Below are 131,236 nucleotides of genomic sequence, written 5' to 3' on the forward strand. Positions count from 1 at the left end.
TTGATATACACTCTTATGAAGGTTTCACATGAAAAAACAATGTGGTTACTACAGTTACCCATATTATCAAGTCCCCACCCATACCCCAATGCAGTCACTCTCCATCAGTGCAGCAAGTTGCTAGAGATCCACTATGTCCCTTCTCTGTGATACACTGTTCTCCCCGTGATCCCCCACACCATGTGTACTAAACATAATACCCCTCCATCCTCTTCTCCCTCCCTCCCCACCCCTCCCCTTTGGTAACCACTAGTTCATTCTTGGAGTCTCTGAGACTGCTGCCATTTTGTTCCTTCAGTTTTGCTTCATTGTTATACTCCACAAATGAGGGAAATCATTTGGCATTTGTCTTTCTCCACCTGGCTTATTTCACTGAGCATAATGTCCTCCAGCTCCTTCCATGTTGTTGCAAATGGTAGGATTTGTTTCTTTCTTATGGCCGAATAGCATTCCATTCTGTATATGTACCACCTCTTCTTTATCCATTCATCTACTGATGGATGCTTAGGTTGCTTCCATATCTTGGCTATTGTAAAAAGTGCTGCGATAAACATAGGGATGCATATGTCTTTTTGAATCTGAGAAGTTGTATTCTTTGGGTAAATTCCAAGGAGTGGGACTCCTGGGTCAAGTGGTATTTCTATTTTGAGTATTTTGAGGAACCTCCATATTGCTTTCCACAATGGCTGAACTAGCTTACATTCCCACCAGCAGTGTAGGAGGGTTCCCCTTTCTCCGCATCCTCACCAACATTTGTTGTTCTTAGTCTTTTCAGTGCTGGCCATCTTTACTGGTGTGAGGTGTTATCTCACTGTGGTTTTAATTTGCATTTCCCTGATGATTAGTGATGTGGAGCATCTTTTCATGTGTCTGTTGGCCATCTGAATTTCTTTGGAGAACTCTCTTCATATCCTCTGCCATTTTTTAATTGGATTATTTGCTTTTTGGGTGTTGAGGCATGTAAGTTCTTTATATATTTTGGATGTTCACCCCTGGTCAGATATGTCACTTACAAATATATTCTCCCATACCGTAGGATGCATTTTTGTTCTGTTGATGGTGTCCTTTGCCGTACAGAAACTTTCTAGTTTGATGTAGTCCCATGAGTTCATTTTTGCTTTTGTTTCCCTTGCTTGAAGAGATGCTTTCAGGAAGAACTTGCTCATGCTTATATTCAGGAGATGTTTGCCTATGTTGTTTTCTAAGAGTTTTATGGTTTCATGACTTACATTCAAGTTTTTAATCCATTTCAAGTTTACTTTTGTTTACGTGGATAAACAATAATCCAGGTTCATTCTCTTACATGTAGATATCCAGTTTTGCCGACACCAGTTGTTGAAGAGGCTGTCATTTCCCCATCGTATATCCATGGCTCCTTTATCGTATATTAATTAACCATATATGGTTGTGTCTATATCAGGGCTCTCTAGTCTGTTCCATTGGTCTATGGGTTTGTTCTTGTGCCAGTACCCAATTGTTTCGATTACTGTGGCTTTGTAGTAGAGCTTGAAGTTGGGGAGCGTAATGCTCCCAGCTTTATTCATCCTTCTGAGAATTGCTTTGGCTATTCAAGGTCTTTTGTGGTTCCATATGAATTTTAGAATGATTTGTTCTAGTTTGTTGAAGAATGTTGTTGGTATTTTGATAGGAATTGCATTGAATCTACAGATTGCTTTAGGCAGGATGGTCATTTTGACAGTATTATTTCTTCCTATCCATGAGCATGGGATGTGTTTCCATTTATTGGTATCTTCTTTAATTTCTCTTAAGAGTGTCTTGTAGTTTTCAGGGTATAGGTCTTTCACCTCCTTGGTTAGGTTTATTCCTAGGTATTTTATTCTTTCTGATGCAACTGTGAATGGAATTGTTTTCCTGATTTCTCTCTCTGCTAATTCATTGTTAGTGTATAGGAATGCCACAGATTTCTGTGTGTTAATTTTGTATCCTGCAACTTTGCTGAATTCAGATATTAGGTCTAGTAGTTTTGGAGGGGATTCTTTAGGGCTTTTTACATACAATATCATGTCATCTGCAAGCAGGGACAGTTTAACTTCTTCCTTGCCAATCTGGATGCCTTTTATTTCTTTGTGTTGTCTGATTGCCATGGCTAGGACCTCCAGTACTATGTTGAAAAAAAGTGGGGAAAGTGGGCATCCTTGTCTTGTTCCCGATCTTAAAGGAAAAGCTTTCAGCTTCTCACTGTTAAGTATAATGTTGGCTGTGGGTTTGTCATATATGGCCTTTATTATGCTGAGGTACTTGCCCTCTATACCCATTTTGTTGAGAGTTTTTATCATGAATGGGTGTTGAATTTTGTCAAATGCTTTTTCAGCATCTATGGAGATGATCATGTAGTTTTTGTCCTTCTTTTTGTTGATGTGGTAGATGATGTTGATGGATTTTCAAATGTTGTACCATCCTTGCATCCCTGGAATAAATCCTACCTGATCTTGATGGATGATCTTTTTGATGTATTTTTGAATTCAGTTTGCTAATATTTTGTTGAGTATTTTTGCATCTATGTTCATCAGGGATATTGGTCTGTAATTTTCTTTTTTTGTGGTGTCTTTGCCTGGTTTTGGTATTAGAGTGATGCTGGTCTCATAGAATGAGTGTAGAAGTACTTCCTCTTCTTCTACTCTTTGGAAAACTTTAAGGATGATGGGTATTAGGTCTTCACTGAATGTTTGATAAAATTCAGTGGTGAAGCCAACTGGTACAGGCGTTTTGCTCTTAGGTAGTTTTTTGATTACCAGTTCAATTTCATTGCTGGTAATTGGTCTGTTCAGATTTTCTGTTTCTTCCTTGGTCAGCCTTGGAAGGTTGTTTTTTCTGGAAAGTTGTCCATTTCTTCTAGGTTATCCAGTTTGTTACCATATAATTTTTCATAGTATTCTCTAATAATTCTTTGTATTTATGTGCTGTCTGTAGTGATTTTTCCTTTCTCATTTCTGATTCTGTTTATGTGTGTAGACTCTCTTTTTTCCTGATAAATCTGGCTAGGGGTTTATCTATTTTGTTTATTTTCTTGAAGAACCAGCTCTTGCTTTCATTGATTCTTTCCATTGTTTTATTCTTCTCCATTTTATTTATTTCTGCTCTAATCTTTATTATGTCCCTCCATCTACTGACTTTGGGCCTCATTTGTTCTTCTTTTTCTAGTTTCATTAATTGTGAGTTTAGACTGCTTATATGGGATTGTTCTTCTTTCCTAAGGTAGGCCTGTATTGCAATACATTTTCCTCTTAGCATGGCCTTGGCTGCATCCCACAGATTTTGCAGTGTTGAATTATTGTTGTCATTTGTCTCCATATATTGCTCGATCTCTGTTTTTATTTGGTCATTGATCTGTTGGTTATTTAAGAGCATGTTGTGAAGCCTCCATGTGTTTGTGGAATTTTTCATTTCCTTTGCATAATTGAATTCTAGTTTCATACCTTTGTGGTCTGAGAAACTGGTTGGTACAATTTCAAGCTTTCTGAATTTACTGAGGCTCTTTTTGTGGCCTAGTATGTGATCTATTCTTGAAAATGTTCCATGTGCACTTGAGAAGAATGTGTATTCTGCTGCTTTTGGGTGTAGAGTTCTGTAGATGTCTGTTAGGTCCATCTGTTCTAATGTATCGTTCAGTGCCTCTGCGTCCTTACTTATTTTCTGTCTGGTTGATCTGTCCTTTGGAGTGAGTGGAGTGCTGAAGTCTCCTAGAATGAATGCATTGTATTCTATTTCCCCTTTAAATTCAGTTAGTATTTGTTTCACATATGTAGGTGCTCCTGTTTGGGAGCATAGATATTTATAATGGTTATATCTTCTTGTTGGATTGATCTCCCTTTATCATATATAATGTCCTTCTTTGTCTCTTGTGACTTTCTTTGTTTTGAAGTCTGTTTTGTCTGATACAAATACTGCAACTCCTGATTTTTTCTATTAGTTGCATGAAATATCTTTTTCCATCCCTTCACTTTTTATCTGTGTATGTCTTTGGGTTTAAAGTGAGTCTCTTTTAGGCAGCATATAGACGGGTTTTGTTTTTTTATCCATTCAGTGACCCTATGTCTTTTCATTTGTGCTTTCAGTCCATTTACATTTAGGGTGATTATCAATAGGTATGTACTTATTGCCATTGCAGACTTTAGATTGTGGTTACCAAAGGTTCAAGGTTAGCTTCCTTACTATCTAAGAGTCTAACTTAACTCACTTAGTATGCTATTACAAACACAATCTAAAGGTTCTTTTTTTTCTCTTCCTTTTTCTTCCTCCTCCAAACTTTATATATTAGGTATCATATTCTGTACTCTTTGTCTATCCCTTGACTGACTTTGGGGGTAGTTGATTTAATTTTGCATTTGCTTAGTAACTAACTGTTTTACTTTCTTTACTGTGATTTTATTACCTCTGGTGACAACTATTAAACCTTAGTGACCCTTCCATCTATAGCAGCCCCTCCAATACACTGTAGAGACTGTGGGAAGTAAATTCTCTCAGCTTTTGCTCATCTGGAAATTGTTTAATCCCTCCTTCAAGTTTAAATGATCATCTTGCTGGATAAAGTATTCTTGATTCAAGGCCCTTCTGCTTCATTGCATTAAATATATCATGCCCCTCCCTTCTGGCCTGTAAGGTTTCTGCTGAGAAGTCTGATGATAGCCTGATGGGCTTTCCTTTGTGTGTGATCTTATTTCTCTCTCTGGTTGCTTTTAACAGTGTGTCCTTACCTTTGATCTTTGCCATTTGAATTACTGTATGTCTTGGTGTTGTCTTCCTTGGGTCCCTTGTGTTGTGAGATCTGTGGATCTCCATGGCCTGAGAGACTATCTCCTTCCCCACACTGGGGAAGTTTTCAGCAATTACCTTCTCAAAGACACTTTCTATCCCTTTCTCTTTTCTTCTTCTGGTACCCCTATAATGTGAATATTGCTTGGTTTGGATTGGTCACACAGTTCTCTCTATATTCTTTCATCCTTAGAGATCCTTTTTCCTCTCTGTACCTCTGCTCCTTTATATTCCTCTTCTCTGGTTTCTATTTCATTTATCATCTCCTCCTCCATATCCAATCTGCTTTTAATACCCTCCATTGTGGTCTTCAATGATTGGATCTCCAATTGGAATTCATTCCTGAGTTCTTGAATATCTTTCCGTATCTCCATTAGCATGTTAATGATTTTTATTTTGAACTCACTCTCAGGGAGAGTCATGAGGTCCATGTCATCTTTCTCAGGGGTTATATTAATTTTAGTCTGGACCAGGTTCCTTTGGCGTTTCATATTTGTGTATGGTGCCCTCTAGTGTCCAGAAGCTCTACACTGGAGCTACTTAGCTGCTGAAGCAATGTTGGGGGTCGCAGGGGAGCGGGATTGGTGCCTGGGGGGAGGAAGGAGCTGTTTCCTGCTTCCCAGCTGCTACGCCTGTCTCCACTGCCTGAACCAGTGGGCCGAGCACACAGGTGTTAAGCTTTTGTTCCAGAGCAGCCGGATATGGATCCCTGCTTTCCACAAGTGACTGGAATCTCAGTCTCTCCAGGAATTCTGCCTGTATTAGCTTTCCAACCCCGTAATCACGAGAGTATCACGAAAGCACCATGAAATGTAGGTTTGAGCTCCCAGAGCAGATCTCCGGAGCTCGGTATTCAGCAGTTCCAAGCCTTCCACTCCTTCCCTGCTCCGTTTCTCTTCCTCCTGCAGGTTAGCTGGGCTGGGGGAAGGGCTTGGGTCCTGCTGGGCCACAGCTTTGGTACGTTACCCTGTTCTGTGAGGTGTGCTCTTTTCTTCAGGTGTATGCAGTCTGGCACAGTCCTCTTTCCTATTGCTCTCTCAGGATTATTTATATTAATTATACTTTTGTATTATAGGAGGTTTTAGGAGGAAGCCTCTGTCCCACCTCTCATGCCGCCATCTTTAATCTGGTCATGATCACCTTTTTAAAACCTGTGATCTCTGCTCCCAATCAAAAGTGCTTCTCTGTATATTCCTGTCATGTCTTTATTCTCTTTAAATGACATTTGAAAACTACCTGCAATGCTCTGTGTGTTTTCTGTGGGTTTTACTTACTTGTTTTTTGCCTGTCTCCCCATTCCCCCTCCACTCTACTCCTCTCCCTCTGAAAGGGCACTTACCTTGCAGTACTAATCCCCAGTGTCAGTTGGATGGTACACCAAGCACATGGTGAGGGCTCAGTAAATATGTATCAATGAATAACAATGAACGAACAAATGAATTTTTACTCTTTGCCCTCACTTCTCCCTGATCTGCCTCCAGGAGGGGAATCTCTTTTTCCTCTGACTTCCTACATAAGACCTGTGATACACAGACTCTTACCTGGACACAAATCTGTCTTGTGTTCTTATTTTACATCTGTCAGTATGTCTTCATAGATGGCACATGAGTTTCCCTGGACAGAGAGTCTGTGGTTGCCTGTGGCCCGTCCTTCCCACTCTACACTCATGGACTGTCATACAGCACCAAACACCCTAAAAGGCCTCTCATGGAACCACCGCACACTAGAGTGGAAAATGCCTAGAGATCATAACTCCATCTGCCGTGTTATAACAGTTTCCTAGGGAGCCTGAGTAGTGCAGTCTGATTGCTTCCCAAGTGTGATTGCAACATGATTTTAGAGGAATGCATAACCTTCTGGTTATATATTTATTTAATGTGTGTTAGAGATTCCACAAGCACATCCAATCCCTGATTTTGTGGACATTGCTACTTGGAAACACTTTCAACATAAATTAAAAAATATAAATGTTGGTTTAAACAAAGTCATGCAAAAACCTAAGAAACAGTATAGGTGTTCTGTGCTGGATTGTGCCCCACCCCCAAATCCAAATGTTGAGGTCCTAACTCCCAGTACCTCAGAAGGTAACTGTATTTGGTAATGGGCCATTGAAGAGGTAATTAAGTTCAAATGAGGTCATTAGTGTGAGTCCTAATCCATTACAACTGGTGTCCTTTCAAGAAATTAGGACTCAGACGTGCAAAGAGGGAAGAGCACATGAACACTCAGGGAGGAGACAGCCGGCAGTCTGCAAGCCAAGGGGAGAGACGTCAGAAGATACTAACCCAGCTGATGCCTTGAACTTGGATCTCTAACGTACAGAACTGTGAGAAAATACATTTCTGTCATTTAAGCCACCACTCTGTGGTACTTTGTACGGCAGCCTTAGCAAATGGATACACTAGGTGGTGTGCAGATGGCGCCAAGGCTGTGAAGGAGATACCCAAATCACAGAATTTGGGGGAGCTGATTTGGGCAAAGGCGTGGGTTTGGCTGGAATCCAGGGTTTGCCAGTTCCTAGCTGTGTGGCCTTCAGCACAGTCTTAACCTTTGCCAATCTCGGTGTCTTGTTTTAAAGAGTGGGCCAATAGTAGCCATCTTGCCTGGAAGTTGGAGGATTAAAGATGTGACCATGTGCATAAAATACTTGGTACTCAATTACTGGCAGTCTCATTATGGAAAAGCCGGCACCAAGGGGACGAGGGGCTTTAATTTCAGCACTGAATAAGTAGTGTCTCGGACCTCCTCGTCCCACACAGTCCAGGCTAGCCCAGGTCCGCTGTCTCCGTGAGCCCAGGAACCCGCTGTGGTGCTGTCAGTGGCCCTCTAGGGGATCCGCCATTGTGGGTATATTCCTCCAGGAACAAGGAGGCAGGCATTCTCCCATTTCACATCTTGGAAAATGTAAATCAGACGGAGCAGTGACTTGTTCTAGACCGCCCCGACGGATAGGGGACAGAGCCGAGACCCAGGCGGGGAGTCTGTGGCCTGGCACACCCCTGCGAGGCGCCGCGCTTATGCCTTAGGGGTGTTCCTCCCGCCCTCAGAAGGGAGTGTAAAGGACGCTCCTCCCCTTCCCTCCAGCCTCCCCAGCGCGGGCTCCCAGAGAAGGGGAGGAGTTCCCCGGCGCCGATGACACCGTCGCCAGGGCAACGCCGCCATACTGGCCCCAGCGGAGCCAGGGGCCGGGGCCGAGGTGGGCCGCAACCTCGGGGGCAGAGCGGGCAGCATGGACAGCCTCTTCGTGGAGGAGGTGGCCGCCTCTCTGGTCAGGGAGTTCCTCAGCAGAAAGGTACGTGGCGCCGCCCTGCACAGCTTTGGGCGGTTGCTCCAGTTTGGGGTGGGGGCAGCCGGGGCTCCTCGGCAACCCCTGCATCTTGGCGGACTTCGCGGAGGGAAGCCTTCCCCTGCCGGGCCTGCCCCAGAGCTGCTCCCCTAGAGCGCCAAGTTCCAGGGCGTGGGGAAACTACATCTCCCAGGAACCGTTTCGCCACCCCACCCTTCTCGCGAAGCCGGAGGACCGCCCGCCGTCCCCAGGCGTCTCCCTGCTCGGCGGCTGCGGCCCAGCCCGCCAGACCTCCGCCCGGCTTCGCAAAGCGCCCCGGTGCTGTCGCGGCGGCGGGAGTGCAGCCTGCCCGAATCCACAGCCATCCCAAGACTGCTGCCCCATTAGGGAAGAACTTATCCCCAAAGGGAACCCAAAGGCTAAAAAAGGTTAAACTCTTCAGTCCTGTCCTTAGTAGCGGGAAGTTCGGGGTGAGTTCAGTGGTTGCAGTCGTTTTTAAAATTTCTCCTATTGTCTTGTCCCAGGAGAGTTTTTGGAGTACTCAAAAGCTGGGCAAGCCCTTGACTCTCATCTGCCCTTCAGTGGAGATGAGGACACCCTGCGGGAGAGGCCGAGGGGGTTCACGGAGAGTGCCAGTGTAGGGAGAGCGCCCATAACTCGTTCTACACAGTGACCGAGGGCTTGCCACTCACGGTGTCTGGTTGGGCAGAGACGACAGGCACTAGTCTCGGATTAAACATCCACACAAACAAGATAATTTTTTGAGTGGAATTAAGAGGAAAGGCTTTGAAATCAGATGGAGCAGTACCATATCCGCTATTAATAGTGTGAGCTTGGGTAGTTGCTCATGGCCTCAATTTGCTTATCTGTAAAAACGAATAAAAAGACCTACCCTTGGCAGGTCTTAAGTGAAATCCTATTTTTAAAATTAAATCCTATTATTAATGAGAATTAATAATAATATATGGGCAGTTCCCAAGCATTGTGTATGGCACCTTCTCTTCACTGCACCCCCTTCTGAAGTGCACCTGTTCTGAAAGTGTCTTTGGGTGCCTGTTTGTTTTCTCAAATCTCACAACAGTCCTGAGAGACAGATGTAATTATTTCCTTTCATGTTAGACTATAATGAGACTAGGAGGCAAAGAAACCTGCCCTTGGGTGCCTGTTTGTTTTCTCAAATCTCACAACAGTCCTGAGAGACAGATGTAATTATTTCCTTTCATGTTAGACTATAATGAGACTAGGAGGCAAAGAAACCTGCCCAGGGTAAGCAAGTTAGATCATGTCACTCCTGCTCAAAATCCAACCTGGGCTTCTTATTACAGTTAGAATAAAATCCAAGGGAAGGTCTCAGCAGGGCCTACAAGGCTCTCTGTGACCCTGCTCCAGGCTATGCCTTGGACCTCCTCTACCTGCATAGTACCAAGCGACATTGGCCTCCTCCAACCATGGTCTGTCAGTCTATGCACCTCTTTTCAAATTCTCTAGTAGGCCCCATTAAGGCCTTTCCTTACCAGGCTGTGGGTGACTTCCCTGACCTAATTTCCTGCTGCTTTTCCCTGATCATGCGGCTTTGGCTGCACTGGCCTGTTGTTGTCACGGAGCCTTTGCGATTGCTGTTCCTTGCCTAGGCCACGCTTCCCCCAAGTGTCTGTGTGGCCCGCTCCCTGAGCTCCTTTACATCTCTGCTCTAATGTCACCTAACCATGAAACCTTTATGACTGACTTTTATAAAGTAGCACACCTTTCCCACACCCTTTCCTGACCTTCTCTGACTCCTACTCTGTTGTATTTTTTTCCTTTAGCATATTATACTTGTTGGCTTTTTCCCATAGAATGTAAGCTCCATGAAGGTCATGACTTTGATGTGTTTACCCCACTACCTCCAGCCACTGAACCAGTGGGCTAGTGGTTCATTTCATTCATTTTGCAGATGGGGAAACTGTACGTTTATCCCTTTGTTTATGGTTTGCTTCCCTAATAATGTCTGCTCTGTGAGAGGTTTTTATTTCTTCTGTATTTCCTTCATCTAGAAGAGTCTGGCACATAGTAGGTGCATGGGAAATGTTTGTTGAGTAAATGAAGATTAAGTGGTCTGGATGGGACTGGCAACTGGTGGATTTCTGAGGGTACCCTCAGCCACTGCCCCAGGAGTTTCCAAATACCAGTGTGTACTACAATCCCATAGAGTTTGTTAAATGTGCCAAGATGTGCTGATCTGTTAACTATCAGAAGAAGTTATCCAGCAAAGAAAGCCCTCATTACAGAGGTTTCTATCTTACCTCGACTGGGGAGAAGCCATCATGAAGTTTCCCCAAAGCACCTGGTATGCCCCTGTCTTTCCCCCAACATACACACCCATTTCTTTCTGTTACCCCATTCCTATGACTTTTTTAAAATTTTCTTTGGGTCAAGGTTGTGTTCATACCTCTTGTTTCACAAATTCTTGTCTCAGTTCATGGTGGGCAGCAGGTTTTGTCTTGTTTTCCCAGCTGCCAGAGCCTCTGTAAAATTCTGAACATGAAGGCTAGGGGACAAGTTGGGGCCTGGCTGGCGCTGGGGTCTGTGTCAATCAAGAGCAAAGGGCTCTCGGGGCACCAGGCTGAGCTGTTCGTGAGCTCCTTATCCTGCCCCATTTGGTGATCACCATGGCCTGGTGAGGTGTGCAGGCAGCAGCTGCTGTGGTTATTTTCAAATGAAGAAGCAAGGCTTGTGGGGGAAACAGCACTTGCCATCACCAGAGCCTGTCTTAGCTGAGTCTTCTGGGAGATCGTGGCTGGGCAATGCTAAGTGGCTTCAATGGGGGTCTCAGCAAATGTTTACCACATCCTTCTGGTGGGCCTGAGTCCTGGCATCACTGATGCACAGGCTGGGATGATCAGAAGCCCCCACTATGTGAGACCACTTGGTCACCTTGGGTGAATCAACTCTGGCTCCCCACCTAAGAAAAGAAGAGAATGAATGTTGGCTTTCTGTTAATGTTTCTCCATTTAAAAAAAATTTAAGCTTCATATTCTGTGCCCCAAATCTAGGGCCAAACCCAGGGCCAGCGTTGGATGAGCCAGTTACCTAAATTTACTTCTTTTTTCTATAAAATGAGCTGACAACTCCAGCCTTAGTTCAGCCCACTGGGTCCTTGTAAGATTCAGAAAAGTAATTGTGAAGGTACTGTCAAGTGTAAAGGTTATATAAAAATAAATTCTCAAGTCAGTTTTTGTTCCTTGCAATATCCTTGTGAGGAAGGCAGGATAAGAATGATCATAATGAACATCAACAGTCTTGTTTATATGCTAAGTCAAAGAACGAAGGTTGTGATTCAAAATGATAAATAATGATTCAGATTTCTTCCCTTAGGGCTTAAAGAAGACGTGTGTGATCATGGACCAGGAGCGCCCACGCTCTGACCTCAGCATAAACAGCAGAAATGATCTCCGCAAGGTTTTGCATCTTGAATTTCTCTACAAAGAGAACAAGGCACGTTCTTTTAAAGTGTGATGTGATGTTCTGGAACAGAGTTTGGTGACATAAGAGTGCTTGTGGGCCCTGCCAGGCCTTCAGAGATGGGCGGCAGGAAGCCTGCCATACCTGCCGTCAGGGAGAAACAGATCCTGTCAAGTTCTGACAAATCCCAAGTGTGAGCTGCGTTTCCAGTCAGGCCTTGGGCTGCCCCTGCCAGCATATTGTGCATACGTGGCTGCGTGGCTCATTTTGAACCCAAGCCTAGAACAGTTATGTCCTATGCTCCTTCTTCTCCCATGAGGCTAGTTTCAGTCAGACTCTACTTAAGGATATAGTATTCAGTTATACTTAAATTTTCCATTTCCTGCCCGCAAAAGATTTTCCTTTTCCAGTTCTGAGTAATACCTTATTCTTAAGTCTGTGATTTGTAATTCAGGCAGAAGCGAGGCTTGGGTTCAGCTAACCCAGGCACATTGGAGATGAGATAGAAACATCCTTGATTGGGGTTATGTGTATGGGGGGCTTCTCTGATTCTCCTGCCCACTGTTACAAGCTTTCATGGCACCCTGTGTTTTTCCTTTGTTGTGCTTGTAATGCTTATAATAGAGTGTTTGTGTGGTTGTTTAGTTAGCCTTCCCCCTGACTTTGGATGCAGTAGGAGGCCAAAGATGGCTTCTGTTCTTCACTATTTTATCCCCATACTTAGCGTGTTGCCTGATGACATAGTAAGTAGTCAGTATGCCTTTGTGGATGATATGACTGACTGGTTGACTGAATGAATCAATGTATGGATGAATGAAGCTACTATTCTGACGTAATTGCTCTTTCTGCTATGAAGACAGAAACTTCTAATTTAAGAATAGGCTCTCCAGCAGATACTGCCTTGGGGTAGGGCATAGTGTCAAAGTTGGAAAGAACCTAATCAGTAGTTTAGTATTTATCACACTTAAAAAAATGGCAATAAATTGATATCTCCTGTGGAACCCCAGATGCAAAACAAAGATGAGATGCCACCCTGTTTGAAGGGCGTTGAAGAGGTCCTTCCTGTCTTCTTGGCTCTCTGGGGGTAGCCCCTCAGGGCTGAGCTAAGCAGCTTTTAAAACACTAATAAACCACAGCTCTCCATCTGGGGAAGCTGTGAGCCAAAGCAAAGTGGCTTATCAAGATCTCACAGTGACAAGGTAGGAGGAGGCTAAAACCAGATCTTTTGATTCCCAATCCTGTTGTAGTAATGTCAAGGTCCTCTTGTAACCCTTTTCTCAAATGAAGTCTGAGCAGATTGGGTTGGTGTGGGGCTAGGACACCCCCTAGCTCTCCAAGGCTGTTTCTGAGACACCTGGAAGAACCTCAGAACAGCTTGAAAGCCATCTTCATGCACATCATAGCCCAGGGAGAAACTTAGGCCAGGTTTTCTATCAATAAAATGAAGAGTGGGATTTCAGGCTAACCTCTAAACCTCAACTAACTGGTGTCAGCCTACAGGAGCATACAGGTTGCCAGAAGTTCTTGTGTTCCACTTTGAGGAGAAAAGGGCAAAGCAGCTGGGTGAAGTCGCTTCAGAGGCTCAGTAAAGACATCCAATAGATGCCCTTTGTCCCCTGGGGCCTGGGCTGACACTCAGCCCTCTCTGTCTACTGTCTGCTGACGTCCTGTCCAAGCAAGACTGTTGCCCGGCAGCAGATATCCAGCAATCTTTCATTTGCTGCATTTTAAGGCAGGAGAGCAGGCTTTACATTTTAGAAAGATTTTTCCACAGAGACTGAGACAGTTAACCAGAAAATTCAGTCAACTATTCTGGTACAGTGGAATTTTTATGTAATGCACTTTTACCCAATTTTTTGGAAGTATCTTTGCCATTTAAGTTATTTTTATACCTTCATGATAATACAGTCTCCCTAAGGTAACTGTTATGATACTTAAGATATTTTTATTAGATGTTGATAAGTACCCTGATTATTTGATTTATGCAATAGTTATTAGCTGTTATACAATGAATTGGAGCTTATATTTTACAGAAAATTATACTTATTAATCTACCTATGTGGAATGATTTTGATATTCTTAAAAAGCTAGCATGATTCTAGGGAAGCCTTCAATTTAATGTTAATTCGAGTAACTTGTTTTTCCCTATTAAGCATAGATAAAAATGCCTATGTAAAATTGAGATTTTGAAAAATGGTGTCTAGATAAAGGCTTTGTCTATCATGAGCAAGGTGATATGAGAAACCATAAAGTATAATTCAGGTAATCCAGGGCTCTAAATCTCTTGCATTAAAGGAAACAGCCAGAAGGCTGAAATAAATTATGTAACATCTTTACTTTTCATTTCCTGAAATGTAAGTTTCATTTAGGCTTAGACAAAATAGTTTTTTTGGGTCCCATACCCATAAATAAATAAATAAATGAATAAAACCACCCCCTGATTTTGACTGCCTGATAAATGTGTTGAATTTTGCCATAACTCATTGGCTATGATCTTGTCCCAGAGTTCTGCTGCATATATCAGGGGAACAGAAGTGCGGAGAGACTGGATGAGCCTGAGGGTCCCCTCTAGGCCAGGCCCTTGGTCAAGCTTTATTGTTCTCCTTACAGGTTGAGTTTGTTTTCTTAAATCCTTGTCCCTGCTTCAACAAAGAATTGAAAGACAGAGACACAGTAGCAAAGCAGGATGAAAGTTTTATTTGAATGCACTCTAGGGGTCAGAGTCAAGGTAGACAAAGGCAGGCTGCTTACTGTGAGGCTTCTTTTATGGGATTTTTGGCAGGACAGAGTTCTTGATTGACAATCTTTGACCTTGGGGGCCTGGTCTCATTGGTAAAAAGAAGAAGTGGGCTGCGCTCTGATGTGTGCTATGCCTGTCCTCTGGTATTTTATTTATCTGGGGAGTGTCTGTGCTTGGAAGCTTCTCATCTGGGAAGTTGTTTTTTGTCTGGTAAGTGTCTGGACATTCCAAGTCACTCCTGGTCCTTGAAATGTCAACTAATTAACTGTGAGTCTTTTCTAGCTCTCTGGTTTATCTGGTTGACTCTTTGAGTCCCTTTTAATGGGTTCCACTGGCCTTAATCTCTCTCCAGCTGCTTATGTCTGTCTTCGGATTGCAAACTCACTGAATGCTCCATGGCTGGTCACTTCCCAAGGGCTGTACTTCCTGGGAAATGGTGTGGGAACTGTCACAGTTACATGGACTGGTCTCCGAGGCCAGCCTGTGAATCACTGCTTGGATAACTCTGGCTGTCCAAATTACTTAGGTGAATTCTAAAAGAAACCAGGGCTCCTTTGCAATTCTGGCTTAGAAAGATTCATTGGGCCCTGAGAATATGTATTTTAAAAATCTGCAAAGGTAATATTTGGTACAGTCAGGGTTGGGAAATACTGATACCATTTATTTCTGAAACCAACTACTGAAGAGTTTCATTTCATTTCTTTTTTAAAAGTAAGATTGGGTGTAAACTGAGTCAGTCCTGATGGCTTCTCTGTGCTCTTTGCAAACAGCTTCTGCTGTTTGTTGTCCTTGTGATCTCTGGCATTTGATGTCAAATGCAGAATACACAACCTAAGAGAATATTCAGGCCTCAAATGTTTATAAACTTGTAAGGTTAGTGATCACTAAAGGCTTAATTTTTTTTAAATGGAGGAATATATATTTTATAAAGTTATTCCTAGGAGAAAAAAACCAAGAGGAAGTTTGCTTGGGTATTTTCTCCATTCGTATCATGTTTTATTACAGTTCATTGAATTGGTTGCCTGACTCATGCATTGAATGCTAGTTCTTTTAGGGTAGAGATTTTTTTTTAATTATTATTTTAATTCATTTTGTTATCATTAATCTACAATTACATGAAGAACATTATGTTTACTAGACTCTCCTCTTCACCAAGTCCCCCCCACAAACCCCATTATAATCACTGTCCATCAGCATAGTAAGATGCTGTAGAAATCACTACTTGTCTTCTCTGTGTTGCACATCCCTCCCTATGCCCCCACCACATTATACATGCTAATTGTAAGGCCCCCTTTCTTTTTCCCTGCCCTTATCCCTCCCTTCCCACCCATCCTCCCCAGTCCCTTTCCCTTTGGTAACTGTTAGTCCATTCTTGGGTTCTGCGATTCTGCTGCTGTTTTGTTCCTTCAGTTTTTCTTTGTTCTTGTACTCCACATATGAGTGAAATCATTTGGTACTTGTCTTTCTCTGCCTGGCTTATTTCACTGAGCATAATACAGGGTAGAGATTTTTGTCTTTATTTCTGTGTTGTAACTCAGTATCTTATATATAATAGGCAGTCAGTGAATGTTTGCTGAAAGAATGTATGAATGAATGAAAAGTTGATAAACTTATGTCAAAGAATTGGAATAGCTATCTTTGCCACCCTTCCCTGAAGCTATATATACAATTAATGATTTTTTTTTCTCCCAATGATAGGCAAAGGAAAACCCTCTAAAAACAAATCTTGAACTCATTACGAGATACTTTCTGGATCACTTTGGAAATACTAACAATTTCACTCAAGATACTCCAATCCCTGCACTCTCAATTCCAAAGAAAAATAACAAATTGCCATCAACATGCTCAGACACCACGCTGGTAAATATATATGACCTTGCAGATGAAGATGCAGGATGGAGAGCATCATTATCAGAAACAAGCAAAGCCAGGTATCTCTTCTTATTTACATTGTGGATTAGTTTTTTACTGCTTTTGTAACAAACTACTGTAAACAGTGGTGTAAAAATGAGGGTTCTCTAGAGAAACAGAACTAATGGGAACATGTGTGTGTGTGTGTGTGTGTGTGTGTCTATACACACTGGCTGGCAGGTTTGAAATCTGTCAGGCAGACTGGTATTCTGGAGTTCTGTGTTACAGTCTTGAGGCAGAATTAATTCTTCTCTGGGGAAGCAGAATTAATTCTTCTCTGGGGAACCTGTTTTTACTCTTAAGGTCTTAAACTGGTTGAATGAGACCCACCCATATTATCTAGCATAATCTACTTTAAAGTCAGCTGATTGTAGATGTTAATCACATCTAAAAAATATCTTCATGGCAACATGTAGGTTAACACTTGACCAAACAACTGGGCACCATAGCTCAGCCAAGTTGACATATAACATTTAACCATCATGGTGTCTTAGAGCAAAACAAATTTGTTATCTTATAGTTCTGGAGATCAGAAGTCCAAAATTGGTCTCACTGGATTAAGGGCAAGGTGTCAGTAGGGCTTGTTCATTCTAGAGGCTTTGAGGGAAGAATCTATTTCCTTTTTCAATTTCTAGTAGCGTCCTACATGCCTTGGCTTATGGTCACTTCCTCCAACTTCAGAGCTTATCACTCCAACCTCTGCTTCTGTCATCACTTCTACTACTGACTCTGATCCTCCATTCTCCCTCTAATAAGGAGACCTGTGGCTCTGTTAGGTCCATCCAGACAACCTAGGATAATCTTCTCATCTTAAGGTCTTTAACACACTTGTAAAGTCCCTTTTCCATATAAGGCAATGTACTCACAGGTTCTGAAGATCAAGACATGGACATTTAAAGGGGTGTGCTATTCAGCCCCCACACTCTGTGCTTTCAAAATCCCTGTCATGGAGCACTGTTGTTTTTCTCTGGACATCATGGGAATGGACCAGTTTGTGCTGGAGGATGCTCATGATTCAAAATGTTTAATTTAAATTCCATGATTTGTAAGGGTTCAGGGGCTTGCTTTGTTTTCATTTTCTTAAAAAACGAGTATAGAATTCTAAAAGGTAAAAGAACACTGTAGAGGTGGAAAGCTCTGAAAAATAAAGATGTTTGGAACTCTTAGAAAGAAAATGAATTGCATTCTTGATTGAACCTCTAGTATTTGGAAAACAGTTATGTTAAATTACAACCTTCACATGTAGCCACCAATAGTGAGTCTAACTTCCTGGGAGTGGGTATTTTCTTCCACTCTATTGAAAAGCATTTCCTTTCCTGGAGGCAGCCAAAGTTTAGGGTCTGCATGTAATGCTGCCAAAAGATGGGGACCACTAAAAACAATGAATTTAAGGCTATGATAAGAAAGTCAATGAGGGTGATATGAAGCTCCTTCAGAGGCACTTACTTACTGGCTGGCTTGGATATTAAAAATTTCTGAAATGATAAAAAGCCAGAAAGGCAGTAGAAGAAGCTCCAGAGTTCCATCCTGTTGCCCAAGCTTTGCTACAAACTTGTAGCTGTTATCCTTGACTCTTCCTTGTGTTGTTTTTGAATCTTTGAGTCTTTAATGACTCTACACTCTTTCCAGTTTTCTCTGCCCTGATGGCAGTGATCTCAGTGTACCTGCTCACCTCTTTCCCTTGCTAACTCCCACAGGCTCTTCCCTGGTCTCCAGGCCTCTGTTGATCTTTTCCTCAAATCCACACTTGATGTACGACAGTGTGAGCTTTCTGCAAAACAAGTCTGGCCATGCTGCTCCCTGCTGAAAGGCCTTCAGACACTCCTGTAGCTTTCAGGATAAAATCCATACTCCTTAGGATAACCTGCAAAAACCCTTTCCACCTGGGCAAGCCTGGCTTTTACAAGCCCCTGTGCTAGTGCCCAGAGGTCTTCTCCTGGTTGTCTCCTGCCTACTTGTTGTTTCATAGCCCAGCTCTGGAAGTTCTAGGCTTCCCCAGGTTGGTTCCATTCCTTTCCTGTGCTTGACATGCCCCAGTCATAGGACACATGACTGCTTCTATCATATGTGACCCAGTGCTTGGTAAGCAGCTGGGCACAGAGCAGGTGTGAATGCCCCTTTGTGCTAGAGTCCGATGGTAGAAAATATCCCAGGTGAGTCAGAGGAATGCTGGGCTCTGAGTGATTCCAGGTAAGGTTGCTCTTTACCTGGGGCCCTTGTTCTGTCTCTTTCTCATTCTTGTTCTTTCTCACTCCTTGCTGGCTCTCGGTGTCTCTCACCCTCTTTTGTCCTCTCTTGCTCTTTCTCTTACATACACACACACACCCTGCATTTCTCTCTTTCTTGCTCTTTCTCTCTTTCAGTGCCAAGCAACCCAAGAAAAGCTGTTGGCATGCCTAACTTACCTAACCCTAACTGAATGGTTGTGGAATGCCAAGTTTGCTGCATGTCTCTACCTCTGTTCTCAAAGGTGCTCAGAAAGGCAGGGCACTGAATAGCTCAGGACTGTGGAAGGCAACGATTTTTTAAATCATTGGGGTCTGGAACCAGGATGCTCTCTGTTTGAGGATATTTGAGGAATCTTATCATGGATCATCAATTCTGATTTTGTTTCCTGTTTCCTGGTTTTATTTTTGCAGGCCAGACTTGCCCTGATACAGAAGTATTTTCTATTCTTACTTTTAATGATAAAGCACTGCCTGGTTAGAAATAACAGATTTGTGGGTGGGCTCTTTATGAGTGCCTGTTGAATGTGGAATTTATTATCATTGTTAGTGATTGTTTTTGGGGGATCTGTTTTAATGGAAGTATTTATTTTTTGCAGACATGACAATCTTGATGGAGATGTACTTGGTAATTTTGTATCATGTAAAAGGCCCTTACAGAAAAGTAAGCCAATGCAGACTATCCCAGGGGAAAGCCCCCCAGTGGCCCCTGTGTGGGAGAAGATGGACAAACTTCAGTTGTCAGAGCCTTCCTTGGACACGAAGAGGATGGGAGAGAAGACCAGGCCAAAGTCTGGCTTGGTCGTCCGAGGCATGATGACTGGGCCCGTCGCCAGTTCCCTGCAGGTGGGGTTGTTGCTTTGATTGTTCTTACAAGAGTTGAAAGTGAGAACCAGGCGAGGCTGAACAGGCTGCCTGAATTTACTTGGGGAACCCCACAAGACAACCCAAGAAGGGAGGATTTGTGTGGGGTGGGACAGGTAGAACACCTGCCTCTGTTTTCTCCCTGGCTCTGCTGTCAGCTTCCTGGGGGACCAATCAGCAGGCCTCCCTTCCTTCCCTGCTCTCAGTTTCTCCCTCGTGTCAATGAGGTGGATGCCGTGGTTTTATATTTCTTTGCTAAGTGGGAACACATCTACCCAGTTTTATCTTTGCAATTCAGGAGTAGGGGATCCATCCAAGTCTAGAGAACATCTTTTTTATTTTTTAAAACATAATAGTTAAAAGGGAAAAACAAATTGTAATCCTTATAGTTCATTTGTTCTGCTCTCAAAAAAAGCGTTCTAAAAATTTAACATCATTGTTTTGAAAAATCTGCTTAAGGAGGAGGAGCTGTGGAAGGTCCCATTACTTACTGGCTGGCTTGGATATTAAAAATTTGCTACTTTTGGTAGGGAATTTAAACTAAACCAAATGAGAGGATGGGGAAACTAAACCAAATGAGAGGATGAATGTAAAAGGAGTTTGTAAAATAACTAGGAGACGAAAAAACAAAGGAAAGTCAAACACTAAACTTAAGTGCCATATCAGGTAAATGAGTGAGCTTGAGCAGCCCGAAAGCAGGTTGTCTGTGTGCATTGCTGATCCCCTCCACTCTCGGGTGCTGCACGTTTGGATGGGTGCTACAGCTGTAGATGCCAGCACTGTTCTCCCAGCTCATTTGGGATTAGGATAGAAAGGAGCAGACTCTCCCCCTGCCTCTGCCTACATCTTGTGAGATTTTTCAGACAAGGTCTTTATTCCTCGTGGCCATGGTATTATTGATTACCAGGTGTCTGAGGCCCCTTTGAGCTCTGGGATTTCATGGCTCTGAGATGATCATTCAGCCTTGGTGTCCAGATCAAAGGTGGCGAGAGTCTGGTCTCTTCTGTGTGTGGTTCAGACCGCATGTTGACATCATGTACCATCCCAGGTATCTTGTACTTGAAGAAGGACATTTATAAACTGGCACATGACTAAAGGAAAGGAACTAGAGAGGTAGAGTTTGGAGGAAATGGAAAGATTTGGGAATATTTAATCTTGGGAAGAGAAGGACTGGGAAGATGTGGAGGTAGGAAGAGCCAGTCCCAGGATGGCAAATATGTGGCTGCTGTTCCCTGCCTGTGGCAGACATTATTAGTTCATCTCAGTGCTCTTTTTCCTATCAAGCATGGGTGTGACTTCAGAGCCTCCTGGGCAAATTGGGCAGTCATTACCAGTGCATGGGTTGGAGTGGTGAGTGAGATGAACCCTATTAGCCATCTTGAGTTTATGCTGTAAGCCTCCCAGGAGCAGGGACCCTGCCATGTAAGTACATAGAGCATGGTGTGTGGATTAAGTGGTATAGACTTGCCTGGTGGCTCCAGAGAGCACAGCTGGAATCGGTGGGTGAAGGCTGGTATGAGACACTCCCAGTCAGAGCCACCTCAGCAGTGGAACAAGCCATTTTGGAAGGGATCAGACTAGTTTTGTTAGGGGGCCAGGTACCCCATCTGCTGTAGAAGGGGTTCCTGTCTAGTTGAGAGTTCAGATCACAGCAGCAGTTCTCAAACTTTGTAGTCTTAGGATCTCTTTATATTCTTAAAATTATTGAGGCACGGAAAGAGCTTTTGTTTATGTAAGTTTTATCTACTGACACTTAACCATATTAGAAATTAAAACTGAGAAATTAAAAAAATACTAAATCATTAACAGTAGTAAACCCATTGCATTCAACATAAATCACATGTTTCTAAAGAAAATGACTATATTTTCTTTAAATGACTATATTTACATAAGTAGCATTGTTTTATATTTTTGCAAATCTCTTTAGTGTCTGGTTTAGAATATAATTTAAGTCTCATATTTGCTTCTACATTCAGTCTGTTGTGTTACGTTAGTTTGCTTAAAGTGGATAAAGAAAATCTGACCTCACACAGATACATAGTTGGGAAAGAGATAAGTATTTTAATGGTCTTTTCAGAAAACTAAGAGTATTCTTTAATACCATAGCAAAATAGTTTCTTTTTTTTTTTTTTTTTTTTTTTAGCTTCAAGTTTTCTTTTCTTTTTTTTTTTTAAAATAATTATTTTTTATTGAAGGGTAGTTGATGCACAGTATTACATTACATTAGTTTCAAGTGTACAACACAGTGATAAAACATTTATATACATAATTCTAGGTTCCAGCTATCACCCTACCAAGCTGTTACAATATCTTGACTATATTCCTTATGCTATACATTACATCCCGGTTACTTATTTATTTTACCATTGGAAGTCTGTCCCGTTTTTTTTTGTTTTTTTTTTTTGTGAGGGCATCTCTCATATTTATTGATCAAATGGTTGTTAACGACAATAAAATTCTGTATAGGGGAGTCAATGCTCAATGCACAATCATTAATCCACCCCAAGCCTAATTTTCATCAGTCTCCAATCTTCTGAAGCATAACAAACAAGTTCTTACATGGAGAACAAATTCTTACACAATGAATAAGTTACATAGTGAACAGTACAAGGGCAGTCATCACAGAAACTTTCGGTTTTGCTCATGCATTATGAACTATAAACAGTCAGTTCAAATATGAATACTCACTTGGTTTTTATACTTGATTTATATGTGGACATCACATTTCTCTCTTTATTATTATTATTTTTAATAAAATGCTGAAGTGGTAGGTAGATACAAGATAAAGGTAGAAAACATAGTTTAGTGTTGTAAGAGAGCAAATGTAGATGATCAGGTGTGTGCCTGTAGACTATGTGTTAATCCAAGCTAGACAAGGGCAATAAAACATCCACGTATGCAGAAGATTTCTCTCAGAACAGGGGGGATGAGGTTCTAAGCCTCACCTCTGTTGATCCCCAATTTCTCACCTGATGGCCCCCCTGCGACTGTGCCTGTCTTAGGTTGTTCCTCCCTTGAGGAATCTTACCCGTCTCTGGCTAACCAGTCATCTTCCAGGGCCATACAGGGAAATGTGAAGTTGGTAAGTGAGAGGGAAGTCTTATTGTTTGAAAAGGTTAGCTTTTTACTTCTTTGCGTATTTATGCCCTGTAGCTTCTATGCCCAGCATTTGTCTTGAGGTATCTTTACCACTTGGAAGAATTATGATACTCGGTAAATTTGATATGAGGCACGAATTCTATTTAAGGGTTGTAATTAGGAAGGAAGAAGAAAAGCTATAGAAGTAGCAGGCGGAAGAAAACATGGGAAGATTGATTATTTCTTTGACATATCTTCTTGTAGAGTAACTTCAGCATGTATAGGTTTTAAGCTACTACTTAAATTGCGCACACACATTAACATAATAGGAGTATAGTTACATAACCAAAGCATACCTGTAATTACCAGCCATCTCCAGTGAAACCAAGTAAACCAGTTGGGCACGTTAGGCATTTGTGAAAACTTATCTATGATATGGTGGATATTGTCCAACTGAACTTGAACAGTCTGAGAGAAATCAGACAAATTAAAACAACCCATTCCTGGGGAATGTTCACATCCCTTATGTTCTTTTAACAGTAAATAGTCTGTAGTTGTAAGATTTTGGAGCACTACAATTTGCACTTTTCCTAATTCTTGGTTGAGTTCCAACAGTATAGATCCAGTCAAATTTGTTGTTTTACTGTATGCACAGGCCAGCTTAGATATCTCCTTCCTCATTCCCATGGCAAGTCCAGGAACTGGTGGGATGAGTGCATCTACAGCTGTAGCAGTGCGTGGATCTTTGTTGGGGTTTTTTGATGATCATCTTCTGGCATGAGTCTTCCAGAGAATGCTGATGTTGGAAGTTCTCTTTCATATCGTATCTTAGTTCATTTTCAGGGTAGCCCAATTAGGCTTTGATCCTCTGTGTAAACACAAACAGACCCTTTGCCTACACTTTTATATGCCCTTTATACCCTTGTGTAGACCTCATTGGAGGTTACCACACAGGAACTGCCCTTTTTTTTTTGTTTGGTTTTGTTTTGCTTTGTTTTTGGTATCACTAATCTACACTTACATGACGAATATTATGTTTACTAGGCTCTCCCCTATACCATGTCTCCCCTATAAACCTCTTTACAGTCACTGTCCTTCAGCATAGCAAAATGTTGTAGAATCACTACTTGCCTTCTCTGTGTTGTACAGCCCTCCCTTTTCTCCTACCCCCCCATGCATGTTAATCTTTTTTTTTTTTTTATTTTTTATTGAAGGGTAGTTGACAACAGCATTGCATTACATTAGTTTCAGGTGTACAACAGAGCGACTCAACATTTATATACATGATATTTCTAGGTACCAGGTATCACCATACCAAGTTGTTACAATATTTTGACTATATTCCTTATGCTATACATTACATCCCGGTTACTTATTTATTTTACAGTTGGAAGTGTGTTTATATATATATATATATATATATATATATATATATATATATATATATATATATTGTGAGGGCATCTCTCATATTTATTGATCAAATAGTTGTTAACAAGAACAAATCTCTGTATAGGGGGGTCAATACTCAATGCACAATCATTAATCCACCCCAAGCCCAATTTTCGTCAGTCTCCAATCTTCTGATGCATAACGAACAAATTCTTACATGGAGTACAAATTCTTACATAGTGAATAAGTTACATGGTGAACAGTGCAAGGGCAGTCATCACAGAAGCTTTCGGTTTTGTTAATGCATTATGAACTATACACAGTCAGTTCAAATATGAATATTCATTTGATTTTTAAACCTGATTTATATGTGGATACCACATTTCTCTATTATTATTATTTTTAATAAAATGCTGAAGTGGTAGGTAGATACGAGATAAAGGTAGAAAACAGAGTTTAGTGTTGTAAGAGAGCAAATGTAGATGATCAGGTGTGTGCCTGTAGACTATGTGTTAATCCGCGCTAGACGAGGGCAATAAACATCCATGTATGCAGAAGATTTCTCTCAGAACATGAGGGGGGAGGTTCTAAGCCTCACCTCTGCTGCTCCCCATTTTCTCACCAGATGGCCCCCTGCGACTGTGCCTGTCTTATGTTGTTCCTCCCTTGAGGAATCTTACCCGTTTCTGGCTAACCAGTCATCTTCCGGGGCCATACAGGGAAATGTTAAGTTGGTAAGTGAGAGAGAAGCCTTATCATTTGAAAAGGTTAGCTTTTTACTTCTTTGCATATTTATGCCCTGTGGCTTCTATGCCCAGCATTTGTCTTGAGGTGTCTTTACCACTTGGAAGAATTATGATACTCGGTAAATTCGACATGTGGCACGAGTTCTATTTAAAGGTTGTGATTAGGTAGGAAGAAGAAAAGCTACAGAAGTAGCAGGCAGAAGAAAACCTGGGAAGATTGATTATTTCTTTGATATATCTTCTTGTAGAGTAACTTCAGCATGGATAGGTTTTAAACGACTAATTAAATTGTGCACACACATTAACATAATAGGAATATAGTTACCTAACCAAAGCATACCTGTAATTACCAGCCATCTCCAGTGAAACCAAGAAAACCAGTTAGGCACCTTAGGCATTTGTGAAAACTTATCTATGATATGGTGGATATTGTCCGACTGAACTTAAACAGTCTGAGAGAATTCAGATAAACTAGAACAACCCATTCCTGGGGACTGTTCATATCCCATATGTTCTTTTAACGATAAATAGTCTGTGGTTGTAAGATTTTGGAGTGCTACAATTTGCACTTCTCCTAATTCTTGGTTGAGTTCCAACAGTATAGATCCAGTCAAATTTGTTGTTTTACTGTATGCACAGGCCAGCTTAGATATCTCCTTCATCTTTCCCATGGCAAGTCCAGGAACTGGTGGGATGGGTGCATCTACACCTGTGACAGTGTGTGGATCTTTGTTGAAGTTTTTTTTTTTTTTTTTTTTTTTTTTCTGATCATCTTCTGTCATGAGTCTTCCCGAGAGTGCTGATGTTGGAAGTTCTTTTTCATATCGTATCTTAGTTCATTTTCGGGGTAGCCAAATTAGGCTTTGATCCTCTGTATAAACACAAACAGACCCTTTGCCTACACTTTTATATGTCCTTTATATCATTGTGTAGAACTCATTAGAGGTCACCACATAGGAACTGCATTTTTTTTTTTTTTAATCATTAATCTACACTTACATGACGAATACTTTGTTTACTAGGCTCTCCCCTATACCAGGTCCCCCCTATATACTCCTTTACAGTCACTGTCCATCAGCGTAGCAACCTGTTGTAGAATCACTACTTGTCTTCTCTGTGTTGTACAGCCCTCCCCTTTCTCCCACCCCGCTATGGATGCTAATCTTAATACCCCCCTACTTCTGCCCCCCTTATCCCTCCCTACCCACCCATCCTCCCCAGTCCCTTTCCCTTTGGTACCTGTTAGTCCATTCTTGAGTTCTGTGATTCTGGTGCTGTTTTGTTCCTTCAGCTTTTCCTTTGTTCTTATATTCCACAGGTAAGTGAAATCATTTGGTATTTCCCTTTCTCTGCTTGGCTTGTTTCAATGAGCATAATACCCTCCAGCTCCATCCATGTTGCTGCAAATGATTGGATTTGCCCTTTTCTTATGGCTGAGTAGTATTCCATTGTGTATATGTACCACATCTTCTTTATCCATTCATCTATCGATGGACATTTAGGTTGCTTCCAATTCTTGGCTATTGTAAATAGTGCTGCGATAAACATAGGGGTGCATCTGTCTTTCTCAAACTTGATTGCTGTGTTCTTAGGGTAAATTCCTAGGAGTGGAATTCCTGGGTCAAATGGTAAGTCTGTTTTGAGCATTTTGATGTACCTCCATACTGCTTTCCACAATGGTTGAACTAACTTACATTCCCACCAGCAGTGTAGGAGGGTTCCCCTTTCTCCACAGCCTCGCCAACATTTGTTGTTGTTTGTCTTTTGGATGGCAGCCATCCTTACTGGTGTGAGGTGATACCTCATTGTAGTTTTAATTTGCATTTCTCTGATAATTAGCGATGTGGAGCATCTTTTCATGTGTCTGTTGGCCATCTGTATTTCTTTTTTGGAGAACTGTCTGTTCAGTTCCTCTGCCCATTTTTTAATTGGGTTATTTGTTTTTTGTTTGTTGAGGCGTGTGAGCTCTTTATATATTCTGGATGTCAAGCCTTTATCGGATGTGTCATTTTCAAATATATTCTCCCATACTGTAGGGATCCTTTTTGTTCTATTGATGGTGTCTTTTGCTGTACAGAAGCTTTTCAGCTTAATATAGTCCCACTTACTCATTTTTGCTGTTGTTTTCCTTGCCTGGGGAGATATGTTCAAGAAGAGGTCACTCATGTTTATGTCTAAGAGGTTTTTGCCTATGTTTTCTTCCAAGAGTTTAATGGTTTCATGGCTTACATTCAGGTCTTTGATCCATTTTGAGTTTACTTTTGTATATGGGGTTAGACAATGGTCCAGTTTCATTCTCCTACATGTAGCTGTCCAGTTTTGCCAGCACCACCTGTTGAAGAGACTGTCATTTCGCCATTGTATGTCCATGGCTCCTTTATCAAATATTAATTGACCATATATGTCTGGGTTAATGTCTGGATTCTCTAGTCTGTTCCATTGGTCTGTGGCTCTGCTCTTGTGCCAGTACCAAATTGTCTTGATTACTATGGCTTTATAGTAGAGCTTGAAGTTGGGGAGTGAGATCCCCCCTACTTTATTCTTCTTTCTCAGGATTGCTTTGGCTATTCGGGGTCTTTGGTGTTTCCATATGAATTTTTGAATTATTTGTTCCAGTTCATTGAAGAATGTTGCTGGTAGTTTCATAGGGATTGCATCAAATCTGTATATTGCTTTGGGCAGGATAGCCATTTTGACGATATTAATTCTTCCTAACCACGAGCATGGGATGAGTTTCCATCTGTTAATGTCCCCTTTAATTTCTCTTAAGAGTGACTTGTAGTTTTCAGAGTATAAGTCTTTCACTTCTTTGGTTAGGTTTATTCCTAGGTATTTTATTTTTTTTGATGCAATTGTGAATGCAGTTGTTTTCCTGATTTCTCTTTCTGTTGGTTCATTGTTAGTATATAGGAAAGCCACTGATTTGTGTGTGTTGATTTTGTATCTTGCAACTTTGCTGTATTCCGATATCAGTTCTAGTAGTTTTGGGGTGGAGTCTTTAGGGTTTTTTATGTACAGTATCATGTCATCTGCAAACAGTGACAGTTTAACTTCTTCTTTACCAATCTGGATTCCTTGTATTTCTTTATTTTGTCTGATTGCCGTGGCTAGGACCTCCAGTACTATGTTAAATAACAGTGGGGAGAGTGGGCATCCCTGTCTAGTTCCTGATCTCAGAGGAAATGCTTTCAGCTTCTCGCTGTTCAATATAATGTTGGCTGTCGGTTTATCATAGATGGCCTTTATTATGTTGAGGTACTTGCCCTCTATTCCCATTTTGCTGAGAGTTTTTAACATGAATGGATGTTGAACTTTGTCAAATGCTTTTTCAGCATCTATGGAGATGATCATGTGGTTTTTGTCTTTCTTTTTGTTGATGTGGTGGATGATGTTGATGGACTTTCGAATGTTGTACCATCCTTGCATCCCTGGGATGAATCCCACTTGGTCATGGTGTATGATCCTTTTGATGTATTTTTGAATTCGGTTTGCTAATATTTTGTTGAGTATTTTTACATCTACGTTCATCAGGGATATTGGTCTGTAGTTTTCTTTTTTGGTGGGGTCTTTGTCTGGTTTTGGTATTAGGGTGATGTTAGCTTCATAGAATGAGTTTAGGAGTATCCCCTCCTCCTCTATTTTTTGGAAAACTCTAAGGAGAATGGGTATTATGTCTTCCCTGTATGTCTGATAAAATTCCGAGGTAAATCCATCTGGCCTGGGGGTTTTGTTCTTGGGTAGTTTTTTGATTACCGCTTCAATTTCGTTGCTGGTAATTGGTCTGTTTAGATTTTCTGTTTCTTCGTGGGTCAATCTTGGAAGGTTGTATTTTTCTAGGAAGTTGTCCATTTCTCCTAGGTTTCCCAGCTTGTTAGCATATAGGTTTTCATAGTATTCTCCAATAATTCTTTGCATTTCCGTGGGGTCCGTCGTGATTTTTCCTTTCTCGTTTCTGATACTGTTGATTTGTGTTGACTCTCTTTTCTTCTTAATAAGTCTGGCTAGAGGCTTATCTATTTTGTTTATTTTCTCGAAGAACCAGCTCTTGGTTTCATTGATTTTTGCTATTGTTTTATTCTTCTCAATTTTATTTATTTCTTCTCTGATCTTTATTATGTCCCTCCTTCTGCTGACCTTAGGCCTCATCTGTTCTTCTTTTTCCAATTTCGATAATTGTGACATTAGACCATTCATTTGGGATTGCTCTTCCTTTTTTAAATATGCTTGGATTGCTATATACTTTCCTCTTAAGACTGCTTTTGCTGTGTCCCACAGAAGTTGGGGCTTAGTGTTGTTGTTGTCATTTGTTTCCATATATTGCTGGATCTCCATTTTGATTTGGTCATTGATCCATTGATTATTTAGGAGCGTGTTGTTAAGCCCCCATTTGTTTGTGAGCCTCTTTGCTTTCTTTGTACAGTTTATTTCTAGTTTTATGCCTTTGTGGTCTGAAAAGTTGGTTGGTAGGATTTCAATCTTTTGGAATTTTCTGAGGCTCTTTTTGTGGCCTAGTATGTGGTCTATTCTGGAGAATGTTCTATGTGCACTTGAGAAGAATGTATATCCCGCTGCTTTTGGATGTAGAGTTCTATAGATGTCTATTAGGTCCATCTGCTCTACTGTGTTGTTCAGTGCTTCCGTGTCCTTACTTATTTTCTGCCCAGTGGATCTATCCTTTGGGGTGAGTGGTGTGTTGAAGTCTCCTAGAATGAATGCATTGCAGTCTATATCCCCCTTTAGTTCTGTTAGTATTTGTTTCACATATGCTGGTGCTCCTGTGTTGGGTGCATATATATTTAGAATGGTTATATCCTCTTGTTTGACTGAGCCCTTTATCATTATGTAGTGTCCTTCTTTATCTCTTGTTACTTTCTTTGTTTTGAAGTCTATTTTGTCTGATATTAGTACTGCAACCCCTGCTTTCTTCTCACTGTTGTTTGCTTGAAATATGTTTTTCCATCCCTTGACTTTTAGTCTGTACATGTCTCTGGGTTTGAGGTGAGTTTCTTGTAAGCAGCATATAGATGGGTCTTGCTTTTTTATCCATTCTGTTACTCTGTGTCTTTTGATTGGTGCATTCAACCCATTAACATTTAAAGTGACTATTGAAAGATATGTACTGATTGCCATTGCAGGCTTTAAATTCGTGGTTACCAAAGGTTCAAGGTTAGCCTCTTTAGTATCTTACTGCCTAACTTAGCTCGCTTATTGAGCTGTTATATACACTGTCTGGAGATTCTTTTCTTCTCTCCCTTCTTGTTCCTCCTCCTCGATTCTTCATATGTTGGGTGTTTTGTGCTGTGCTCTTTCTTGGAGTGCTCCCATCTAGAGCAGTCCCTGTAAGATGTTCTGTAGAGGTGGTTTATGGAAAGCAAATTCCCTCAGATTTTGTTTGTCTGGGAATTGTTTAATCCCACCGTCATATTTGAATGATAGTCGTGCTGGATACAGTATCCTTGGTTCAAGGCCCTTCTGTTTCATTGTATTAAATATATCATGCCATTCTCTTCTGGCCTGTAGGGTTTCTGTTGAGAAGTCTGATGTTAGCCTGATGGGTTTCCCTTTATAGGTGACCTTTTTCTCTCTAGCTGCCTTTAACACTCTTTCCTTGTCCTTGATCTTTGCCATTTTAATTATTATGTGTCTTGGTGTTGTCCTTCTTGGATCCTTTCTATTGGGGGTTCTGTGTATTTCCGTGGTCTGTTCGATTATTTCCTCCCCCAGTGTGGGGAAGTTTTCAGCAATTATTTCTTCTAAGATACTTTCCATCTCTTTTCCTCTCTCTTCTTCTTCTGGGACCCCTATAATACGGATATTGTTCCTTTTGGATTGGTCACAGAGTTCTCTTAATATTGTTTCATTCCTGGAGATCCTTTTGTCTCTCTCTATGTCAGCTTCTATGCGTTCCTGTTCTCTGATTTCAATTCCATCAATGGCCTCTTGCATTCTATCCATTCTGCTTATAAACCCTTCCAGAGTTTGTTTCATTTCTGCGATCTCCTTTCTGGCATCTGTGATCTCCTTCCGGACTTCATCCCATTTCTCTTGCATATTTCTCTGCATCTCTGTCAGCATGTTTATGATTCTTATTTTGAATTCTTTTTCAGGAAGACTGGTTAGGTCTGTCTCCTTCTCTGGTGTTGTCTCTGTGATCTTTGTCTGCCTGTAGCTTTGCCTTTTCATAGTCTGCAGAGCTGGGACGAGTGACGGCTGGAAGGACTTCCTTTCTTGTTGGTTTGTGGCCCTCCTCTCCTGGGAGAACAGCGACCTCTAGTGGCTTGTGCTGCGCAGCTGCGCGCAGACAGGGTTTCTGCTTCCTGCCCGGCTGCTATGGAGTTAATCTCCGCTGTTGCTGTGGGCGTGGCCTGGCTCGGGCAGCTACTCCAAAATGGTGGAGTCGCGTTGGAGCAGGAGCTGCTGGGAGGCTATTTATCTCCGTAAGGGGCCTCCCTGCTCCCTGCAGCCCAGGGGTTAGGGTTCCCAGAGATCCCCGGATTCCCTACCTCTGGATTAAGTGACCTGCCCTGTCCCTTTAAGACTTCCAAAAAGCACCCGCCAAAACAAAACAACGACCACCAAAAAAAAAAAAAGAAAAAGAAAAAAAATTTTTGAATTAAAAAAAAAAAAAAGGTGGTCGTTCGTTTTTCTTTATTCTCCAGTGCCAGCCTCAGGCCTCTGCTCACCGGTCTTTCTGCCGTTTCCCTAGTACTGGGGTCCCTATCCCTTTAAGACTTCCAAAAAGCGCTTGCCAAAACAAAACAGCAAAAAAGCAAAAAAAAAAAAATGGTCGCACGCTTTTCTTATGTCCTCCGGCGCCCGGCCTCCAGTGCCCGCTCACTGTTTTTGCTGCCCTGTTTTCCTAGTATCGAGGGCCCCCTGGGCACATACTGTTTCTGCACTCTGGCCCGGATGGCTGGGGCTGGGTGTTTGGCAGTCCTGGGCTCCGTCTCCCTCCCGCTCTGCCTGCTCTTCTCCCGCCGGGAGCTCGGGGGATGGGTGCTCGGCTCCCGCGGGGCCGGGGCTTGTATCTTACCCCTTTCGCGAGGCGCTGGGTTCTCTCAGGTGCGGATGTGGTCTGGATATTGTCCTGTGTCCTCTGGTCTTTATTCTAGGAAGGGTTGTCTTTGTTATATTTTCATAGATATATGTTGTTTTGGGAGGAGATTTCCGCTGCTCTACTCACGCCGCCATCTTCCGCCCCTCCCCAAAATAGTTTCTTAATGTGGAATCTGAAAACATGTCAATGAACTTTTTGTACTTTATGAATTTCCATCAGTCTGTCTTGCTCTTTGAATCTTTTACCACTGCATGGTTTAGTAACACAATGCATTAGTTATGTGGAAAATATTGGTTTACTAAGTTACATAGATTTTCTGAATATTGATACATTTCATTATACAAAAAAAACCCCACATAAAACATCATATTGTTGATGTCACCACAAAACTCATCAGAAAAGTTCTGAAGTATTGAGAAGCCCTCAAGTTCACAGTGGTAGATACAAGTTTCCCCAGATTCTAATCTTTACCTGACAACATGTATTTTATCACTGACAACACATTATTTGTTTCCCTCGAAGTGGCAGGCTCAATTTATTTTCAAGAAAATGCGTGCTAAATACCCAAGTCTGAAAAACCGTAATTGTCTGTCATTGTCCCATGAAAAAAATAGCAAGTTCAGCTGCCAAGTCAGAGGGTCTCACAGGTGCTTTTCCTGAAGACAGCCATCATCCTCGGTGTCCGGCATGGTGCTCATGTGTACCTCCCATTTGGTCACACAGAATAGTAAAGGTTGAGATCCAATGAAATCAATAGTTTTAACACTTCAGCACAGGCATTCCTAAGTGAAATTAGCTCTTTACTTACTTATTTTTATTGCAAGTGGCAGTGACTACTTTGAGAACTAGTAAAGTTTGGTGCCACTGCTTTGGTCTGTGCTAAGGCCCATCAGTTTTTCCCACTAGGGCTTTTGCACCATCATTGCCAATGTCAGCACAGTGAGAAAGGCAAATCATGTCATATCATTATTATGAAAATATGTCTGAGCTCCCCAAAAGGGTTTGGGGACCCCTGAGGCTGCCAGACCACAACTTAATGGGCAGACCAGACGAACGCCATGGTCCTGCCCTACTGCGACATCATCATGTCCGTGCAGTTGAGACCCCCTTCATAGCTGAGGTGTGCTGGAGAGGGCTTGGATCTGCTCTGATGCCAAGAGATTGTCCTAAACTTCTAAAAAGACAAGTGACTATTTGGGGACATGTGCCTTTTCCCTGGGGTATCTGAACCCTGTGAGGGATATCGAAAGGTTGTAGGATTTCCCCAGGATTTCTGGAAGGTGTTTTGTGGGCCTTTGAGTACCTTAACCTTACTTATTAGTTGTTCAAGAGAAAAGAGCAAGGTTTGCTAGGGATTTCAGCATTTTTTTACTGCTAGACCTGCTCTGTACTTATGAAGGATGAGTAAGAGGCTGGGTTCTCTGCTCTTGGCCAGAAGTGTGGGTCTCCATGGGAAATGGTGACTGATGTTTTCCTCATGCTGTGGCAGGGGATGCCCTGGGTGGCTTTTGGAGGACGTTGAATAATACCTAGTAATTTCCACTAGACAAGAACACTACAGAATTAGTTGTTCTTATTCCAGCACAGGCTTTACCATTTGGTTTGAAATTATTTTTGGAAATGCTGAGATGTCCAGAATTTTAAATCTAGGAAAAGCCCAGGAGGTCTGTTTTTTTTGTTTGTTGAGGTATCACTGATATACAATCTTTTGAAGGTTTCACACGAGCAACATTGTGGTTTCAACATTCACCCATATTATCAAGTCCCACCACCCCACTCCATTGCAGTCACTGTCTATCAGTGTGGTAAGATGCTATAGAGTCATTACTTGTCTTCTCCATGCTGTACTGCCTTCCCCGTGACCTACTTATATTATGTGTGCTAGTTATAATGCTCCTTAATCCCCTTCTCCTTCCCTCCCCACCCACCCTCCCAATTCCTTTCCTTTGGTAACTGCTAGTCCCTTTTGGAGTCTGTGAGTCTGCTGCTGTTTTATTCCTTCAGTTTTGCTTTGTTGTTATACTCCACAAATGAGTGAAATCATTTGGTACTTGTCTTTCTCTGCCTGGTTTATTTCACTGAGCATAATACCTTCTAGCTCCATCCATGTTGTTGCAAATAGTAGGATTTATTTTCTTCTTATCACTGAGTAATATTCCATTTTGTATAATACCACACCTTTTTTATCCATTCTTCTATTGATGGACACTTAGGTTGTTTCCATATCTTGGCTAATGTAAGTAGTTCTGTGATAAACATAGGGGTGCATATGTCTTTTTGAATCAGGGATCTTATTTTCTTTGGGTAAATTCCTAGGAGTAGGATTACTGGATCCAATGGTATTTCTATTTTTAGTTTTTTGAGGAACCTCCATACTGCTTTCCACAGTGGTTGAACCAATTTACATTCCCACCAACAGTGTAGGAGGGTTCCCCTTTCTCTGCATCCTCGCCAGCGCTTGTTCCTTGTCTTTTGGATGGTGGCCATCCTAACTGGTGTGAGGTGATATCTCATTGTGGTTTTAATTTGCATTTCCCTGATGATTAGCGATGTGGAGCATCTTTTCATGTGCCTGCTGTCCATCTGAATTTCTTCTTTGAAGAAGTGTCTGTTCAGATCCTCTGCCCATTTTTTAATCAGGTTATTTGCTTTTTGGGTGTTGAGGCTTGTGAGCTCTTTATATATTTTGGATGTTAACCCCTTATCAGATATGTCATTTACGAATATATTCTCCCATACTGTAGGATGCCTTTTTGTTCCCAGCAGGTCTATTTTTATCCCCTCTACCTCCACTCTCCTACCCTAGATTGTTAATAATGTGAGTTCCCATTTCGTTAGTTAATCATTGGTAGTAAGAAAGGACATCTCAGTTTACTCCTTTGGAATTCTTTCATTTCAAAAACTAAGCAAATCTTGAGTGCCTCTGAGCTGAGCTCTGTGGATAGCAGAGATGAATGACAACCTCTGCCATTCCTGGTCTACCAGCAGGAGGGTTAAGGCCATATGTAAGTGGGGATAAGGGAAAAGATGTATAGCAGTAGCTAATATTTGTTGACTGCTGTCATGGGTCTGGTTCTGTGTTAGTGCCTGACACAGGTCTCTCCTTTAATCCTGACCATGATCTTGTGGAAGATAGGTATGCAGGTCCCCAGTCCTTCATTCAAAACTTATGGTCCACATGTATTTTGGAATTTAGAATTTCTTTTTTTTTTCCCAGAAAGTAAATACCATGCATAAACCCCATAGTGCATCATGTCTGCAGTAGGGTTTGGGGTAGCACCCTATAAGCACAAACAACATTGCTGCAATTAGTGAAGTTCCTGTATGAATATTCACACTTAAAAAAGGACCATAATCAAAAAAGAATTACAGCTAAAAAGAATTTGCCAGAGCGGTCCAAAAGAAACTTCAATTTTGAGAGGTTTTGGGATTTAGAAATGAAAGATGGTGGATTGTGGGTGGCTATATTACAGGCGAGGGAAGTGAGGAACAGAGAAGTTCAGTAACTTGCCACAGGGATATAGCTGGTAGGTGTGACACAGGAATCTGATCCTGTAGCTACAGCTTTACTGGCTACTGGTACTTGCTCCGAGTAGGAGTGTGGGAGAGGGGCTGAGGCATGCTCTTCAAGGTTTATGCAGGTGGGGTGCAGTGAGTTTTCCAGAGTGGTAGCAAAGAATAGCTAGGATTTTAAGAGAAGGAGCTGGGGATAGGGGAAGACTTCCCTGGGGGAGAGAACGTCATGGGCAAATGCTTGAAGTGGGTTAAGGTATTTCCCCACCTCCCTTGAAGGGGCTCCTCACTGCTTGTCCTTGCTTCTTTCAGGATTCCTTCCACAGACGCTCCCTGAGGCGGTCACCCGCCTTGAGTGGCATGACCCCACCCCATGAGGAAGAGAACCGGAATGTGCCTGAGCTCGCCACCCACACTGGGGACTGTCCTGCCCCACAGCAGGACCTGGCTTCCAGCAACGGCTCCACCTCCAGGAGCCCTGTGGGCCAGCTCAGTGAGCTGACTTCAGAAAGGCGGAGACCCGCACCCAGCAGCCCTCCTTACAGGCCAAGCAGAGGGCTGCCCCAGAGAGGGAGTGGCAGGTGGAGAGATCTCTCAGAGGAGAGCCCAGGGGTAGATGGTGGCCCAGAGGCTGACAGGACGCCGTTGAAGTTCTTCTCCTTGTCAGGGGGGAATGCCAAGACGGCCCAGGAGAGGCTGGAAAGAGCATTCAAACGGCAGATGAGCCAGCCCCTGCCCCTCAGGTGAGCGTGCTGTGCTGGTGATGGCTTCTCCCAGAGAACTATCCTGTCCCTGGTGGCTCCTCGGGCTCTCAGAGCAAGACTGTGCTCAGAGCAAGATAGTAATTATGGATTCAGTTAAAATTTTTTAAAACCAGCCTTTCTGAGTCCAAAGTCCACCATGCCTGTAAGCACCATCCTATACCAGTTAGGTTATTGTCTGTTCATGTGTTTATGTTTGTGTTGCATAATGTTTATTAAAATACTGTTTATCATCATTTCTACAAGGTGAGTGTAGGTAGAAATATTAAGCATCCTAGTTTGTAATACTGGGTTTTTTGTCATTTACTGTGCATCTGATATGTGCCCAGGCACTTAAGCACTAGTGATATAAAGCAAACTAAACACATAAAGTCTAATAACTCTCTTATGATTATAGATAAGCAGGGCATAGTTTGCTGGATACATTTTGTAGCTATGTTATTTCATGCATATACATATAGAATTCTTGAAGTTTTCTGTTGGGTAGACTTATCTATCACTATGAAATCTTTCTTTATCTCTAGTAATGTTTATTGCCTTAATATCTATTTAAGTGTAGCTATCCCAGCTTTCATTTGATTAGTGTTTTCATGGTATATCTTTTTCCATCCTTCACTTTCATCCATTTCATATTTAGGAGTACCAACCAAAAGCCTGTGGAGTTTACCAGGATCCTTCCCTTTTTGTTCATTTTCTAAAAAAATTATAATTTAAACTAAAAACAAAAACAGTGCACACATTTCCCCACTACCCACTCCCTTGGCCTTCTGCTTTTGTAATATCTTCTAAGGCTACAAATTACCCTTTAAGCAATGCTTTGTCTGTATCCCATGAATTAATGTCATATATTCATATGATTTAGTTTAAATATTTTCTAATTTCTATTATAGTTTCTTCTTTTGATCTCTGGGTTATTAGATATGTACTGACTACTTCAAAACATTCGGGGTATTTTTCTGGTTATTTTTTTTTGTTTTTGATTTCTAGCTTTTTTCCACTTTGGTCATGTATATTCTCTATGATTTCAATCCTCTTGAATTTTTTTTCAAAAATATCTGTTGAAATATTTTGTTGAAATTTCTTTATGGCCCGGAATACATTTAAAGATTATCTTATATGCAGCATATATTTGGTATTTTTAACCCAGTGTGGTAATTTTTCATTTTAGTTGTAATAAATATTACATTTACATTTTACTTTTGCTTGAAGACCTCCCTTTAGTATTTCTTTGGCAGGTGTGTTAAAATACTTTTTTTTTCTTCAGTTTTTGTTTGGAAATGTCTTTATTTTGCCTTCATTTTGGAAGGATATTTTCAGTGGGTGTATATTCTAGATTGGTGTTTTATTTTTTTTCAGCACTTTAGGCATTCCATTGCCTTAGGCTTTCTCACTCTGTTAATTAATTACTTGACATTTTTACTGTTAGTCTTTTGAAAGTAATATATCTTTTTTTTCAAACCTCTGGCTGCTTTTTTTCCCCCAGACCTCTTTTAAGATTTTCTCTTTCTTTGGTTTTCAGCAGTGTTACTATCAGTAGTGTTTCAGTACTGTTACTGTTATCTCTGTTGATTCTGCTTGGGATACGTAGAGCTTCCTGAAGTGTTGTGTTGATACCTTTCCTCAGTTTTGAAAATTATTGTGTTATTTTTTCAAATAATATTTTTGTCACATCCTCTCTTTTCTCTCCTGGTACTCCAGTTACGCATATACCAGATATTTTCATTGTGTTGTATAGGGTGTGTTTAAAAAAAAATTCTTTCCTATATTTTCTATCATTTTTTCTCTCTGTACTTCAATCTGGATGTTTTCTCTTGAACTGTCTTCATGTTTCTTCTCTTTTCCCATGCTATTAAATACATATAAGAAATTATTAATTTCATTTATTTTATTTTTTATTTTCAGAATTTCGATTTCTTTTTTAAAAATAGATTTCAGTTTTTTGCAAGATTCTCCATCTTTTCCTTTATTTTCTGAAGCATTATTATTCATAGTCATTTTAAAGTCCCTGTCTAGTAACTTCCATATCTGGATTGCCTATGGGTCTATTGCTATTGCCTATTTTTCTTTTGGGTTTTGACCTATTTCTTTCCATTTCTGATAATTTTGATTGAATACTAGACACTGTGTATGAATGTATAGGCTCTAATTAATGTTACCTTCCTCTAAAGAGGATTTAATTTTGTTTTGGTAGATCTTAATCTTTTGTTAGTTTTAGACTTTGTAAGATATTTTCTTTCTTTTATTTGTCTAATAACTTTGTCCCCATTATCTCCTTTATTGAACAGAAATCCTTAATTTTGGCATAATCTCTTGTTAGTCATTTAATTTACATTTTTGAAGTTTTCTTTATTAAATTATTTTTTGCCTTTAGGTATCAAAGATATTATCCTATATTTTTCCCATTAACTTTGTAGTTTTAGCTTTCACATTTAGGTATTTAATCTTTTGCATTTGTCAGGATGAAGAGATCCACTTTTATTTTTCTGTCATATGGTAAGACAATTTTCTTAGCACCATCTACTCTACAATCTGTTCTTAACCCCACTGATTTATGAAAACACCTTTATTCTTTACTAAATTCCCAAATTGACATGGGTCTGTCTTTGAGCTCTCTATTGTGTTTCATTGGTCTTTTTTTTTTTAACTAAAACCACATGACTGTAGCTTGTTTTACTATGGCTTTATAGTTATAGCTTAGTATCTTGGTATGGCCAGTCCCCATTGTTCTCCTTCCTTTTGGGATGGACATAGCTATTTACAGATCTTTATTTTTTCCTACAGGCCTTTCTTTCTGTTTACCCAACATGTCTAGCTTATTCCTACATGAGGGAAAATAGGCTTGTCCCCTTGCTGTAGAGGCTCTGCTCCTCTATCATCTTAAGACTGTCTTTCTTGTCAATCAGGTCCTCTGTTCTGATTGGCGAGAAAAGAGTGGTTTTCTTTGACTAACTTAATGTTCACCTCTTCATCTCCAGCTTTTTAAATTGTCATCACAGCACCTATGATTACCTGAAATCATTTTATTTACTTACTTATCCATTGTTTGTCTCCCCTATAATAGCATGTAAGTTTCATGAGAATAGGGACCTTTATAGTCCTGGTAAACAGAAGGCACTCAATAATTGGTCACTAATACTACTACTACTGCTACCACCACCAACAATAATAATAAGGTTGATCAGCTTTAGATGTTGGCCTAATTTATGCAAAACATTGTTCTAAATGTTTAAGTAAATTTGCTCTTTTAATTCTCATAAACTTTCTATGAGGGAAATACTATTATAATCACCATTTTGCAGATGAGGAAATTCACTCAGAGAAGTTGCCTCACTTGCCCAAGTTTATGTGCCTAGTAAGAGGCAGAGCAAGTGTTTGAACCCAGGCAGCTAGCTCCAGGATCTAGTGAGTACATGAATGAATGACATCACCTCTCTCCCTGAGTAGAAATCCTTTGCACAGCCTTTAAATGGTGACCAGCTTCAGTTTGAACACCTCCAGTGATAGGGAACTCCCTGCTTCCCACAGCACTTTTGGGTGATTCTGACTGTTAGAGAACTCTTTTTCACACCAAGTTAACATCTGCTTGCCAATAGTTTGACTCAGAAGAGTGTTGTTTTGCCCTTCAGTGCCAGAACATGTTTACACTGGAAAGGGGAACAATGTCTCAAACTTAAGGATGGGAGCATTGTAGGGCTGCAGTGATGTGGAGGAGATGATGGCTTGAGAAGAGAGAGAAGTGGCTAGAGTTTCAGGAGGCCTGGATTCCAGTCCTCACTTTGTCCTGGCTGACCTGGGTCAGTCATTTTATTTCTGGACTTCCATCTCTCTGACTATAAAATGTGGCCATTGGGTGGATGCAGGTCCCAGGGTCACAATTTGGCAAATGAAATTTGGGTTGCATTTCAGCTGTCTCTCACCCTCTTAGCTAGACATTTTTTTGCAGTACGCATATCTTACAACTGTATGCAGCACCCTTGATTGGAAATCAGTGCCAAAGTAATCCCACTTGCTAAACCTAACTGCACCCTGTGCCATTTCCAGCCTACCACCATCAGTCCTGCCTGCTGCCCACTACTTCCTGTTCATTTTATTCAATTCAGTAAACATAGGTCTGAGTTCTAATGTCTGTCAGATCCTGTGAGCTCCTCAAAGTGAGAGAGACGTAATTCTTTTAGGACTTGGCAAAGGGCAGTGAGATGACAGCAAAGCTGGCTTGTATGCATAGCACATGCTCTACCACTCAGCTTTAATGAGGCTGGAGGAAAGGTGGCTACCTGAAAGCTTCTCTAGATCTTGTAACATCAGACTAAGGGTGGCCATGGAAGTCATACCTGGGGGCAGGGGCAGGGGCAGGGAGCACGTATCCTGGGAGACGGGCAAGTGGAGGGCATGACCTGCTGAGATGTTAGGGGATGTGAGTATCTGTGTAGTCAGGCCCTTCTAACCCTGACTCCTTAGACCTGACTCAGTTGCTGAAGGGACCACTTTATTCCCCTTGTATTTTGTGATCATAGAAGATGCCTAGGAAATATGTCATCTGGGCTTCCTTTGTGGGGTCTGGTTGTTTGGGGCCATCTGCCATTTGTCACTGGCTTGTCAGGGGTGCCCTTGTTAGGATCCTATCTTATCAGTCAGATCTTCTGGGACTCTGGCCCTGACCTGGGTGGCCCTATAACCTCACTCTGATTCCCAGGGCCTTCCTCTACACATACACATATCTTGCTATCAGGCATACACAGGCCCAGAATAGGTCCTCAGGACACCTTAGGTGTAGGACTAAGAGAATGGGAGAGGTAATTCTTTACTTACAAGTCCCCAGAGCTGGGTGTTCTAAGCCTTGTGGCTCCCCAAATGGCACTTTGCCAACGTTGATAATCTGGTTGAGGGCAACCTCACTGTGGTGCTTATAGCCCTCTCTGGGGCATACTGGCCTGTCATTTGTCTGAGAGTCCCTCAGAATGCATCTCTGGGCCCTCTGATGGACCCTGCTATGGTTGATTTCCTGCATATTAGCGCAGTATATGTCACACTGGGCATCTGGCAGTAGGAACTGGCTTCAACTTTTCCAGGTGTGCATGGGCTGCACAAGCTCCAGCCACTTCCTTTTTGCCCATCTCCTTTGGAAACATGGATATAATCATGGTCATGAAATTGAGAAGAATTGTTGACTTCCCATGGGAATTCAACCCATGGCAGTGGCCACAGCAGCAGTATCTAGATTCCAGAGCCAATTAGTGAATTTGTGTCTCTTTAAGCAGCTTGAGCCATGGGGCCTTGGGAGCCAGAACCACCGAGATGAGAAGGCTTATGGTATAAGATGGGGATGTTGAGGCTCAGAGAGGGGTATGGGCTTCTCCAGAGTCACACAGTCCCATAGTTAGGATCAGGGATTGGATGGCCTGATAGCATGGGCCAATATGAAGATATATTAGTTTCTGATTGCTGGTGTAACTAATGACCATAAACTTAATGGCTTGGAAACAACACAAATTTATTATCTTATGGTTCTGGAAGCTACAGATCAGAATTGGGGCTCACTGGGCTAAAATCAAGGTGTTAACAGGCTGTATTCTTTCTGGAGGCTTTAGAGAACCTGTGTCCTTGCCTTTTCCAGCCTCTGGACGCCACCCACATTCCTCGGTTGTAGCTCCTGTCTTTCTCGTTGTCAAAGCCAGCAGTGTCAAGCTGAATCCTTCTCAGGGTGCCATCTTTCTGGTTCTCCCTTTTCTGCCTCCCTCTTCCCTTTTTAAGGGCAGCTGTGATTACATAGGCCCTACTTGGATAATTCAGGCTACTCTCCCCTTTTAGGGTCAGCTGATTAACTCCATTTGCAACCTAATTCTCTCTGGCCATGTAACCCAACTTGTTTACAGATTCTGAGGATTAGGACATGGACAACTTTGGGAGGAGGAGGCATTATTATGCCTATCACAGAGGGCAACTATTTGTTTTTTTTCAGCATTGAAATCTTTTTTGGTTTCATTACAATTTTTAATGTGTTTACCTTTTACCTTAGTCTCCCTTTCTATCACTTCCAGGAGAATTTTTATTGTTTTCACTTTTTCTAGTCATCCTCCCTTGTGTCTGTCTGTCTGTCTGACTATCTGTCTATTTTTTTATGTGGGTCATATATAAAGGAGCCAGGAAAACTCACAGCCACATGGTCCGCAGGAACAGCAGGACTAGGTGCATAGAGGGTGCCTGGCTGTGGGGCTGCCATGGTGGCTTCAGCGAGCTTAGGGCAGTTGTTAATTTCATGAGCACTAGTGGATTTCACCTGGGGAAAGTGGATGTTTTCCTAGAATGGAGTTTTAAGTATGATAGTGTTCGTGGAATTGAAGTTCAATTTAGTTGGATTTTTAAAAAGATATTTTAAGTTGGGTGTTTTAAAATGCAGAGTGGGGTAGGTGCTCCTTTAGGACCCATAACAGTTCTTAACCTCATAGACTGTCAGGACTGGAATGCTCTTTATAATTCAAGCCTTTCATTTGGCAGTCAGGGAATTGGGTCCAGAGATCAGAGGGGAAATGACTCACCTGAGTTCTTGCAGGTGTTGTAAAGTCCTTTCATAAGCTCTGGTTTCACTGTCTAGCTACTGTTTAGAGCTCTTTGCTTTAAATATGTATGGTCCTTCCTGTACTCATTTTAAGCCTCCAGCTCAGTTGTCACCAACTTGTGACATCCTGTTCCTCATGCAGTAACTCCCTTGGTTTTGGAAAGACTTGACTTCAGACCCTGAGTTTTTGCAGTGACAGCCTAAAAAAAATCCTGTCAATTCACAGAAACATCCATTTCTTAACTTAGATTATTCAACAAGTCTTTAGTGAGCCCAGTATTGTGTTAGATCTGGCTGGTACTGGCTCAGAGAGCTGATTATTAGCATCTCATCTCAACTCTGTGTTCAGTGACATCAAGGTGGTAGCTTGACATTGGTTTTGGCAGGAATATTTACACCAGGGAAATTGGCAAATACAAATCAGCATCCCCTTCCCTGGAAAGCCAGTTGTTAATGTCTATCAGCATACCACCTGTGATGATCCACTATGTGCCACACACAGTCCTAGCCCCCAGGGATTCCATGTGCATGAAGCTGACCAAGTCCTTGCCATCTTGGAACCTATACTTCTGATAGGGAAAGGCAGCCTACAGCAACCAAACAAATAAATAGATAACATACCTGGGTGCTATTAAGAAAAATAAATCAAGAAAGAGTGATAGGGAGTCCTGGGTTTGGGGCTGCTATTTTATGAAGAGGTAATCAGAGAAAACTTTCTGAGAAGGTGGTGCTTGAGAGGAAACCAGAAGGAAGACAGGGTACCAGCCCTTTGGTTCCTGGGAGCAAATGCAAAGGGAGAGCAGCTGTATACAGGCCCTTGGAAGTGGGAACTTCTTGCTTGTTTGAGGCTGGAGTGGAAAAGGGACAGAGGAGAAGAGGGAGTGAGAGGAGGAGCATGCATGTAGAGGCTGCTAAAAGCACCAGTTTTTACTCTAGGAGGCTTTGGAGGTTGAACAGACAGGTGGCATGATCTGACTGTGTTCCAGTTCCCTCTTGCTGAAGGATTGAGAATGGACTTGAAAAGGCAAGTGTGGAAGCAGGGAGACCAGGCAGGAGGTGACTGCATTGGGCTAGAGAAGAGTTGACGGTGGCTTGAATCAGGACAGTGTCAATGATGGTGGTGGGCATGGGTGGGATTGTATCTGTCACACACACATATGGTAATATGAGTCAGCTGGGTTTGCCCATGGATTAGATGAGCTCTGTTAGAGGAAGAGAGGAGGCAAGGATGACTAAAGTTTTGTCTGAACAACTAGAGGTGGGACTGCTCTTCCCTGAAGTGAAGATGACTATGGGAGAAGAAGGTTTAGGCCACGGTCATTGGGCCACAGCCCCTGTCCCTGGCCCACCATGATACTTGCCATCAGGTCAGTGGTGTTTCTTTGTTGACTAGCCTCCCTGTAGCCTGTGAGTTGGGGGACCATATGCCTGGGATCCACAAATGTGAGCAGTCAGCTATCCTGCAGTTCTCATTGCAGGCCCTGGTTAATCTTGCCACCTCTGTACCAATCAGGCACTAGTGGTCTCTAGAGCCCTTCTTGGTGTCCAGATCCAGCACTGGGGATGTGGAAGGATAAGACAGTGTCCTGCCTCTGAAACCCAGGGCTTACCATGAGGCTCCATATAGTTGAGTGACAAATTGTGGCCTTCACAGAGGAGGAGAAGATTGGGGAGCAATTAGGAGGACTGTTGACAGGGCAGGAAGGCCTTGGGTTTGGAGAGGCTGTGTTTAATGCAGACTTCATGGTGAACCAGTAACCCTGGGGTCGAGGAATGGCTGTGATTAACTTGCCCTGTTCTGTGTGGGTCTCTCCAGCCTGGACTTAGTAATGACCCTAAAGCACTGGAGTCTCTCCCTCTGCGTGGAAGCCAGCGGTGAATTCCAGGGATTTGCTGACTGACATTGTTGGTGCCCTGGGCAGTTTTAGGTTTTGTAGGAGAATGGGCAGTAGGTGGCAGTAGAGCTTCATCAATCTGCAGGCCCCGGAGACTTTAGTTGGCTTTGTTTTGTGATTTAATTCACCAAGCCCCTACCAACTGTGGAGAGAGGTGAATGAGTCCCTCCCAATCCCTCCTGGTTCACCAATCCCTCTGGGGCTCCTGATCATGAGTGGCAGGCCCACAGATGCCTCTTGCTGTCCCGAGAGGGAATGAATAATACCATCTGGGGCTTGGTGGAGGCTTAGTAGAGGATGTGGCATTTGCGGTTTATTGAGTATTCCCCATATCTGAGCATCTTGAGTCTGGCAATAGCATCACCGCATGGGATGAGTAATGGGTAGAATTTCCATTTTAATTGTTCCCTGCACGTTGTTTCGACTTTATGTCAGACTATAGAGGTTCGAAATAGGCTGACTCTTGAAACAAACACAACACACCTTTGTTTCCTGTGTGCCAGAAGCCTCATGTGAACAGGTGGCCTGCCTGGGGTTCCTGTGCTCGTCCAGCTTCACCTTTATTACTCACTCCAGGGACCCACCATGGGTGTCCTGTGCTCAGCTGGCTCCCCTTCCCAGCCCTTACCCACATTTACCCTACATGTTGCCCCAGTCCACAGTGGAATTCCAGTTCTCTCTCCTTCGGTTGCTGGCCTTTCCCTGGCATGCTCAGGTGATTAAACATGAGAAACAGCTCCAGTGCACCTTACAGGCCATTCAGAGTCTTCCAGGAATGGGGTCAGTGACCCTACTTGTGATAATTATAGCTGCTCGGTACTTTCAGTTCTAGGGTTTCCGAGTCTTTGATCCAAGGCATCTCCCAGGGGAAAGAGACTTCCCACGATGCAGATTTCCTCAGAGATCAAGAGTGGCTAAAGAGGTGAGAGACTGCCCGTACCTCTCCTTGGAGGGGTGAATGATCTCATTTCGTCCACCTCTGGACATCAGAGCGGCAGCTCCAAGATCCTCCTCTGGCTATACCTGGGCCTTGCCCAAGTCCATGACTTGTAGGCTGGGAGGAAGCCGCTGATGCTAGATGAAAGAGGCTATTAAGGTTCAGGAGTAACTTTTAGGAGATGAGTTTTTGAGAGCAGGAGGGATAGAAGGAGGTTCTTATTGCCCTGGCTTTTTTTTTCTTCTTAATGCAAGATGCTTATCTCCTGGTTTGCCAGCTAGCTTCCAATAGAGCCTGGCTGGCAGAATCACAAGGAGAGGCTCAGGTCGAGGTCAGCAGCAGGGCTGGGAGGCGAGTGAAACAAGTGAGGCCTCTAGGATGCAAAATTTAAGGAGGCTCTCATTCTCAAGTTAGCTCAACTGCAGCGTAGGCACCTGCCTGCCTGAGCCTGAAAGTGAGTACCTCCTTAAATTTTGCACCCTAGGTGCCTTTCATGTCTCACCCCAATCCTGGTCTGGTCCAGAGTCTAGTTTCTTCTCTACTGCTCTTCAGTATCACAGATAACCTTCTGTAGAGAGTAATGATTTCATAACTCATATTTACTTCCATGAACTCCTTAGAACTGGAGTGGACTTTATTTCTTTGATTTTTTTTCCAGCTATATCCCTGGGCCTGGCAATAAATACTGAGCAAATGAAAGAATGTACATGGTAAGGAGAATGGAAGGGAAAATTATGCTGATCTGTTTGTGTCGTGTCATGAACCTAAACTGATAATCTTTATAGAATTGGAACAGTCCAAACTGTATAAGTTCACTTGTTGACATTTATTCATTCATTCATCCCCTTTTTATTCATACATTCACTTAACCAACTAATCATCTAACCACCCAACCATCCATCCATCCGACCCACCAGCCCACCAACCACCCAACCAGTCCAACCCATGACAACTGTGATGCTCCATATTTAAGTCATCTTGAATGGTGCCTTTTTTAGGAAACCTTTCCTGATAGTTTCCCTGTTCCTGTACCTGAACATGATCCCCTTCTCATACCTCTCACAATACATATCACTCTGGAGAGAGCTGACAGCCCACCTTGTTTCTCCTGCTGGGCTGTCAGCTGCCTGAGTGTGGGGGTGAGTTGTCTGTGACCCTGACTGCCTCAATTTTGCTTAGACTTGTTGCAAACATACTGGATGGGACTGAATTATTGGCTTTGCCTTGGGGGAGGGCAAAGTGACCTGTGAGGTCTTCCCTTCACTCAAGGAGCACACACAAAGAGATTACTGATTTAGTGAACAGGAAAAGTCACTTAAAATTAGCAGCCAGCATCTGTCCCAGGCCAGATGTGTGGTGCTCATTGGGGTGCCATAGGATCTTAGACGGGAGGGTGGCTCCTGGGCTGAGCCTTGAAGGCTGAGCAGGGTTGGAATAGCTCAGCTGAGAGTCAGCCAAGGGCCTCACCTCTGTGCCTGGACATACTCGTTATGCTTCTCCAACTTCCTCCGAGCTTGAGATTTCTTGAGAAAACATTTGCTGGTCTCCCTGGGAGGCTTATTCCTAAAGGCTAGAGCAGCTCTCTTGCTCTTCCTCAGGCCTTTCTTTCTGGGGCCTGCATTGGGTTCTGTTGCATTTGAAGACATTTTTGGATGATGTACACTTATGGTCTTTGGAGAAAAAGTCTGAGCTCAGAGCTTTCCCTAAGGATTGGGAAAGGGCAGTGATTTGGGGAAAAGATGGGCATCCTGTGCCCACAGTGAATGTGACTCTAATAGACTGGCTACCCTGGGGGTGTGGTGGAGAGAGCTGAGGCCTTTCCCCTGCACGTCCTGTTCCATCCTGCTGGAGTGGACCTTCCCTCTTGATTCCTCAGCTCCTTTTCCCAAATGGTGGCTATGGGATGGAAGGCTGCTGTGACTCACTTGGGCTGGTCCTCCACCTTGGAAAAAAGGCCTTTGATGCTGAGTTCTGTCAGGGGCATTTTGGGCAGAGTCTTCAAATCACAGAGATGACCTGCCAGGGTGGTTTCCTGAATGTTGGATTCCATGTGTGTGCCTTATTCCAGAAAATTCTACTTTGTTTTCTCTGCTCATTCCACAAGAAGTTACTAAAGCCATGGGATTGCTTCCATTTCCTGTTGAGGCCAGTTTTGCTGCCATGGATCCTTCAGAAGTGGAGCCTTTTTCCCATAGAATAAACAGTTTTTGATCTTGATCTAAATACATGTTAACTTTATTCAATTCAACAAAGCATTTATGGAGTGCCTCTTGCCTGTTCGTGTAGCACTGGGGAGAGAGATGCTGAAGATGAGGTCCCTGCCCCAGGAGGCTGACACATCCATACAAATAACTGCTGTACAAGATTGAAAAAAGACAAGTGGTAAGGGGACAAGGGCAGAGTCTGGATTGTTTTGGGGATCATTAAGCTATTGATATTTATTGAGTACTGACTATTGAACAGATCCTGTTGTAAGAACTTCAGATGTATCACCTCATTTAATCCTGACAGCAACACTTGGGAGGGTTATTGGCTCCATTTTACAGGTGGAGAAACTGAGGCACAGAATGACCAACCAGTCTGAGTTCATGCAGTCATGGCTCCTGGGACCTCAGTCTTCACCAATGTCCTCAGGCCCCCATCTGGAGAAGAAGGACTGTTGGGAGCTGACATTGGCAAGGAAGTAGAAGGTAGCCCAGTAATTCAGGGAGTGGATGCACCCCACACTGAGGGGACAGTGTGAGCAAAGGCAAAGAGGTGGCACATCAGAGTAGCTGTTAACACAGGGCATGTGTGGGGACCAGCAGGAGAGGAGACTGGAGGACTGGTCTGTGTCTAGAGAGCCAGGCTAAGAGCAAGGGTGGAAATAGAAAGGTCTCTCAAGTTGTTTAAACAGTTGTTTTTTAATGTGTGAGAGCTGTGCTTCAGGAAGATTAGCTCAGGGTCGCTGCAGGATGAGGAGTGTAATCATAGCAGGAATCTGACCTGAAAGGCAGGGTGAGCTCGGGCCTGACTGTATCACAGGGGCGAGGAGCAGGGCATCTGAGAGGAGAATCCACAGGACTTGGTGGGCAAGGAGGTTGTGGGCCTGTGGAACCAGGAAGCTGGGCATGCAGGTAGTAGAGATAGGGTCTGGCAGGGAATGCACTGGCTGGATCAGAAAGCCAATGAGGAGTCTATTCCTGGACATGTCCTCAACTGCTTCTGTTTCCACAGTCAGGAGTGGAGCAGAAACACAGATCCTGGGAAAAGTTGGATGAGAAGTTGGGAGGGGCATTTGGGAAGTGCTGGCATGGGGCAGAAAGCTGGAGTCCTTGGAGGTATGGATGTTGCAAAGAATGCCTGGGACAAGCACCAAGGTCGGAGTCCTGCAGTGGGAGAGCCATGTGTTTGGTGATGTGAGGGAAAGGAGTGGTCAGAGTAGTACTGGGGAGGTGAGGGAAGAGAGGTTTGGCAGCTTTGGACCCTCAGGGGAGATTGGAAAGGTCACTGGGTCTGGTGGTAGTAGTGGCTTTGGAGAGATCACGTTCAGTAGGGTATTGGAGGCAGGAGGTCAGCTGCACTGGGTTAACAAATGTAGGGGTGAAGACATATACAGAGAACCTGGAGCTTTCTAAAAGAAGTTTGGAGGTGAGGGGAAGCATAGGGACAGGATGGCAGCTCAAGAGGGTAGAGGGTGAGGGAAAGGGTCTTTTTTTCCAGGACAGGGAAGATGTGAGCCAAGGGTCGGGTGCCAGCAGCAGAGGAGAAACTGATCATTCACAGAGACTGAGGAGGCAGGAAGTGTGTGCCTGGGTGGAGTCTGGGTGCGGGGCAGACCTAACAGTAACCAGATTCATTTTCTTCCATACTCCATAATGGTAACTGATGTCCATAAAGATGGGCCTGGGGCATTGCAAGTTCCCAAAGTACCTTTTAAATCCATGTGAAAGAGCCAATTCTGCTTAGGAGAGTTTTTGAGTTACTTAAAATTTATTCCAATTAAGTAAAGCTTTGTTAAATTATTGAGGATCACTGTTTGGGAAACACTGCATTTTATTGTATTCTGAGACCCCAAAATATGGCTTTCCATCTATAACATATTTAGTGACTGCATGGTGAGGTTGAAAGGGCCCGAGATTTAGACAATTCTAAATTTGTCACTTACTAACAGGGTGACTTGGGCATAATGTATTTTTTTTTAAATCTCTTAGCAGCTTTATTTCTTTATCTAAAAAATGGGATGATATACCCACCTTTATAATAAAATTGTTAAGAAGGATACAAGAAATAATATATATAAAATATTGGGCCCACTATTTGGTTAGCAGAACAGCTCATTTCTTAAATGGATGGATGGATTCCTGAATAAATGGAAATTTTGTAAGGAAGGGATGGGAGGTAAGATTAGAGCCAGATTATGGAAGATTACGATGGTCAAAGAGAAATGTTAAGATCTATCATGCAGGCTCTGGCCAAGGGAAGTAAAGGTAAGAGCATGGCCTGGGTTCCTGTGAGTCAGGACAGGTCTCTCCCTTGGGGCCAGGCACATAGTAGGCCCTCAGGCAGCATGTGTGGATTGAATTTACCTTCCATAAGGCATTTCCTCCCCTCTGCACTGATGGCCAGGGTGAGGCTGGTGCCATTTGGCAGGTCTGGAGGTTGATATACATGTGTGCTCCCGCCGTTCTCTCTCCTGGAAGTTCTCCAGAGGCCAGTCCCAGACTGAGCTGGCACCAGGGGCAGCCCTTGCCTGGATGCACGTGGCTGTGGTCCTCCATTTCATGGCTTCTGCGCTGGGCCCAGGGCTTCACCAGACTCTGTGCAAGAGCACAGGGAAACGGGAAGTCCCTGGGAGGAGGATGGCATTACTGTAGCTGGTGATGTGGCTTTCTTTGTTCTCAGTGTCATTTTGTTTAGCCTTTCTCCCTTCAAATAAAATTTCTTTTGAATGGGAAAAAAGAAAATGAAACAAACTAAAAAAGTCACTAATAGAAACTAAGACCAAGTTCTGCGCCACTATCTGAGACTGGAGGCTCTTCCACAAGGTTTAGAACCACTGTGCTTCCTGTTCACCTCCTCATGGAGCAATGACACCCTGTGTATTCATGTTACAGAAGCTGCTCTGCAGAGGGCAGATGAACTTATAAGGGCATTTTGACAGGTGTCTAGGAGCCAAGGCCATGAGCTGCCACGGAAATCTATCCACACAAACGTCTACGACCCAGAGGCTCCCCTGCACCCCTGTCCCACCTCTCAACTGCCTAGCAATCTCAAATTACTTTCTAGCCTAGATGTAGATGCTTGGGCATCCTTAAAATCCCATACACTCCTAGGAGTGTATTAGAAGAAGAGAAGAGAAATTGGAAGTATCTATTTTAGATAAAAGCAAAAAATGGATTAAATATTAATATTTAATAAACACATTGCAACTGACTTATTATTCTTTTTAAAGAGAATAACTCTAAAAGGGCACACTTACCAGATGCAGGGATCTGGGAGAACTTACACAAGGATTCTGGTTTTAAAAGTGTTGTTATACAAATATCCCACATGGATTTTATAAGAGATTGACCCCATTCTTGGGAGATACAGGCTTAAATATTTAGGAATGACACATGCTGATGTCTGCAACTTGATTTCAGATGGTTCAGGAAAAAAACAGTGTGTGTGTATGTATGTGTTTGAAGAGAGAGAGAGAGAGGGAGAGGGAATGCAGTTATGGCAGTGTTAATAATTTGTTCCTATAACTAAAGGGTATACTAATGCTAATTGTTATTATTCTTTCAATTTTGCTGTAAGTTTAACATTTGCAAAATAAAAAGGGAAAATACACATGTAATAAATAGGAAAAATGAATAGTCAATACAATCTATCTTTTGTCTCTTAGTAAATATTGTAAAGAAGTGTAATAGGGTCATAGTGTATCACTAAATATTGGAATCTGGACAGCGTGATGTTATAAAACACAGGGCTGGCCCAAGAAACACTGAGGGAGCACCCCAATGTGGCTGGTGAGTGGAGTGTGATAGCTCCTTCTTTGTTATATGTGGGCATCTTTAAGCCCTTTGTCCTCCAAGGACCCAGTCAGTGGCTTTTACAGGAACAGTAGCTTATACATATTTTCCAGATGCACAAAAAGATCTCTCTTTCAGTGTCATCCTGGTAGGCACCGCGAAGCTGATGCCTACTTCCCTTGCCAGATCCACCCCCTCCCCCTGACCCTGCTGCTAGGACTAGGATCTGCCCAGCCACAGCCTGGCTGTACAAGCTGACTGCGTCTTCCTGCTCTGACCCTCTGGGTGTTTTCTTCAAACCCCCAAACTTTTTATTACACCCACATTGTGAGGCTCAACGTGACATTTCCAACAGGAGACTGCCTGATGTGGATCCAGCTGCTTCATATGTTTTTTATATTTTTTCTGGAAAAAGCTCCAGATACCTTTGGTCAAAGCTCTTCCTGTTGGCCAAATTTCTGGGGCCATTTCTCACCCACGCAGTCCAGAAGGGGCTGCAGTCTGTAGGCCCTTGCATGTCTGCCTGACCAGGGATAGGTAACAGTACATGTGGATGCAGCCTGGAGGAGTGAGGCTCCAGGGGTTTGGAGGGCACGTGCTTGTTTCATGCCTGTGTTATTTGGACTAAGATCCCTGGAAGCCAGGGAAGCCAGAAACTTTCCAAAGGGCTTCATTCCACTTCTGCAGGTTTCACTATTAAGGAAAAAAGATTGTGCTGCTTTGATCCCTCCCCACCCCCCCGCCCCATCTTGTAAACTTTCATGACATATTATTACCTCTTAAGGATCTGGAAGAGAATACTTGCCCTGTGCTAAAATTATGAGTCCCCACTTCCTGACTTCTGTGTGAGTTGGGCCCTGTGCACCCCTACTTTAGGGATCTTGGAAAGTCCCAGCACAAACTCCCTGCCTTTGATCAATTATTCTCAGCTCATCCCAGCTCCCCACTGATGCCCTCACCTTCAGGGCTCCCGGCCCACAAGTCACCTGTGTTGAATAGCTGGGAACCCTCATTAGAGGCAGGGGCAGTAACCCCAGAGGGGTGGAGAGGGAGGCGACCCACACTCTGATTGGTACTCAAGGACCCCCCACTCCATTTCAAGTGAAAATGGCCTCCAGGAGAGGCACTGGGAGGCTGCCTGGCTGGCTCAGGTTCACATCTAATTTTAGCCCTGGGTGTGCTTTGAGTTGGGGCTGGCTCACCCATGGAAATTCCACAGCTCTCTGGTTTTATGTCTGTGAGTAGTGGAATGCTCAAAGTGTGCAAAGCTAACTGAGTTTAAAGCAACATGTTTGTTTCTCCTTTTTCTAAGAAATGCCCAGAAAACAATCTACCTCTGTGATTTTGGAGAAGGTCAAAAATTCCTAGATATTCCTTTTTTTTTTGTGGCAGGGCATTGTGGAGTGAAAAAAAAGGAGCTCCACAATACAGGTGGAGCCAGGCTTGACTGGGCCTTTCTCTATTCAAGTTAGGGCCAGACAATCATGGAGTGTCTGGGTTGGAGGAGACTCTGCATCATCCGTCTGGCCATCCATCCCAGTGGGCCACTGGGAATTCATGCGTCAGCAAAATAAAAACAAAGATGAACAAAAAGACCCCTGGGGGACCAACTTTAGGTTCAGATCCAGACATTGTGGGCCTAAAACTTATACAGTTTAGGTGGCCCCTTTAAGACAGAGCATATACAACTTGTCTCATTGCTAAGGCTTGTTGGAGGGGTTCTGTACAAATGACGGTCCGTGAAGCTTAAGCCCCATTAACTTCATGGTAAATCAGATGCTATTCATGTTGATCTTTTTCTGGCTAAGACATTAAAATGATTTCATAAAATTTAAATACAGATACAATCTTGAAGTAAAAGCCCAACCATTCAAATGAATTAAGCATGTGAAAGATTCCCTGTACTGTTGCTTATTTTCCTCATTTCACCAGGACATGAGCTGGTTTGTGTTGAACAATTTCTGATGTTCTGAGCCTCAGTGACAAAAGCCCCTGTGCCACCTCCCACACAGGCCTTTTGTGAGAATCAAAATAAAAATTGTGTTTGCAAGTGCTTGATAAGGTGGAAATAGACACCCAGATAAACAATTACTATTGTAAGGACAAAACTATGAAACATTTAGAACCCTTAGAATATCACAGAAAGGAAAATGGAAGCCCAGGGAAGGCAAATATGCACCTGGGACCTCTTGGGGAAGGACATGGTCTCCATAAATAAGTGGTGTTTATGTGTAAGCCTCCTCACCTTTTCTAAAAATGAATGAGCTCAAATTTATTTTCAGATTGATGTGAAGTTAACCTCAGACCCAGACAGCATTGAGTAAAACTTGCTGCTCATGGCTCTTTTATTAATACTTATGCAGGGGAATGTTTTGTGAGTTTAAAATGAAAATATTTCATCCCAGAATTTGTTTTAAGCCACCCTTTGGCGTATTTAACCAAATAGAACCTAGCGGATTTATTGTTTAACAGGACTTGGAGAAAGGCAGCCTGTCTTACTGGTGCAGTTCTTTCCCTGGATGTGTTGGCCTTTATTAGGACAGTAAAGGGCAGAAACAGTGCCAAAAAGCAGCTTCTCCTAGCAGCTAAGTAAACATCTCCACACAGCTTTCCAATCCACTGTGGAAACCGTTGGCAGCTCTTATGTAATGTCTTCTAGGCGGCATGTTGGAACCTTCTCTTTTATAACTCCAAGTGTGACTTTAGACTCCCTGGGACAGGGCCAAGGTTGTAGAGGCAACCCTCTCCATCCTGGGTTCTCATACCAGCTCCAGGAAGGGCACAGCCCTGGGGAATCTCCGTCTCTGATGGTGCCATCCCGTTGGGTCCTTCCTGCTGGGTGTGCAGTCTGGGGCTAACATTGGGGGCCCTCATGGCATGGCCAGGCACCACATCATGTCTCTAGCTCTGGCCCTGGCCACTGGGCTCAACCAGCATCTTACCGTGGTTGGGCGTACTGGTGTGTAGAGGGGAGGAGGCAAGACCCAGAGGAAGGGAGACCATGGGCTAGCAGTGTTCTCCTTGGTGAACTGCATAGCTCAGGTGAGTGAGCAGTTACTCAGTGGATTTAGCCATTTTCCAGAGGTGAACTTTACACAGACCACTTTTCCTACAAGAGCATATTTTTCTTTACCTGGAGTAACATCATCTCTACCTACCTTTCACTGCCCGTTGAGCAATGCCTGCCTCTGGGCACTAGTTGCATTGTGGAGCTGAGCTCAGCCACACCCAGGAAACTGCAGCCTGTGAGAAGAGCAGGGAGGTAGGAATTGGGTAAGCCAGGAAGCCCTGTTAACATTTGTCCCTTAAGGAAAGAGAGGCCAATCTGCGCTAGTGCATTTTGGATTTTAAGAAAATGCAAACTACGCTTCTAACATGGAATAGGTGAAAATGAATCAAGATGGGAGTCTGGAGCCTAAAATTCCATTTCTGACTCTGCCCACTACCCAGGGGACCTTGGCAAACCTCCACCTCCCACCCCAACCCCTGACAGGGCTGCAGGATTAGAAGAGATGGTCTGGATTAGCCTTTCCAGCCCTACCAGAAGGAAGAGCTGTATTTAGGTGAACTCTGAGTACTGCTCAGCTTCCACAGGGAGTATCCACTCAACACCAGTTGTATGCCAAGGCCTTCTACCAACCTGGGAGGATGGGAGCATAACATGAGAAAAGGTCACATTCGGTACGGTGTTGTGACTTGTGTGCCCTTGAAGGAACCCTGCCAGTTCTGGTATCTTGGTGACCAGGGTAAATTTCTCTGTTCCTGGAATGTGCCAGAATCCAGTCTGACTAAAGGAAAGAGAAATGTTGGATTTGGTTTCGGATCTTGCTCTGGCTCTGCATGCTTCTCGTCAAGGGTGTGTGCCAAAGCCTGCAGGGAGGGGTGCATACGGAAATATAGTTAAGCCTAGAAATCATTGCCCCCAAAGAACAATAGTTCAGGAGGCTGGAGTACAGCGTGTGTTCTCTTCAGCTTGATGCGCCCAGCGGATGGCTTTTCCAGGAGGATGCAGGGCCATCAGTGCCCCTCCTCCCCCCAAATCTGTCCTCACCCGGTGATCCCTATCTTTATCCAACCTTCGTCATCATGGACCTGGATGAGAGAGACTTGGCTATGCAGCCCAATTCCCAATTAAGGTTTTTCATTCGTTTCAGGAAAATAACTTATTTGGGTTGAATTGTTAAGGCAGATTGCTTTTGCAGTATTCCAAGCAGAGTGCTTTTTCACAGGAAATGTCAGACCAGGCAATTCTAGTCAGGTTTTCCACATCCTTAAGAGAAAAGAAAAGAGACAGAAACAAAAATTCCTTTTATATGTTAAAGGCCAACAGTGTGAGAATTGGCAACTGCCGAGTATAAAACTGAGATCTGTGAAGATGGCTACACATAGTGGTGGTTAGTGCATGTGATGACTACCCAATAACCAACTCTTAATGAAACCTCATGTTCTTTATGGCTTAATTAAAAAATGCCTGCTGATTTGGAAGTTCAGGGAGGTGGAGCGTTTTCCCAGGTTGGGACTTGGATCCTAATCCCATTAGCCTAAGCGCCTGGAAGGTGAAGACACTGGCAAGGACCCCCTCCTTCATTCCAGGGCTGTTTCCTCATCTGTAAAACCAAAGGTTATGCCAGGTGACTCCTAAGCGCTTCAGAGTCTAACTCACCACAATTCTGTACCTTTATGTGGGGGAGCTTGGCTGAACCTCTATACAAAGCCAAAGAAAAATGGAGAGCAGGAAAGTGAAAAGAAAAAAAATTTTTTCTTCTATGGAGAACTTCGATTTTTTTAAAAAGTTCTTTTTAAATCAGCTTGCCTTCACTAAAGCTTACTCCACTGCTCCTCAAAGGGCGCCCCCAAGTGTTTGCTACAGGATGCACAGGACCAAGAAGTGCCTGTGGGTAGAGATGGGGTGGGTCCGAACAGCTGGAGCCCAGAATCACTAGATGTTACTGTCCTTGCAGCCTCCCAGAGATGATTCTGGCAAAAGGGAAGTTGAGACTTGAGTCAATTAGTTTATTGCCGGTGATGCCAATCTTCTCTGGCGCGAGCTGGTTTTATGGCTTGTCTGTCCAATCCTGTATATCCTCTGACAGCTGAATAACTACTTCATTACCATCCAGTGCTCTTGTTCTTTCCAAAAGGATGTTCTGTTTGGACCCAGGTCAGGAAACCTGGACTGGCCCTGTGGTTGTCAGTTTCACTTGTCTGGCTGCACTGCCTCTAGTGTATCTCTAATATAATTGTGAATCTTGTGGGATACTGTACATCGTCATCTGGCTCCTGCCTCCAGTTAGGGATGCTTCCATTGCTTCAGTGTTAGCTGTTCTGTAGGGTTCAAATATATATATATTTATCTCAAGTAAAGCAAAGCCCTTCCCATCCCTTGAACTTGCTAAGTTTTTCTTTTCTAAGTATATATGGGTATTCATTTTATCTAATGCTTTTTCTGCATCTATTGACATTATTTACATTTATTCCCTCTGTTGGTGTGAATCACAGTATTAGATTATCTAATGTTAAAATATTCTTGCATCCCTACTTGGTCAGAATTTTTTTCAGACTCATGGCTGATGCAGTTGTCTGTTATTTATTTCATATTTTTGCACTTACGTTTACAAATGTTAGGTTTTTGGAATCAAGGTTGTACTAGTCTCATTAATCATCATCATCATCATCGTCATCAACTCAGCTAACACACAGCAATTACTGTGTGCCAGGTACTATTCTCAGTGCTTGATAGAGGAACTCATTTAATTCTCAGCAATCTTTTGGGATAGGCCTATTATTGATCTCATTTTATAGAGGTTCATGAGGGCCAAATTTTCCTGTTGAAATGATCCTTTTGATATTTTTATAACAAGTGGGATTAGTACTAATAAGGTGTTATATCCCAAAGTCTGTTTTTATCTGACAGTATTTAACTATATTACACTAGCTTTTAAATGGTAGGCATACAGTTGATACATTTTCCCCCCCAGGCTTTACTGTTCACCTTGTGTTGTCATCTATCTTGTAAAACAGCACATTGCTAATTTAAAGAATCAGTGTATCTCTGCCTTTTAACTGCTAAGTTTAACTTGTTTAATTACTTTATTGTAATTACTGATATATTGAATTCATTTGTCCTATTGTATTTCATACTTTCATTTTGCCATACTTTCTTTTTTCCCCCTTCCCTTTCTTTAAAAAAAATCAATAATTTTAAAGTGAACAATTCACTAGCATTTAAAACATTCACAGTGTTGTGCAACCACCACCTCTGTCTAGTTCTAAAATGTTTTCTTCTCTTGAAAGTAAAAAAATCTCTTCCTTCAAGCAGTTGCTCCCCATTCCTCCACCCCCGACTCCCCGGCAACCACCAACAACCGATGTACACTATTTGGCATAAATGGACTTATATGTGGCTTTTTGTATCTACCTTTTGAATTTAGCGTGTTTTTGAGGCTCACTTATGTTGTGGCATGTGTCAGTACTCCATTTCTTTCTATCGTCGAATACTATTCCATTGTATGGCTATGTAGCATTTTGTTTACCCACTAATCCGTTGGTAGACATTTGAGTTGTTTCCACTGTTTGGTTTTGGAGAAGAGTGCTGCTATGAACATGTACCCCTGTTTTCAGTTCTTTTGGATATGTACCTAGGAGTGGGATTGCAGGATCGTGTAATAATTCTCTGTTTGACTTCTTGAGGAACTGCCAGACTCTTTTTCACGGTGGCACTTCCTTGTGAATGAACTGGCATGTATTTTTTCTTCTCCTGCTTTCTGATTTGGAAGTTTCTTTTTACTGTTTTAGGGTTACTCTTAAATTTTTTATCATAATTGACTTAAAGTTTCAGTTTAATCGATCTTTCTACTCCCTCAAAAATGCAGGGTTTTAGAAAGTCTTAACTCTGATTATTTCCCCTTCCCATGTTCCCTGTTTATTATTGTTTAGTATTATCTCTGTTTTTAACTACCCCAGTAACTAGTGGCTTTTGTTATTATTTTTACTGTCAGCTCTCATTTAGGCTTATCTGAATGTTTATGGATTTTTTTTTTTGTTATTGTTCTCACCCTACCTGTTCATTCTGGGTTCACTCTCCTTCAAGTCCCTTAGTAGTTCATTCAGTGAAAGACTGTGCTGGTAAACTTTATTAGTTTTTGTCTGAGAATATCTTCCTTTTATCTTGATCTTTAATATTTTGAATATTAATGGGTTTTTTTGTTAAATGAATTGTTCTTTATAGATAATCTGTCTTTACGATTTTTTTCACTATCTTTGGTGTTTTGGTAGTTTCAGTGTGACATATCTAGTGCATTTATTTTCACTTGTACCATTTGAGGCTTATTATGTGTCTGTAAGAATTCACATCTGGTAAGTTCTTAGCAATTATCTTTCCAACAATTTCCTTTCTTACCTTCTCTTTATTCTTTCCTTCTGGAACTCCTTTTAGATGTATATTGGACTTAAAACTTTTCCATCCATGTCTCTTCTTTTCCCTTTCATATATATTTTTTAAATCTCTCTTCTGATTGAGTTGCCTTCTGGCAACTGATACTGTCATCTGATAGTTCCCAGTAATTTATTATCTCTTCACTGTATCCGATCTCCTGCTTGAGCTTACCCAAGTTTTTTTCCCCAACTTAAAAAAAGTTCTAACCTGTAAAAAAGTTTACCAAATAATACAATGAACACTATACAACCTTTGCCTACATTGAGCAATTCTAAGATTTTGTCACATTAGTTTTTTTCTCTTCTACCCTTCCCCATACATATTATATGTATTTGTAACACATTTTTGATGATACATTTGAAAGTAAAATTCAGATATTATGGCACTTCACCCCTAAATATTTCAGTTTACATCTCCTAAGGACAAAAACATTTTCCTACATAACCAGAGTGCCATTCTCACACCCCAGAAATTTCACATTGATTCTATAACATTAGCTAACATAAAGCCCATAAGCAAATTTCTCCCAAATGGCTCTAAAATGTTCTTTTAGATTTTTATTCTTTCAATCCAGGATCCATTCAAGGTGTACTCATATTTGGTTGCCATGTCTCTTTAGTCTCTTTTAAAATTGTTTCAAATAACTTCCCCTCCTTTTTTAGTTTTCCATGAAAATCATAGTCTTGTTTTCTTATAGAATTGACCATGTTCTACATGTGTCTGTCTAGTTATTAAGTTTAGGTTAAAGGTCTTTTTGCAAGGGTAATACATATCATATGTGATGTACTTCCATGACGATGTCCTTCCCGTCATATCACATCAAGAGCATATACTGTCAGTTTGGTGACACTAAGTCGGACCACTCCCTTATGGGGGCTCCTGCCAAAGTAAAGGTAACTTTTCCTTTTGCAATTAATAAGAAATCTGTAACTTTCAGATGATATGAATATTCTATTCCTCAAAAACCTTTCAACCAGTGTTTTTAGCATTCATTGATGATTTTTTCCCATATTTGGAGTTTATAAAATGGTGATTTTCTAATTTTTATCATTTTATCACCCCTTTTACATTTATTAGTTGATGGTGTCCTATACAGAAGAACTTTCCATTATCTGTCCCTACTCACCTCTCTCTCTTCCTTCTTACACTAGTAGCAGACTTATGGATTTTTTAAAATATATATTTAATGTGTTATCTATCAACACTGTATGCACATAAACTTTTTTTATTTCTGTGACTATTTACTTTTCAAAGCTGCTTATTCTTCTCTCCTAAGGTCTGTTTCTTTTCTGATGATTTCCATTTCCTGTTTAAAAAGTTTCCCTACTCTCTCTAATTACATCTTCTTTTAAACTGTTTTATTATCTCAAGGTTGTAGGAGTCCTATTTCTTGTGTCAGCTGGCTTTCACTTGTGGTGCATCATTTTCTCATGTATATAATTGTTTTTGTTTTGAGCATATTTTCAGTGGGGCTTAAAAAGCACTCTTCCTCCCCCAAGGGAATCTTGTGTGACCTGCTTTGTAGAAAAGCCCTCCAGATAAGTTTACATGGCTTTGCTTAGGTGTGCTGGGATATCACCAGCTTGGGAAAGTTTTGTTAATTTATTATATTCTGGATTCTTGTGTCACACTAGTGGGGTCAATTTGGACACCATTCACACTAGGTTCTGAGTTTTTATCAAATAGAGTATATAGTAAGAGATCAGTGTCTTTATTCTTGTGGGACATCTCTCCTTTGTAATCCATAAGAAGTTAGCCAAGTACCCAGTACCAAACACAGAGGAAGGAGCATTACATCTTTTGTTTTATGTTGAGAGCTGGTGAAATACTCTGGTGTAAGGATATGTAAGCAGTAGAGCATCTTTGAAAGTGGTGCACCCAGGCACTAGCATCCTCTCAGAACCCCTGCACATGGTCATGTCCCACAGTGAGTAGGCATGCTCAGGCTTCCCCCAAGGTACGGATGAGGTACCTGGTGCCCACCGAGAGTAAGTGACTTGCCCATGGTTATGCAGAATGTGGGGAGCAGGGACAAGAACTCAGGTCTCTGAGAGGCTCTTTTTACCCAGCCAGAATTCAGTTTATCCAGGGATTGAGTCCTGGCCCTATGTCACTGTGAATACCTGCAGGGCCCTGACCCTTACTTATCCCCTGGGGGCACAAAGAGGAGTTTGGATGGGAAGTGGAGGCTTCAGGCACAGCAGGCAAGGGGGTTGTCTACAGCCTGGCTCCCATGGATTTATTAGACGCACACTTTGACACACGTCCTTGGGTTATCTGCACAATGACATTTTGAAACTGTTTTGAACCCTTGATTTATCTTTGTGTCATTGTTTTTCATAATAGGTTTTACCCAAAGTCAAGAACACGCTTTTAAACTGACCCTTTAAACTTTTTAATGCTTAGGCCACAAAGGGACACATGAAAGGAACAGTTAGCACATTCCCTAAGTGTAAGTATGATTAGTCTCTTCTGGTGATGAGATCTATGGGAAACGGGCACAAAGTATCTGAGCAGCTGATGGATGGCGCTCTGGGGGGATGTCACGTGACTGGGGAGAGCCCAGCTGTGCCCTACACAGCAGGCACATCACTGCCCACCCCCACTCACCACGGCTTGTGGCCATCTGTGAGCTTTGCCTCAGGAGTTCGGGGGCCACTTGAGAGGTTTGAGTTTTGTTCCATAGTCCACAGGATGCCACAGAAGGTTCTGGGTAGGGGAAGGAAGCATAAAATGGAAGAAAGAACAAAATAGAGCATTCAGAGCCAGCAGCTTTAGTTTGAGTTCTGGGTTGGGCACTTCCAAGTTGGGTGACAATGTGTGAGTCACCTAGCTTCAATGAGGGTCACTCCAGCATGCAGCACCCTTTATGGAGCACTGACTAGGTGCTAGGCATGCGGGATATAAAGGTGACCAAGAAAATCCCATAGTGCTTTGTTCCTCCTTGGTCATTTCTCTTACAGCATTAGTCTCCCATGGCTGTGATAACAAATTACTATAAACATAGTGGTTAAAACAAAATGAATTTATGATCTCACTGTTCTGGAGGACCAAAGTCTGACATCAACTCCACTGGGCCAAAATCAAGGTGTAGGCAGGGCACTTCTCTCTGGAGGCATTGGGAAGAATCTGTTTCTTTGATTTTTTCAGCTTCTGGTCGCCACCCACATCCACGACCTGTGGCCCCTTCCTCCATCTTCCAGGTGGATCAGTCCAACCTCTGCCTCTGCCATCACATCTCCTCTCCTGTGTCAAATCTCCTTCTGCCCTTTATAAGGACATGTAATTATATTGGCCCCACCTGGATGATCCAGGATACTCTCTTCTATCTCAAGGTCCTTAACTTAGTCTCATTTGCAAAGTCCTTCTTTGCTTTATAGTTGCAGGAGATGGATATCTTTGGGGGCCATTAGTCATCCAACCCCACATGTCATATTGTAATTTATGTCTGTTCATTTTACATGGCCGGTCTTCCTTGGTCAGGGAAATAAGACTGCCATATAACTGCTACATGTTTGCTGTGTGGATGAGTGAAGAAATGAATGAATGCATGTCGTATAGTTGAGAAGGAGGTGACATTGCAGTGGACTGTAGAGAATTAGTATGAGTTTGCCCAAGGATATTCTAGCTGCTTTGGACAGGTATAGAGGCATAGGCTGATGTGGGTAAAATTGGAGTTTTTCCAGAATCTCTCCTGGCTTTAGTGTATCTGCATATCAATAGATGTTTCCCAGGAGTGGAGAGAATGAGTTCATCTCCATATCAATATGTAATTACATGGGCGAGCAAGGGTTTGTCTGGACCTGAGAGGTTGGGTGGAGCTCTCCTGTTCAGCTGCAGCCTGGTCAAGAGAGAGATGAACGATTGCTTGTAAGAAATTAACAGGTTTCTTAACTTTATTTCTCCCTTTGACTGATTTCAGTTTCAAAGGTATTTTTGCTCCGGCGTTTCCCTCCAGAGTTACACCTGAGAAGTCAGTGTGAGGGTACAGAGGGAGATGAGGCTGGGGAGGTAGACGGCCGGGTCATAGATAGCCCGTAGCGTACCCTAATGGGCCCAGATTTTATTTTGATAAGGAAGCAGTATATGCAGTGACTGGAGTTGTTGCCTGGGTTCAAATTCCTGTGCTGCCACTTACTTGCTGTGTTATTCTGGAAAAATTACTGGACCTCTCTGACACTCAGTGTAATTAATAGCTACTTCAGAAGGCTGTTCTGAGAAGCAGACAACTTTTGATACTTGCAAACCTCTTAGCACAGTGCCTAGAACAGTCATATGAGTCAGAGTATTTGCTGTTACTACTGTTATTTTCATAAGTATGATTGTTATTGATGATGGGGAGCCTTTGAAGATTTCAGCCAGGCTGCGTCATGGTAGGATTTACGTTTTAGAAAGATGCCGTTGACACCTATGTGAAGATGTGGGGGCTGATGTGGGATGGGGCATCACACTGGGGGTCAGGAAGCCAGTTAGGAGGCTATTTCAGTGATCTGGGTAGGAGACAAAGAGGGCAGAGATGCATACAAGATAGATATTATTGCCGTTAGGATGTTCCGGAAATGTTTTTGACCCTGCTTGAAATGGTTCAAGGCAGATCTTAGAGGCTATCTAACACCTATGCCTCGGTCCTCACTTTTCAGACAGGGACACTGAGGCATAGCAAGGGGAATGCACCGTGCCTCAGTCTGTGGATGAACTAGAGATAGAAAGGATAGATGGAAGTGGGACTCAGGTCTTCCGCCCTTGGTGGCGGAGCGGGTGGGGCAGGAGAGGTGCGGCTGGCTGAGGCTGCTGCTGATGGTGGAGTGGGTCCTCATTGCTCTGGCTCAGTCTCTGCATGGCCTCCCTTTTCACATCCTTCTGCTGCCCCTCTGTGCCTTAGCCCCTCCTTCTAGCTGTCTTTCACCATTCCCCACAAGAACACTTGTAGAATCCTGGTAGTGTAGGAGTGTAAGTGTAGCCGTGTAGGAATTTTTTAGTTCTGAGATGAGGAAAATGGGCTTGACTGAATGGGGGAGGACTAGGGCTGCCTGGGAGGGAAAGAGAAAAGGATCTCTGTGTTCCAGCGCCAGAGAACGAAACCCAGAGTCCAAAGCAGGGCATGCTCACGGAGTTGGTACTACATGTCCTCCGCAGTCTTCCACTCACACCCCTTCACACATCTTCAGGAGGAAGCCAATTCAATAGAACATACCATGGCAAGATTACGATTGTTACTTCAATCATATCTTACCCTGAAAGGATGTTGGAGGAAAATATATTTCAATACCATGTTCAAAAGAGCTGTCATTTTATAACATAGTAAATAGGTTTTCAGAGAATGATGTAATATTGTTATTTTTAAGACATTCTTTTTAACAAATGATTTTGGTTTAGTTCAAATCAATGCATGCTGGAGGAAAAATAATCTAAAGAGAGCTAAAATACAGGTGGGCCATTTTAAGAAAGCTCTGTGCTCTACATACCTTTTACAAATTTACAAATCAGAATCACAGGACAGGTTCTTTGCTGCATTGTAGAGGTTTCTTCTAAAAGGCTTCTGCTAGCTTTACAAGGAAGCTGGGAGAAAATTAAAAAAATGAAGATGAGATGAAAAAAATGTCTGTGCAATGACTACCAGAACTTTATTTGTGTGTGCGTGCATCTGTGGGAACACAGAATTGAAAGGCACCTTGGAGGTGATTTTGCCTCACCCAGTATGGAACCTGTGGTGACAAGGCTCGCCCAGGGTGTCAGGGCCAGGGCCTCAGAGAACCCGTCTCCTGACCCCCCACCCAGTACTCCTCCATTCTTCTCTGCTGTTTGTGTTTCTCTGTCATTCTCCTGGGGTACACTGACATTTTGTTTTTTTCTAGGAAAAGCCAGCTGCCGGTGTCCAGCAAGGCTGATGGTGAGCCGGGTGTGCTGCGGCTGGGTAGGTGCGGCTGGTGCTTGTGCCGTGCCCTTCGGGGGTCCTACTTTGCTCCCTCTGGTTGGTGGTGTGTGTGGGGCTCTCTGCCGGCTGGGATGGGGGCTCTATTCCTCTCCTCTGACTTCAGGAAGGAGAGGCTAGCCTAGTGAGTGGAGCAGGCTGCTCCTTTTTTTTGGTTGATGTCTTCTCTCGCCACCGGTCTTCTCTTCTGGAGAAATCCGTTTAAGAAGTCTGGGCATTTATAGATCCACATTAGGGAGCTAGAGGAGGCTTTTCTGTATTTGGGGTTTCTTTTAGGGACATTCAGAACCTACAAAGGTCTCCAGAAACCAGTTCTAAATTAAAATATTAGTATATCTCTGCCTGGGGAAGTCCATTTTTAAAAAAATTTTGTCAACATATTATTGAGGTATAAAATTCAAAGAGTGAAGTGCATATGTGCCAGAATCTTAAGTGTTCAACTTGATGCATTTTCACATATATATACAACCAAGATGAAGACAGAGAATATCTCCATTCACTCTTCAGTTTTGAAGCAATCTTTCTTTTCTCTTTCTGTAGTTCTCTACTCCCCAGAGACTGATGCATTTGCAGGGCTTGGCAAAAGCAATGGTGGAATGGAGGGTGGCGAACCAGTGACAAGACATGAAAGGATAAAGCTTGAGTGTCACTGACACTTGCTCTTCTTCTGGAAGCTGGTGGTTTACCTGTTGGACCATTTTGGCATTAAAGAGCTGTTCATGTACTTTTCCTCTCCTTTCAAGCACTCCCTTTTAAACTGAAGGAAGAAAGCTGTGTGTACTTTAGAAGTTAGTTGTGTGAGACACACAGTCTGACAGTTTGCTTTGATGAAGTTGAAAGGCAGGGGCAGAGTTTTGTTTATTCTGCTTAGTTTGCTTCAGAGGTAACAGTACCTCAGAACTTAATGATCAGATATGGCTGGTGGGGATTATTTGGCTCACCCACGAAGGGGCAGATCTCTGCACATGGCTACGCAGAGTGAAGTACAGAACCCAGAAATGCTGGCATCTGAAGCCTTTCTGTAAAACACCCCACTTTAAGATTTTCCAGTGAAAGCCATTCCTATTTGGACATAAAGTGAAGCACTTCCTGGCCTTCAGAATCTGGAGGCCTTCTTTTGGAAGGAAGGCTTTTAGCAATTCTCTTAGAACCCAGCTGTTTGAGGTGTGTGTGTGTTTTCAGAGGGAGGCAGACCCCTTTGCTAGCAGCTCAGCTAATAATTTAGCAAAGGAGAAGGAGATAAAAGGTAAAAGATCATGGAACCCAGTCACCCAGAGAAAGGAGAAGTCAAGTCTTGGAGTGGGGGACAGAAGCAAGAAATAAAGTTTGGTTAGAGGGACAGCATTTCATTTTTCTTTGGTTCAATTCAGTAAATTTGTGTTTGCAATTATATGCCAAGGTGTATGCAGGACTGTTGAAAGCAGACTGAGGTGAATAAAAAGTGGTCTTGCCTTTTTGAAGGGCAGGGTTGGGTGGGACAAAGGAAGAGAGGTGTCCTGCAATGGCAACCCATGAAGTGGATGATCAGTTCATCACTGCTTAAGGAGACACATTAGCCAGTTTCTGTTGTGGGTTCCAGAGGTTTCTATAGTGAGGTGGTATTTAGACTGGGCTTTGAAGGATGGGTGGTCTAGCCAAATAGAGATGTGGGCAAGGCCTGGAGTGTGAGAGAGAGACTGGCTTGAGGTACTGGCCTGCAGGGGAAAAGGTGGGGTCAGAGGGGCATGAGGCACAGGGCAAGGATGACCCTGAGTGCTGTGCTAGTCTGACCATAAATTGGTGACCAGTAATGAACACTTGAACGTTCTATGCTGGTAGTAATGTACTCAGGGCAGTGTGTTTAGGGCTATCTCTGGGTATTTGTGGAGGATGGATTCTGGAGGTATGAGCCTTGGGAGACTGGTGAAGGGGCTCTTGGAATAGTCCAGAAAAGAGGTTCTTGGGGCCCTGTTCTCTTTGGGGAAATCCTGTGGGTATTTCAAGACCCTGCTCAATTGTTTATCCCTTTTGGAAAGCTCCTCTGACCCTTTAAGACAGCATTACTTGCCTCTTCCCCTCTGCTCTTTAGAGCCTTTGCACTTGTCTCTATTTTAGCACTTAAGTTATATTATTTGCTTGGGGCTCTGTCTCCCTTCTAAGCAGTGAGCTCCTTGAAGACAGGGGTGGTGTTTTAGTCATCTCTGGATTTCCTGTGCACATAATCTCTGGCACATCATGAGTGCTCACTAAAGTGCTTGAGAACAAATGGAAAAATAATGGCTTTTTTTTTTTTTGAGGGAGGGAGGGTGGGGGCAAGGAATGAGACATTCTGGAGGCAGAATAATCTGGAGGCTGGAGGAGCATGGATGTGGGAGAGGGTTGAGGTTTCAGCCTGGGTCCCTTGTGGATGGTTTGGGAGGTGGAGTCTGAAGTCTAATCCAAAGCCTGGAGGGGTACTGTGCTGAGATTCCTGAGTCTGGGACGTTGGGGCATCTCCAGGAGAAGGGATCTTGTACTCAGTAAGAAATACCGAGTGAGCACCTGGAGAAAGACCTATGAGCCTCTATTATATATTGCAGTGTGTCTGTGTTTTCCTCCCAAGGGTAAATAAAATGGTATGGGAAACAAAAATCCCTTGCTTCTTTTCAACCAGATATTTATACCAGGGCCTTAAAAATAGTATCCTCAAACCACCGGTATTTGCAGATGATTTGATCTGCTTGGCCAGCATGTCATTCTGGAGTGCTTTGTTTTTCCCTTGCATGGCAGGCCCACCACATCTTGGCTGATGCCTGCTATGTGGTCCTGAACCAACTCCCTGCAAAGGGCCAATTTCCAGCAGGAGCCAAGGGAGGCTGCCTCCTCCTGGGGACTCCTGGTCTTCTTCTCCTGGCCCCCAACCTCCATCCTCAAACTTATTTCATGGAACCTGAGCAGAGCACTTCTTAGCCCTGGATTCCTCCTGGACAACCTCAGACCAATCAAAAACCTTCAGATAAGCTTAAATATTGCCCCTCTGTGCCTCCAGGAAACAGTCTGGCCTGAGGCATTGCAAGGAGCCCTCCAGGGCCTGGTGGAGTCACTCAGGTTATTCCCCTCTGTCTGGGGCCTCAGGTACTTAGGGCTGAGTTAATCACATATCTCTATCCCTCCAGAAATATTCTCAGTATTGATCTTTGCAAAACCTGCCCAGCATAACCTGCCCATCGGCCTCCATCCCTCCTTCCTGCCTTTCCTTCCTTATTTTGCCTTAGTGCCCCTCAGCCCCACTCCCATGACTGGCCTCTTTGTAAGCAACCATTCTCGTGTATTTAGTCAGTATCTTTTTGCTTGCATATGTTCTTACAAAATGTGTAGTCTTATTTTGTGTGCATGTATTTGTTATGGGTGTAAATCATGTTGTGTTATATATATATCATTTGTTTTCTTACTTTTGCTACCCAGCACAATGTTTGTAAGACCCATGCATGTTGCTAGGTGCACATTTGGTTATTATTTCCGGTATTTTTGTAAGGCTGTGATCACAGGGTGATTTTTTTCAGAGACCTTAACTAAGAAGTGTTCTCTTTTAAATTCAAGTTCTCATTTAAATTCCAGGCTTACTTAAAAATATTTTTGTGGCCTAAGGTGGAACCGTCTCCTTTTTAGTGAACTGAGCCTCTAGGAATTGGCCTCAGGCTATTGCTGGCCCTCCCTCATGGGAGAAAAAGAAGCTGTGGAATAAGATATATGACTTGTGTCCTGGGGATGGTGGCCTTTGGACACCATCTCCAGAAGATGTGGGGGCAGGGGCAGTGACATTACTCTGGTCCCAGATACACAGAATTATGGGAGGAAATGTTGATTTCTATGTGGTGAGGCATGCTTTTTTAACAATCATTTAATCCTGGGGAAATGGGTAGTGGGGAGGAGGCTCCAGAGGCCTCTGGAGACGGGCCTGCGCAGCTTGGCCGATGTGGTTGCCTTGGGTTACTTCCACTTGTGTCCTTCATCTGAGTGCCCTGGTAAATGGTAGCAGTGACTGAGGATGAGGGAGTCTCACCAGCTGGGAGGGTGTGGACTGGTGCTGCCAAGACTCGCATGCAACGTGGGGCCCTCTCTGAGCCTCAGTTGGCCCAGCTATAGGTAGTCTATATCTGGGATGGGACTGAGTGTACCTTCTGGGTGGAGGTCTAGGGAGATCTGGCTGGCAGGACCTCTGAGTGAAGAGGAGTCAGCCTGCATTTATATCCTGTCTCTGCCACTTTCCGTCCACCCATGTGACTTAAGGCCAGTTACTTCTATAAGGCCTGTTTCCTCATCCGTATATGGGGCAATGATAATGACTCCCCCCAGGGCTATTATTGCGCTCAGGTGATAAAACACAAGTGGTTAATAAATGAAAGCCACAATAGTGATGATCTATCATTATTATTATTTTATCAGGAATGGTGGCATTTTCTTTCCAATTCTGTCCTCTTTATATTTGACCTCAAGGGGGACAGATTTGCACTCCATGCCCACTTTTTGTAAGAAATGTGTCTGAGTGAGGCTTTTCTGGGCCTGACTCAATGACTTAGGCCCTAGGCACTTGTCTCACTGCATGTCCACACAGAGCACTTCCTAGTGGACCAATAACCAAGTCTCACCTGCCAACACCCTTGTGGCATGGACCAGCATGGGGCTGTGACAAGGAGCAAGGGCTCTCTTGCTCTGTTTTTTCCCTCTGATGAAAGGCTGGGAGTCCCAAAGGGGACAAAGGGGTGGGTGGTGGAGGAGCCCTTCTTTCATTCAAACCATCAATGAATCCATCAAAAACCTCATCAGTGTCCTTGGTGGTACATGACTTCTCATTCTGTTCCCTGTGGGTCACAGCAGGAAGCTCACATAGCCATGTTGCCTTTCAGAGGATGTGGAGGGTGAACTGATAAGGGAAGACGTCAGCCTGCCTCCAGTCCTATCAACGCTCAAGCTGCAAGTAGTGTCAAAGCCAATCGACCTCTCAGTGGCAAAGGTATGTTCAACTTAAAGTATAAGCTGATAACATCTTGATTTGAATTGGTGGGGTGTGAATTATGATGTCTTGATTTGGCGTGGTGTGGATGAGGTGACTTGGATCTTTCTGGCCCCACCCATCGCTATAATCTCTTGGCCAATGTTAAAATGGAAATTTGGTTGTGATATAGGAGAAAACCTGAACAGAGAGTCAGGAAAATGGGAGTCTAGTCCTGGCAACTCCCCTTTCCTTCTCCAAGACAAAAGATGAGGATACAATCCTCTCTGACTCAAACCATCCAGGATCCTGTTCTTCTTTTAGCCCAGGATTGCTTCACCACATCCTCAATTGGCAGCTCCAGCATTGTGATGACAGTGAAGTAATTGTCCTCATTAGACCAGCTCTGCTTCTGCACTTGTCCCCAGGCTGGGCTCTGGCTGAGCTACAGTGAGGGAAGGACAGGGAGGTGTTAATAGTTCTTCAGCACCATCAAGTTCATACCCATGGCCTCCTGGAGGGACATGACATCACAGGACCTAGGGAGAAGGTTCCTGGCCTTAGCAGCTTCCTATCAGGGATGTACTGGCTTCCCCAGCATCTCAGCTGCCAGATGGCCTCACCTCTCCCCTGGCCATCGGCTCCTGCGGGATGGAATGCTGCTCCTGCTCTCTTCCACTGGCTTTTCAGCCAGGATCCAGGAGGAAAAAGTAAAATTCTTGGGACACAGCTGACCTCCTTCTCTTCCTACTTACAAGTATTCAGCACACAGATAAAAATGCCAGAGTCTTCTGGAAGTTTTGTCCGTCCCCTCCCTTTTGAAACTACAGGGGGTCATACATGTTTAAGTGGCCCCAAGCCTGGGAGTAAGTGCCTTGGCTCTCTGTAGCCACAGGGCTATAACTCTCTGCAGTGGGTACTTCTGTTCTGGGAAGATCCTTAGAGGCCCCTGAAGACTACCCAGCAGTAGCATCTCCAAAAGCAGCTAGGAAAACTGGGCCCACAGAGAGCAAAGGAGGGCACAGGACCCATGACATTCACGGCAAGCAGAACCCAGGTTTCCGGGCTTATAACCCTGTGAGCCGGCAACCACACTGTGCCTAGCTGGGAGCTGTCATTCTGTGATTAAGAGAACAGACATGGGCTTCAGCCAACACTCAAATCCCTACAGTGTCTAGGCTTTTGGGAAACTCAGTTAAAATACATGGATTATTGTAGCTGGTTCAAGAAGGGGAACCAAGCCCTGACAGATGGAATTCACCCATCCCTCTCCTGTGTGCATCTGGCCCATATTTGATGACATGTAGACAAGTGTTCCTGTAATAGAGATTTTCCCTGTACTTAATGAAAAGAATAACCTGATTCTAGAGGAAAATAATCTTGACCCCTTCTCTGGGTGGTTGGGGTATTCAAGCCAGTGGACCACTAGCAAGTAGAAGAGATTCTTGCATGTAGTAAGGCATTTTAATAGAACAGGGGTTGGCAAATTTTTTCTGTAAAGTGCCAATAGTAATTTTTATTCTCAATGGACCAATAGTGTATTTTTATTCTTTATGGGCCAATAGTATGTTTTTATTCTCTATGTTAAAATCATTTAACTCTGGCATTTAATGCAAAAGCAAACATAGAATATATATAAATAAGTTGGTATTGCTGTGTTTCAATAAAACTTTATTTGTAAAACAAGTAGGGGGCCAGATTTGGCCTGTGGGTCATAGTTTACTAGGCTTGTCCTAAAGCACCAGTTCTCAAGTGTGGCTTTGCATTGGAATTACCAGGGGAACTTTAAAAAATGCAGATTATGGAGTCTTGATACCCAGAGGTTCTGATTTAGTTGTCTTGGCCTGTGACCTGAGCATCAGGATTGTTGAGAGCTCCATAAGTGATTATAATGTGCAGTCAAGAACCTCCAAGGTCCCTTGTAAAACCAAAATTTTGTGTTTCAAGTTTCTTCTAAGAAACCTGAAGAACTTTTGGCCTTGGTCAGCACAGGTTGGTTTGGTTGGAGATGTTCCAGAGGTAAGACCCTCAGGGATGATTTTCTCTTCCGCCAAATATGAAAAGAATGGGTTTGAAAAATAAAAAGAAAAGAGATAAACTTGGTGGAAAATGGACTGCCCTGCTAGAACTTAAGACCAGTTCCTGTGGGAGTGTATTGTTGTTTGCCTTTTAAAAACCAATAAAACTCTCTTTTCTTTTGACAGGATATAAAGACCCTTCTGTTTGGTTCTAGCTTTTGCTGTTTCAATGAAGAATGGAAAATTCAGAGTTTTTCCTTTAATGAGGCAGCCTCATTAAAATATGGCATTGTGCAGAACAAGGCAGGTTGCTTGTTTCCCAGGGGCCCTGCTGTGGTCCTGTTATGGATTGGGGTGGGGCATCCTGCAGTTCGGTAAGGCCTGTGAACATGGCTGGGGGGATCCAGGGCCAGTCAGCCCCATGTTTGCCAAGTTGTCCTCTGGTGCAAGAACTTCACGTGTGGCTGGCAGAGCAAGAGCTGGGGACCATGCCCCTTGTTGTGAGTGGTGCATGATGCTGGAATCCTCTCTGAGAGGGAGCAGAAGGGACACCAGAGAGGGTCCTTAGACTGAGCATTGAGAAATAATTTTGTAGGTAGAGCTGGAGAAAGGACACTTGAAGCAGGTGGTAGTATGAACAAAGGGAGGCTGTGTAAAAGTCCAGGGGCTGCAGAAAATGGCAGAGGTATCAAGTGTGAGGAGCAGAAGCTCATGAAGAAGAAGTGGGATATAAGATAGGGAAATGTAGGTCAATTGTGGCAGTATTTAGACGTGGCTATACACATTTCCTAGTACACTTTAAGGATCAAAAGGTACTCCAATAGCTCAACCAGTTTCCATTTCTCAAGCCTCAGGGGCCTCTCCCTGCTCCCCGTTGCCCGAGGAAGAACCCCAAGACCACCAGCTTCCATCCCTAGCAGGGCCAAGCTCAGCATGTCTTCTTGTACCCCTAGTTCAAGGGCATCCTTGGCCCACTGCTCTGACAATCCTTATACTTTCTGAGGCCCACAGGGATGAGCTCCTCAAGGAGCCTACTCATTCTAACATAGGAGGGGAAAAAGATACACCTAATGGGTGCTGAGGCAGGCCACAGCTGGGCAGAAGATTGCTCACATAAGCAGGGGCTGCTGAAGGGGCTCATTTCTAGCTGAGATGGAAGGCTTCCTGGGGGAGGAGGCCTTTAGATGGGCCTTAAAGGCAGGGTAGACAATTGACACCCTGGAAACATTTCCCTGGGTGACTGGAAACCTGTGATGACTCCCCTGGCTTCATACCTGACTGGGTGTGAAGAGTTGCTTTCCTCCCATCAGCAGTTGAGACTTGCTCCTTCCTGTAGTGATGGGCCCTGGGGCCTTTGTCACCCATCTCTGTGACTCAGAGTCAGCTCTTGGCAGAGTAGTCACTATATCAGGGAGCCCTATTTGAGAGGCAGTGGCGTGGTGGGCCCCCCAACCACTAGGTTTTATAACTAGTGGGCAGTGGCTGGTTCTGGAGGAATACAGAACTCTGTCCTGGGGCAGTTTTCACTGGCACTAACACATGTCCTTCTTTACAGGGTGGTCCCTGTGGGGTTCTGGCAGCTGTCCAAGGTTGCGTCTTGCAAAAACTCCTGTTTGAAGGCGATAGCAGTGCTGACTGTGCTCGGTAGGTCAGTGCTCATTCTGGCAGTATCTTCTTTTCCCAAGGTTTCTCTGCAGTATCCAGAAAAAACAAGCAAGGAAGCGTGTGTGTTCCTTGATATTTCCTGACTTCTGGAAAGGGAAATGGTGGCGGGCTAACAGGGCCAGCACTGACCACTTTAAATGACCATTTAATGCACTTGTTTCTGAAAGCAGGGAGGGTTAGTAAGTCCTGTTCAGTATGGTAAGTGGCTGCTAGAATGGCATCAAAACCAAGGCCACCCCCTCCTCAGCAGCTGCCCAAATATGGTCCACACCCACATCAACCTGTTGACCCTTTGACTGACTCCAGGTCTCCCCTCCCTCCCCATGTTACCTCACCTGGGCCAACAGCCATCACCACACATTCCAAACGCGCCACAGTACATTGCTTCCACTCCCTTTGGCCATTTATTTTCCATCTTGCACATTAAGTGTTTGCACATGGGCACCTCATTCTCACTCAGTAGACACTCCTGGAACATCTCTGTGCAGGCACAGGTGAGACAGAGAGAAATAACTGCATTTTCTATTCTTAGAGGTTGAGGCATGGATAGAAAACCATAAACCTACACCGTGGTTGGTGCCAAGGTACACGGGTTTGGCAAGGTGCTGCCAGAGCCAGGGCTTGCATGGCCCATCTGAGGAGGCAGGCTTCTGACCTTTTCCTCCCTGTGTGCCCAGGTACCAGCATGTAGTAAATCACTCTCAGAGCTATAGAACTTCTTGTACTTGCTACTTTTTTGGTTGTCATTGAAATATAATGTACGTACAGAAAAGTGCACTACTCAAAGTAGTGTACAACAAAGTAGTGTCTCAATGAATTATCGCAAAATCACACACTCATGAATGCACTACCCAGTTCAAGAAAGAAAACATTTCTAGCTCGCAGCAGACTCTCTGTCCAGTAGGTACCTCCATTCTTCTCTCAAAAGTTGTCATTAAATGGATTCTAAAATCACAGCTTCATTTTGCCAGTTCCTGAACTTTAATTAAAAGAACTTGTTCTTTGACATAAGCATTTTGGTGCCTTTTTTTTCTTTTAAAGCTAATGTGTTATAAAAACAAAAAGGCCTATTTCTCAATTATTCATGTTCAGATTCCTGGGAGAAACACTGGTTCCCCAGACATTTAGCCAATCTTGGTGCAAGTGAAACACATGTTACCAGCTTAGAGGATTTTACCTTAGACAGGATCCACGTGAAGGTAGCTTTTCACACTTGGCATTTGATAATTTGCCTACTATAATTTGTTTAATTACTTTACAAAGTAATAATCAAGATTTTGTTTTTATTTTATTTTACTTAATTTTTCAAAATGTGTTGTCTCAAGCTAAAAGATGCCAACCATAAGCATAGACTAACTTACTAGAAGCACAGCCACATAACATTTCCACAACAAGGTCTCACCTTGTTCTTGTTCTTCTCCTTGCCTTTCCACTGGGTCCACCCATGGCTGCTCCTGACTGTGCAGGAAAATTCCCTACTGCTTGTTCTGGAAGCCAGCCCAGCAAAGTGTTGTCCATGATATGCACCAAGACCCTGAGGTCGACTCTCCTGGGACTCAGTCTGAGTGCATATGATGCACTCCTCTGCCTACCTTCCCTCCTTACACTGAAAACAAGCATTCAGGGAGGACTTCTCAGGTGCTTGGAGGGAATATGGGGCACAACAAGACAGCTGTGGCCTTGCCCTCATGGCACCTATGATTGAACGAGACAGCCAGATGGATAGGAGGCTACAGGGGACGTGCAGGATGCTCAGGGGTTCACCAGTACATGAAGAGGGTCAGTCAGGCTTGCTGGAGGAGAGGGACATTTTAATCTTACTGAGAGGTGGAGGGTAAACAGGACGCCTGATATGCTTCACACACCTCCTTGCACATGCTATTCCTCCCTCAGTTTCCCTTCCCAGCAAATCCCTTCAGCCTCCTTTCCAGGCTCCTCATTGCATAGAGGCTGTGACTTTAGCGAGACCTTTCCAGACTTCCCCCAAGTTGAGACAAACCCAAGCCTGCCTCTATAGCTCCCCCACCAACTGGTGCTCTTGCTCATCAGTGTCCTTGCTTGAACCTTGTCTGCCCCTTACTGCCACCCTGGGAACACAAGCTCCGTGAGAATAGGGGCCTTCCTGGGCTGCCTGGTTCCCAGCTCATCCCTGGCGTCTAGCCCAGGACCTAGTCCACTGGCCCTCCGAATTTTTGTTGAATGAACACATGGACAAATGCTTGAGTTATCAGGACTAACAGGGAGGGGAGGGAATGTTATCCCAGTAAGGAGAACAACATGTGCAGGGCTGGAGGGCAGCGAGAGGAGTGAGTTGCCTGGGGTGGCCAGAGTAGAGTTTGGAGGGGCAGGGCAAGACCTATGACTGGAAGATGGGTCAGGGCCTAGTCCTTCAGGCTAGGACTTGGGTCAAGTAAGAGCCAGAGGAGTAGGGGGCTGGTACTGGAGCTGGCAGCAGAGGAGGGATGTGAGAACAGGGTGTGGGTTGCTGCTTTGCTGAGGTGAAGCCTTACAAGTCAGAGGCCACAGCAGGTTGTCCTTGCCAGGTGGGCATCAGTATCGCCTGCAGGTGCCCTGCCGAGGCTGGTAGGGGGTGCCTGGCTCTGTGCTCCTTAGCCCCTCTTCCAGGGCAGGGGGTGTTGAAAGAGCACCGACCAGGTCTCGAGATGGGGATTATGATTGTGGGGGAGCAGGGCCTCACTTTCTTCATTTGTGAATCTCTGCCCTACCTGTCTTTCTCAGCAAGGAAATGCAAACTAAGTCCTTTATAAGTTGTCAAGGGCTATGCAAGAGGGTAAGACCATAGAAATCATCTGTCATGGTACATATGGGGAAACTGAGGCCCAGGGGGGAAAGGTGCTTGCCTATGGTCACACCAGGCATCCACGGCTGAGCAAGGTCTGGCATATGACACTCTGTCATACCACACTGCTGTGCCCTCGAAGACACTCGGGCAGTGGCAGAGCCAGAGAGGCCAGGAAGGGTCTGTGCTGGTAGGCTGTCATGAGTTTGAAACACTTGAGCACCTAGGTGGACTCGGAGTGGCCAAGATGTGGCCTGTATTTCATGAATGGCTTCTGCACAGAACCTCTCCATTTTTCCAAATTTGGAAAAAAACAATACAGAAGAGGACAGAGAGCAATACAGAAAACACCTGGGGACCCATAGCCTCCTCTGAGCAAGCATGCTGAGTTGGGTTTGAGGCCTTGGTATCCCCTTTTGATTCTGAATTTCCAGTATCTTGGAAATGACCCAGTTAAAGAAGAAAGTGGGCAAGCTCTGCTTTTCTTTGGACACTGTGATGCCTGGTACTGTATGCATAGGCAGCATCCAACTAGGACCTGTGGGCCTTCCCTGCTGGGTCTGTGGGCTCGCGCTCTCCCCCGTGACTGGATGGGAAGTGGTTCTGTGAAAGCAGCATGGAGGATGTGACTGTGCCCTCCGGGGAAGTCATGCTGAAATAAAGGCTTCTTGGCAGGGGTGGTGTTCTTTCTGCAGGACTGTCTGGCTTCATTAAGACTCTTTCCATCAGGCCAGCTAGCCAGCTTCTCCTCAGTCAGGGAGGACAGAGCCTGGTGGCAGGATTCAGTGTTTTTCCACTTGAGGAAGGGTTATGCTGGCTTGTGGGAAAAGACAATGGGCCTCACTCCCCACAGGCCTGCAGAGAGCCTCAAACCAGGACAGTGTCCCCTCAGCTCCACTTCCCATTGAAATTGGAGAATTCAACTCCCTGGAAAGGAAGGGCACTTGCCCAAGACCCCTCTGGACACTAGCAGCAGAGCCACGCTTGGAAGCAGGTCTGGTGGCCCCAGGCCAGCCTTCTTTCCATTCTGTCAACTTTTGACCCTGAGAGGGAGCAGAAAGGCCTGTAGTCAGTTGCCAGCTTTCCTCTGAATTGTCTACAGACTCAGAATATGGGCATGTCAGAGTGGACAGGTTTTGGAATAATGGCTGTTTTGGAATAATGAGGGTAGAAACATCTCTAGTCTGAAAGACATGGGTAATTTAGACAAGCACAAGATGTCTTACTCCCCATGCCCACTGCCATCCCTAGACAGTTGTCTTAATCCTGCACTTGTCCTGTGAGGAAGTTTCTTAAAGAAACTTCTTTTGCTTTAACAGCCTGGCCAGGTGCTAGATTCATGGTAGGAGTTCGATAAACATGTGTCTGATCAAGGCAATGCAGGATCATTCTTGTTGCCAAGGTTTTACCAGTGAAAGCAGACAGTGAGTTATCTGGTGAAGATAGAGTCCAGGTGATTCACTATACTTCCTCCTTGTCATCTCCATGCACACACTCTCTACCCTGTGGCCATTAAAAGGCAGCATAGCAAGACTACAATGATGCTTAGGGGCATCTGCATCTGCCAGTGCCTGCATTTATAGGGTGGGGGAAGGCGAAAGCCAGTGAAGGCTTCCTCAAGGCTTGTATGCCAGGAACTGAGCCCAGGCCTGACCATTGTACTTTGCCTGACTTCACTGTGTTTTCTGAAAGCTATGTCTCAAGCTAGAGAAGGCCCAGGGAAGGATGGAGAGACTGGAAGAATTACTAAATGGAAGCCAATGAGAACAATGAGGAATTCTGGGTAGAAACACAGAGTTTCAGAGGGTCTGTAATCAAAGCCCGTGAGATCAGAAGACAGTCTGGGCCTAGGAGCCAGATCTCTTGATAGTGTTGCACGGTGCTGGGAAAATGGGCTTGAAGGCAAAGGGATGCTGGTTCCTAAAGCCAAGAACTCCAGACAGTTGGTTCCACTTCCCCAAGTTCTTCCTTCTTCAATGTTGTTTTAATTTTTCCAATTTTTACTAACTCTGTGACCTTGGGTGACTCGTTTAGTCTCTGTTCCTCAGTTTTCCCATTTTTAAAAGGAGATAATAACAGTGCCTTTTTTACAGGGTTGTTTTAATGATTAGTGAAATAATAAATGTGAAGTGCTGTGGATAGTGCCTAGTACATGATAAGCACTCAATATATGTCAGCTTTTTAAATCTTGTTTGTGGCTATGCTGAGAATCTTTCAATCAAGCATTACCTGCTTCAGAAAGTTAGTGTAGGTTCCAATGGCCAAGTTAGTTGGCTTCCATTTAGTAATTCTTCCAGTCTCTCCATCCTTCCCTGGGCCTTCTCCAGCTTACTCTTTTGAGACATAGCTTTCTAGAAAACACAGTGGAGTCAGGCAAAGTGCAATGGTCAGGCCTGTGCTCAATTCCTGGTACACAGTGAATGTTGGGAAGATGACCTCTTAGTTCCATGTCTGGAGGTTTCCAACCTTAGATATTCCAGGCAGAGTATATAATCCAGGCATAATTTTGCACAGCTCTTACCCATGTTATGGGTTTTAACTGTGGAATACTCTGATCGCATCTGTATTATAGGACAAGCCTGTAGGGAGTATATGCAGTGAGGATTGGAGAGAGGGGCACGATGGAGCAGAAATGCTGGTCAGATACTGACTGTCACTGCTCAGCTGAGGGGTGGGGCACCCAGTCTGACGGGCAGAAAGGGGTTTGGAGTGGGGACTCAGGTGTGGGAACAGGGCAGGAAGTAGGAGCTGTGGGGATGACAGAGTCTACATTTTTGGGTTCTGAATTCAGAGATAAATGTCCAATCCTTCCTCCTTTGTCTGACAAGTCCTGCTTTCCCAGACCCCCTTAGTCCTTGGTGTAGCCTCTCCTGACACCCAGACAATGTTTCCTCACCTTTGTTTTCATAGTTGATGGTGACCTGGGCCATTGCTCCTCACAGTTGGGGCTGCCTGTTTAGTGATGGCATGGTAACCATTTCCTTGAGCGCAGCGGCTTCCTGAGGCTGCAGAAGTACCTAGCATTCTGCTCTCATATTTTAAGTGATTGAGTGTTTGGTGTTTGTCTCATTGGGTTTGAAGGGTGCCTGGTGTTGGGGACTTGTTGTCATTTTCACATCAGGTGTTGGGAGTTCACCTTCCTGTTGCCATGGCCAAAGCTGGAACTTGAGGTTTCTGTAAAGACATCAGTAATAGGTACCCTTTATTGAACATTCACCACGTATCAGGCACTAGGCTAATGCACACATCATCTCTTTTAATGTTTCCAGTGTTAAGGAGAAGGTACTATTGTCATCACCAGTTTATGGATGGGGAAAGTGAGGGATTGCTGTGTTATGTTGCCTCCCATATTAAATTCAGTGGACCACAACAGCCTGGGTGTGGACCACTAGCTCTGTGTCCCAGGCACTGGGCAGCGACTGCTTGTGGCCCACCACGGTGACCTGCATCCTGGTCTCCTGGTTTCCATATTCCTACCCTGGAGAAGAAGGACAAAACTCCAGTTTCCTTTTTCCCCCACACAGTTCAGCATGGAGCTCAGGTACTACTTGGCCCTTCAAACATGGAAACCCCATCTGTATTCCTTTGAGTCTGGCAGTGTCTTTATCAAGGCCTTTGTTTGTTAGGAAGAGAAACACTCAGCCTGCTTTTTTAAGAAATCAGAAAATTTCACAGAATTTGGGGGTGAGCAAGATGTACAGCTCTAAGGAGCCCCAGGAATGTGAAACATGTATATCTGGCTGCTGCCTCTTCTTCCGTCCTGGTTCCCGTGTGCACTAGGCACCGCTTAGTTACCATTCTTCTCCTAAGAGATCTCTGCCTTTTCGACACTGCTGATGCCCTTCCACTCTAAGGCTGTGTAATGGCACCAGCTTCCGGTTGTGCCTCTCCTGCTTTGCCCCTTCCTCCCTCCTCTTCCTCCAAGAAAATCTAGAGGTCCACGAGGTTCCATCCTTGGCCTCCGCCTGTGCCCTTACTCATCCTCTCTCTGGGAAATCTTGGCTGCTCAAAGTGCCGAGGACCCTCACAAACCTATTCTTAGCCCTGACCTCTGGGCTTTGGATGTGTCCAACAGCCTCACCTGGGGATCCCATGTGCTCCTCCAGTTGTGTCCCCTGTCCTCCCCCTGCCTATGTTCCTCATTTCAGTTGGCAGCACCACTATGCACATACTAAAAACCCGGAGGTCATCCCGAATCCTTCCTCTCCCACATCCTACACCCTGTATCTAAGCAATCAGCAAGTCAGGAGCTTTCCTCTCTGAATCTGTGGCCTCATCTCCTATGGCTGGTGGTGTGCTGGGCATCTACTTGCACAGGCTGTTGTCTTCAGAGGTGCAGATGTTAGGACGGGCCAAAGCTGGGCCAGAGCACTGCCGGGTGTTTGTCTGGGGTGGCTTTCTTCTTTAGGATGGCTGCAGTTCTGGACCAAGTCTGGCTCAGCTTCCTGGGCTCTGTCAGAACTCATGGCCCTTTCTTACACTGACCTTGGGCCCTGCCAAGTCTCCAGAGTCCCCTTTACTCCCCTGGGGAGTTTCCTCCATCTGTTCCTCCAGCCCCACCCAGGGCCCCTTCCTCAGGGCTGTTCCTCGGCTCTGTGAGGAGTCCCTGCCTGTCCCTGAGCTGCAGGGGCCCCTCTGGGTGGCAAAGGAAAGAACAGGCTGTCTGCCCCAGGGCTGTGCCATCCCTGGCTTGTGTCTGCATAGGCATAAACACATTCCCTTTTCTGTCCTCAGGCAGCTGCAGCCTTCAAACACCCACAGGACCCACTGCTTGACCCTGGCCATTGCAGACATTGTGTGGCGGGCTGGGGGCCATGAGAGAGCTGTGGTCACTCTGTAAGTACTTCCCAGGACTGTGTTGTCACCATTCAACCTTGGGTCGATAGAGCCATGGGTAAGCTGGCTGTGTGCTTCCCTGTCCTTGGGGATATGGTCTTTCCTGGGCTGTCTGTATGTCCTCCTAGATCCCTGTCCTGTGCCCAATGCCTGTACAAGCCCAGAGAGTCAGTCTAATGTGCTGGGCAGCCCCACGCTGGCAGTGGGGGACTGGAAAGGCCCTCCACAAAGCTCCATTCTCATTTTGGGCTGGGGTCTGATCTGCTCTGCCTTCATCCTCTGGGGGATATAACTCATTGGAGAAAACCTCTGGTCCAGGCAGTTTGCTCATCTCTATATTTCCCTGGTCGGAGGCCTCAGGAAACAGCCCCTCGGCAACCAGTTACCCCCTGATATGTACCACTCTCCCCAGTCACCATAGCATGACCCTGTTTTTCTGTCACTTGCAACCCCCTTCCACTGAGGAGGAGATTCGGACAGATGGAGCCAACACCATCTTTTCCCTGCTGCCTCTGTCCTGCCCCGGGGGGAGGCCACCTTTCTCTGGTCCGCATGGAGGATTTGCTGGCTCTCAGCCTGGCCCTCCAGAGTTACACCATTACTTTATCCCGGGCATGTGGCTAAGCTTTAGTAAAGCGGGTGACTTTTGGACTAAGGACCACACTCTGGTGGGGCACAGTAGTCAGTAGATAACGGTGCTTAAGAGAAGGGACTCCCGAGGCTGACTCCCAATATGGTGGCTTACTGGCTGTGTGACCTTGGGCAATTGACTCAATATCTCTGCCTTATTTGTTTACTCAAGTGGAAAAGAGGAAGATAATAATTAGGGTGATTATGAGCATTAAATTAGTATAAATAATGATATATAATAAATGATAATATCTATCAGTTTAGATCATTTATCCACATGCATAAAGAATAAATAAGAATATATGTGAGGTGCCTAAGACAATGTCTGGCATATACTAAGTACCATGTCAGGTATTATTTTTAGCATTATTGTTCCTATTGAGTGCTTGTCTTTGGTACCCATGTTCCAGTTTACTTATTAATCCCGGCCCTTAGGATCTGCATGGCAGCCCTGAGAGCAGTTGGGGAAAAAATTCAGTTTCTCCCTGTTTTACAGATTAGGAAACAGAAACCCAGGGAGGAACAGTGGCTGGTCCAAGGCTCTACTACAGGCTAATGGCACATTGGCTCCAAACCCAAACTCTGCTCCTGGTCCATGCATTGCTGGGCTGCATATGCAGGGTGCAGCGTAATAGACGCTGATGGGGTGGGGTGGGGAGCCTCAGAGAGAACAGAGGCTGGAATTCCTCATGTCCCTGAAACTGAAGGGCAAGTCAGCATTCCTTGGTCTGGACATGCCTTTGTCACTTGTGGGTGAGAGGCCAGCTTCCCACTGCCAAGACTTGGGTTTGGTTATCCCAAGCTCTCCTGCTGTCTTTTTTCCATTCCTTCCCCCCTCTGCACCCCCCTCTGTTAGTAGAGTTCTCTGGATCCAGCCTAGTGGGTGGGTTCAAAGTGGGGAAAATGAGAAACCCTTGGCTCCATTCTTTCCTCTGGAGCTGCCTTTTCATTGGTCCTCATTTAATGGCACATGTGGTTTTGCTCTGGCTTAAGAGCATGTCATCGCTCCATGCAGAGGACTTATGCATCTCCCTTTCCTTTTTAGGGCTTCGGGAACACAGGAGTTCGGTCCAACAGGGAAATACAAAGCAGATGGAGTCTTAGAAACAGTACGGCTTTCTGGAAAATTATCATGCTACCTTTGGCTTTGTTTGGGGATGGTCTCTTTCATATAAGTAATTCCTCCCTCAGCTGGGGATGGGCCAGCCCTCTCTGCCCAGCCTAGCAGCATCCTCCTCCTGGGCTGGGGTGGGGGTGGGGGTAGAGGTGGCAGGTTTTGGGGATGGGCTCATGCCCATGGCTAAAAGGCAGATGTCTTCTTGTCCATCAGGTTATACAGAGCCTAAAATTCCCCCAGTAGTCCATACAAAATGCCTTCCGGCTAAACCCCAGTCTTCCTTGTGTCCCTCTCTGCCTCTTCAGCATCCTCTCTGGGTAATGAGAGGGCAGTGGTGGGTGGTATGGAGAGGCAGAAGTTAGAAAGTAGAGAAGAGCTTTGATAGGACAGGGCACCAACCACAAAAGCCAAACCTAATACTACAAAGGGAAGGGAAAGAAATGAGACATGCAAATACAGAAATAGTGACATTTTCCACAAATGAACTTCCTCTTCACTGAGGGTTTTAGTTTATCTAGTTTGTTTCACTTGACCTAAGTTTGGGCACACTGGGATCCTAATTAAGGGTCTCACTTTGTTGGATGTTTTCTCTAAAAGTGATTTTTTTCCTGACCTGCCTGAGAAAGCAAAGGAGACTCAGAACCACTGCGTCCCACTCAGGACACTGCCTGTTGGGCTTAGAAGTGGTCTGGTGGTGGTAGTTTGGATGGGCCACCCAATATGCCCTCTGAACCCCTATATGCCTTCCCTGTTCCCAGGTGCTCGTCAGAGATCCATGACTAGCCCGTAGGGATGCAGCCCTTCCTTGTGGGGGTTGTGGGGCACGCATGATGCTGGCTCCTTTGCTTTGGTCCCATGATATCTCTAATCCTAATCCTGGGGACTCTAAAGGTAAGCCCAGTGCTACTTCAGGGTAGACAACCCCAGAGACCCCAGCTGGGCCTTGCTAGCCTTTATACTGCAGCAAGCATAAGATGCCTCTCTGCCCCATCTCCTGAGGTCGCCACTCTCTGTCAGGGCCTCCAGCACCCTGTCAGCTGGAGGAGATCCACACGTCCACTCCTGGCTGTGAGATGGGGTGGAATGTGGCCAAGGCCTGAGAGCAGCACACAGTGCCCAGGGAATTCAGAGGAGGGCTGTGGCGTCACTGGCTTTGTGGAGGATGGAGTTGAACGTTCCAGGGGTAGAGGACATGATCTCTGGAGCCCTCAGCCTGGACAATCTCAAGTGGGGTTTTGTATCTGTGGGAGCCAGGGCCCCGGAAGCTAATCCTGTATGGCACTGGCAGGTCACCCTGTGTGTTTGTGTCTTCTCAGCTCATACTTCACAGTTTGACCTGCTATGAGGAGCTGGTGACTTTTCTTCAACAAAACATCCATCAGGTATGAATAATGGTTTATTCTGTGGGATGTGCATTGTTAAGCCTCTACTTTAGTGGGAAGATGCTGGTGAACTGGGGTTGTCCTGCCCTCATCCTCTCCCCAGGGTACAGGTGGCCCTTGGCAGTGTGGCTGAGGCAGTGGAGTGATTTAAACTGGAGAAGGGTAGCCTTAGGGACAGGGATCCAATCTCTGCCATTTTGTCTTTGAGGGTTGGCTATGCATACGTGTTTCAGGAAGCCCCCCAGCTGGGCTCCAGAAAGCAGAATTAGGTGGAGTGGGATCAGAATAAAGGGGCACATCTGTTAGACTCTGGTCACAAGGAGCTTTCTCTCTGTCCTGGGGGAAGCAGCACCTCTGGAAGTAAAGGATCCTTGATCAGTGAGTGTGGCCCAGCAACATCGGGGGAGGTGATGACAAAGTGCTTTCCTGGGCTGGGGTGGAGGTCTAAGCACTGTTGATGGGGACCCTGCTCAGTACAGGACCTCACTTGGCATCCCAGGAGGCAGGGCTGGCCGGCAGAGCCTCCAGCACGCTGTCAGCTGGAGAAGGTCCATGCACCGACTCCTGGCTGCGAGATGGGGTGGAGTGTGGCCAGAGCTCGAGAGCAGCACACAGTGCCCAGGGGAGTCAGAGGAGGCGTGTAGCCTTGCAGGCTTTGTGGAGGATGGAGTTCAATGCTCCAGGGGTAGAGAAAATGATCTCTGGAGCCCTCAGCCTGGGTTTGCATCCAGGTTACAGCTCTTAATAGCTCTGTGATCTTGGGCAACTTACTTAACCCCCTATGCCTCAGTTGCCTCATCTATAAAATGGGGATGATAATAATGGTACTTACCTCAGAGTACTGTGCAGAGTGCCTAGAACCACTGTGATTTGCTCAATGTTCTCAGCAATTGTTACCTTTTGTTGTTATGATCACCTTTGTCATGATTCCTTAGGGCAGCCTTGAGATGGGTTCATCATAGACATGTAGAAATGAGAGGGAAGCATTACAGAGGCAGGGTGCAGCATGAGCCAAGGCCAAGAGACTGATGACCTCTGAGGTCCCCAACTACAAGGCCTCATGATTCTGACACTTGTCTTTCAGGATTGAAGGGTAGAAAGGACACCAGGCCATTCTTTCCTGGTTTGCTGGCAAATCCTTTATGCCACTTCTATGTCTTTCCTTCAGCTTCTGAGCTGTGGGGTCATCTCTTTTAAGGCTCTAGAGAAGGTGATAGAGGCGGGAGCCTAGAAAGCAAGAGAACTTGCTGAATGTGGGGTCAGGCTGGACACTCCTGCTGTCAGAATACCCTCCCTGGCATAATTCCCCAGACACAGAGTCCGGGTACACCCCGGGAAGTGTGTTGGCCCTGACAGCAGAGATGCCGGTTGGGTAGCAAAACAGCCTGCCCTGAGACCATAGGGAGACAGGTGTGCCGTCCCTGGGGTGCTGGTCCACCTGAAATCCTCTCCCCTACAGCCACTGTGTTAGGACAGTTCAGCCTAAGAAGAGGCCTAGTGCCAGGCCTGGGCCCCCAGCCTAAGATGGTGCCTTTCTACACTGGCTTCTCTGTCTGGCCTGTCTAGAGGCCTGTGGGAGGGGCCCTGGCTGGAGCAGGGTCCTGGTCTAGGCCTCAGGAGTTCCTGGCTGACTGTCCCTAGCTCTCTCTGGTCCTTCAGAGGCATAGCCCGGTGGCTGTTGCTGATGCAGTGCTCTCACCACTGGCCCAGTGGCCTGGGGACATCCTCTGGCTTACTCTTTGGTCACATGTGGCCTCGGGACAGTCACTGGGCCTCAGGTGCTTCATTCGGAAAATGAGAGATGGAGCAATTAGCAGATAACTTCCTACTCTTTACCTCCCAGCAGTGGTTCTCAAAGAAGAAATCTAAACACCTGGGAAAGAGTGTCTTCCAGATTCAGTCCCAGGCTCTAAATAAGCAGAAAGGATTCTACTATTATATACACCCAGAATGTTGTGGGAATATAGCAGTACAACTGAAGGAGTTGAGTAAAGTCTGATGGCACTGGTGTGCGTTATTTGACCAGGGAGGCCGGGACTGAGGACACCTATGTTCACACTGTCAGGTGAAACAGAGCCTGCCTGGACCCACCAACGCTAGGAGACAGACACGCCCTATGAGGCTTCTGGGGGCAAAGGAGAGGGCTCACATGACCCATGGCCCTGTCATGGCCCACTGATAGCCCTGGGGTGGCCCCTCAGCACCAAGGCCTTCCCTATCCTTGCCTATAAATGTGCCTCCTTCCTCTCTCACCCTGTACCCCAGGGTTTCTGCTTGAAGTCCAAGCAAGACAGTGACTGTGAAAGAGGTTCAGAGAGTGGCTCCTGCTCCAGGGGTGGGAGCCGCCTTCTTTCTGTCCTGTCTCTGGGCTCAGAGCAATTCACCTTCCTCACGCAGCTCTGGTCTCTGGGTATAAGCAGTCAATATTTGGCCCTCCTCACCCTAGAAGGCGGTGTTTTCCCCCTGCAGTTCAATTATGTTTTTGCTGGAAGCTGTTGAGCTGCCTCAGCACTACCCTCACCAAATTCATTTTTCATGGCCTGGGCCTAAGTGGAGTCCCTTGTGCCAGGCCTGGAAGTGAACACCGAACTATCTCTGCCCAAAATAAATAGCCTCCTTGCTGTGTTTTCATTACCGCTCACCCTTTTGGGCGAGATGTCTGGCTGGCCCCCTGCGAGTGGGTAGTGCCCCGCCCCTGCCTCTGGTTGGGGTTCCTTGGTGCGCTCAGGTCTCTCCAGGGCCCGAGCGGCCCTTCCTCCCAAGCATCCCAGACATGTTCACAGACCCTAATGGTGGGTTTTGGCTCAGTTGCCTGTCTCATCTCTCCTTTCAATGCAGGCATCTTGCCCTGTGGCCTCACATGTCTTGGCAGCTTGAATTTGGTGAGATAATCTTAATATATGTTTTAAGAAAACAAAACGGAGTATTGCTGCCGTTCAATTGTGTTCCAGCAAGAGCCTGAGGCCCCAGGCAGGGGTCATTTCTCCACCTTCTGCCATCTTACCTAACCAGTCCACATGGAGGGGCATAGCCAGGGCTTTGGTAAGGTCTTCTTGAGGGGGTTCCAAGGGTTGTGAAAAATGCTGCCTAGAGTAGTAGTAATAGTTCTCCATGTTTACACAGCATTAGGGCCTACAAGCTCTGTGTCCTTACTTCTTGGCAGTCCTGCAAGTAGGTCGGCATTGCAGGCACGGCAGAGGGTAAACAGCCCAGGGAAGTGTTGTGGCTTCCCCAAGGCAGTGTGCAAGTCCATAGGAGTAGGTAGGCATTTCAGAGGGGAAAGTGAGACTAAGAGAGCTTTGCTACTCCCTAAGGCCCATGCAGGTCCATAGTGGAGCTATGACAAGGGTGCTGGTGGCCCGGGCCCTCCCAGGTGTTAGTCCCTTGTGTGAAGATGTCAGCGTTACTCTTTGCTATTGTCAGAGTGCTTGCTCTCAGAGCATGTGCACTGTAACACAAGGAAATATGTAAGGCAGGTATGCATTACCCCTGTTCTGCAAATGGAGAAATTAAGGACAACAGAAGTGAAGTGACTGGCCTGAGATTGCAGCATTAAGATGAGGTTGATTTAAGATTGTTGTTGATTCATTCATTCCATTTATACTTCCAAAAAAAGATTTAAAATTAATTATTAAAAAAAACTGATGTCCTCAGGGCTTTTCTGTGCTCCAACTATAATAAACCTGACCTCTTTTACCTCAGGGCCTTTGCATGTGCTTTTCCTTTTTCCTTTTTCCTGGAATAGCATTCCTTTCTCTTCTGATTCCTCCTTGTCCCTTAAATTTCTGTTTGGACGTCACTTTCTCCAGAAAGCCTTCCTGATGGTCCCTCTATCCCTAAACCCTAAAACTGTATTGAAGGCCCTTCCTGTGTGTTTCTAGAAAACCTTGTATTTCCCATCAAAGCAGAGTTCCTTCCCACCCTTTTCAAGTTGCTTATTGTTATTTCTTCCCTGAGTTACTTCTTATGAGGGTAGATCCATGTCCACCTTGTTCACAAGTACAGCCTTATCAGGGAGCATCTTCTTGGCATAGAAAGTTCACACAGTAATTTTTTTGAATGGCTGACCAATTGAATCACTACATGAAAATAAAATATATTTTGATGAAAATAAAAAATAATTTTATCATAAGCTTGAACTGAAATAGTTGAGCACCATATTTGGCTCTGAGATTCCTGGCAGGCAAAGCAAAAATGGAGATTTGATAAATTATGTAATTCTTATTGTTCCATGAAAACAAGGTTTTTGCTGGTTTTAAGTCCAAAAAGAAACTGATCACACATAAGGAACACTGACTTTTGTAATAGGCAGCATCTTAAACAACCATTCACTGAAGTGGTTTTGTCCCCAGAGTAGGGTGAGTAAGGTCTTCACACTGATTTGCATCTGGGTGATGGCATTTCTCTAGGGAGCCAAAGTGACATACTCCATCCAGTAGGCTGTGGCCTGCTGGGCTCACCGGACAGGTGGGCAGTGCAGAGCCAGCCTCATAGATACGAACAGCTAACGCAGGTGTCAGGCTCTGTACTAAGTGCTCTGCAAGGATTATCTCAGTCTTCACAACAGTCTGATGCCTGTAGACCCAATCATTATCATCATCATCCTTGTTTTGCAGATGAGAAGCCCAGGGACAGAGAAGTTAAGAAATGTCCTTTGGTCACATAGGTAGGAGTAGCAGAGCCAGGATTTAAACTAAGGCAGCCAGGCTCCAAATTTTAGGCTCCAAACCAGGGTCAGGACTGTCTTAGGACAGTTCAGCCTAAGAAGAGGCCTAGTGCCAGGCCTGGGCCACCAGCTTAGGAGGGTGCCTTTCTACACTGGCTACTCTGTCTGGCCTGTCAGGACATCTGTGGGAGGGGCCCTGGCTGGAGATGAGTGAGGTGCCCAAGGTGAGAACCAATTCAAAATTCAAACAGGTACCAAAAACCTTAGTAATCAGCATAAATAATATTTAATGTAATATTTAAAAAAAAACCCCCCAAAACCGTGATGAACAAAATATAAAGAATTTAAAAAAGATAGTGTCCATGCTTGCATTTGCCTGGATCACCCCCTCATTCCTGCTGACCCTGACTCTGCCCCAAACCTGCCCTCTGCTGCTCTCAGTGTGGTGAAGTCCTTTGGAGTAAGGGATTTAGAAGCAGATGGAGCTCCCTGGAATCCCACTGGGCTGCTTACCAGCTATGTGACCTTGGGTCACTTGCTCCATTTCTGAGCTCCAGTTTCCTCGTATGACAGAGGGCAGTAATAACTATTTATCACACAGGCCTCTAATGGTTTTAAGCGTGCTAATGCATGGAAGGCCCTTGAATGGTAATGGAGGCTGCCCTATGGCCTGTATGGACATGGACTTGGACTCAGAGGTTGTGGTGTGTGCACCTTGGTGGGCACTGCATTGCTCCCATTGTCCTTCAGGCTGGTGGCTCCCCATCCTTTAGGGGCCCTGGTTGGTGATATCTGCACAGGATCTGCCATGGGGCCACCTGGCAACTTGTGGGGTCAGGCTGCTCCCAAGGTGTGGCCCCCAGGGAGTTAAGAGGAAGGTACCCGTTTACTGGGTGCTCATTCCTTTCTCCTCTTACCAGTTCGAAGTGGGTCCATATGGATGCATCCTGCTCACCTTGTCTGCCATCTTGTCCAGGTCCACGGAGCTGTGAGTATCTTCCTTTCCCCACACCCAGGCCTGTGCTTGTCTGTCTTGTTCACTGCTGCCTCCCCAGAGCCCAGGACAGCACTTGGCGCCTACTGGGTGCTGGGTAAGGTGGTTGAAAGGGTGAGTGAAGGGCGAGTGGGACATGGTGTGCTGGTGGAGGAGAGAGAGTAGTTACATCCCACACCCAGGTGTGGGCAGTTCTGCCTTCTCTCTGTCTCCCCACTTGTGCTGGGGAGTGCGGGAATGATCTGAGCGACCCACCCCCAAAGAGCTTCCAGTCGCCCTGGGCTCCCTGTGGCAGTGTGCACGTACTGAAGTGCACATGTGGACTCCCCAGGACCTGTGTCGGGATGGACGGTTGAGGCTGAGACCTGGGAAATGACCGAGGGCCCCTGTGATCTCAGGGAGCGGGGTTCACTGCAGGCCAAGGAAGTCCTGAAGGCTGCAAGGCTTGGGTCTACAGCCAGCCCTGAGGAGATGGAGGTGGGGGGTGCTGCGGGCCTCATGGCAGCAGGAGTAGGATCTCTGACTTGACTCTGTGCATCCTTATCCACTGTGGCCTCCCAGGATGCCTGAGAGCTGGAGTTCCTCCATCGTGCTCATTCTCTAGGAGCTTTCTAGGCCTTTTATCCATATTTGTCACCTGAGCATTATGTCAACAGGGAGGGTAGCAGATTAATAGCACATTAAGAGTTTTGTAAACTATAATCGATTGCCCCATCCACTTCCAAGCAGAGAGCAGACTCCATAGGGTATGGAGACCTGGGTGATGAATTCTCACTCTGGGGATGGGGCAAGATTTGGGGATAACTCCAAGCAGGTAAGGCCCAGGAAGTGGGGAGGTGGAAAGAGTAGCTATGTGGTGTCCAAACTCAGAGGCTGTGCCAGGAGACACTTCCCCAGCTGGGCCTGGGCAGGCCTTGTCCACAGTTCCCATGGCCTCTAGTACAGGTGGTAGGGGATGGCAGGGACTCTGCAGCCTTGTGCTGCCCACCTGCCTGCTGCTTGCTGCTACTGACCTTATTAAATGTGTGTGTGGGCACAGATTTTCTAACGGCATTCTTCTTCTAATCCTGCCGTAATGATATGATTCATTCCTGGCCCAGGCTCTCATTCTTGGAGACCATAATCCACACTGTCTTCTCCCCGGGCCTGGGTGTGCCAATCCTTGGGCTGACAGGGTTGGCTGTGCATCTGTGCGTGTGTAGGTGAGACCCCTGAGCACCCTGAGGGCTCTGAGCAGGGCCAGGCCAGGGGACATCTGGTTGTGTCATCCTCTCAGCCTCAGGTTTCTCATGCGTACAGGGGTTCCTCTGGCTTGGGGGCTCTCGACTCTGTGCTTACAGTGTCTTTGCTCCAGTGGTCACCGGGGAAGCTGCTGCAGGCTCTGCATCCAGCCTGGGAGCTGGGCACCCTGCTCACACTGTGCTCCCACAGGGAATGGCTTTGGCAGCCCTCTCCCTGTGGGGCCCTTGGGTTACTCTGCACTGGCCAAAGCGGGAGGATGGGGGCTGCTTCTGCTGCTCCCCACCCCATCAACCCAAGCCAGGCAGGGGTCAGTCTCTGCCCCGGCTGTGGTGCCTGTGGGGTGTCTTTGTGGGGAAGGCTGCCCCCCTGGACCTGCATAGCCTCATGCTAATGGGCCTGAAGCACAGCCCTGCCATGCCCCTCCCCCTCTCTGCACACACAGACACGTGGGCACACATAGACAGACACAAGCACAGATGCAGACACACAGACATGTACACATGCGCAGATATGCAGAGACACAGACACAGGCACACACACAGATACACACACACAAACACGCAGACACAGGCACACATACACAGACATACATACACACGGACACACAGATGCACCTGGACACACACAGACATACATTCACATACAGAGAGACACACAGATACACATGACCCAGCTGCATCACTTCCTTCCCCTTGTTCCCAGGGCAGAGGGGAGAGTCTGGAGAGACCGTCTTGCTCTCCCTCGGCTCCTGAGGACCTTCCCTGGGTTCTGAAGGCCCACGATGCTGAAGCCTCTAGGGCAGCTTTGGCTGGGCTGGCCCTGCCTTCCACAGGGACTGACAGCCACCTGCTTTATCACTGGACCTAGTGGGGCGTTGGGTGGGTTTGTCTTGCTACTGTAGCCTCTCCTTGCCTTCTAAGACAACATAGAGGAGGACATTCTCCTTAGCAGTTAGAACAATAGCAACCAATATCTCGTAAGCTTCCTGTGTGCCAGATCTTTTGCTGTAAAATTTTATACATGAAACTTATTTAATCTCCACACCAACCCTGTTAGTTGGCTCTGCTGTGATTACTGTCACCATTCTAGTCTTCTAGATAAGGAAACTGGTTTTGATAGGTGATTAGCTTGTTCCAAGGTCACACAGCTTAGCCCAGGCAGACTGGCCCCAGATGGGGCCTCTGGGTTTTGCTGTTTAAGGATCTGAACATGGAATAAAAGAGACTTGGTTTCAGGCTCTATACCTCTTTGAGCCTGAGTTTCTTGCTCTGTGAAATGGGGTTGATAATTGCTGCCTTATAAGATTAAATAGAGAAACACATGTCATGTGCTTGTGCTTGGCGCAGTGCCTGGAGGGTAGCGAGCCTTGGATAATGACTGCTGCTAATCCAATCCTATCCTAGCCATGCTTGGAAGCCTCCTGTGTCCCGTCCTGTCTTGTCTTGCCTCAGTCTTGGCTCTGTGCCCTGTGGTGAAGACATGGCCGCAGGGATGTCCTGCAGTTGGTGATGGTGCTCCTCCTTGGCAGGCACTTCCTGAGTGACTCAGGGGTTCCCCGGGAGCTGTGTGCTGCCATTGCCCTCAGGGGGCATGAGAAGGGGTGGTGAGCAGACCAGTCCCTGCCCTGGGCATGCGCCACACAGAGCTATGCTTGAGAAGACACCCAGCTCTCTTAACTTGTTAAGTTCAAGAAAACTTTTAGTGTCTGAGGCACTCCTTGAGCAGCCTGTGCTGCCTCTGTGGGCTTCTCCAGACTCCCTCTGCCTCCCGACCCAACCTGGGCAGTCCCAGGATGGCTGCCTGACTGCTCTGCATGCCTGCGGGGCCAGAGACATGGACATTGGAGTGGAGCTGACCTGTCATGCCTCTGGTCCGGGGGGCTTCCTGAAAGGGGTGCAGCCATGATGAGGAAAGACAGGGCTGACAGTGAGGACAGGGATAGCCTGTCGAGATGCTGCCCAGATCCTGTGAGCATCATGCTGAGATTATTTACAATAACACAGTAGCATTCCTGGCATTTCTGGGGCTACTCTAAAGGAGCTTTTTTCTCTCTGGAAGTGGAGCTCCTGGAATTGTCCTCGCCCCCCTCACATGCCAGTCACATTGCACTACAGGCTTCCCTCCACTCCCCAGAGCCTCTGAGCTCTGTTCTTGGAGGGGATGCCAGGCTGGCTGAAGGTGTGTTGTGGTTCACTTGGCAGTGCTAATGGGCCTGGTACTGTACAAACCCACCTCATCTTGCCCGGCCTCCAGAGTTAGTAACTTGCAAAGGCCTTTCCTTAAGGATGTTTGGGCTCATGGGGACGAATGTCAACCTAGTGCAGGCACCATTTGTCAGAGTGAGCTAAGAGGCTTGTCCAGGGCAGCCAGTAGGTGACAAGTCACATGACAGCATCCTTTCCTTGGCTATGATGTAGCTTCAGGACACCTGAAGAGACGCCATATCTGCTCTGCTGTTAACAAACTGTGTAGCTGATCCAAACTGCCTTAGACTCTATCTCTAACAGGAAGGGTCAGACTAGCGCTTCTTAACCTCTTTTCATAGTGAGACAAAATTAGATTTTTTTCCAAATAAATCATATCCTGAAGCTCCCTATGTGAAGCAGATGCAGCAGGATTGCTTTGACTAGAGCAGTGGGGTTAGGGAGAGATGCCTACCCCTCCCTGTTTCCCAAAGTGGTGCCAAACCCTTTTTTGGAGAAGCCCCAGCTCTGCAAACATGGCTTATAAACTGTAAGACTAGATGATCCCCAAGGGCTTTCTTGCTCTGGGGTTCAGATTCATCTTTACCAAACCCTTTAATGCAATTTCAGCATGATCTATTACCACTTTGAAGCAGTTGAAAACGTGTCCTCCTAGCCAAAGAGAGGGTAGAATCTGTCAAATCATATGCTGTTCAGCCAGGGAGAAGTGGAGTAGGGGTCTGGAAAACCCCCGCAGTTCTTCACAGTGTGTGTGTGTGTGTGTGTGTGCGTGTGCGTGTGGGTGTGCGTGTGCGTGTGTGTGTGTGGCCGTCCTCTCTTAGCAGCGCTCTCAGGCTCATGCCCGAGGCCCAGGGGCAGCGCCTGCACCAAAGTCAGTGCCTCCTGTGCACAGGCTGTTCCCAGGGCCTGAGTGGAGCCAGGAGGAGGGCACCACAGGCAGATGCAAGCACAGTGGACTGCATGCAGCCTGGCCGCTTCACCCTTAGAGGCTGAAAGAACAGTACTGATGCTGGCCTTTGAGTTTTGTTTATGCCAGGCTGACTGTAAAGCCTTATGAAGATTTTACTTTTTTCCACTTGATTTCAAGCCATCTATATTCTTTCCTAAGGTCTTAAGTTGCTTACAATAAATCTCACAGAGGTGCTCACACTCTCCTAGTTCCACTGCCTTCCAAACCACATAGCCTAGAACTTTCCCCAGCATGCTCTCACCAGCCCCAAGAATGTTCAGGGTCCTGGAGTCAGGGCAAGCCCCAAGTGACGCTTGCACAGCATAGCACTGGGGTGCCCTGGTCCCTGGGGGAGTTAGCAAGAGAGCCAGCACCTGGCACAGATGGGGAGGTGGCTTAGGCCTGGCCAATGGGGGGGAAACAGCTTGTGAAGGAAGCCTTTTCAGGCAGTAGACCTTTGGCATTAATTACTTTGGGCAACTTTGGCTGCCCAGTGGCAATCTTGAAATCCAAAATAGGAGGTAGTTTGTCATGTCCTGAAATAATTTTTGAATAGCACAAAGCAGGCACTGAGGGCGAGGGGCAGCACCCACACCGTGGCGGCTCTCTTGCTGTTTGTAACTCCCTCCCATAGAGTAGAAACAGCAACAACGTCATTTCTTTGTGGAAATACCCCTGAAATAAAAGGCAGCTATGAGTGGTGTTAATGCAAAGGCAAGGGACAGAAACTCAATTCTTAGCCAGTGTAAGCAGAAAACAGTGCTGCTGATTGATTCATATCAAAAGCCAGGACTTTAGGAGTGCCTGGTCCAGGAACCTAGACAATGTCTTTGGGACTCAGTGTCCCTCCTGCCTTTTCATGCTTCCTCAGCGTCAGCTGTGCTCTCAAGAGGCCCTCCCTGCTGCATGGTGGGCTCTCGTGAGCCCAGTGGAAGGGAGCCCTCCCTCCACAACCCCTCAGCCTGCTGGGAGCTGGGCCCCCATTCCTAATGCCTCACCGGGGCAGGGCTGGGCCCCACCCACCATGGGACAGTGGAGCCCAGGGGCTGCTCCAGAAGGCAGTTACAGCCCACAGGCCTACTGCACTGGCTGGGAAAGGATGAACTGTGGAGTCAGGGACTGGAGGTTTGGGGTGTGTCAAGGAACAGGAGGGTAGATGTGAGTTTGGCAGTGGGTCCAATCTGGGCCTTGACAGAAGCCCCCGTGGGCTCCTTCCAGAGAGTGAAGAAGAGCAATGATAAAGCCTCTTGTCCCAGCAAGCTCCTGGAACCGGAGGCCACCTCAGGGAGCTGGGTGGGCCAGTGGTTTGTGGCCTGAGGATTTGAGCAGAGGGCTGTTCTTGTTGAGAATCCCAGGTTCGTGGTGTTCCCAGATGTGCTGAGCTGATGGGAGGGGGTGAATGAGACTTGTGTCAGCCTTCTCCTTCCCCTCCTATTGTACCCACTTAAACCTTCCCTACGCAGCATACTGAGGCACACGCAGAACCACCCAGACCAGGCGCCCCAACTCGACACAGGCAAGACCTGCTCTGGGACCCTGAACAAAGCCCGTGGCTTCTCTCACCTGGCTCTCCCATGTGTAACACAAGAGACCATATAGGATGGTTAAGGGCACTTCCTACCCGACACGCCAAGATCTTTTGACTGTTGTCACTGGAAACAGGAGGAGAGGAACTCCCTCCATGAACTCTTAAGTCACCTTTAAGCTTGATTTGGATTAGGGTGGAGGCCCTGCGAGTGAGTACTTTCAGCACATGTGCCTGAAGAGACCGAGGTGGTGGGTGGGAGGTAGACTCAGAGGGCTGGCAGGCACCTTTGTCATTGGAAACCCAAAACCCGCCTCCTCTGACTGACCCTCCTTCCTCTCTCTGGCCCCTTCCCTGGGAGCCACCTGCTCTTGTGTCCTGTCACAGCAGACCAGAGCTCTGTCCTGTAGATCTCTGGCTGGCTCCCTCTGGGGGTCCTCTGAAGCTCCCTCATCCTGTGGAAGGCAGGAACTGGGTGAGAGGGAGGGGCCCTCACTGCCACCCTGGACTTTTGGGGTTGGTTGCAGCAACCCAAGGGGCAGACCCATAGCCCTGGGGCCATTATCCCATTTTACAGATGTGGGGATCAAGGCTCTAAGAAGTTAAGTGCAGGTTGGTGGCACAGCTGACACCATCACCCAGGTCTCCTGGCCTCCAGTCTAAGCCCTTCTGCTTGGATTCCCATTCCTGGATGCAGGGAGAAGTGACAGGTGCTACTTGGCTGTCTCTGCCAGCTTAGAAGGAGAAGTGGAAAACAAGACCCCCAAGTAGGCCCATACCAAACAGATGCTCGTCTGCCTGTTTTTCACACCACTTAATTTCAGGTGGCATAATCTAGGCTGCCAGCCCTGTCTCAGGTTGCTGAGATGACAAGTCACAGCCAGGGAGTGACAGATGCTTAGTGGCAACTCCATGAGGCACCTTTAGTGCATCTAGTACCCTGTCCACTCACCCAAGGACAATAGCTCCTTCTTCCACAAAGGGTTCAGGTGCTCAGATAAAGAGGATGGGCCTTGGGAGGAGGGAGAAACAATCTCTTGGGAAAATCTTCAGTCCCAGGCCAGCCCTTGGGTGGGAAGCTTGCTTCCACCTGCCCCTGCAACCTCCTGGGACCCAGCTTCTGGAGGGTGTTCCACCAGGGCCTTCCTTGCAGCCTCTCCTGGGATGGGTGTGGGCAGGCTCATATGACTTAGAGCCCATTTCCTGTGCACCTGCAGGGTGAGAGCTCGGTTCTGGGTGCCAGTGGGCCATATGGATGCAACGTAACCCTGGCCCCCAAAGTCCCTGCTGCTCGGAAGGGCAAGGAGGGCACATGGAAAGCAGTTGGTGGGTGCTCTCAGGAAGGGGATGTCTGAGGAGAGATGGGGCACATCTGCCCTGGTAGCAGGGAGCTCTCTGGGCCTTTCTGGGAAAACAATCAGTATCTGCTCTGTACAAATCCTTCCCAGATATTCATGGCTACATTTCGGCTGCTTAGAGGCCTACATTCTGGGTTCTTGGCCATGATACAATTGGTTGAGGTTACAGGAATCATGACCTCTCAGTCATTGTTTTTTAAAAAATTATTATTATTGTTATTACAGTAGGGAAAAGGAAGTGACATTTACCAAATGCCAAATGTTTTATATAGTCCATCTCATTCAGTTCTCACAGCAATCTATAATCTAGGGAGGCATCGTCATGTCCATATTGCAGGTGGGGAAACTGAGGCTCAGAGAGGGGAACAGTTAGTAAGCAGCAGTGGCTGAATTTGAATTCAAGACTTCCTGACTTGAGAGCCCCTGTTCTCTTAGTGGTTCCATGGCTACCCTTCCCAGTATTGATATCGTTGAAGTCAGTGTAAGTCCCACAAAGGGTTGCTGTCTCTGGAGGCCGCTGCAGGTGGGGGCGTGCAGTCAATGGTGCTGACTCTTGGAGGGAATTTAGGTGGGAGCACAGATGAGGAGCTGGTCCCCAGGAGGTGATATCCCCAGGCACAAATGGAGGGGAGGTGACTGGTTAGGTCCTCCCAGGTTTATTACTGCCTATTTTAGGCATGCCTTTTAAAATATCAGAGTCATGAAACAGTCACACTTGTTCACATCCCAGAAGGTCACCAGAGACCCCTTGCTCTAGACCTCTGGTTTTATAAATGAAGACACAGGCTTAAAGAGAGATAAGGACTTGCCTGAGGTCACTCAGCCAGTCTGAGGGCAAGCTGGGCACAGACCCCACTTCATGGACATTGATTTTAGGTGAACGGCTTTAACTGTAGACTGGAACCATGTCTCTAGGCCACTTGGACATTTTTGCCATAACAAAGTACCACAACCTGGGGGACTTAAACAACAGAAATGTATTGTCGCTCAGTTCTGGAGGTTGGCAGCCTGAGCTCCAGGTGTTGGCAGGGCTGGTTTCCTCAGAGGCCTCTTTGCTTGGTTTGCAGAAGCCACCTTCTCCCTGTGTCCTTGCATGGTCTTTCCTCTGTGGGCATGTACCCCTCTGTGTATCCAAATTTCCTTTTCCTAAAAGGACACCAGTCATACTGAGGTAGGGCTCACCCACCCTGATGGGTTCATTTAACTCAGCCACCTCTTTAAAAGTCCTATCTCCAAATACAATCACATTCTGAGGTAGTGGGAGCCTGGGCGTCAACGTAGGAATTTTGGGGGATATAATTCAGCCCATGACACCACTCATCTTGTACAAGCCTCTTGCATTACAAAAGGGGAGACTGAGGCCCAGAGAGGAGAGGTTTGTGTCTACACAGCAAGCTGGGGCTAGAACACAGGTCTGGTGATGGCCTTGCCCTATGAACTGCCTTCTCTCCTGGTAAAGCAGAGGCCGTTATTCCTGTGCTCAAGGGCTCCTAACACTCAGCTCTCCAGGGAATTCCCCTAGAGGGAGGTCTGGGCATCAGGATTTGCCAAAGTTGTAAATCTCTTAAGCCATAAGCTGTTCCTTGGCGTCTCCCAAATGCTCTAATGTGAAATACAGATGTTCCTCCCTTTTAAAGATCAAGCTCACTTCTGAATTTCCCATCGTGTTTGCACCTAAGGATGCAATTACCATTTCCTCCCATTGTCCTTTCTGCCTGTCCCTCTGCTCTCAACTGACGCAGGCTTTCAAACCTACTGGGTGAACACGAGGCTGGGAGATTATGAAGATCAGACTGCTGCTGAAAGCTTTGGGTGGGCTCAGGGCCAGTGATGCTTATCAATCCACTCAGGGCTCCTCTGAGCTTATTTTCTTCTCTTTAGAAGATGCCTGTATGTGCCATGGAGAGCATTTCCATCAATTCTTCTGCTGAGCTAGCGCCAGCCGAGCGTGGTCCTTGGCCATTTGTCCCCCCAGCTAGCTCCTTCCCAAGCCTGTTGGGCTGTCTCTGGTGGGTGAGCCTCCCAGGCCTTCCCCAAGGACCCATAAGCCCCTGTGATTCTTGGCTGGGGCCCTACAGTGCCAATCCCATCCAGCTTTTTCATGTGGCCCACAAATGGTCCTCGTTTGGCCATTGTTATTAAAAAACCACAAGAAAGTGTTTCTCCTGCAGAGGTCATGGAGCTTGAGATTCTAAACCCATTTGGGAAGAATACAGGGACCAGGGTGTGTTTTAGGCTTGTGGATTTATGGCAGATCTTAGATTTAAAGCGTAAAATTGAGACCAGGTTTCTCTTCTCTTCCATTACAAGGAAAGCAAATGTTGTGATTGCAAACCTTTCCTACCTCTGGTCCCCCTCGGTGCTCTCCCTGGGGTGGGGGCTGAAGGAAGCTGGCCAGGCCATGGGCGCAGCGCTTGGGGGCTGATGTGCCCCTAGGGCATGTGCAGCAGCCCCACATTGCCCCGGCCTTGCCCCTGCAGTTTCTTTCCCACATCTATGAAGTGCATACTCCGTCCTTGGCTGGGGGTGGGCTGAAGTCACCATCCTTTCGGTGCGTTCTGTATATGGTGGCTGCCTTCCTGTTTACTCAGCCTGAGCTCAGCTCCACAATAACACTTCGTCTCCCCAGGGACTTACTTGGGGGTAGGTAAAAGAAATGAGGTCTCGGTGGTGGGCTTTCTACCATTTTCCCAACCAGTATAGGAGGTTTTGAGATTGACAGGATGGGTGGGGTTGCCTCCTGGTGCTGAGCTCACATGACGGGACCACTACTGACATGGCACCCTGGATTGTACTGCTCTACAGGACTATACAAGCTCTAGAAATCTTTCTTTTTTTTTTTTTTTTTTCAGTTTGAGGGATTTCTTTTGGAAAAGGGGCTTCTCATGCTTTTTGGAGGGCTCACTTCTAAAGGTGGGTGGTCCAGTGGTTTGTGGAGTGTACTGGAGTAACTTGGGGTGGGGAAGCACAGGCCTTTGCAGCTGGCTGTGGTGTCCCCCACTGGCTCCATTGCCCTTCAGCCAAGTGTTCTGCACAGGTCGGTGCTCTGAGCCATGGGTTTTCTCTCAGGGTTTAGGGAATAATGCGTGTAAAGGGCCTGGTACAAGGTCTGTGCCCAGGTGGTAGCAGCTATTATTTTAGGCCTCAGGCAGGCATTAGAGACCTTGTTCTCATTTAACAGACTCACAGAGTGAGGCGCAGAGATGGAAGAGGATGTCCCAGTCCCCGCTGTTAGTAGGTGACAGGTGGGATGTGAATGTGGGATGTTGGACTCTACGTTTCTGCTGTGTCACACTTCCATCGCCATTCTCCAGTGTCGGGAGAGGGCCTAGTGAAGATGAAGTGGAGGCCTTGATCCAGAGCAGAGTGAGCACCAAGTGGTGGAGCTCCAGAACGCTGGGTCTCCGCCTGGAACCTGAGGGGAGCCCCTGGTTACCCAGCGAGGTCTGCTTGGGCAGCCTGAGTCAGGCAGAAACATGCTAATACCACTTCTTTTTGTGTTTTTCAGCATCCGCCAGGACTTTGATGTCCCTACCAGCCACTTGATTGGAGCACATGGGTACTGCACACAGGTCAGGGGGCGCAGCGGGGTGCTGGGACAGCCAGGTGCTTCTTTCCCTCCCTCTTCCCTTTCTTTGTCCCTCCCAGCTCTCCAAGCAGCTTTCATGTGCTAACCTCTTCTGGGCTTCCCCATCATGGAGACAGAGAAAGGCAACTCAGCTTGGTCTCCATTTCTTGAGTGTTTGCTGTGCCCCATCTGTGTGCTTGGCGCTGCACAGGGGGCAAAAGCAGCTGGGGGCACGCCCGGGTGCTGCACAGCCCAGAGCCCCAAACCCAGGTTGGGAGCCATGGGCCTAGCTGGGGAGATGATGGCCATGGCACCCTTTATTTTTGTACAGGGCATTATCTCTACAACAACCCTCCCCTCTGCAGTTTCACAAAGGGGCCCTCGGGGGTCTCCAGGGGGGCAGGGGGCGACCTTGAGCACAATTGCTTATTATCCTGTTACCTGGTAACACCAGGGTAGGGATCTGTTGAAGATCCTGTCATTGAGTGTCAGGACTGGAAGTCAAATGCTACACCTGGATTCTGTCCATGTCCTTCCCTGCGTGGCAAGGCCTCCCATAGTGGCTACTGATCCTCATTAAATCTGATCCTCAGCACATAGGGGAGCAATATATGTAACACAGACAGGCAAGCAGATCTGCTCAGTCTGCTGGGCCCAAATGAGGACCCAGTTGTCCTGGGCCACCTGACTCACTTGTGCCTGGCTTGAAAATGTACGTGGGCCCCATGCAGGGGCCAACTCAGGGCCTGTGGCTTGTCCAGGGCACCTGCTAGACTGTGAGGTTGACTGTTGTCCCCCATCCTGGAGGAAGGCCTCAGGGTGAGCAGCTGCCTTTCTAGCTACTCGAGGTGGTCCAGAAGAGAGAAGTGCCTGTGTTCTTTGGGAACTTTCCCGTTGGCAGGCAGAGAGCACTGTGGCCAGAGGTGGGCAGGCCGGCAGGATGCAGAGGATGGCAGATCAGCCCCTGGGGGTTGTTCTGAGCTGTACTTGCTGTTTCTCTCTGGAATGAGCTCAGGTAATTTTCTTTGCCTCCCTAAGTCTCAGTTTCCTCATTTGTAGAATGAGCCATTTGGATTAGCTTGGTGCTTCTTAAACTTTGATGTACATATGATTCCCCCGGGGATTTTGTTGAAGAGCAGGTCAGATTCATTGGGACCAGTCTGGGTCCTGAGGTTCTGAATTTCTAACAGCTGCATGAAGGGTACACAGGAACTCTTTGTACTATTTTTACAGCTTCTTTTGAATCTAAAATTATTTCAGAATAAAAAGGTTTATTAAAAAAAATCCTTTGAGACCCATCCAAATATCGCTTCTCCACAAAGCAGCTCTGACTCAGTTACGTGGTCCATGTCTGTCTGGGCCCCGGAGTGCTCTGTGCACACATTTTATGGCCCCAGTCACAATGCTGCTGGTCCACAGACCACACTTTGAGTAGGAAGGTACTAAGTGACCACTGAGCTCTGCTACCTGTGACTGTGAGTCTGGAGCAAGGAGTGACCTATTGGCACTTCTCTCCCATTTCAAGAGGGCTTCCTGCCTGCTCTGAGAAACGTTTGAGACACACCCAGGATGGGGAGCCGAAGTCTTTTTTTCCCCCTTGAAAACAAGATGGGAAAACTCGAACCCATGTGAAAAAGGCCAGGCCTTTCTTAGCACCCCTGCCCCTGAGGTGCTGTATCTCAGAGCAGACATTTCCTCCAAATTCTTTCTCACTTCCTCTGCAAGGACACAATGAGGCCTTCTCAGTATCTCCCTCCAATGGGGGCTCCTCTGCAGCCATCAGAGGGGGCCTCTTTTACTGTCACTGGGGCAGGGGTCTTGGTGTTGACGGATAGATTTATTAACCTGGGCATTGCTCTCACAATTCAGGGGAAAACACTTATGTGAACCCTGCCGTCCGGAGTTTACACTGGGGAAAGTGCTGTTATGGCCATTCTCACATGCTGAGGGGGGAGATTGCTGCCTGCCGGTCTCAGAGTGCGTCAGTGCTGACAGGAGGTGGGATGACAGAGGGCCCTGCCTTCCTAGTGCTAAGGCTGGGCCCTTGAGAATCCTTCCTCAGGGGTGTGGCAGGCACCTTGGGGCCCACCTTCATCCTGACTCTTTGGAGGGCCAGGTGGTAGCCTGAGGGCAAAAAGTGAGGTGAGAGGGAAGGGAGGTGGTCCAAGGAGTCAAAAATGTGAGTAGAAGTCTGGCTCTGTCACCAGCCAGCAGTGTGGGAAAAGCCCTTTCCCATTTGTGAGCCTCTTTTCCCTCCTTCCTAATGGGGGGGAAGTTGTACCCCCTAAATGCACTGCCGGAGAAAAGGTCCTTCCAGCCACCCCCATGCAGGAGGTACTGGCTGAAAGGCTGCTGGAGGACGGCATGCCACATGTCACTGGTTCTGGGGTCAGCAGGGTTCTGGGCATATTGGCTGGGTGGCACAAGTCACTTGGCCACTGACTACCTGATACCACACTGCTGGCAAGGTCAGAGACAGATAGAGCCCAACCTGGAGCTCCTCCACCCCTTTTCTACTGTCTTCTCTCCCTCCCGCTTGAAGACCCCACCAACCCTGGTGAAATGCAAATAAGGCCTGGAGTTGAGTTATTGGTATTGCACCACTGTCAACTTCCTGGCATTGATAACATGCTCTGGATATATAAGATGTTATCATTGGGGGAAGCTGGGTGAAGGGTACACAGGAACTCTGTACTATTTTTACAGTTTCTTTTGAATCTAAAATTATTTCAGAATAAAAACATTTATTAAAAAAAATCATCCTTCAAGACCCACCCAAATGTTGCTTCTCCACAAAGCAGGTCTGGCTCAATTATGTGATCCATATCCGTCTGGGCCCCAGAGTGCTCTGTGCACACATTTTTGTGGCCCTAGTTCATCCTAGATTGTGCTGCAGCTGTGTGGGCACACACCTGATCCTCCACTCCAGACCCAGCTGCGTGAGGTCAGGAGCCATTCTTTCCTCCAGCAGGACCCCTACCCCCCACTGCCACCCAGAGCTGAGGGCAGGGTCCTGCACAGCTGGTGCTCAGTGAATACTTGTGGAATAAAAATTGATGAGTTCCTAGTGTCACTTGGATGAGAATAGCTGACAGCTTTCCCTGAGGGTCTGTGGGAATAAAGTCACTTGCCCCCTCTCCAATTCGTCTTTCTCCCTCCTTGCTTTCCTTCCTTCTCCACCCTTTTTCTCTGGTTCCTGATCTCCCCTTGACAAGCTCTCTCTCATCAACAGGAACTTGTCAATCTGCTCCTGACCGGAAAGGCCGTGTCCAATGTTTTCAATGATGTGGTTGAGCTGGATTCTGGAAACGGGAACATCACACTCCTCCGAGGCATTTCTGCGCGCAGTGACATCGGCTTCTTATCTCTCTTTGAGCACTACAGTGTGTGCCAGGTACTGGGAGCCTGGGGCTCTGGCAACAGAGGAGCCTGCACCCTGAACCAATGAGGAGGGTGGGGGAAGGAAAGTCCGCCCCAAGTTCCCAGAGCTCCTTGGGACTCAGGTCCAGTCTCAACCACAGAGGTTTGGGAAGAGTATGGCTTCACTGTCATTGAGCATGGGCATAATTTGCACCCAAAGCCAGCTGATGCCATGTTCTGAGAAAAGTTGTTTGAAAAGGACTTCTAGGATTTATAGTGTGATTGTGGGTCAGACTGGCTGTGGCTGTCCTGTGTATGTGTACACACTAGTGGGGGACTCTTCTCCAAGGATGGGGCCAGATCTTAGGCCTTGTGTGAGTTTCCTGAGGCTGCCGCAGCAAAGCACTGCAAGCTGGGTAGCTGTAAATAATAGAAAGTTATTGTCTTATGGTTCTGGAGTAGAAGTTCTCATAGCAGAAATTAGAAATGAAGGAGTCAGCTCGCGCAGTCTGTTGCTGTGTGTTGGTCCCTTTACCTCCTCTTTCACTGCGGCCAGGCTCTTGGAAGGGCCACATGCCCCAGGTGGAGCTGCACAGGGGACAGGGTGAGTACCTGTGGGTGGCCTGGCCAGGGGAGCACTGGACCTGCTGCTGAACCTGGGAGCCTTGGTTGTCGTGTCTTCAGAGAAGACATTGATCTGTGGTTAATTATGTGAACAAGTTGTCCTGAGAGGGTGGCAGGGGCTCTTTACGTGGTGTCTGCTCCTGCAGACATTCTTGGACAGTCTAGATGAGGCCTCATTGACTGTGTATTCCAGGAACAAGGGATACAGACACTGGGCCAGGGGACACTCAGACAGTGCTACGCAAATGGATTTGCAGGGTGGGTGGAGACCAGCATTTGAAGGCAGGGCTCAGTTTCATGCTGTGCTTCCTGCGTGATCACATGTTTGGGTATGCTGACCTGTTGCTAATGAGCCATGTGGAGCAGCCCCATCCCCTGATCCCCTTTTGGGTGACACATCCCCCACCATGGACAAGAAGCAGATTTCTGGGGTCCAAGCACTTGGGGAAAAAAGAATAATAGTGGCTCCTTTCCAGATTTGCTGGCATCAGGCGGGAGCCCAGGAAAGTGGCCTCATGGCCTGTAAGAAGCACCAAGGCCCCAAGCTTCAGACCCTGTGTGGGCTCTGGAAGCACTTAGCCTACAATCCCATGGGCTGAGAGATATTGCCTTGGCTGGAGTGAGGAATCCCCAGACCTACCATGAGTTCTGGCTTCATTCTTGGGTTAAGGGTCAAAAAGTAAACTATTTTCCTGTGGTCTGCTGAGGGTGATTGATGGGAACATCAGTTGGGGGTCATCCTTCCTCTGGAATAAATGCCATTTGAAGAAACTCAGGCCCTATAACGATCCCAGTTCTTGAATCCACACTGACAGCCCTCTGCTGCTGTGTGCTTGGCTGAAGATGGGGCTTTTATCTCCCTGCAAGAGGATGTCTGTTTGTCCCTCTGCCTTGGGATTGCAGGCTCACTAAGGAAGGAGTGCTAGGCCTCCCTTCCTTCTCTCCACAGCTAATGGAGGACTGGGCATCTGAAGAGAAGGCACAGGCCTGGCAGTTTAGACATAGACTTTGCCCTCTCATAACACCACCTGCTGTCCCCTCTGTCCCCAGGTTCCTCTGGTCCTCCATGATTAGCCATGTTGGACATGGAAGAAGTTCAGGGAGGTTTAGTATCCAAACTGGACCTGACCCCAGAGTTGGGGCCCCTACTCTTGCCTGGCCTGGTCCCCCTCCACCAGCAGCAAGGATGTGGTCATGGTGAACATCTGGCATTTGGGGCAGCCTGGAGCATGGCATCCACAGCTGAGCTGTTCTTAAAAGGCCAGAGGCTTGTTTCATGCAGATGGCAGAACTGGGCCTGCCCCTTACTGTAGCCTGTCTCCGGGCTTCTCACCATAGCCTCTGGCCCTCACTGAGGATGTGGTCGGGAGTGAGGGGTGGTCCTGCCTTGTCTGATGGTGAGCTTGTCTGATGACCCACACTCTGGCTGTGCCTGGGGGAAGCAGAGGAAACTCTGGGTCAAGAGCTGGACGCCTTGCTGTAAGGAAGCAGCCCTGTGCCCCAGCCTGGGGTGTCCTCTGGGATCTCCACTGACTAACTGTGACCCCTCTCAGCTGCTCTTGCCCATCTGGCCTCCACCTCACCCTGATCACCCCAGAGTTCAGCAGGGGGTGTTAGATTGCACTGCGGGCTGCAGTTTGACAGCCTCTGTCCCCAGCTGTGGAACTTGTGTGATGTGGCTGGCAGGCCAGAGAAGGAGGGCATGAGACAGGGAGTTTAACTTCAGTGCCCCTCCCATGACCGGCAGGACATTTTTCTTGCTGCCCTCATAAAGGAGCCAGAGCAAAGACTGAGCTTGGCAGGGAAGGCTCTGCAAGCTCCATCTCCCTCCCATTTTCTCCAGCTCTGCAAATGGTACCACATGACCAGTTACTCAAACTAGGAGCATGTCCAGTCTACCAGATCATGTGGTTCCTACCCTAAGTTGTTTCTCATGCCTGTCCACCGTCACTTCGGTCCGAGCCACCAACATGGCTGGTCTGGATGCTTGTGATCGCCTAGCTGGCCTCTGGCTCCTGGCCCCAGCTCCTTCCAATCCTGTCCCTTCACTGATGCCAGTGTGATTTTTAGAAAAGTAGACTGGATCATATAATTCCTTTGTTTAATACCCTACAGTGGTTTTCCAATCCTCTGAGACTGCTATATGCTGAATGGGGCTCTGCTCCAAATTCAGATGTTGAAGTCCTAGCCCCCAGTACCTCAGAATATGACTGTATTTGGAGATAGGGTCATTAAAGAGGTAATTACGTTAAAATGAGGCCATTATGGTATGCCCTAATCCAACTGATTAATGTCCTTGTAAGAAGAGGAGATGAGGACAGACACACACAGAGGGAGCACATGTGGGGACACAGAGAGAGGCAGCCATCTGCCACCTGCAAACCAAGGAGAGCAACCTCAGAAGGAACCAGCTCCACCAACCCCTCACCCAGTACTTCCAGCCTCCAGACAGTGACGAAATGAGCCCCCCAGCTTGTGGAACAGACTAAAATCCCAAACCCCCTCTGACCTGCAAGGCCCTATGAGAGCTGTTCTTGCTTTTCCTCCCCTTCACATTTTGCCTTAAATGCCACTTTCTAAGGGAAGCCATTCCCAACCTAGTCATTCTATTTAAATAGAGGTCTGCTCTCATGGTCCCCTGCCCATCTTGTCATTCTCCATCATACAGTCTTTATTCTCTCCTTCATAGGCCTCTTCTTGGTTCTAAGTATCACATTTTATTGCTTTTGAATGCAAACTTCATCCATATTTGAACATTTTATGAGATTTTGATGAATTATTATAGCCAATGATATGTCAGACTTTAATTGCCATCTTTCTTTCTTAATGACACAAAAAATAATGGTGAATCTGATGGCATCTTAGAGTTAGTGACGTGCAGTGTCAGTGTATCTGTATGGTTACCTGATTACTGTCTCCCCTTAGCTGGGTAAGCCGCATGAGGACAAGACTTCTTGTTCCCTTTAGTGCCGTGTCCCCCATTGCCTAGCACTGTGCCTGACACCAAGTGTGCCACGCTGAATAAATGTTATCCTTAAGGAAGACAGACTATATTGAACTCTCTCTGCCAGCAATCAAATGTAGGTCCTTTGAAATAAGGCTCTAAGCTGATAGTCCAGAAATGGTAGTTTGGGACATTCACACACTTCACCCCCGCACAAGATTTAAGAATCCCCATTTAAAAGTAATCCCAATTGTGCCGTATATGCGTCCACGAGAAGAAAGCTTCAGACCTCTGGAGGAAATGTGCCCCCTACCCAGTCCTCGCCCCAGGCATCTGCTCAGCTAGCTCAAAATCCAAAGGAAGTGAATTTCATCTTTGGAAAATGTCACCCACTTGGAAGGGGCTCCTGAATAAGAAAACTCATTTACAAACTCTCCAGGCAGCTTTTTTGCCCTTAATCTTTTGACCATTTTATAAATGGCAAGCTGCCCTTTGTCCCTCTGCTGGAAAATTCAGGGTGGCTGATCCTGCCGATGCCTGCTCCCTGGAGGGCAGCCTGGCTCTCTTCCTGCAGTGAAGGAGAACTGGGCCCGCAGTTCGAGGTAATGCCCTCGCCAGAAAAGCCTCTTTTGAGCCTGGAATGGGAGCCAAGTTTTCAGGGGGGTTTAGGCACGTCCAGCCACGTCCTTTAAAACATCTAATTCCTTTGTGTCCTGCCGAGGAGCTAGCTCTCTGGTCATGTTTTCCTGTCGCATGGGGCTGAGGTGAGGGCCCAACTGGCCGGCTGGGGGCAGGGTGGGGTGCCTGCAAAATGAGGAAACTAACACATTGTAAAGATCACCTTCCTACCCTCTGGAGGAGGCAGCTGTGCATGTGCATGTCTTTCACCAGGGACCTGGTTCACAGCCATCTGAGCACAGCCCCACTGTCCATGCTACCCCAGCCCAGAGTTAGCTCCCAGGCTGGCTCCAAGAGGCCCAAGGAGAACTGCCTGGCCTCTCTTCTGTGACAGGCTCTGGAGAAAGTATGCCTTTGCTCCACTGGAAAAATAATTCCCATTCTTTCCTTAATCCACAGGCTGTGGCTGTAAATACCTGATCATGCAAACATTTCCCTGGGGCTGGTGGGGATTAGGCCAGAATCAGCCTGGCCCATGGCATGTACTGAACTGAACAGACCAGGACCTAGGGTGGGGAGCAGTGCTGCCCAACGGAGTCACGGGACAAGGACAGAGTGCATAGAAGGGCAGGGGGCAGAGCCAGCCTGGCATCTGAGCAGGCCTTCGAAGAAGGCCCTGGCCACACCTTTCCACTTTGCAGGCATGCTGAGCAACAGCAGCACCAGGGCTCTCATCCATGCTGCATGGCACCTGCTTTCCCTGAATACCCCTCTGCCATGAAAGTCTCTGCTGGGAACTTCCAAGGGAGTCCTCCTAAAAGGCAGTCCCAGCTCCTTATCCTGCCCTTTCCCCTGCTCTATTTCCCGAATGCCCTGCTGTTCCCTGAATGTCATTCATTCCTGGAATCAACCAGACTGCTCACCCAAGGCCCTCCCTCCCTTCTCCGTGGTGCTCCGAGTCCCATCTGTGTTTAAGGTAAAGTCCCACCTAGTTCATATTCCGCTTCATGCACGAGGAACTGCATTCATCAAACATTTGCTTATGTTGACTTACACTCTTGCTCTTGGTACTAAGGGTGTGGTCCAGTGTGCAAGAGGCGGGAGGTGTGTCATGGTGAGGCAGAGTGATGCAGGAGGAGGTCGGGCACCTTGTACCTAGTCCCCCGAGTCGGGAGCTAGGAGGAGATTTGTGTTCCCTGGTTGGGTAATTTGGGTGGTGCAGGACCCCAAAGCGTGGAGAGGTGTGCTAGTGCTCTAGGCTGGTGGGCAGTGAGCGCACAGGCTCAGAGGCTCCCTATGCTGGATTAGCCTGAGGACAGGCGAGAGGGTCCATGTGCCGGAGGGGTGGGGAGGAGAGGGGGAAGAAACAGTTAGGAGGTGGCTGTCTGCAGAGGACAGGATGCTGCGAGAACCATCAGAGGCAGGGAGAGCAGGGCAGCACTGTGAACCAGCTAGCTGTGGGGGATGAAGGGAGCAGGAGTGCCCAGCTTTCCGGCTGGGGTGTGTGCAAACAGGCCCTGTGAGCCGCAGGCTGAGCTGGCAGGGACAGCCCTGGGAGACAAGCCCGTGTCTGTGAACAGCATGAGGGGCTCCCAGCTTCTCACACTGGCTGGGATCCCCACAGGGCCTCTCTGAGGCCAGCCTGGCCCTGGGGTTGGACACGGGATGCTCTGGCTCCTTTCCCTGGGCATCTCAAGTTGCTTCAAGCATCTCTGCCTGCTCTGTCTCCCTTGTCCAGGTCGGTTGCTTCCTGAAGACCCCACGGTTCCCCATCTGGGTGGTGTGCAGTGAGAGCCACTTCAGCGTGCTCTTCAGTCTGCAGCCAGAGCTCCTGAGAGACTGGAGGGCCGAGAGGCTCTTTGACCTGTACTACTACGATGGCCTGGCCAACCAGCAGGAGCAGATCCGGCTGACCATTGGTGTGCTATCTCCCCACCCTGCCCCTGCACATCCTCAGGGAGCCTCCAGATGGCCTCTCGGATCCCAGCCTTAGCATGCCCACTAGGGGTGGTCAGAGAACAATGGGGATCAGAGGGCCTGTGTTAGGAAGTCCTCTTGCAGAAGGGGCCAGACCTGGGCCTTGAGATGGTGTTAAGGTGTAGAATGAAGTTGAGACCAATTAGAGTGCCCAGAACACTATGTCAACAAGTTTGGGTTTTATTCTCCAGCAATGAGGAGCCATGGAAGGTGTGGAGCAGGGGATTGATGGGATCAGATGTATTTTTAGAAAGAGTCATTCATTCTGGTAGCTGAAGAGGGGCAGGAGGGAAGAGTGGAGACTGCAGGAGGGAGACCAGTGAAGAGGGTGCTGTGGTGCCCAGGAGATAGGTGATGGGCAGGAGGAAGGGTGAGTCCAGTAGAGATGAGAAGAAGGAGGGTGCCAGAAGAGTCAGGTCACAGGAGTTGTTGCTGACCTCATGGTGAGCTTGGGCCCTGGGCTGACGAGCCTGTGCTTGTTCTCCCCAGACACCACCCAGACCATCCCTGAGGACAGAGGCCATGATCTTGTCCCACCCCTGGAGCTCTGCATCAGAACCAAGTGAGTCAGGCCCACCTGTGGTTTGAAAACCTGGCCTGAGTGGCTGGGAGGTGTGGTGCTTGGGGATGGTCATGCCTGCAGAAGGAGGACAGGTTCCTGGGTCACCCCAGCTGGGAGGGGTGTGGTATGGTGCGACCCTTGCAGACTGGCAAATGTACAGTGCTCATGGCTTGTTCGTGTGTAGCATTTTGTGGTCACTGAGGCCCAAGTGGAGAAGTGTGTGCTTTGCGGGGCAACATGCTTTCAGACAGCTTCTGAGGATGTGCTTTGCTGGAGGTTGGGGGTATGCGTGGGCACCAGCTGAGGCCCTTCCTTGCTCAAGGCAGCCACCGCCAGCTGTGGTGAGTGCTGTTAGGCCCAAGGGAGGAAGGGCAGGTAAGGTTACCTGGGGAGGGGTGAGGTCATGGGGCCTGGCCAGCCAGAGTGTAGCTCAGAGCGGTTTCCTGGAGCAGCAGCTCCTGTCCTTCTGCACACTGAGCAGAGGTCCCGCATCACCCTAGACATAACAGCAGGGCTCCTTGACTCCTCCAGTCCAGCCCCTCAGTATTTGAGGGGAGGCTAAAGCTCAGGCCAGGAGAGGGAGTTGCCAGGACTCCAGGGTGAACTGAGGCTTGCTTTACTTAGGAGCTCACTGGCTGGCCGGGGCTGGGGCAGCACTCTGGAGGGCTAGGGGTGTTGTAGCCCTGGGGACTCCCCTTACCCCAGTGCTCAGATAGGCCCTTCACAAAGCCTTTGGGGAATGATTTGAGGCCTCAGGATACAGTGGGAGAGGCAGGCCTCAGAGGAGGAGACCTGGATTCCAGTGCCTTCTTCTAGGGAAGCAGTAGAATTTGCAGGTGTGATGAGTGTGGTTTCAGGGGTTCGAATCCTGACCTTGCTGCTTTCTGGCTGTGAGTCCCTGGACTCCACTTATTTGTCATGTGTGAAATGGGGATAATGGCTGTGTCTGGCTCCTAGGGCTGTTGTGAAGAGCTCCGGGACATTACCAAGCACCCTGTGAATAGCTCACTGTTATTGTCTCAGCTACTCATGACTCAGGTGACCTCAGGCAGACGTCATTGCTGTGTTTGTGAATCGGTTGGGCTGGGGCAGAGGATGTGAACGATGACTGAGGCCCTGTGGCCCTAACTGCCTGAGATGCAGGGGCTCACCTGGAGCTGTGGGGTGCTGCTCACCTGCAGCCATGGGGTGCTGTTCACCTGCAGGCAAGTGAGCCCTTGCATGGAGCTGCCGAGAGAGGACTCCATGTATGCAGTGGAGATACCAGGGAGGGGACGTGGGCAGTGCTGGGACATCCTCATTATGCCCCATCCATTCGTCCATCTGTTCATCCATCCACCTGCTTGCCCAGCAGGCCAGGGACAAAGCATTCTTGTGGGGTCATGTGCCGGTGTTTCTTTCGTCAGGAGGATTAGAGGCACATGCAGGTCACTTTCCTTTCATGTAGAAAGGCCACTCATTCCGAGTGATGAGAGAAGGGCAGCAGTGGGGACAGGAGGTGACACTGCCTCAGCACCTTATGCAGGGCAGGGTGGGAGAGCATCCTTCCTGCAGGTGGGTCTGCCAAGAAGGGCTCTGGGCTGCACCCAGAGCACAGGCTCCGCCTGCCTCCGGATCCTGGGGACCCTTCACTGAAGGCCTTCTTCTGTCCCTGTGCCCTTCCCTGCGGCGGCCCACCACCTAGAACCTCTCCAATTGCCCATCGGGAGTAGCTCTTCTTTTCCCAAGAATGGTTCTGCTGTAGGACTCACCATGCACCTCTCATGGGCATGGGGCTGGGCTTCGTGGGCTCAGCTCCAATTGGCAAGAGCTTGAGACAGACTTGGGGTCTGACAGGAGCTCAGTCCAGAGACACCTGCATGTGAGTGTGGGCCCAGAATGCCTCTTTCTTGTGTGTCCGCTGCCCCCTTCTTCCAGGACCACTGCCCGGCACCCTTTGGCCCTGCGCCACAGCATGGACCAGTGAAATGATGGCCTGTCGGATGATGGAGGAAGCTGGGGCAGATGGCTCAGGCCGAGTCTCCCCCCTCCCTCCCCTCATCAGCCCCCACTTACTGCTGCAGGGCTGTGGGCTTGCCTGAGCCCTGGCATCTCCTCCAGTGGCACTTCCTGGTCCTTGTCACAGGGAGGAAATCGTCATACTTGTGCAGCACACAGGATTACAGACAACTGGCCTGGGGACTCTGGTTGGCTCAGGCTTCACCCTGAGGAGATCAATTTTCTGGCCCACCCATGTCCTTCTCTAGCTCACTTGTTGGGAAGATTTGCTCTGGAGCATGGCCTTCAGGCTTTAGCAGGCACCTCTGGAGGGCATGGTCACACACAGATCACTGGGTCCCACCCCCAGGGGTTCTGGTTCAGTAGGGCCTGAGAATTTACATTTCTGAGGAGTTCCCAGAGGCAGCTGGTGCTACTGACCCAGGACCACACTTGAGAACAGGTGTTCTGGTGCCTGGTAAAGGCAGGGCCTACCCCATCCCCATGCCCTCCCCGGCTGCCTTGTGACAGTGAGTGTCAAGGGAAGAGCTGGCCTTCAGCTCTGGCCTGCTAGAACACGCGGGGCCAGGGGTACTTTGTTCCGGGCTCTGCTGGCTTTCCCCCAACCCCTTCCCCCAGGTATGGGTGCTCCATGCTCTGCTAGGACTTTCCTGGAACCAGCTGCCTGCCTGTTCTACTTCCCCAATCACTTGCCTCCTCATGGTGGCTCTACCTACACAGTGAGACTTCTCCCAGCATTATTCTGGAAAAGCTGAGTGGGTTAGTAAATAGTGGGAGTGCTGTGTTGTTGCCCCCTCTGTACCCATCAGATAACATACCATTCTAATGGAAAACAGCAGACGCAGCCTTTTGGAATTCTGTTCCAAGGAGTTGGATTACAAAGGCTTTGCATTTTGTTTTCATCCCAAATTCTCAAACTGCTCAAAGAGAGAAACTTGGGAAAGTGGCCTTTGAGGTCAGGGAGAACCCATGGGAGATGGGGCCTTGCCTTTGGGGGGATGAATCCTGCTGCTGCCTATAGGAGGCCCCTGCCTTGACAGGACGAGTACATGTGGTGCTATGACCCTAACTTGGGTCATTTCTAAGGCCAGCGAGAGCCCAGGAACCTGCTGGGATGCAGCTCAACACTCACTGCAGGATAGACCGACCCTGCGGGCAGGTGAGGTTTCCCTCCCATCACTTCAGCCTCATGCAACCCCTAGGCTGAACTCCATGGAAGAAACAGCTAGAAAAGCCTTCGTTCCTGTTCTCAGAGAGTTCACAACTGAATGGAAGTCAACTTCAGAATCAACTCTATTCTAATTCAGGGAGAGAGACACCACTGTCTATCCTCAGACCCAGCTCTATTGCCCCACAAAGACCTCTGACGCTCACCCTGACCCAGCCAGGGGCACACCGCACACCTGGCTGTATGGCAGCTTGCCTGGATTTACAGAAAGGCCCTTGGGCACCACTTCCTTTAATAGGTGAGGGTCTCCATAATAGAAGTCTGTGCCCCAGGCTACTCCTTGAGTCATGAGCAGTGCAGGGCCTAAAGCTTAGGCCCTTGCTGTCAGCCCAGTGGAAGGTCACTGAGTGGGCAGTGTGACTTCCCGCCAACTGGCTTTGTTGCCACGGTGACATTGCACAAGACCAGACTGCCAGTTTTGCCTTTGGAGAAGAGCATCCTGAGTTGAACTGTCCCCAGTCCCGTGCCCTCTCTGCTCACTAGTGTGATGCACATCTCGGCATCAGACAGTCTTCTGTTACCTTTGCTCGTGTCCTGGATGTGGGTTCCGCCCACCAACCTCCCTCCTCCTGCTGTTCTCTAACCATTTCAGCAAAAACAGACTCATTTATGGTCATTTCCAACCAAGACACACACAGTGACCCCAGCCTAGCTAAAGTGGGAGAAAATGAAACAGTTGACAAGAGTCCAGAGAAAAGAGGAAAGAAACTCATAACCAGTGCCTGGGGCTGGGCCACAGATGTTTCTGTTTGGAAGCTCAGACAAGAAATTGAAAATGTAATTTCAGTGGGAACAGTGCCGTCCAGGGGCTGGAGTTGAGTGCCCGGCTCCCTCAGCTGCACCCCTGCCTGCCTGAGGGGCCTGGTACAGCCTTCACACCTCTGTGGATACACTTCTTGCCCAGGTACCCTCTTCACCATGCCTCTCACCCATCAAAGGAGGGTCCCCTAGATGCCCCTTCTGTCCCAACTGCTGTCTTCTGATTCCCCAGCCTGCAGCCTGCACACACACTTGCCTGTTGTGTTCCTCGCTCTGGTTGGGTTCATGGAACACTCGATGCCATGATGCCGGGAAAACACAGAACAGGAGTCTGGACACTTCAGTTGAGTCCTGGTTCTGCTGCTGTCACATTGTGTGACCTAGAGAAGGTTTGACTCTGCTCTGGGCCTCAGTTTCCTAATCTGTTGATTAGGTATAACCATCCCTTCTCTGAGCTGTTGTAAGGTTGAGAAAAGAGATGCAGGAGCATTCTCTTTCTTTTGGAGACCTTAAGGGGCTCACACATGCAAGGGAGGAGGAGGAAGAGTCAGGAGGAGGGATAAGAGAATAGCAGTGGGCCATGGCCAGGGCTTTGTGACCGCCTGAGTCAGAGGGAAGGGAAAGTGTGGTGTGAGGGAAGATTAAGGTTTCCCCGCTGGGAGCCTGGGGCTCCAGGAAAAGCAGCTGGTATGGAGGGGATGTGTTCATTCAGCAGTACATGGAGGGGGGAACACAGAGATAGAGGTTGTGGAGGGAAAGGAGGTGAGTGAGATCAGCTCTGCCCTCAAGCTCACAGTCTGGTGGGGGAGGGAGACTCCATGACAGTATGGCCGGGGAGAGCCAGGCAGTGGTGCTGAGGATGGACCCCCAGGCTGCCTGGGAGTCAGAACCCCCGTGGAGGGAGAAGTCCTGGGTCTGATTCTGAAGGATGGGGGGTAGGGTGGGAGCATGGTCTTTCCAGGTGGGGGGCACAGCACAGGCCAGGTCCCAGGGGTAAGAGACAGCGCATGGCTCATTCCAGAACTGCCCCCAGTGGCTGCAGCACAGGAAGGGAAACTCGCACACAGGGAAGTTTTTGGAAATCAAAGTGGGTAAGAGGAGTTCCAGGGTGTACTTCTGCCCTTCAACTCTGGAGGCTTTAAAACCAGGCCTGTCCTCTTCTTCTTGCTGATACAGGCTCTGTCAAGCTTCTCCCCCCACCCCTCACCCCAAAATACACCAGATTCATTAATGTTGAAAATCTGTTGAGGCAGTTAACTGCCACTCTGTTGTGGTGATGGCCCTGGGGAGGAAAGGGTCCCATTTGGGGCCATGACGTGTTTGTCCTCCATGATGCTGAGCTGACCTGAACCCCAGGGACCATGGCATCTTCATTGAGCTCAACTCCTGTGCCAGTGGTCCTCATCCAGGGGATATTTGGCAATGTCTGGGGACATTTTTGTTGTCATAGCTGGTGGGGGCTGCTAAACACCCTATAGTGCACAACACAGCCCCACCACAGAAGCATGTGGCCCAAATGCCATTGGCGCTGAGGTTGGGAGACCGGGGCCTAAGTTCTCACTCAGCCTCTGGAATTAGTACTTGGAAAGTGAGCTTTAATGCTGATGCTGCTCTGTGGAGGGTCTCTGTTCCGTTCCTCCTCTCTCTGCCCTTCCCTAATCACATATGCACAGTTCTTCCTACTGTCTTTGTAGTTGACTCACCAACTTGCAGAACCATTCCTATTCTGGAACCATCATTCCCTACATACACATAGCGTCCTTTCTGGCTCGGCCCTTTCAATTTTTAAAATGTCTCTGCTTTTATTTTCTATCTTAATTGCAAACTGCTTCTCTCTGGTGCCTCTATTACTCTCCCTGCATTGGTACCTGTTGGCTGGGTCAGTTACCTCTGTAAAAGGCCTCAAAACACACAGCCTGACTATAAGACTTAGTGACCTGGGTGTCTAATGACTCATTCCTGCTTTGACGCCAATTCCATTTTGCCAGGATCTGAAATGTTTGTACATTGAGAGCTCATAAGAGAAAGTTCTGTCTGCCTATGGAAGCAGAGTAAAGGCTGGGAGGGATGCAAAGGGATGGGGGAAGTACCTTGGGGGCCAGGCTGAGTGGAGGTCTTATAGGGATATAGGAAGTCTGGTCTATTTCCGACTCTTACCCTCATTCTCACTGTGACTGGGGGCAAGGAACTGCCCTGGTCTGGGCAGTAGCTTCCCTTTTGCAAATCTGAATGCCTGGTGCCTGCCTGGAGCCGGGCTGTGGGTGGAAGGTTGCTCTCCTCTCTGTTTCCCTTCTGCTGCCCTCTGTGGGGTCTGGATTTAGGATGTGTCCTTGGTGTCCAAGACTGATAAGAAACTTACCTACAAATCTTAAAGAACAATAAAGGCTTTTTAGTGACATGCTTCAAAACTGCAAAGATGATGAGCAGAGGAAGAAACTTGAAAATCTCAAGTTGTGTAGCAGAATCAGTTAAGCCCTGCATTATGCTGCTGCAGATTGCTGAAGTCCTGTTTACCCAGTGATGCAGTAAGTCAACCTGGGCCTTTGGAACCTGTGATCACCATGATGCCTTCCCAGCCTGTCCTACTTCCCGAACCTGCTCAGCTGTGCAAGTCAGAGCTGCATCCATCATCCTACCAACTGGGTCTATATTAGCTACCCTGGGACTTCGTCCAACTCCAGCACCAAATAGGGCAGCTGTGGAAGCAGTCTGACTGCTCACAGCTTGGTCAGATTGTCTGCAGACATGGTCCCAGTGTTCCTCTTCAAGCAATGACGAATGCTGTGATGATGATGGAGTCCACCTAAGTGACTGAATCCCAAAGCACCTCATGGATTCCCCTGGATCCACCTCAGTGCTGGCATACAGCAGCTCGGGAAGTTGTCCAAAGCACCCAGATGCCACAGAATCACTTAATTCTTCCATCCAATGGGACAAGTGATGCTGACCATTTGGTGTTTGTGTTTGTTGGCCATGTGGCTGGTCACGAAGGTAGGGTTCCTCAGATGAGCATGAGCTCAACCACGTGTGTCTCGGCACAGATTAAGTTCATATTGTCTCTTACCAAGGTCATTTTTCCAACAAATACTTTGAGAAAAGGTCTCTTTTAGAAATGTATGCAAATGTTTTTGTACATCAGACCTGCTTCTGAGCACTTATGACCAGAACAATCCCAGGGACCAAATGATTCAAATGGTGAAATGGCACCTCTCAGCCTTCCATGCAGGAAGGAAAGGATTGGTTGCTGGAAAGCCACACAACCCCATTTTGGGTGAGCCCTCTGAGCATCGTGGGATATTACCAATGACACTGAAGAGATGCAGGGCTGGTTTTGGACAGAATACTCCCCCAAAACTATGTAACATTCATGGCTGAGCACGTTTTGTGTCATTCACCCATCTCAGCTTTTTATGCTGAGTGTTTTAATAAGAATATGCAATTTTTCTGCTTCATCTATAGACCAGAAAGAATTTTCTTAGGATGTCAGTTGGCATGCACAATATAGGGTAGGGCTGTGTTTTGTGTCTAGACTATGGTGAACGTTACATTCTCACATTCCCCAGTGGTTATGGAAGGTCTATCCTCACAGTGCCCCAGGTGGAGCTAGGAGGAGAACACAATATTGATTGTTTCAGGATGGCTGTATGCAAATATCTCCCACTCTTAACCTTTCTAATGGAGCAAGAAGCACAGAATTATACAAGAGTTTTTCTCCAAATGACAAGAAATCTTTTTGCTCATTTGAAGGGAAATGGGATGGTGTAAAGTATGCAAAATACAGGGAAAATACTTTTTGCAGATTCCAAGAAGTTGCCGTTATCAAGAGGTTAAAAGAGCAGAATAAGTATGAGTCCTACAGTCTCTGGAAGGCTGCGACTCCCAAACTAAAAATCAGACATTGATGTGGTAATTGAAGCAAAGCACCGAAGTGAAGGAAGGCAAAGAGCAGAAGCCTGAGGAAGGAAGGAGAAAGAAATTCAGAGGGAGTCTAGGTTGTTCAATAAAGTCAAGAATATTGGGTTTCTGATGACGAGGTTACTGAAGCCTCTTGGTACTTCCAAGCATTCAGCTGGGAAATGCAACAATCTTTGGGAGAACATGTTCCCTCCCTTCTTGTTGCAGTTCCAGTCTCAGAGATTCTCACCTTTCTCACGCAGACATACAATTAAAATGAGAAAAGCTGCTCTGTTTTCTTCCTCTGTGGCAGTTATGATTTTGACTTTAATACTGAAGGAAAACTTAAAGTTTTGAAAATATCTCCTCCCTCCCAAAAGCCCTTGTTGTGAACCCATTCCAGACTTCACATTCAGGTCATGCTGTTGAGGTGTGTGATGTTTGTTCCCCCGTTCATACAGTCTTAGGATATATGTATATGTAGAATATACCTAATGCCAGATTTTGCAGAAATAATCCATCTGCTGTAAATGTTATTCCTCTGAGTTGTTTTATTTTTGCTTTTAAATTTTTAATTGAAATATAGTTGACAAGACAACCTCTGAGTTGTTTTAGAAAATTAGTGCCATGTATTGAAATCAAGTGTTGGGAAATGTTATGGTTTCACCTGCAATAACTTTTATTTTGGGATTGAACTATTATTAAATTGTATCCAATCCTAGACTACAGTTTAAATATACTCAATGTATTTTAAGTCTTCATAAAGTAATTGGAAAAAAGTGCAAATCTGTGCTTCACTGAGCTGCTCATGGTGCTTCACTAGTTTCTTGTGGCTCTGAGAGCAAAGCCTGGAATCCTTACAGGGCCTCTCAGATCCCCTGTGGCACAGTCTTGCCAGCTCCCTGCTGTGGCTCACCTCTTTCCCTACCTTCTGAGGGTCCAGCAATTGGACCTCCTTCTGCCCTTTGAATACTCCAGAATTTTTTCATATCTAGGTCTTCCCATGTGCCTTTAAAGTACCACCTTAAGGCATCCCTGGAAAGCAGCTAGATTTAGATGTGTGTGGATCACTCCAATCAGCTGAGGGCCCTGCAGTGCCATGCATGAAGGAGGGTCTCAGTAAACATCTGTGGTATGAATGAGTGAATGACCTGCCATCTTCGTCTCCTCTGGGGTCTTGGGTGCATTTGTGTCTCATATGGGCTTAGCGTGTGAATTTGGAGGGGCGAGGTAGGGAGGGCAGAAACGTAAATATATAAACCACCTGAGACACTAATTTGAGATGAGTGGGAGCAAGAGGTGTCTGCTCTGTGGGCCCTTGCAGCTCTGACTCTCTCTTACTCTGCCCGTAGGTGGAAGGGGGCACTGGTGCACTGGAACGGCTCAGATCCCATCTTGTGACCCTTCATGTGGGTAAGCCCTTGGGCTCCATCACTCATCACTGGGGGTGACCGCTGAGCCCCAGGCATGAGGGAGAAGTTCTCTTGGAAGAGTGTCGCCCTGGCCTGGGCCAGCACTGCTGCAGAAGCATCCAGAGCTCCCTGTCCCTTCCATTGAAGGGCCTGCCGCAGACTGAGGAGGCTGAGGGTGCTGCTCTGCAGCTCCCTCCTGGCGACGCTGTGACTGCCAAGGACTGGAGGGGGGCTGGCCGCGGGCCCTGCTGCCTTCTGTCTGTATCCCTCCCTTGTTCCCCGCTGGGCTGTCCCCTCACCACACCTCTGATACGGTCAGCCTGGGGCCCCTTTGTTGTTCCTGGCACTTGGCTTTCTATAAAGCAGGGGTCAACCCTGTGCTGAGGACCAGGACTCATTCGTTCTGTTGCTGTGAAGGAAGTGTGAGGTGGTTCATGGCTGTGGTGGGATCCATGACAAGTGTGGGGGCCCCGAAGCTCTGGAGACCTCTGGGCTGAAATGTTCCCTGACAAGGGTTTTTGCAGGCAAGTGATGCCCTCTGATGGAGCAGTGTCCCTGGCTGGGCTTCTGGACTGGCCTGTCTTCTACTAATCAGCCCCCCAGGCGCCCATCTCAGGGCAGACCCAACTCCCTGCCAGGCCCCATGAGGGTGGTCAGATGTGCCTGGAGGGAAGCTGCACCTCTTGGCCACGGAGGGCAGTGTGATGGAGCTGAGCAGAAGAACCGGGTATGGTCCCGCCATGTGGCTGCAGTGTGGCACGTGTGAGAGAGAACTGCCTGGGGATGCGTGGCCAGAGCCTGTGGAGACCCTCACGTTGCAGAGCAAGGATAGGATAGGTGAGAATGGGAAAAACATAAGCCCTGGCGAAGGGAAAATTGTACACTTGGGGCCTCCTTCATTCAATTAATTTATATCCTACTGGTTTCAAACGGGCATGAGAAAATGTAGAAAGGCTGGTAAAGAGCAGAGAGCGAGTTGTGTTGGAAACCGAAGTCAGGGACTCCTCTGCAATGTCTTCCAACAAGGGGACTGAACGAGGGCGCCCAGAGGCAGAGCCTCGGCCCCCAGCGGCCTCTGGACAGTGGCTGTCCAGGTGAGCAGCCGTGGGCCCCACGGGCAGAGCCCTCCGGAGCCAGACCCACACCGAGCCCTGCTGTGCCCACAAGCACTTGGCCGTGACTGAGTGGGGCCTGCAGAGGGGGCATTTACATGCGGGGACCACGGCATGTGCTCCCCCATGTCTGCCTTGGCTCAGGGAGAGACCTCCGAGTGTAAGAGGCACTGGATGGCAGCTGCTTCCTTGGGCTCAGGACACAAGCAGCTCAGAGACTGTGTTCCCTCTGCCATTCTGGTTACAAGGAGATCCCTTCTCTCTAAGTGTCAAGTATGCAGGGGGCAAACCTGGCATTCGGTGCTGACAATTAAAGAGCCTGTTTTTGTGCTCTCCTGTGCTGGGTCCCCGTAGTGGCTGGATGCTGGTCTTTGGGGAGCAGCAGGGAGGAGTTGGGAGAGCTGAGAGGGCAAGGAGTGCTTTGTCCAGCTGTGCTGAGGCCCAGCGGGCTTTCTGTGTAAACTCCATGGCCATTCACAGCAGGCGTCCAGCAGAAATGCTTCCTATATGTCCTTAAAATGTTTATGCGTTTGTTTTCCTTGGCTGGGGACAGGCCGCTCCAGCTGAGCACCCGGTGGAGGAAGTCAGTTTCCCTGCAGCAGCCTTGTTTATCAGCCCTGGAAGGAAAAGTGTGTCTTTTCAATGAAACTCACTTAACCTCTTGACCAGGGTCCCATTGGCAGGGCTGGATAAATCAAAATATTCCCAGTGTTACTTGAAAACTCCACTTTCAACAAATTATAAAAACACTTATCTAGAAGCCAAGATGCAGGCTTTTGACAAATAGAGCATAGTATGGGAGGTCATTCCAGGTAAAAGGAGTGGTGAGAGCCCAGGGACCATGGAAGCCCGCGGTGTCTGTAAGCCTCACAGGGGGTGACTGAGAGTGGGAGGCCTGGAGGATTAGGAGAGGAGGCAGGGAGTGGTTGAAGGCCTTGGGTGGTGGGCTCGGGGTGGGACATTTTCTCTGGAGACAGGACTGCTCAGAACTCTGCTTCAGACCTCTCTCCCTGGCCAGGGAATAGGTGTGGGGCAGAGGCAGGGAGCACATTAAAGGCCACTGTGATGCTCCCAGGGAAGGCAATAGGAGTTGAGAGGCAAGGAGGTGATGGAGGTGACAAATGCTGATGGCCTTTGCTCCTGTTTAGGCCCTGGGACAATCCTCACTGGCCACTGAGCCCTTATGGCATCCTGAGGTTTGCAGGAGGCTGTCAGACTGCCAAGCCTATTTGCAGGTATTTCTCTCCACCCACCAGAGTCCTCCCTACTCCTTTATCATGCCCTAATCCTTGTGGGGCTATGGGAGCTGTAATTACCAGGCAAAAATGCCAGGCATTTGCGATAATAGAGATTGCTCAATGTTCGACGAGGGGTGGGCTGGCAAGTGGGCAGCAAGGCTGCCGTGGGCTGGGGCAGCACACTGCCAGCGCTCACACGTTCCTCCTGCAGACCTGCTCTGCCCAAGAGGGATCAGAGCCCCACTGGTCAGAGGCTTGGTGGTTACAGAAGCCTGAGGTTGGCCTTTCCCTCTCTTCCTTCCATGCCATCTTGAGATTATGGTGCTTCATCCCACTGTCCTGTCCACATCCCCCTGAAATACCCCTCCTATGTCCAGTTCTCTGGGAAGCCAATTTACAGATAGGGAAACTAAGGCCCAGACAGCAGTCCTTAGTTAAGAACCCTCCTGGGATATATCTCCTTCATGGGGGTCTCTTGGAGACCAGACCACTAGATGGACTTTGGGCTGAAGAAAATACATCTGATGGGGGGATGAGGGGAGTGACTCCAACCTGCCTCTCCCTCCACTTCCCCCACCTGCACCCTCCTCCAGCTCCATACTCCACCCGCCCCAGACCACAGCAGCTGCTTCCCCAGTAAGCCCCTTGTTGCCTGCAACCCTCACTCTGCTCTTTGCTGCACCTGGGTCCCTGGTCTCTGGCATCCTGTGTCATCTGCCAAATCTTCATCCCTCAAGGCCTGTCTTCAAGGCCCCTCCTACAGGAAGCCCTTTTGGATTACCCCCAGAAAGTGCTGGCTCCACCCTCTGAGTGCCACTGATAAGCTCCTTTCTCACAAGCCTGGATCCCATTTAGTGGGTGTTGGGCACCCAAATATGGGTTTCCCTTAGTACTGCGCGTGTGTACACACACACACACACACACACATGCATGCGGGTGCATGCTCTACCCTGGCAGTGCTTTTTTATCCCTAGGCTGGGCCTGGGGCTCTCATTTCCCAGTCTTCCCTCCCATACCCACCACCCACCCTGCCCAGTGTACCTATCCCATCCTCGGGGATAAAGCCCAAGATTCACTCCCCCTCTTTGAAGAAGTCCTTTTCTGCCCACACCTGTGCCACCCCCCTGCCCTCCACCCCCACCTCCCCGTGGGAGCTCTAGTCCCTGGGTGTTGGGTAGGGAAGTGCAGCCTGAGGTCTCTAGATGGTTGATTCTAGGTGTGGTTTTGAGATTAAATCTGGCAACTTTCCCACGGCCCCTGATAAGGGCAGTCCTGGGTGCTTATCTGGCATTATCTGTTTTAAGGCCCCATGACATCCCTAAGGTTGAGCAAAGTTGCCCCTCCCCATGGAGTGGAACCCTGGGTCATAAGCACCTGCCTCCTGGTACTCTGTGGGGGAGCCCAGTGTAGGCACACTCAGGGCACTTGGGACACTGGTTGTCAGCACCTTCTCTGGGCCCTGCTCCCCCCTCTACCTTATTCCTCCCCTCCCAACACAGCACTGAATCTTAGGGGGTGGTACTACTAATAAGGTCAGGACAGTTGTGTAAACACACTCTGCTGTGTATGGGAAACTCAGTCTGAGGAAGGATTGTTCTATTATCAGTTTATCCCCTGACACCCTGTTCTCCTAACAACTGGGCTCAGATCCTTCTTGGATTTTATTGGGGGCATAGGGCTCAGAGGAACTTGTATGGGTTGGAGCAATCAGGGAGTCTTCTTGGAGGGGGAGAATTGACACTGGACCCTGAAGGAGGAGAGGTGGGGAGGAGAGACAGAGTCACCCCAGGTGGAATGGGCAGGGGCAGAGCTGCCAGGGGAAGGGGCCTGGGGAGTCTAGAGCGCAGGAAGTTCCAAGATATTAGAGGTGGGTCCTGAAGATCTCTGCATTTCAGGCAAAGGAGCTCTGAGCTCCAGGAAGCCATAAGGGGTTTCAGAGCAGGGCAGTGGTGGGCCCACAGTGCTTTAGAAGGCTGATACTGCAGCAGAAGAGGGGGTCGGGTCGGGGGGAGGTGCCAGCTTCTGAGCTAGGTCCACAGAGAGGAGGAGCAGGTAGGAAATACCCTGCATTTTAGTGATTCAGCCTTGGCAGCAAAGTGGGGGGCCCACAGGCCTGGAGTCAAGGCCCCTCTCTGCCCTGCTTCCTGGCAGACAGATTTTGGCTTTGAGCAGCCACTCCCTCTGCCCCCATCAGCGCTGGTGGTTGCGGCTCTCCTGAGAACACTGTGTGAAACATCCCTGCCTCCTGCTGAAGGCTTCTTCCGTCCCCTGCCTTGGCAAACCATGAAGGAGAGGGCCTCAATGTGAGGAAGTGCCTAGGCCTTTTTTCTGGCCCCAGCCACTGCTGGACCCATAGCCCATTGTTTTCAAAGCTGTTGGTGACCTTGGGCCAGCTGCATGGGACTGGCTGGCCCCCCTGGGCCTGGCCACCTCTAAGTGCTCCTGGGAGACAGCCAGGCTGGCAGAATGGTTCTCAGTCCCTTAGTGGCCTTGGGGAGGCCTGCCCGTGACAGGCCTTGCTGTCACATCTGTGTTCTCAGAGTCTGGGTCTGCTATGAGGTGTCAGTGCGCATGATGGAAATCGCACATTTCATGAGGACCAGGAATTCTTGGGCAGGAGAGCAAACAAAGGCTCCCCGTCCCTAGACTGAGGCTCACTCTTCCTCTACCTCTGTTATCATTGGCCTCTCAGTCAGAAGGCCCGTGGCTGGCCGTCTGCTATGCTCTGTCTGGGTTTTGGGGTCCTTGCTGTACCTGCCACAGGGCGCACTGTGAGAAAGGGGACTTGGCAGAGTGGTCATGAGCTCATGCCTCGAGTTCGGCTCTCTGAGATTAGAGTCCAGCTCTCACTTCTCAGTTGTGCCACCTTAGCTAAGTTACCAGAGAAACAAAATTAAAAACAAAAACAACAAAAACCTCTCTGAGCCTCAGTTTCCCTACCTGTGAAATAGGAGTAATCATATTCCCTACTTCTTAAGATTGGTGTGCGAATAAAGTATGTAGTGCTTGGAACAGGGCCTGGCCCCCAGTCTGCACCCAGCAGGTGTTGACTCTTACTGGGAGCTGGATGGGAGGGTATAGGAATTGGGGCAGGTTTAACTCAGGGTCAAGAAGTGTGACATGGTGAAATGCCCTGATGCAGTGAGACCAATAGGATCTTAGCTGTGTCCACTGACCCCTGAAAGTGAGATCCCCACCTCTTTTATTTCCAAACCCACCCTCTCTGGCATCCCCCCTTTCCTTTGCCCAGCTTCCACTGTTCCCCTGGCCTAGCTGGATAAGTGCTTTCCTCTCCGACTGCCCATGGAAGGTCTCTCTTTCCACTCTGGGCCTTGGTCCCTTGTTTGTAAACGGGGCGATTGGATGAGGTGGCCCTGCGCTGCTACGTTCTCAGCATTGACCACTCCCAAAACAGACACAGCACCAGCAGCAGGCATTGTGTGCAACCCCTGACAGCCTCTCACTCTGATCTCCCATTTACACATGGCGAAATTGAGTCTCAGAGCGCCAAGGCACTTGCCCAGGGCGTCAAGCTAGGAGATGGCAGAGGCCAAGTTCTTCCTGCTTGCTCCCCTGCCCTCTGGAAGGGCCCCAAGCAGGGCAGAGGAGAGTGAGGGGCTTTCTAAAACCCCCCTTCTCCCTTCTTCCCTGATTTCCTCCCCACTCACCGACCTAGACCAGAGACTTCAGAGGCTCTGGAGATGTCTGAGAGTGCCCTCATTACCACACCTCCAGGCTGTTATGCGGGAGCCAGTCTTTGCTTCAGTTAGACTTCTCCCTGTGAGCAGCCCAGAGAGTAGGATGAGTCCAAGCCCCTGTGTGGCCCTGCTGAGGGGGGGCCTGGCCAGCCAAGGCGGGAGGAGCCATGCTGCCCCATCACCTCCTGCAAACCCCAGTTCTTATCGCCCCCAGCCCCCAAGGGCTTTGGCAATCACAGAAAATGCCAAGCACTTTTTCCTTCTTCCCCTGCTAATACAGACACACCTTGGGTTTATTTGTCTAATGATTTTCCATTTCCTTTTCTGGAAAGTCATCAGGGTTCTACATGTCCCTTTCATCACAAAAGAGAGTAGGAAGAGAGGGGTACGTCCTGGGTACCCCAGCAAGGAGTGAGTGAGGAAGGCTCTGCTCTCTCTGACCCCTGATTCAGGCCAAGGTGACCCCTGGGGTTGGCCTTTTGTAGGAACGTGCCTGTTTGTGTGTGAGGAACCTCAGGCTGGAGCAGTGACCACACAGGCCGTGCGGGGTGCGGCTGACCAGTCTCCTCTCCTGGTCCTGTCTGTGGCTGTGTGCACAGTCGTGTTCAGAGGCCTGTTTGTCCCAGCTCCTTTTGGCTCCAGTTCCTGCCTGCTCTGCTCTGGGTGTGGAACTCCCTGAGGGCAGGGCCCAGGCCTCTCCCCTGCACTGGTCAGGAGGGGAAGCAGAGATTCCAGCTGGGAAGAGAAGACAGACTCACACAGTGCCCGTCCACCTCCCCCAGGCCCGCCCTGAGGGTCCAAGCCACCATGGAGAGAGTACAGGGAGGGAGCATCCCCACCCCTGCCATGGCTGGAAGCCCACCCCCTTCAGCTTGGACTTCCCTCTCCCCAAACCACCTCCCTTCCTTCACATAAACAAGTCTGTCTGCCATGTCCCCTCCTCTAGGAAGCCTTTCCTGGTTACCAGGAAGAGGTGGGGCTCTTTGACTACCCACAGATCTATTTCTCCCCTTCCTGAGGCTTGAGGCCTGGGCGCTGGATGCCCAGGGCTGCATGGTGGAGCATTGGAGCTCCAGCTTTCCTTCTGTCAGGGGCTTGAGCCAGCTAGTGTCTGAGCCAGTCAGTGGTGGAAGGATCGTCTCTTATGGGCATGGACCTTGGCACTAGCCCAAGCTGGGCACTGGGCACTGTGTTATCTAAGCTGGGTGGGTAGAGTGAGCAGGGATATAGGCAGGCAGCTCGTCCAGGCCTGGCAGGTCTCTCTTTCCTTGCTGTCTATATATATGGCCACTTTCAGGGCTTCTGGCTCTTGTACATAGGAAGCTTGGGTAAGGCCTCACGCCTGCCCCTAGGCTGCTGCCAACACTATATACATTCTCTTTCAGGCCTGGGCCCGGCCTTGGCAGAGACAGAATCAATATGAGGAGACCTGGGATCCTGAGTTCCAGTCACTGCAGCCCCAAACCCTTGAGCCCTGGCTCTTCAAAGTGCCCCGGAAGTTGACCCAGAGAGGGGTGTGCAGGGATGAAGTGGGTTAGGGAAGTGAGGCCTGCCTTCCCATGCAGCAAGTCCTTCCTGATCTTCTGTGTGCCCTAATGGCTGCTGCTCTGCTGATGGAGGAAGGGGCTAGGTTGGGGCTGGTTCAACTGTATGGCACCGAGGAAGCCACTTTAGCCTGTGGCCTCAGTTTACCTTATGCAGTAGGGTCTTAATGACCTGAAGGCCCTCCTGTTCTAATGGTCTCATACCCTGGGAATTCAGAGGCGGCTTCACCTTGGTAACAGGAGAGTCCTGGAGGGGGTGGCACGAGGGCCCTATGAGTTGACGAGTGGGCATGCCTGTAGAACAATAGCACAAAGCAGGAGGTGTGTGTATTGGGGTGAGGCTGCTGGTGCTGGGGGCAGGGGGCCATTTCATCATTTTCTCATTAGGCAAGACAGTGATATGCCTGTGCGAGATGATCTTGCTGGCCCTGTGGGCTCCAGGAATGTTGGCTTCACATGAATAGAATCCCCAGACTAGACCACAGAGGGAAAGGTCTCCAGCAGATGGGGACAAGGGCAGATCCTGCCTACCCTTCCTCCAACTATCCCAGATTGACCCCCACCAGCCCTAGCCCACAGCATCACGGCATCCTAGAAAGCCAAAGAGTGAAGGAAGGTGGTCCCAGATGTGGCCCTGCCCATCCTTGCTCCCTGGGGCCTGGCGTACTCCTCCTGGTGCTGGCTGGTGGGCTGGTCAATGGCTGGTTCAGTTCACTTTTGAAAACTTCCCTGAGATGCCTTGAACATGAAACCTGCTTCTCACCAGGCCATGAGCAGAGAGCTGGCTTAGACTCAGTCTCTGTTCCCATCAGGGTGGGGGTCCTATCTGGAGATGAAGACGGACTAGGACACACAGGGAAACAGAGTATTTCCCAGAGACGGACCGTGAAGCCATTCACTTACAGAACTGCCCACTGCTGCGTTCCTCTTGCCCATAGCCCCTCCCCTCCACCATTTAAATTCAGCTCCATGATAAGGATTTGAACCGAGAAAGGCCCCTGGATTATGAGCTGCATAGGTGGAAACAGCTGTGAGCACGCAGAGGCACAAGAGAGACTGTGCAGAGGCCCTGGGGCTCAGGACACAGGCAGCAGAGGCCACAGTATACATGGCAGAGGGTTTAGGAGGGTCAAGGGTTCATGGCCACAATGTGTGTCATTACTTTGTGTATTTGCATGCATGTGTCCTCATAAGGATGTGTGTACTTGTGTGTGAATGTGTTTGGGCATGCCCTTGTGTTTGCATGTGTGTATACATGTATATGCTTGCAATAATGTGTTGTGCAGGCCACCAGTGTGTGTGCATTGCATGCATATGCATGTATGGATATGTGTATCACCCACATACATGTACATGAATGTGCAAGAACATGCTGTATATGTGTATGCATGCACATGCATGCATACAGGCCCCTGCACTGTCAGGGGAGGAGGAAGGGACAACTAGGCCTATTTTGTGGCACCCTGGTAGTGGGTGACTTGGCAGGGGCAGCAAGAGGGATGGAGGACTCATCATGAAGGAGGAGAGGGCTGGGACGCAGCTCAGCCTAGAAATGTGTTAACTTGTTGGAGGGGTCAGTCTGAGCACAGCTGGAAGCATGACCATGTCCAGTCCTGCTCTTTGCACTGCCATCTGGCCATGGTGAGAGCGGTGGCTGTAGTAGTGATCAGGGCAACATTATGGCTTTCATGGGCCCTGGGCTCTCTTATATGGTGGCCTTCTTCCTCCATAAAAAATAATTACAACTAAATTTTTTGACTGCAGTTATAAAGATGAATATATTAATCCTGGTGGTGAGGTGTGAGAATAGCCACTAGCACAGTGAAAGAGGAATTTCCTTAAAGCTCTGGTACCTGTGGCCATCTAAACAGTCCCACTGTAGAGCCCAGGAGGGAGCACAAGGGTACACCCAGGTAGGCACTTGTCCCATTGCTGGAACCCAGCCGGGCTTTGCTACTGGAAGCGCCAAAGAAGCCAGTAAGGCTTTGGCCTCGTGAAGCACCCAGCTTGTCCCTGCAGCAGGACCCAGAGGAGGCAAGGGCAACATAGCCTGGGTAATGGGACCAAGGGGCCAATGGAGCACGGTCCAGCAGCCATGGTAGTTCTTAGGAAGAGACAGAACCAGGGAAGACTTGGTGAGGAGTGGCAGAGCCAGTAGGACCCACAACAGGGCAGTGAGGCGAGTGGCCAGATGGCATGGGGGCATCCAGGAGAGGGGCTGGAGCAGGGGGAGAGGGAGCCTAGAGGCCCTGCCTGTAGGAGTTGCTGTGAACACCTGGACACTCACTCTGGAGACACTGACCCGTGGTGAAGGGTGGGCTGGGACAGGGCAGGGGAGCATGGGAAGTCTCAGAAGGTAAGCAGATGGGAAGAACCATGCTTCAGGGATTGCTAGTGCCTCTACACGGGCTCAGGCTCTGCTGGGAGACATCAGAGTGTCAGGTTTTGGAGGGCTGGGCATGTAGAAGGAAGGCTTCCCCTGGACACATTCTGCTGCCTGGGCCTTTTTGTTCCTGGTCAGGGTGGGCAGGGGTCCCTGCTGGTGTCTGAGGAGGAGGTGGCCTCTTGTCAAGCAGAGAAGGGAGGAGGAAGAGGCTAGGTGTAGCTGGCCGACTAGGCCTGGGCAGCAAACAGGCGGCCTGGACTCCAGTCCTCGTTCCACCCAGACCCACCAAAGGACCTTGGGTATGTCATCTCTCCTCTCTGACCCTCAGTTTTCCATATACAAAATGAGGGCATCATATTCAATCTTGATAAGATCTTGTCAATCTGACAAGGCAAAGATAGGAGATCTTCACAGGTCAGGGCAGGTGAGGTTGGGGCCTGAGAAACTGCAGTGGCAGCTGGACCATGGCAGAGGGGAAGTGCCACGTGTCACCCAGGGTGAGGAAATGCTCCCAAACGACTTATACACATGGTAATGACCTCCCTTCCAGTGCAGAGGCCAGCTCCAGGCAGAGCCCCCAGTGCAACTGTCCCCAACTCAAAGGTGTGGCTGGCAGCCTGGCACAAATGCCACCACCAGCGTTTTCTGGAAGCAGTGCTGCCATCCTGGTCCCAACAGGGCCTCCCTGCCTGCAGGGCAGAGTTGGGGGTGGGTTGGGGCAGTCCTGTGTCCTCTCAGTGCCTTCATTCACACCTGGGAGCCCAGCCCTACTCTTGATTCTCTGCTCACATCTCTGTACATAGTGTGTCAAACTCTTACAGCCCTAGCCATGTTTCTGGCTCTCCCACTGTGGTATCCAGTGGGAGCTATTTTTGCAGAGTTGGTAAAAACATCAAAATAGAAAATCCCTCTTTATAGAAACCAGTTTGATATTGTTCCCCCTGCTACCCACCCTCCCCACCACACATAATAAGCCTCTATATTGCTGAGGGAAGGGGTGGAGGGAGTGAGAGAAGTAGCTTAGAAAATTACTAAATTGTTCTGCCTCTGGTGCATCAGTGGTGGCCCACTAAATCCGGTTTTGATTTAAGGGGGATCATGTGACACCTAAATGGCTGGGAGTTATCTGTGAGACAGGGAGGAATTCACGTGCTTTGAGAGGTGGATGCCCTCTCTCATCTCTTGGGCAGAATTGGATGGTCAGAGAGCAGATGCTTTCTGGAACACCCCCAGCTCTGCTGGGGGCATGGAGGATGGGGAAAAAGACCACCCAAGCCCTGCTCTTGGGTCCAGTCTCACCCCCAGTTCCATGAAGGGACAGTGCAGGTAGGGGTGAGAACTGGGTCTAGAGGCTGGGGTTCCTGGCCTCAACTGCGGGTGCAGCTGTGGGGGGGTGGTCAGGGAGGCTGGAGGGCGCTTGGCAGGAGGGAGAGGGTTCC

General features: G+C 47.1%; 1 protein-coding gene and 1 pseudogene across 2 annotated transcripts; both read left to right on the top strand.

Annotated features, from left to right (window-relative positions):
• The first annotated feature begins 7,893 nt into the window (after positions 1-7,893).
• Positions 7,894-120,206, top strand: MINDY4 (MINDY lysine 48 deubiquitinase 4). 2 transcript variants are annotated; one of them, XM_036897473.2, is made up of 19 exons: positions 7,894-8,065; positions 11,414-11,533; positions 15,939-16,171; positions 18,976-19,222; positions 35,339-35,769; positions 64,462-64,520; positions 69,404-69,510; positions 71,437-71,508; positions 71,694-71,810; positions 73,063-73,151; positions 80,707-80,808; positions 82,484-82,547; positions 83,872-83,937; positions 89,524-89,591; positions 100,384-100,447; positions 103,676-103,837; positions 109,728-109,908; positions 110,456-110,528; positions 119,760-120,206. In XM_036897473.2, the coding sequence occupies exons 1-19, from the start codon at positions 8,003-8,005 to the stop codon at positions 119,806-119,808; spliced, it is 2,367 nt and encodes a 788-aa protein (XP_036753368.2). In that variant the 5' UTR covers positions 7,894-8,002; the 3' UTR covers positions 119,809-120,206. The 2 variants fall into 2 exon arrangements, with proteins under 2 accessions (XP_036753368.2, XP_036753369.2); XM_036897474.2 differs by lacking the exon at positions 71,437-71,508 and having other exon boundaries at positions 7,898-8,065.
• Positions 110,536-119,752, top strand: LOC118918532 (oxysterol-binding protein-related protein 9-like; annotated as a pseudogene).
• Positions 120,207-131,236: the final 11,030 nt, after the last annotated feature.

Source organism: Manis pentadactyla, chromosome 7 (genome assembly GCF_030020395.1).
Source record: "Manis pentadactyla isolate mManPen7 chromosome 7, mManPen7.hap1, whole genome shotgun sequence".
Classification (NCBI taxonomy): domain Eukaryota; kingdom Metazoa; phylum Chordata; class Mammalia; order Pholidota; family Manidae; genus Manis; species Manis pentadactyla.

Excerpts from the sequence above, each read along its gene's own strand:
- MINDY4 (XM_036897473.2), top strand. The coding sequence starts at position 8,003 with ATGGACAGCCTCTTCGTGGAGGAGGTGGCCGCCTCTCTGGTCAGGGAG. Across the intron at positions 19,223-35,338 it reads CCGTCGCCAGTTCCCTGCAG|GATTCCTTCCACAGACGCTC; the intron begins GTGGGGTTGTTG and ends TGCTTCTTTCAG. Across the intron at positions 82,548-83,871 it reads CAGATGGAGTCTTAGAAACA|CTCATACTTCACAGTTTGAC; the intron begins GTACGGCTTTCT and ends GTGTCTTCTCAG.